Source organism: Miscanthus floridulus, chromosome 9 (assembly GCF_019320115.1).
Source record: "Miscanthus floridulus cultivar M001 chromosome 9, ASM1932011v1, whole genome shotgun sequence".
NCBI lineage: Eukaryota > Viridiplantae > Streptophyta > Magnoliopsida > Poales > Poaceae > Miscanthus > Miscanthus floridulus.
This window is the reverse complement of record NC_089588.1, coordinates 119,449,593-119,593,771: the sequence shown is the minus strand read 5'-3', so window position 1 is coordinate 119,593,771 and position 144,179 is coordinate 119,449,593. Positions and strand designations below refer to the sequence as shown.

The 144,179-nt window shown below is 44.4% G+C and overlaps 6 protein-coding genes and 1 pseudogene across 6 annotated transcripts; 3 read left to right on the top strand and 4 right to left on the bottom strand.

The window, feature by feature from the left end:
• Nucleotides 1-15,959: 15,959 nt before the first annotated feature.
• LOC136482781 (probable O-methyltransferase 2) lies at nucleotides 15,960-18,572 on the bottom strand (annotated as a pseudogene).
• Nucleotides 18,573-48,518: 29,946 nt separating this feature from the next.
• On the top strand, nucleotides 48,519-49,337 carry LOC136480729 (uncharacterized). Its single transcript, XM_066478195.1, has one exon. The coding sequence runs from the start codon at nucleotides 48,519-48,521 to the stop codon at nucleotides 49,335-49,337; it is 819 nt and encodes a 272-aa protein (XP_066334292.1).
• A 1,373-nt stretch (nucleotides 49,338-50,710) lies between these two features.
• LOC136480728 (uncharacterized) lies at nucleotides 50,711-64,992 on the bottom strand. Its single transcript, XM_066478194.1, has 3 exons — nucleotides 64,938-64,992; nucleotides 51,514-51,808; nucleotides 50,711-51,359 (listed from the first exon to the last, which is right to left on the bottom strand). The coding sequence occupies exons 1-3, from the start codon at nucleotides 64,990-64,992 to the stop codon at nucleotides 50,711-50,713; spliced, it is 999 nt and encodes a 332-aa protein (XP_066334291.1).
• A 3,316-nt stretch (nucleotides 64,993-68,308) lies between these two features.
• On the bottom strand, nucleotides 68,309-77,723 carry LOC136480727 (putative disease resistance RPP13-like protein 3). Its single transcript, XM_066478193.1, has 6 exons — nucleotides 76,508-77,723; nucleotides 73,692-75,831; nucleotides 73,200-73,303; nucleotides 72,653-72,689; nucleotides 72,261-72,434; nucleotides 68,309-68,545 (listed from the first exon to the last, which is right to left on the bottom strand). Exons 1-6 carry the CDS (start codon nucleotides 77,425-77,427, stop codon nucleotides 68,309-68,311), a joined length of 3,612 nt encoding a protein of 1,203 aa, XP_066334290.1. The 5' UTR covers nucleotides 77,428-77,723.
• Nucleotides 77,724-86,339: 8,616 nt separating this feature from the next.
• Nucleotides 86,340-86,972, top strand: LOC136480726 (uncharacterized). The gene has a single exon (XM_066478192.1). The coding sequence runs from the start codon at nucleotides 86,340-86,342 to the stop codon at nucleotides 86,970-86,972; it is 633 nt and encodes a 210-aa protein (XP_066334289.1).
• A 14,583-nt stretch (nucleotides 86,973-101,555) lies between these two features.
• LOC136480725 (uncharacterized) lies at nucleotides 101,556-117,219 on the bottom strand. The gene is made up of 5 exons (XM_066478190.1): nucleotides 116,340-117,219; nucleotides 107,295-107,467; nucleotides 102,075-102,185; nucleotides 101,693-101,815; nucleotides 101,556-101,588 (listed from the first exon to the last, which is right to left on the bottom strand). The coding sequence occupies exons 1-5, from the start codon at nucleotides 117,217-117,219 to the stop codon at nucleotides 101,556-101,558; spliced, it is 1,320 nt and encodes a 439-aa protein (XP_066334287.1).
• Nucleotides 117,220-118,560: 1,341 nt separating this feature from the next.
• Nucleotides 118,561-119,001, top strand: LOC136480724 (uncharacterized). The gene has a single exon (XM_066478189.1). It carries the CDS (start codon nucleotides 118,561-118,563, stop codon nucleotides 118,999-119,001), a length of 441 nt encoding a protein of 146 aa, XP_066334286.1.
• Nucleotides 119,002-144,179: the final 25,178 nt, after the last annotated feature.

Genomic DNA, 144,179 nt, shown 5'->3' with positions numbered 1-144,179 from the left:
TTATTCACAAAATTAATTAATTCTGGAAAAAATAATATATCGCATTTTCCAACCAACTCTCAAAGCCCATGTGCAATAATCCTAATAAATCTCAAAGGCCTATGTATTTATTTACTAATGGGCTTTAATGATTATTTAGTTCTATTAGTAAATGTGGAGGGTGCAACATCAATTAGTACCATATTGCTAGTTGATATTGATGTGGGAAGTTTTTCTCTCTATAAATATGTACCAACCCTTTGGACAAAGCACACCAAAACTACCATAAGGGGAGCCCCTAGTTTGGGAAGTTCCTCGTGTAGTAAATTAGATTCTTCTCCTCCTTCTCTCGCCGTCACCGTCGCTATCGCCGCTGCGCTGCCCTACACCGTAGACCCGTCGTCGACCAGAAGAAGGCCCAAAGTGAGTTCGCCGTCTTCTCCTCTTATTCCCTGTGCTCTCGGCTCGTCAAACCGTGGCCTCTAAGGCCCAAACCAAGCGCTCCGGGGAGCTTCTCGCCATCAGTAATGGAGCTCCGTCGCGCCGATTTTCTTCTTCGGCCGGTGACTCTCTCTCTCCCCCTCCTTTCTAACTTGAGCCGTGCAGATTCAATCCAACAGTCCAAGATCACCCGTACCCCTTTGCCAGGTTTATTTGCAAAAGAGCCACTGCAATTCGCGTAATATAACCCGCAGTCCATGGCGCACTTCCAGAATACGTTTTCCTATTTTCTAGTAGATTCAGAATACGTTTTCTCTTTCAGAAAGCGTAAAATCCCTCTCTTAGATTCAAAATATGTTTTCTTCTTTTGAAAACATAGTTTCTTCGGTTACATCCAAAATACGCTTTCATCTATTTACAGTTTTGCCACTAGCCTTATTTAGGCCATAAAATCTTCGTTTTAACTCCGTTTTGATCCATTCAAGTTACGTTAGATTCGTAATTGAGTAATCTAAATGTTCATCCTACTGTTAAATATATTTTGAACTTTTGAAATTCGAGGTTAGATTTAATCTATTATTTTATTAAAGGAAATCTTGTTTAATTCATAACTTTTTCGTTATAGCTCCGATTAGAGTGCTTTTCGCGTCTGTGTGTTCGTAGCGAGACGTAGATTCATTTTATAAACTTTTCATGTTGATTTTATATTTGGTGTACTATTCTAATTTAGATCTATTGTTTGCTTTGTGTATGATTGCATGGATGCTTGTGTGGTGCTTTATGATCATGTCCAGTCGGTGAGCTTTGCGTTGGTGATATAAAAGAAGTTGGTGATCTAGAAGAAGTCCTTTGCAGGTTACAATTCAATAGAAGAAGGATTTGAGTTTGAGGCAAGTATAGCATGGGATCTTTCTTGTTGTCCTATTCACCTTAATATCATTTTAATTATATGCATGTGCCTACCTTGGCAACCATAGTAATTTTCCTAGCTATTTGATATCCTGGATTCTTTGATTCCTATGGGTTATTGCATTCGGTAGTATGATGCTAGTGCTCAACTAAAGCTATGATCTTGTAACTTGACTAATGGTATATGTAGTAAACATTAAAAGATGCTTTTAGCAACATGGAACAAGGGGGCTACAGCATTGGGATATTTTATGGTGCTCTAGATTTCTCTCCCTAAGAACTTATCTATAAGTGAACATCCGGGACTTATACACTAGTAGAGAATAGACCTTTGATCCTTGGTCAAAATGGGCTCTAGTCCCAGAATTTTTTTCCCCCGAGACTAGAAATACCTTTAGTCCCGGTTTGTGGCTCCAACCGGGACTAAAGGTCCCTGCCCAACGGCTACTGCGCCAGACAGAGGTGGCAGGGACCTTTAGTCCCGGTTGGAGCCACCAACCGGGACTAAAGGTATACTTTTACTCCCGGTTGGTGGATCCAACCGGGAGTAAAAGTCTACTCCCGGGCCGTGGCTGCGCCCGGGGTTCGAAAGTTACCTTTAGTCCCGGTTGGATCCACCAACCGGGACTAAATGTTCTCCCTTTATAAATCGGCCGTCTCCTTCTTCCTCCACGAGCCCGAGCTCAGCACATTTTGAAGTTCACTGCACTAGTGTTCTTGCTTCCTCCCTCCCTCCATTGTTCCTTCATCCATTCTTGGATTCCTCCGTCGATTTCTTCAATTCCTCCGTCGATTCTTCAGTTGTAAAGGTTACCAATCTCATACTCTCATTTTTCACCATTTTCTTATGCCATTTTGTTCACTATATATATTTATGGTTTTTTTCAGTTGTAAGCAATTTGAGCTCAAAATCACTTCAAGCTTGCATATTTACATGAAAGAAGGTTAAAGTATATATAAATATAAACTTAGAAAATAGTTAGAAAATTATAGCAAATCCGTACTAGTTGAACTTGCGGACCATGTTCAGCTCGGCGAGCATGTTCTCTGCCGAGCGGTAACGGACGTCAAGGAGGAGCTTTGATTCTATGAGGGAGAGCGACAACGGTCGTGGAAGACCGTGTTCCCTTCCTCGTAGAATCGGAGCTCTTCCTTGACCAAGTACGGTGCTGTCCGGTGGAGAAATGCTCGCCGAGATGATCATGTAAGCAAGGTCAACTAGTACGGATGGTTATTTATTCACATGTCCCGATATCGTCGCAGTAGTCTGTCAATCACCATACCTAAACATAGTATATATAAATATAAACTTAGAAAATAGTTAGAAAATTATAGAAAATCCGTATTAGTTGAACTTGTGGACCGTGTTCATCTCGGCGATCATGTTCTCTGCCGAGCGGTAACGGATATCAAGGAGGAGCTTTCATTCTACGAGGGAGAGCGACAACGGTCGTGGAAGACCGTGTTCCCTTCCTCGTAGAATTGGAGCTCTTCCTTGACCAAGTACGGTGCCGTCCGGTGGAGAAATGCTCGCCGAGATGATCACGTAAGCAAGGTCAACTAGTATGGATGGTTATTTATTAAAACATGTTTTTGAGCTATAATGTATTAAAAATGAGTATAGAGATCTAGATAATTTTATAGTTTCTTAATTTTATTTGTTTATAAAAGGAGAAATTAATAGTGTATTAAAAATGAGTATAGAGAGTAGATGGCAACTGCTTCCGGGTCCTCGGCCTCTCATGGGTTTCCAAAGCGACTTAGGCCGGGCCTCCCTCTCATTCCATGCGGCAAGTGTCGTGATGAGACGAAGATTGTGATGGAGTACCGAGTGAAGAAGGAGGGTCCCAACAAGGATCGTATCTTCTACAAGTGTCCGGATCGCAATGTGAGTTATTTTATCGTATTTAATGATTATGGTTAGTTTATACCTATTTTCATGATGGTTGTGATTAAAGTTCTAATTTTTTGTTTTAATTTCAGTGGGATGGCAGTGGACGATGTTCAGGCTTCTACTGGGAGGAAGAGTATGTTGAACTCGTGCAAAAATATCTTGCACAACAGGTAGATACGGCGGCTAATGAGGCAGTGATCCAGCCGAAGAAGCCCAAAGATGTTGCACAATCGGGGGATCTGTCTGTTTTAGTTGAGATTGGTCGCGAAATCCTTGTGCTCCTGAAATGTATTTTAGCTTTAGTTCTTTTAGTGGTAGTTGGGATTGTCTACATTGTAGCGATGCTTTCATAAATTTGTATCTTTTGTGGTGGCACGCATGTTGTATAAATAATTAATTATGATCTAGGTTTTAATATGATATTTATGTCATGTAATGCAGATGAGCCGTCATTGGATGTATAATGCTGATCGCCGCTCCCAAGAGTTCATTGACGGCGTGCATTCTTTGTTACGTGCGGCCGAGGCAAACAAACGTGACGGTTTCATGTGCTGCCCATGTGCCATATGTAAGAATACGGTGGAATATCCTTGCTCAAGGACTCTTCATTCACACTTGTTCAAGTCGGGTTTCATGCCAAACTATATTTGTTGGACAAAGCACGGAGAAACCGGTGTTGTAATGGAAGAAGGTGAAGAAGAACAATGGGACAACAATGATATTATTCCTGATGGTGCGTGCTTCAATGATACTGCAATGGGAGAAGCTGAAGAAGAGGTAGCCGCAGAAGATGAGCCGGCTGATGATCTTTCTCAGGTCATTCGTGACGCACAAAGAGAATGTGAAAGTGAAAAGGAGAAGATCAAGTTCGAGCGGATGCTAGAAGATCACAAGAAATTGTTGTACCCAACTTATGATGCAGGGCAGAAAAAGTTGGGAACCACACTAGAATTGCTGCAATGGAAGGCAAAGAATGGTGTATCTGACAAGGAATTTGGAGAGTTACTAAAAATCCAAAAGAAGATGCTTCCGAAGTACAATGAATTGCCCGCCACTACCTACGAAGCAAAACAAGTTGTCTGTCCTATGGGGCTAGAAATAGAGAAGATACATGCATGTCCTAATGACTGCATCCTGTACCGTGGCAAAGAGTACGAGAAATTGGATGCATGCCTGGTATGCCATGCGTCACGGTATAAGATCAGGCGAGATGACCCTGGTGATGTTGAGGGCGAACGTCCGCGTAAGAAAATCCCTGTCAAGGTTATATGGTATGCTCCTATAATACCATGCTTGAAACGTCTGTTCAGAAACAAAGAACATGCAAAATTATTACGATGGCACAAAGAAGACCGTAAGGTAGACAATATGTTGAGACACCCTGCTGATGGGTCCCAGTGGAGAGCAATCGACAGAGAATTCCCGGAGTTTGCAAATGACGCAAGAAACTTAAGGTTTGCTTTAAGTACAGATGGTATCAATCCTTTTGGAGAGCAGAACAGTAGTCATAGCACTTGGCCTGTTACTCTAAGTATCTACAACATTCCTCCTTGGTTATGCATGAAGCAGAAGTTCATTATGATGCCTGTGCTCATCCAAGGCCCAAAGCAACCTGGCAATGACATCGATGTGTACCTGAGACCACTTATTGACGAACTTCTCATTTTGTGGAATAAAGAAGGTGTACGTGTGTGGGATGAGTACAAACAGGAACACTTTGATCTGCGAGCATTGTTGTTCGTAACAATCAATGATTGGCCTGCTCTAAGTAATCTTTCAGGATAGTCAAACAAGGGATATAATGCATGCACACACTGCTTCGGTGATATTAGAGGTGTATTCTTGAAAAAATGTCGAAAGGTCGTGTACCTTGGCCATCGTCGATTTCTTCCTGCAAATCACTCCGTAAGAAAGAAAGGCAAGCATTTTAAAGGGAAGGCAGACCACCTGACCAAGCCTCGCAACCGAACCGGTGAGGATGTACTCGATATGGTCAATGATGTGAAAGTCGTCTTTGGAAAAGGACATGGAAGCCAACCTATTCCGAAAGACGCTAACGGTCACGTACCCAGTGGAAGAAGAAGTCCATATTTTGGGACCTACCCTATTGGCAAGTCCTGGAGGTCCGTAGCTTGATCGACGTGATGCATCTGACGAAGAATCTTTGTGTGAACCTGCTAGGCTTTATGGGTGTGTATGGAAAGCCTAAGGACACATTTGAAGCATGACAGGACCTGCGTTGTTTGAGAGAAAGAGACAACCTGCATCTAGAGAAGACAGATGATGGACGCCATTACTTATGTCCTGCTAGCTACACTCTAAGCAAAGAGGAGAAGGAAATCATGTTTGAATGCTTAAACAACATCAAGGTACCATCTGGATTCTCCTCGAATATAAAGGGTATTATAAATGTGCCAGAGAAGAAATTCTGTAACTTAAAGTCCCATGACTGTCACGTTCTCATAATGCAATTACTTCCAGTTGCATTAAGAGGAATTCTACCTCCAAATGTACGTCTAGCCACCGTGAAGCTATGTGCATTCCTCAATGCAATTTCTCAGAAGGCAATTGATCCAACTGATCTAGCTAAACTACAGAATGATGTGGTTCAATGTCTCGTCAGCTTTGAGTTGGTGTTCCCTCCTTCCTTCTTTGATATTATGACACACCTCCTAGTTCACCTAGTCAAGGAGATTTTCACTCTCGGTCCTGTGTTCCTACACAACATGTTCCCCTTAGAGAGATTCATGGGAGTCCTGAAGAAATATGTTCACAACCGTGCTCGCCCAGAAGGAAGCATCGCCAAGGGCTATGGAACAGAAGAGGTCATTGAGTTCTGTGTTGACTTTATTCCCGACCTTGACTCAATTGGTGTTCCTGAATCGAGACATGAGGGGAGACTAAGCGGAAAGGGGACACTAGGGAGGAAAACATATATTGGTACGGATGATGATTATTTCAATAAAGCGCACTACACAGTTCTATAGAACTCCTCTTTGGTAGATCCGTATATTGAGACACACAAGGATCTCTTACGATCCGAGTTTCCAGGGAAGACTGAAGCTTGGATTACGCGTAAGCACATGGAAACTTTCAGCGGTTGGTTGCGAAAAAAATGTCAAGGTGATGAGAGCATCCATGAGCAACTGTATTTATTGGCTATGCAACCATCATGGCATATCGTCACATACAAAGGGTACGAGATAAATGGGAACATATTCTACACAGTAGCCCAAGATAAAAGGAGTACCAACCAAAATAGTGGTGTCCGCATAGATGCCACAAACCCGAATGGGAATAAGCAGACATATTATGGACGCATAGATGAAATATGGGAACTAGAATATGCACCTACTTTGAAGATCCCATTGTTCAAGTGCCAATGGGTCAAGGTGACCGGAGGCGGGGTAACAGTAGACAACGAGTATGGAATGACAACAGTAGACCTTAGTAATATTGGGTACAAAGACGAACCATTCGTCCTTGCCAAGGATGTGAATCAGGTGTTCTATGTCAATGATATGTCTACCAAACCAAAAAGAGGTAAAAACGATAATGACTCAACCAAAGAGCCAAAGCGCCACATAGTTCTTTCAGGGAAAAGAGTCATCGTGGGAATTGAGGACAAGTCAGACATGTCAGAAGAATATAAAAAGGATGACTGAATTCCACCCTTCAAAGTGAACAAAGACCCTAGCATCTTGGTAAATGATGAGGACACTCCATGGTTACGAAGCGATCATAACCAAGGGACATACGTAAAGAAGAAGTTCACTGCTGTATCCACTTGATGATATAGTGATTTAATATAGTGTGTGTTTGAGATATTATGTAATAATTGTGAATTCAGATGTTTATTATGTCATGTTTCAAATTAAATCAATGTTTGATTTGGTGGGATTTCTCTCTCAAAAAGGTAAATTAGGATACTGAGTGATGAAAAATTAAAATATTAACGTTAAAATGATGTGAAAACAAATTTCCTGTCCAAAACCAATAGTTTTAATAATTTTAATTAAACACTACATTTTTGCATTAAAGAAATAATAAATATTAGTTACATTATGTTTTATAATTCTAACAAAAAATAAAAAAAGTTAGGTTATAGATTTTTCCTATGTGCAATAAAGAAAAAGAAAATCCATATTTTTAACAAAATAATTTTATGCCTTTTATTTAATTTACTATGTATTTAACAAAAACTATTGCATTTCTATTGTATTTAACAAGACTATTGCTTAAAACAGGAGGGAAACGAAACTGCAGCGCACCTTTACTCCCGGGTGGGAAGCCCACCCAGGAGTAAAGGTGGGCTGCAGTTTCGTGGCCCGCCAAAAAAAACCCTTTACTCACGGTGCGTGTTACCAACCGGGAGTAAAGGTATACCTTTACTCCCGGTTGGTAACACGCACCGGGAGTAAAGAGACCTTTACTCCCGGTTGGTAATACGAACCGGGAGTAAAGGGTTTTTACTCCCGGTTGGTGGCTGGCACCGGGAGTAATTCTCTCTGATATATAACCTCCAGCGCCTGGCGCAGATCGATCCGCTCGTCTTCTTCCTCGTCGAACACCGCCGCCCTCTTCTTCCTCGCGCCGCCGTCCGTTCGCCTTCCGTGACACCGCCGCCCTCTTCTTCCTCGTGCGGCCTCCACCGCGCGCGCCCGTGCCCCTCCTCCGCGCGCGCCCGTGGCCCTCGCGCCCTCCTCCGCGCCCGAGGCCCTCCACCGCGCGCCCGTGGCCCTCCACCGCGCCCGAGGCCCTCCACTGCCGAGCTCGAGGTGATATGTTCGTCGATCTCTTTGTACATTCTCAGACGGTGGCCGGAAACTGAACATTGTTTCATGAATTTAGAACACTGCCTTTGCTCAATAGAAGAATTTTTTCTATCTTCATAGATCAATGTTTGTTAACGAAATTTTATCCAAATATATTCATGTAGGGTCTTTTTTTTGAAGGATTTATTGTAGGATATATAATGGTCAAATAGGAACTCAATTTGGATACCCAGTTTGTAAACTAAGCGTTTTTAGTTTATAAAAAATATCACATGTAATGATGTAAGCAGTTTTGGTTGGACTTGCATGCATGGCTACAGACAATGAAGGAAAACTTCAACGTTTCTTCATTTGTGAACTTTGAATATACGGATATAATATATTAATGTTGCTAAAGTAATATGAGCATTACATATTTTTTCTGGGAAGACTATCTTCAAACTTTATATCATAGCATCAGAGATCGCCTGTAGAAGAAGAAAATAAATTCTTATCATTTCAGAAATAGTAATGGTTATATTAGCAATAAGACACATATACTTACATTTCATAATGACTTATACTTACATTATCAACATAGAATTTTCTCATATGATGAATGACTACATGGTTCACATGGTACATAGGATCACAACATCACGCACCGACACCGCCTGGCCCGCCTCACGTCGTCGTCGTCGTCAGCACGCCGGCCCGCCTCACGTCGTCGTCGTCAGCACACCGGCCACCGCGCCGACACGTATATATACGTCATTTGTATTCATATGCATGTATATATACGTCGCGGAGCACCGCCGCCCTCGTCACGCGTTTCTATGTATACGGCGGAGCACCGCTGCCCTCGTTCACCCATGTGTACAGACATATATACGGCGGAGTGGAGCAGCGCCACTCTTGTCACACCGCCCTTTCTCGTGGCCTAGTTGATCAACATTCGTATTATCGTTATCGTTAATGCTAAACAATCACACCAGGGCGAACCGCGCTGTTGATGTCACCGACGTGGTTCAGCCCTAGTCACCGACGCAATTTGCCCTCGGCCGTTTATGTATAGCCCTAATTCGCCCTAGTACCGACGCAGTTCGCCCTAGTGTGGCGAATTGCGTCCGTGACCGAGGGGCAAGATTTAATAATGCATATTGTTCGTAGATTTTACGCATGTAAGCAAAGATTTGACGTACTATATATTGGTTTTGTTTTTTGAAGCTAGATGGCCGACCCGAGAAACATGGATGAGGAGGAGTTGATGATGAATTTGATCAACACTGGCACTCAAGTTGCCGGCGATGATGGTGCTAAAAATAACGTGCAAGAGGATGCAGATGACGGGAGTCAGTACTTAGCTCTTGAACAAAATGAGCAACAACATATTGGCCAAGTATATATTTTTTATTATTAGCTATATATATTATCATATGTCTTATGTGTGCTCATGACATTAAAAATAATGTTTATGTTTTGTAGCCCTCTGGATCGACATCAACAACTACAACGAAGAGTAAAAATGTTCGAGGTCCCAAAAAGCCATTGGAGGTCCGCTTCATCATCTCGGAGTTCAATGTGGATACAGGAGAACCGGGGGGGGGGGGCGAATAAAATGAAATTTGTGCACCACTGTGGTTACCTTATACGGGACCGGCTCCCGATTAGTACCCGTGAATGGAAGAAGAAGACCAATGCTCCTCATATCAGTTTTGTCTCCGATCGTGACAAGGCGTTAATTTGGAAAGATGTCTTGGTACATTTCACGCTCCAAACAGATGGTTATGATGATATAATAGATGGTAATGAATTGAAGGAGCGAGTTAGGGATTGGGCAATGAAGAAGATGGCCACCCAATTTCAGACTTGGAAGAAACACCTATACACGACGTATGTCAAGAAGAACATAGCACCAGATTTTATTGTCCCAGGCCCGATCTCAAAGCAGAGGCCCTATTGGGATGAGTTTGTACAGTACAAGACTTCGGAAGAGGGTGTGAGTCGGGTGATAAAGAACCAACATAATGCCCAACAGAAGACATACCACCATACCTTGGGATCAGGTGGCTACCCGACTGCCATTAAGAAGTGGAACAAAATGGAAGCAGACCTTCTTGCCAAGGGTATCAGACCAGAATCAATCGAGTGGGGAGAACGTGCAAAGAATTGGTTTTTCGCTCATGGGGGAACACTAGACCAGGAGACAGGGAAGTGTGTTTATGGCACAAGACTGCAAGAAGCAGCAGAAAGATTGTTTTATGCTCAGAGAGCTACTGCTAGTGGTGCGTTCAGGCCCAACAGAGAGAAGGATGAGCTGACATACGCCATCGGGACTATTGAACATGGTGGCCGAACTAGAGGCAAAGGAAGTGTCTCGTGGGAGCATGGATTCCCTCAGGACAGACCTTCCTACAGAAGTCACCAGAGAAAGAAGGAAGAAGAGGCACAGCGGCTCCAAAGGTTGGAGGAAGCGGTGCGTGAAGCACAGGAGCGGGAAAAAAACCTTGAAGCGAGAATGCAGGAGGAAATCAGAAGGCAAGTGCAAATAGCAGTGAGTGCAAGCAAGCAGGCATCAGAGCCAGGAATCAACATTAGCCAATCTGTTCAGTTGAAAAGCAGTTGCGCTTCCACGGAGATACCAAATCAAGGGGACACAGGACTGCGCTTCCCTGTGGATGACGTCACTGAACCTTGTACAACGTGTGAGGTACACATTCCGAAGGAGAATTCCACAATCAAGGTGGCTATCGGTCTTGTTAATCCTATCGACCGAACCAAGACACTAAGGATTCATGGGAATATAATCCAAGAAGGATATGCTACCATCTCGGTAGATAAAGCTGAAAAAGGTTTTAGTGATTTGCCTCTTGACATTCCTGGAGGTGATGGCGAGAAGACTCTAGGAGAAGCGGAGAAGACATTCATTCTATGGCGCAAGCGCTACATCATCATTCTAGGGATGTCGGCTCCACCTCCTCCTGAACTACCTCACCATAGGTACGTGCGGATGAAAACACTACATCATTAATTTGTATTGGCTTATATAATTAATAATCTGCTCATAATAATATGTCATTCCTTTTTTTGTAGCAGATCCTCCCCCAACCTAAATCCAATTGTTCAATCGCCAGATCATCATAGTGCTCTGTACGATGACATTGTGTTGGAAGGCAAGGCTGCATCCACACCATCTCTAAGGAGGTCTCCAACGCTGCAGCCGCCACCTCCAAGGAGGTCTCCAACGCCGCTGCCAACACCTCCAAGGAGGTCTCCAACGCCTCCCCCGCCCCCGCCTACCAAGAAGCCTAGCAAGAGGCCAGCCCCTCAAACGAAGAACCAGTCCCCGCCTGCAAAGAAAGCCACCGTGAAACCAAGGGCTATTCCCAAAATAATATCTGAAGAGAAGGAAGAAGGAACTGATGCATATAAAAAAGACATGTCTAGATTCTATGACAAACTTAAAATGAATCAAGAAGCAAGGAGAAACCCGGAGAAACCGTACTTCTTCGTAGCTCCAGATATTCTAAGAAAAAAGGTGACTTCTTACCAGCAACAACAGCGGGAATCTCGTAAGCCGTCCAAATCAACGTTATCGGACTATGACCGCACTCTCACCAAGTCAATTGAGGCGGCACATAAAAAGAAGCGGGCAGGAAAAGGAGTTACCCAACTCGGACAACAAGCGCACCAATCAATCCCCCCCGCTATTTGTTGGTAATGAATATGGTTCGAATTTAGGATTAGTGCATCAGGCAAACATACCTCCGGATGTCGATTTGGATCACCTTGGTGAATTTCTTGATGAGACTGGTCTCGACCTTTACCAGATGTTTGGTGATGGAAACATTGAGAGTGCGGCGGAGATTGATATTTGGAAGAAAAAAATTGTACTAGGCCAGAGTCTATACAACCCTCAAGCCTTATCTGATCTGGGGACGCAAATGTACCTGCTAAACAAGTGGTACATGCAGGCATCTACCAGTGGAGACTTCTGCGTTGGTGTCAGAATTAGAGACGAACATTGGTTCCGTGGCAATGATGTTATGTATGTTGACTTTGCAGAATTTCATCAACTATGCCACCTGACCTCTCTGGACAAAGTTATCATTAGCTGCTATTGCCTGTAAGTAATAATTCTTTCGATATATTATTAAACTCATCATATGTGTGTATATGCATATAAATTATCCTAACAAGTACTATATATATGCAGATTTACAATGACAGAGCTCAGAAAGGAAGGCTGCAATGAAATTGGTTTTGTTGATCCCCATATAGTATTCAAAGACCCAATTACTCCAAAGACTAATTCAAAGAATGAGTCAGAGAGTAACCTCATGAACTTCTTAGTGAACCAATGCCACAAGAAGGATATACTCTTTCCCTATAACTTCAAGTGAGTGTTAATCATGTCGATCATCCTTAATGGCTCATATGTTGATTCTAGTTAATTAATGAGTGTTATGCGTTATATCCTATAAACACATGCAGCAATCACTGGATATTAATGGACATCGATCTAGTGAAAAGTCACTTGATAATCTATGACTCGATGAGAAAACCACAACAAGACTACCAAGATATGATAGATATTATCCAGAGGTAATTTTGGGATCTCTAGCAACTATATATACACAAAAACATGATGATTAACTATATCTGATGATGTGGCAAATTTTTTATTGGGCAGTGTTTGGAAAACCTTTATTGAGAAGCAACACATGGAAAAATGCAAAGCACCACTGAATGTAATCCCTTTGAAAGTAAGTCCCCTGAATCGCATCATCTTTATTAATTAAACATATAGCTTTCACCGGATCACTAGATTGGATGACAAATCTTTTTCTCGTAAAGTGGTGTCTGAGGCAGGAATAGGGGAACAACTACTATGGTTACTATGTTTGCAAGTTTATCAAGGTGCTCTCCCAAAGAACTCCTACAGAGAGACTCAAAGTACGTTAAAAATACACTATATATTCATTTAATTATTATTATTGATTGTGTTACTATGTCTTTATATATATATATATGTACATATATTAATTTATTTTCCTTTAATTCAAACCTGTAGACTCGATGGTTGGAGGAAAAGGTCATACGGCAAGACCAAATCAAAGCAATTCAAGAGTCTATAGCCGAATTTTTTAATGAGCAGGTCATCGATTCCAAGGGCGAGTTCTACTTCGACCCAACACTGCCATTGAAGCCAAGCTAGAGGATGAGAGGAAACTTGTTATGTCACAACAACTGTAATGAAATCTTTTGTAATATATTCACATGAAATAATATAATGTAAAATACACATATGCATGCATGCATGTAAATATATATATGATGCATGCATGCATATATATATATATATATATATATATATATATATATATATATTTCTATGCTTGAATTGTGTGATTTAATATGTTCATTGTGCTTGAACCGAAACATACTATACGCGCATATAAATGTATAATTAGCAGCGTACAATACGACTTTGAAAACCTATTTTGAAAAGAAAACAAAAAATGAAAAGAAAAGAAAAAAGAAAAAAACCTTTAGTCCCGATTCGTATTACCAACCGGGACTAAAGGTGTCGGCCATCGTGGCATGTCAGGAGGCACCTTTAGTCCCGGTTGGTGTTACCCACCGGGACTAAAGGTCCTCCTTTAGTCCCGGTTCCTGACCCGGGACTAAAGGACCCCCCTTTAGTCCCGGATGCTTGCTCCCGGGTGGGGAACCGGGACTAGAGGGGGTTCCCCACCGGGAGTAAAGCTCTGTTCTGTACCAGTGATAGTACAGCTGTGAGGGCTACATGGCTCTTGCTTTAGCTCAGCATGAGGACCTTTTCTAGCTTGTTAGTGGTTACCTTTATGGCACAAGAGGGGCTTCGACTGGTATGACCTTTGCCTGCCAGGTTGAGTGCATTTTGGTTTCTTGGTTTTTTGTCGGTCAATCCTTGGAGGGGGATTCATGCTTATTAATGGGGAAACCTTATCTGCCCTAACTTGTTAGACGAACCTTTGAAAGGCTTCATAGTGAACCCTACCGACCTTCCTTGGTAGTGGGTCAAGAGGTTGGATGCCTCGGGCGAAAGGGTAAATCACGACTCACAGTGAAAGTGTACAACCTCTGATGAGTGTAAAACTGGTATATCAGTCGTGCTCACGGTCACGAGCGGCCTTGGACCCTTATGGAATGGACTGAAGAACACGGATGATACCGATGATGAAGATGCATACTAATGATTACTGTTTATGCTGTTCATTATTCATATTTACCTGATCATGTGTCTGTATGGGCTTGTGAATAAACTTGTTGTCACCTAATTGCTAAAAGATGACTCATTAAAAGCTAATCGCAGTCAACCAGTGTTAGCCTTTTGAGCCTCATGAACCCATGTTATATTTGTTGAGTACGACATGTACTTACGCTTGCTTTACTTTTTAAATCTTTGGAAAAATCTCGGATGGGTACCAGATTGCTAGTATGGAGGAGTTAGGCTTGTGATCAACCAGTCAGTTATCCCTATGGATTGGAGTCTTCACCCAAAGATCGGAGTTGTCTTTCCGCTGTTTGCTGTCTAAGGTTATATCCTTTATATTAAGTACGTTATATATTGAGCATTGTCTTTTGATATTACCCTTATTTGTAGCTATATATGAGATTTGACTTCCTGGGCTCATATATGGTGCGTATCTGGTTTTGTTCTTAAAACCGGGTGCTACATGGCAGTATGTTGTCCACCAGTAAAATAGCCTTTTCAAGGCACAAAGTCAAAGCTTTAAATTAGCCATTGGAAAAAAATCAGTGATGTTACTGTTGGTGCTATAAATTGTTGGGAAAGACAATACACACCAAGTGAAATGGATGTTATAGATATATTTGGTGGATGATTAGTGCATGAAAAGCTATATGTCGGAATGAAATTAGTTGTTGTCTTTGATAATACTTGTATATATCAAACAATCAAAAAAGCCGCTGTCAAACATGTCCACAATTTAATATTCTGCACTTTGCCATCTTCTTATAAAAGATGCTCTGATCTTCTGGATTGATATCATGCATCATCGGATGACATCTCCAAATACTTATTTTTGTCTAGTGGATTTAATTAACAAAATTATGTTAACTTCTGGCCAATAATAATATTACAAGTACACGGACGCAGCTAGCGTAGAAGTGGCTCTGGTCCTCTGGCATGTTGACGAAGAACCCCCTCCCTCATCAGGATGAAGTGTAGCGTCTCCTAATACACATTACTCCCTCCGTCTCAAAATATAAGGCGTTATTTAACTTGGTACGGTCTTCAAGAACATATTTTGACCTATAATGTTTCTTATAATATAAAACTTATGTGAACATAAGTTTGATCATTAGAAAGTATTTCTAAATACAAATCTAATGTAACTATTTTTGTAATATAAACTTTTTGTATAATTAGGTTAATTGTTAGTCAAAGATAACAAAGTTTGAATTTTGAAATACGTGTAGGCCTTACATTCATCAAGATCTTACCTCTTCCTAGCCACGTTCTTCTTCTTCTCATTCCTCCACGTACAGTTGCATGCAATATATACTCATCTCTATATGGTTATAGATGGCATTGGATATACTCGCGACATCCGGTCAGACAGACAGATCACATATCTGTATACAGTATACATACATACATCCACACATTGCATTTCAAGTGTAAACCTATAGCTACTCCATAAAACGATATGATCCCATGCATAGATGCGACGTTTGATGGATGAATTTATTGACACGCATCCTCTGCATGCGGCGGCCATTAATTAATTTAATATAATTAGCAAGCAGATAAGCAAATTATAACACTATGCCCAAGCTCTTTGTGTCTTTTTTTTCCGGTTAGTTAGAAGAAAGATCTAGTATCGATGGTATAGTGGTGCCATGCAATGTTATAGCATGACAAATACGTTGCATATATACATGTGCTTGTATATGACATACACATCAAAAAGTATGCAACCACATCAAATATGTTCTTATTAGCGGTACCAAATACGTCCAATTCAACATAGAACAATGGAAGCACCAAGAGTGCTCCAGTACATTTGAAAGCAGAAGCAGCATGAATCTCGAAGTAATAAAGCTGAAGATACAGCTCATCTGCTCTACATCCATGAGACTCTTCACTGGAAACGAGGCACTCCATTTATTTTACATTATCCTCATATCTCACATCATCCAGCAAATACTGAACCACACATTTATTAGCATATTGATCGAGTATTTATTTAGAGGTGTGCAGCCTTACGGGTAGACTTCGATGACACCACGAGCTCCTATTTTCTTAACAATCTTATAGTCGGAGAAACCAGCTTTAGTGAATATCTGGCGCCAGTCATTTTCAGTACGCTGCCTGCCTCTCGTATTCACCATCATGAGCATGTCCATCAGGAGTTGGGCTTCATACATTATTGGGCCCATGTAAGGCCCAAGAAGTATTTCTATAATGATCACCTTGCCTCCCTCTTCTTTGGAAGCAATTGCCTTCCTGATTTGCTCTAGGATCTTCACACAATCCTCGTCGCTCCAAAAGTGCAGTACAAGCTACAAAACATAATGCCATATACACAAGTTTAACAATTCATAATAATTGAATCTGTCAATTTCAATTATGTAAATAGTGGGCTTCGTTTCGCAAAAAAAAGGCGGTGTCCTCTATCTATACCTAATATTAAAGCGGCAAAATTTGTTTCCATCTATTTTTGTCGTACACGTCCCCTAACTACTAGGACAGTGAAGAGTTTCTTTCATCCTGCTTTTTCTACATCACAAACTGCGCTCACGCATTCCAGGTTTCGTATGTGACACGGACGCATGATCCATACTCATATGAGTTAGAACAACTGGCGTATAGTGATGATAATTGTGAAATCGACTCCAATACGCATTGGGTCACGTCCAATGTATCTCGTACGTGGCCTGGACCCATCACCCGCGCTTATATGAATTAGAACAACTCGCACTGCACGTATTAGGTTCCGTTGCAACGTACGGACGCATTTGCTAGTAAACTATAAAAAGCTATAGCTGGTTATAGCGGATGCTATTTAATCTAGTGATTTTTAGAGAAAACATGAAAATTCTTAACTAATTATGCATCTAAACATTTAGCTAAAGAAAATTTCATGAAAATAGATACTCAAATACATGTACAGGCTCCAGGAGAGCATGTATCCATGTCAATTAATTAATATTCACGAAATCACTCAACATACTCACAGTTACTATCAACATTCATATCCATTCAACACTGAGTATCCAGTGATTTCATAATTATTTAATGGTTCTTAAGTAGAGAGCATGATGGATAGAAATAGATTATACTTCTTTAGAGTAAGGAATGGATATTTGCCTTGATTACCATTAACAGTGCTAAAATATTCCGTGGATAAGCAAAATAGTGGTGTTTATAGAGAAGCTAAAGCGTCAATAGCGGTAATAGTGGAATAATTGGCAACATCGTTGTGGTAAAAAATTCGATGCCAAAAAATCTTTAGTGGAGCAATAGGAGGGCTATAGCGGGGTATTTACAACTATTATCAATTTGTATGCAAAAGATGAGTCTGTATGGCACAAACAAAACTCTACTTCAGATTTTTAACTGTAGTGAAGCATGCGTGTGAGAGTGAATTCTATGATATTTTTTGTTTCCCAATTTAATTCATACCTTGAGCATCACAGCCTGAGCAGGCGGGATGGTGTGGAACAAATCACCCGTGACATTGCTAACAGCATCATCAGCTGGTGCTGCAGGTGTCGTCGTCGTCTCAACAACCCTTGGAAGGTTCAGCACGGTGCATTTGATGTCAGGGAACGCCTTGATGATCGCCTTCGCGCTGGTGTTTCCCTGTCTACCACAGCAATAGGTCAGTGAGTGAAGGCCACTGAAAACATCACTGCACTCCCGTATTATCGTCCCGATCGCCAGGTTGTCGTGTGCAGCGACACCTTCTTCCACGATCCTGTCAAGCTCTTCGTCGAGAAGTTTTGTGCTCTCATGGACGAGGGGCACACCATGTAAATCCTCGAACGGCGACTGCAGCGGCTCGGGCAGATCCTTCTTGAACCAGTCGGCCAGAGACAAGCCGGCCTCAACATAGTGCCGGGAGACGGTTGCGAGCACGAAGTACTTCTGGTAGGTGTGGTCCTCCGATTCCACACCTTCTACCAGGAGCCAGGAGAGTGGGTTGAGGCGGTACACAGGCCTCCGCTCCATCTCCATTGCTGCCGTCAGAAGCGAAGATCCCCGACGTGATCCAGCAGCCGCATGATGCGACCGAGGAATGGAAGCTTGGTCTTGGGGAGGGACAACGCGGTCACCAGGTCCAGCAGCGTGGTCGAGCCTCCAAGGTCATGTATGGCAGTTGGGATGTGGAGCTCGACGGCGCACTTGAGCGCCATGGACGTGAGGTAGTAGAGGCTGTGGCGCCATAGGTCGGCTTGCGCCTGCAGCAGCTCGGCATCGGTGGGAGCTATGGCTTGAGAAGGAGCTGCCATTCTTGGTATCTCAGGGTCACGCGGTGTATATCTTTCTTGCCGTTTGTGTGTGTTGGTTTGCTGCTCTAAGGTTTGTTTGCGTACTAGGGTTTAAATAGCTGCTGGCTGAGCGATCCATCCAGGTACACTTGTCCTTGGTTAGGTCTTGGTGTAGGTCTAAGTAGGTAGTTGAGTGTTATCACAAAAAATCAGACGCCATTAGTTTAATGTTCGCGTGGGCGGAAAGTTTGACTTGTTGATTCAGTGTATCGCAGAAATCAGTAAACTATAGAGCGCGTGGATGGCGAGGTGGTGTCAGTATTAAATTTATTATTTCCAGGAATGCGAACGGGGAGCTGCCACCTGCCATGCATTCCACTCCCTTCGCGTCTTAATTTGCAAAGTCACTTTAGCAGTGTGCACGGCGCCGCGCGCATCCCAGGTATAAGATGCTATACACCAGTAACTAAAAGTAGCATACAAGTACACCAGTAACTAAAAGTAGCATACAAGTACACGAAATTAGTATCATTTGCATGTACGACTTAACCAGTAATAAAAGAGCTGCATACAAGTACACGGCACAGTATACTAGTAAGAAGCTATAAGAAGAACTTTTCGTTTGCAAGTACAGATATCAAGCTTTAGATTATGCACATGCCGGGCGCTGACCTCCGGCTTGCGTCACTCCTGGGTCTCCGCCCAAAGGAATTCATGGAAACAATACATAGAGAAGAGCATGGAGGCGATGTCTGTCTACTTGTGTCACTTCTCTCTCTCTTTTGAAAAAGACACTCAAGAGAGTGCCTCATATATCATATATATATAGCTTTACCAAAGGGCAAACATGAAATGACTTCTAAGAAATAAGAGTGCATTGAAGATCCAGACAGTCATCTTCTTCCTTTAATCGTCCATTGCCTGTCGAAGATTGAAAAACATTGTGAAGAGAAAAAACGACACTGATGTGGTTTTCAGGAAATCATAAAAATAGGCTGAAAAATAGGGAAAAAAATTTATACCGGGGGAGATAACCCCACCGGACAGCCACTCAATCGCGCGTCGCAAGTGTCAAGTCACGCTGATTTTTCAAGCGAAAAATGCGTGCTTCACGGCCACCAGCACTCAAACCCCTGACCTCTTGCTTCACGTCTTCGGCCCTTAACCACTCCACCTGTGAGATGCTTGTGTCCAAATGAGATATTCGTCCTAGCCATTTTATGTTCATCTGATTTCGAAATGAGTATTTGGGACCCTAAACGATTTTCAAATGAAAAGTTATCAAGTACAAAGTTTTATAACTCTTCAAGATCTACAACTTTGGTTCTGGTCATTTATTCATCCGAGGTCATTTGAAGAATCTGAATTTCAAATGTGAGAAAATTCTATAGTAATTTCTGTTGGATAAATGATTTCAAATTTAAAAGTTGTCAACTACAAAGTTGCACAGCTTTTCGAGATCTACAACTTTTGTTTTGGGTGTTTCTCCATCCGAGGTCGTTTGAAAAATTCAAATTTTAAATTTGAGAAATAAAACGTAATTTTCATTAGATAAATGGTTTCAAATAAAAAAGTTAACAACTACAAAGTTGCATAACTTTTCGAGATCTATAACTTTTTTTTTGTTGCTTCTCCATTCAAGATTCGCAAATGCCACTACACATTTACTTATGACTATGGAACATATGCCTTTAGTTGGTATTAACTTCTATGAAATCTTGCGAATCAAATAGGGTCACATCATAATGACTTCAAATAAGAAACTTGTAAACTACAAACTTGCATAACTTTTCAATATCTACAACTTTTGTTTTGGTCACTTCTCGATTCGAGGTTCTTAACTACAACTGCACACTCACTTATGACTATGGAGAATATGGACTCCTTTGGTATTAACTCTACAAACTCTTGTGGTGTATATTTGGACATCCAAACAATCCTAAATAAAAAATGTTTGAACTACAATGTTGTAGATCTCGTCGTGTACTACAACATTGATACAAAGTTCGTCTTCATCAGACATCATATGAGAATGTCATGAAAGTTTTCTTGTACTATATCACTGTTGGTTTGAAAAACCGACAGTGATGACCCAATATCAGTGTCGGTTTTTGGCTAGAACCGACAGTGATAGTATCAGTGTCGGTTTTAGCAACAAACCGACAGTGATGACCCAATATTAGTGTCGGTTGGTCCTATCACTGTCGGATATGTCAAAAAACCGGCAGTGATGTGCCGGGAGGCACTATCACTGCCGGTTTCTTAAAAACCGACAGTGATGAAGTCGGTAGTGAATGTCAAATCTGTAGTAGTGGTTATATTGTCTTATTTTAGTGACAACTGAGGTCGGTCTTAAATCGGCCATTTATGATAGTTTGCTTTGTGACGTTTGCCTCTTGGTTATGTGGTTTGTGGAGGCCCTAAGTATGGTACATTAAGAGGGGTTTCCACCATAGGCAGTGCTGTTTTTTTTTAAGTGAACACCATAGCCAGTGCTGTTGCAGGTGCACTGTTGATTAGTTCCAGTCTAAATGGTGATGTTTGTCTTGCTGGCTAACCTACTGTCACAGCTGCCCACATTGGAACCATGGTTTTGGAAATGGAAGAAGACATCGGTAGCTAATTTTGTTAGGCGAGAAAGAACTGGAGGGTAGGTTGTGTTGTTGTTTGGGAGCCAAGTTATGGCTCATTGTTGTATTCCTAGATTGTGAATAGTCCTTTTATTATCTTGGCCTTCCTTGACGGTCTGCTCTCTCTCTTCTCCTTATTAATATATGCCGGCTAGTATATAATGAAGCATTTTTAGGTCTGAACTCTCCAGATACAAATAGTGCTCCCATCATATTGTAGTTAGTACTCCCATGGAGTCAGGATCTAGACACAGAACGGCAAACTAGGATGGGAATCAACAAGCGACCCAGCAAGGAGGCAACAAAAAATTAGTAAATGAAGAATGACCTGATTAACGCAGTGAGAGCATCCTGTATCAGCAATGTTTATGCCAAGGGAATCAGCAACCCTATGGGAAAATCGGCAGCTGCTTGCAGGTCCATCCACGGTGGATAAAAAAATAAAATCAAATTCATCTCACAGAAGACTAAGAATGCAGATATGGTGAATCGATTAATCATCTGCAAGACTAAATGAACATGGCGCAATTTCACTCACAAATTGACGATTAGGCAAAGGTAAAAAGCTAACAGGTGATTGACCACATGAGGGACGTGCAATTTAAGAAAGTTCCGCTGCAACACACGGTGTATCCTTCTAGAATTATATATATAGGTGTACGCCTCTACAAATTTTAAATGACATTTAGATCTACAGTATTCACATAAAGTTAATCGATTTATGAGCTCATACGAAAAGAACTACAATTTATCATATGTGTTACATAGAAAAGTGGCATCTCATCCTTTCTTTGACGTGTGAAATGCAATATACAATTAAAAATAATTTCAAGAGACAAAGGTATGGCTTTTTTATCGCACCGTCTCTATAAAATTATTTGGGAGCATAAAGGCCAACACCACTCCCGCCACAGGAAACCCCAAAGGCCTCCTAAAGAAACACACATGTTTGGTACCTTAACGTCCATAGAGGAATCTGCAAACGTACGAATATTGTTGTTGCTTTCATCTAGGAGTATTCCATTATTTTATCGAATTCGCAGGGAACGTGTGTGTTTATCTAAGGCTGTAGCTACGTCCAAACACAACAAGATATCCTGCGTGATATAAGAGGCTAACCGAAAGAACCTGCATGAGCCAACTGACTGGCCACCAATCTGATTTGTTGTTAGCACAATTGACCGTATTGATTCGGCCATATCTCGTTGATCATGTAAGAGGCTAGCAGCCGTAAAGAACCTGGGTGAGCGTTATCAGATCATTACTTATAGCACGATAATAAAAATGTCAGCCGGGGAGATGCAACCCTGACAATACAACAGAAGTTCCTACAATCAAATTGATGAGTAATATATGCTTGAGTCTTGTTCCACTAATCGCCCAGGCGAAGACTCTCACTCCACCTTGCTGGGGATCATTTTCCCAACATTTTTGTAATTAAATTATTCGGAGATACAAATGTTGCTAATACTTCCTACAAATCTAGTTAAACTTAAGAAAGTTTGATCAGCATGAGTCCCATAACGACTCTTTCATGAGACCGAGGAAGTAGGTCAGATACAGAATTATTAGTACAAGTTGTCACCGTATCCGGTGGTTAGACATGGTTGGCTGTATGTGGAGCCATCCTGCAAAGAGTAGTTCCCTCATGTGCTCAACTGCTCATATATATACGTTGGCCATGTGCCTATATATACTACTCACTATTGAGAGCATGTACTGCCTACAGCAGGGAGTAAAAGATGCCTGCGGTGCTGAGGATCACTAATTATGTACATGCACTACAGGAAACGTGTGTGATGTAAGAGGCCATTTTATCTATGGCGCTCTAGCTATGTACAAAGACAACAAGGTAACTTGTGTGAGCCAATTGACCAGAGCCACCAATCCGATTTCTTGTTAGCACAATTGACCTAGTAGTGATTCTGCCATATCTCGTTGATCATGTAAGAGGCTAGCCGCAAGAACCTGTTTGAGGGTTATCAGAACATTATTTATGGCACGATGATAAAATGTCAGCCGGGGTGATGCAACCCTAGACAATACAATAGAAGTTCCTACAATCAAATTGATGAGTAATATACGCTTGAGTCTTGTTCCACTAATCGCCCATCCAACTCTATTGATGCAAAAAACTTATCAGAGCATTATTTATTGGCTTATTGCACAGTATAATTAATAATAAAATGTCAGGGCTGCAGTATCAGGCTTGGTTGACTTTGTGTCCGTTGTGAATTGGCCTCTTCAATGAACTAGACTTGTGGGTAACAATACACACACTAGTAGAGAACAGACCTTTGATCCTCGGCCAAAATGGACTCTAGTCCCGGCATTTTTTGCGTTCGGGACTAGAGATACCTTTAGTCCTGGTTGGTGGCTCCAACCAGGACTAAAGATCCCTCCCAACGGCTACTGCGCCAGACAGAGGTGGCAGGGACCTTTAGTCCCGGTTGGAGCCACCAACCGGGACTAAAGGTAGACTTTTACTCCCGGTTGGTGGCTCCAACCGGGACTAAAGGTCCCTGCCACCTCTGTCTGGCGCAGTAGCCGTTGGGAGGGACCTTTAGTCCCGGTTGGAGCCACCAACCGGGACTAAAGGTCCCCCCTTTATATCCCGGTCGTCTCCTTCTTCCTTCCCGAGCCCAAGCTCAGCACATTTTGAAGCTCACTGCACTAGTGTTCTTCTTCCTCCCTCCATTGTTCCTCCATCCATTCTTCGATTCCTCCTTCGATTTCTTCGATTCCTCCGTCGATTCTTCAGTTGTAAAGGTTACCAATCTCGTACTCTCATTTTTCACCATTGTCTTATCTCATTTTGTTCACTATATATATATGGTTCTTTATTGTGGTTTTTTTCATTTGTAAGCAATTTGAGCTCAAAATCACTTCAAGCTTGCATATTTACATGAAGGAAGGTTAAAGTAGCTATTAAAAACTAGTATTCACCGTTCATTTGTAGCATGCATAGCACACTTCATTGTTTAGATATATAGAGAATTTTAGAGTTTTTTAATTTTATTTGTTTATAAAATGAGAAATTTATAGTGTATTAAAAAATGAGTATAGGGACTAGTGCCTCCGACTGGTATGATAGATGCAATGCAAGGCCGTGCAATAGGAAGCAAATCCGTTCTCTTTTGACGATACGCCCGAACAGCCAGGCCTGACAGATTTGGCGGTGGAACGGGTCTGTTGGTCGTCGCCGTGCGACTGTACGATAAAGAACGGCATTGATCGACCATAGTATTTTATTGTCCGGGGTGCAATGCAACGCAATGACAATTGACAATGTGTTGCTAGGTCAAAATATGGTCATTTCTATGGACTCCGCGACTAAACATTTTATTTTAACTTTTTATGAAATGAAAAACTTAAAAAATAGTTAGAAAATTATAGAAAATCCGTACTATTTGAACTTGCGGACCGTGTTCAGCTCGGCGAGCATGTTCTCTGCCGAGCGGTAACGGACATCAAGGAGGAGCTTTGATTCTACGAGGGAGAGCGGCAACGGTCGTGGAAGACCATGTTCCCTTCCTCGTAGAATCGGAGCTCTTCCTTGACCAAGTACGGTGCCATCCGGTGGAGAAATGCTCGCCGAGATGATCACGTAAGCAAGGTCAACTAGTACGGATGGTTATTTATTAAAACATGTTTTTGAGCTATAAATCCTGCTGGCCGTCTTCTTCCTCCCCGAGCCCGCCCGAGAGCTTAAGTTCAAATTTAAGCAGTGTTCTTGCTCTTTCTCCATCCATTCTTTGATTCCTCCATCGATTTCTTTGATTCCTCCATCGATTCTTCGGTTCTAAAGGTTACCAACTTCATACTCTCATGTTTCATCATTGTCTTATCCCATTTTGTTCACTATATATATATGGTTCTTTATTGTGGTTTTTTTCATTTGTAAGCAATTTGAGCTCAAAATCACTTCAAGCTTGCATATTTACATGAAGGATGGTTAAAGTAGCTAGTTGAACTAGCGAACTGTGTTCATTTCGGCGAGCATGTTCTCTGCCGAGCGGTAACGGACGTCAAGGAGGAGCTTTGATTCTATGGGGGAGAGCGGCAACGGTCGTGGAAGACCGTGTTCCCTTCCTCGTAGAATCGGAGCTCTTCCGTGGCCAAGTACGGTGCCGTCCAGTGGAGAAATGCTCGCCGAGATGATCACGTAAGCAAGGTCAACTAGTACGGATGGTTATTTATTCACACATCCCGATATCGTCGTAGTAGTCTGTCAATCACCGTACCCAAACGTAGTATATATATAAATATAAACGATAATCGATTGTTATGTGTGTATACTCCCATTCTTCTGTTAATTTGCGGAAATATCATGTGAATTACTTACCTGCCGCAGTAAAAGACGAGAACACAATGACCATTAAAAATATCATTGTTTAGAGATATAGATAATTTTATAGTTTCTTAATTTTATTTGTTTATAAATTGAGAAATTTATATTGTATTAAAAAATAAGTATAGAGAGTAGATGGCAACTGCTTCCGGGTCCTCGGCCTCTCATGGGTTTCCAAAGCGACTTAGGCCGGGCCTCCCTCTCATTCCATGCGGCAAGTGTCGTGATGAGACAAAGATTGGATGGAGTACCGAGTGAAGAAGGAGGGTCCCAACAAGGATCGTATCTTCTACAAGTGTCCGGATCGCAATGTGAGTTATTTTATTGTATTTAATGATTATGGTTAGTTTATACCTATTTTCATGATGGTTGTGATTAAAGTCAGTGTTTTCCTAAACGCTAAATGGTAAACAGTCGGTCACCTACCGTTTAGCCATTATTCGGGCAAAATGTCCCATTAAACGGGCTAAACGGCCAATTAAACGGGGTAAACGGGTGATTAAACGGAAACGGCGCACCACCGTGTAGCGTTTACACAGTATTTAAATGGGCTAAATGACCGTTTAGGTGAACAATGATTAAAGTTCTAATTTTTTGTTTTAATTTCAGTGGGATGGCAGTGGACGATGTTCAGGCTTCTACTGGGAGGAAGAGTATGTTGCACTCGTGCAAAAATATCTTGCACAACAGGCAGATACGACGGCTAATGAGGCAGTGATCCAGCCGAAGAAGCCCAAAGATGTTGCACAATCGGGGGATCTGTCTGTTTTAGTTGAGATTGGTCGCGAAATCCTTGTGCTCCTGAAATGTATTTTAACTTTAGTTCTTTTAGTGGTAGTTGGGATTGTCTACATTGTAGCGATGCTTTCATAAATTTGTACCTTTTGTGGTGGCACGCATGTTGTATAAATAATTAATTATGATCTAGGTTTTAATATGGTTTTTATATCATGTAATGCAGATGAGCCGGCATTGGATGTACAATGCTGATCGCCGCTCCCAAGAGTTCATTGACGGTGTGCATTATTTGTTACGTGCGGCCGAGGCAAACAAACGCGACGATTTCATGTGCTACCCATGTGCCATATGTAAGAATACGGTGGAATATCCTTGCTCAAGGACTCTTCATTCACACTTGTTCAAGTCGGGTTTCATGCCAAACTATATTTGTTGGACGAAGCACGGAGAAACCGGCGTTGTAATGGAAGAAGGTGAAGAAGAACAATGGGACGACAATGATATTATTCCCGATGGTGCGTGCTTCAATGATACTGCAATGGGAGAAGCTGAAGAAGAGGTAGCCACAGAAGATGAGCCTGCTGATGATCTTTGTCCGGTCATTCATGACGCACAAAGAGAATGTGAAAGTGAAAAGGAGAAGATCAAGTTCGAGCGGATGCTAGAAGATCACAAGAAATTGTTGTACCCAACTTGTGATGCAGGGCAGAAAAAGTTGGGAACCACACTAGAATTGCTGCAATAGAAGGCAAAGAATGGTGTATCTGACAAGGGATTTGGAGAGTTACTAAAAATCCAAAAGAAGATGCTTCCGAAGGACAATGAATTGCCCGCCACTACCTACGAAGCAAAACAAATTGTCTGTCCTATGGGGCTAGAAATCGAGAAGATACATGCATGTCCTAATGACTGCATCCTCTACCATGGCAAAGAGTACGAGAAATTGGATGCATGCCCGGTATGCCATGCATCACGGTATAAGATCAGGCGAGATGACCCTGGTGATGTTGAGGGCGAACGTCCACGGAAGAAAATCCCTGCCAAGGTTATGTGGTATGCTCCTATAATACCACGCTTGAAACGTCTATTCAAAAACAAAGAACATGCAGAATTGTTGCGATGGCACAAAGAAGACCATAAGGTAGACAATATGTTGAGACACCCTGCTGATGGGTCCCAGTGGAGAGCAATCGATAGAGAATTCCCGGAGTTTGCAAATGACGCAAGAAACTTAAGGTTTGCTTTAAGTACAGATGGTATCAATCCTTTTGGAGAGCAGAACAGTAGTCATAGCACTTGGCCTATTACTCTAAGTATCTACAACCTTCCTCCTTGGTTATGCATGAAGCGGAAGTTCATTATGATGCCTGTGCTCATCCAAGGCCCGAAGCAACCTGGCAATGACATCGATGTGTACTTGAGACCACTTATTGACGAACTTCTCATTTTGTGGAATAGAGAAGGTGTACGTGTGTGGGATGAGTACAAACAGGAACACTTTGATCTGCGAGCATTGTTGTTCGTAACAATCAATGATTGGCCTGCTCTAAGTAATCTTTCAGGACAGTCAAACAAGGGATATAATGCATGCACACACTGCTTCGGTGATATTAGAGGTGTATTCTTGAAAAAATGTCGAAAGGTCGTGTACCTTGGCCATCGTCGATTTCTTCCTGCAAATCACCCCGTAAGAAAGAAAGGCAAGCATTTTAAAGGGAAGGCAGACCACCTGACCAAGCCTCGCAACCGAACCGGTGAGGATGTACTCGATATGGTCAATGATGTGAAAGTCGTCTTTGGAAAAGGACATGGCAGCCAACCTGTTCCGAACGACACTAACGGTCACGCACCCATGTGGAAGAAGAAGTCCATATTTTGGGACCTACCCTATTGGCAAGTCCTAGAGGTCCACAGCTCGATCGACGTGATGCACCTAATGAAGAATCTTTGTGTGAACCTGCTAGGCTTCATGGGTGTGTATGGAAAGCCTAAGGACACATTTGAAGCACAATAGGACCTGTGTTGTTTGAGAGAAAGAGACAACCTGCATCCAGAGAAGACAGATGATGGACTCCATTACCTACGTCCTGCCAGCTACACTCTAAGCAAAGAGGAGAAGGAAATCATGTTTGAATGCTTAAACAACATCAAGGTATCATCTGGATTCTCCTCGAATATAAAGGGTATTATAAATGTGCCAGAGAAGAAATTCTGTAACTTAAAGTCCCATGACTATCACGTTCTCATGACGCAATTACTTCCAGTTGCATTAAGAGGAATTCTACCTCCAAATGTACGTCTAGCCACCGTGAAGCTATGTGCATTCCTCAATGCAATTTCTCATAAGGCAATTGATCCAACTGATCTAGCTAAACTACAGAATGATGTGGTTCAATGTCTCGTCAGCTTTGAGTTGGTGTTCCCTCCTTCCTTCTTTGATATCATGACACACCTCCTAGTTCACCTAGTTTAGGAGATTTTCATTCTCGGTCCTGTGTTCCTACACAACATGTTCCCCTTAGAGAGATTCATGGGAGTCCTGAAGAAATATGTTCACAACCATGCTCGCCCAGAAGGAAGCATCGCTAAGGGCTACGGAACAGAAGAGGTCATTGAGTTCTGTGTTGACTTTATTCCCGACCTTGACTCGATTGGTGTTCCTGAATCGAGACATGAGGGGAGACTAAGCGGAAAGGGGACACTAGGGAGGAAAACATATATTGGTACGGAGGATGATTATTTCAATAAAGCGCACTACACAGTTCTATAGAACTCCTCTTTGGTAGATCCGTATATTGAGACACACAAGGATCTCTTACGATCCGAGTTTCCAGGGAAGACCGAAGCTTGGATTACGCGTAAGCACATAGAAACTTTCGGCGGTTGGTTGCGAAAAAAATGTCAAGGTGATGAGAGCATCCATGAGCCACTGTATTTATTGGTTATGCAACCATCATGGCATATCGTCACATACAAAGGGTACGAGATAAATGGGAACATATTCTATACAGTAGCCCAAGATAAAAGGAGTACCAACCAAAACAGTGGTGTCCGCATAGATGCCACAGACCCGAATGGGAATAAGCAGACATATAATGGCCGCATAGATGAAATATGGGAACTAGAATATGCACCTACTTTGAAGATCCCATTGTTCAAGTGCCAATGGGTCAAGGTGACCGGAGGTGGGGTAACAGTAGACAACGAGTATGGAATGACAACAGTAGACCTTAGTAATATTGGGTACAAAGACGAACCATTCGTCCTTGCCAAGGATGTGAATAAGATGTTCTATGTCAATGATATGTCTACCAAACCAAAAAGAGGGTAAAACGATAATGACTCAACCAAAGAGCCAAAGCGCCACATAGTTCTTTCAGGGAAAAGAGTCATCGTGGGAATTGAGGACAAGTCGGACATGTCAGAAGATTATGAAAAGGATGACCGAATTCCGCCCTTCAAAGTGAACTCCGACCATCTCCGAGAGGTGAGCGCCGACGAGACGCCTGTCTGCCCAGTGCCCACGCCGCCGGGTTTGAACGATGGCATCGCCATCATCCATCCATGGACATGGACGGGACGGGGGAAAAAATTCTCCGGTCATGACTCATGCCCAGTTACAGCAAAATGTTTCCATCATCTGCATGCTGCTGTAGCTTGTGGATTCAAAGCGAATGGCGAAAGATTCGTCCAAATTCGTGCACGAAAGTTTAGCGGCAGCCGCGCGTACGGCGGTTGCGAGCCCACAATCAGCTACGAGTACCCTATTCCATCACGACATGGGGGCACTGCTGGTCACTGGACACTGCCCAAAAACAGTCTCAGCGTGAATGCGCAATTGTTAATTACAACGGGGCAGCATTTGCCTGCAAGGCTAGTGTTTAGAGGGAAATAGCCAAAGGCACAGACCACGCCAAAATCTCTGAAACAGAGAGAGGGAGGTTGCCATAGTAGAGTACCATTACCCACACCCTACGTCCCTACCTCCTGTCAAAAATATTAACCACGGATTAACCCCCCGTCTCAACTCCTCACGGCACCCGCGAGATGGCCACGTGGCCGTCAGTCAATGGTTGGCTCGGTAGACCGGGTCCACGCGTGCACGGCGTTGTAGACAACATCCTTCCACTGGACGGGCAGGTTGGACGGCACCTCGCCCTAGAGAGGGAGCACGGAGTACTTCGCGGAGCGCGTCACGGTGCCGTCGCTAAGAAGCTGCACGATGCCAAGGCAGTCATCCACGACGTGCGGCGCGGTCACTAAGAAGAAGTTCACTCCTCGGCTAGCTCCACGATGTTTAGGGTTTATACGGAGGAGCACTGCCGCCCTCGTTAGGGTTTATACGACGGAGCACCGCCGCCCTCGTTCGCCCTAGGGTTTAGGGTTTATACAGTGGAGCACCGCCGCCCTCGTTCACCCTAGGGTTTAGGGTTTATACAGCGGAGCACCGCTGCCCTCGTTCACCCATGTGTACAAACATATATACGACGGAGCGGAGCACCGCCACTCTCGTCACACCGCCCTCTCTCACGGCCTAGTCGATCAACATTCGTATTATCGTTATCATTAACGCTAAACAATCACACTAGGGTGAATTGCGTCGGTGACTAGGGCGAACTGCGTTGTTGATGTCACCGACATGGTTCGCCCTAGTCACCGACGCAATTCGCCCTCGGTCGTTTATGTATAGCCCTAATTCGCCCTAGTACCGACGCAGTTCGCCCTAGTGTGGCGAATTACGTCCGTGACCGAGGGGCAAGATTTAATAATGCATATTGTTCGTAGATTTTACGCATGTAAGCAAAGATTTGACGTACTATATATTGGTTTTGTTTTTTGAAGCTAGATGGCCGACCCGAGAAACATGGATGAGGAGGAGTTGATGATGAATTTAATCAACACTGGGACTCAAGTTGCCGGCGATGATGGTGCTAAAAATAACATGCAAGAGGATGCAGATGACGGGAGTCAGTACTTAGCTCTTGAACAAAATGAGCAACAACATATTGGCCAAGTATATATTTTTTATTATTAGCTATTTATATTATCATATGTCTTATGTGTGCTCATGACATTAAAAATAATGTTTATGTTTTGTAGCCCTCTGGATCGACATCAACAACTACAACGAAGAGTAAAAATGTTCGAGGTCCCAAAAAGCCATTGGAGGGCCGCTTCATCATCTCGGAGTTCAATGTGGATACAGGCGAACCGGGGGGGGGGGGGCAAAGAAAACGAAATTCGTGCACCACTATGGTTACCTTGTACGGGACCGGCTCCCGATCAGTACCCATGAATGGAAGAAGACCAATGCTCCTCATATCAGTTTTGTCTCCGATCGTGACAAGACGTTAATTTGGAATGATGTCTTGGAACATTTCACGCTCCAAACAGATGGTTATGATGATATAATAGATGGTGATGAATTGAAGGAGCGAGTTAGGGATTGGGCAATGAAGAAGATGGCCACCCAGTTTTAGACTTGGAAGAAACACCTATACACGACGTATGTCAAGAAGAACATAGCACTAGATTTTACTGTCCCAGGCCCGATCTCAAAGCAGAGGCCCTATTGGGATGAGTTTGTACAGTACAAGACGTCGGAAGAGGGTGTGAGTCGGGTGATAAAGAACCAACGTAATGCCCAACAGAAGACATACCACCATAACTTGGGATCAGGTGGCTACCCGACTGCCATTAAGAAGTGGAACAAAATGGAAGCAGACCTTCTTGGCAAGGGTATCACACTAGAATCACTCGAGTGGGGAGAGCGTGCAAAGAATTGGTTTTTCGCTCATGGGGGAACACTGGACCAGGAGACAGGGAAGTGCGTTTATGGCGCAAGACTGCAAGAAGCAGCAGAAAGATTGTTTTATGCTCAGAGAGCTACGGCTAGTGGTGCGTTCAGGCCCAACAGAGAGAAGGATGAACTGACATACGCCATCGGGACTATTGAACATGGTGGCCGAACTAGAGGCAAAGGAAGTGTCTCGTGGGAGCCTGGATTCCCTCAGGACAGACCTTACTACAGAAGCCACCAGAGAAAGAAGGAAGAAGAGGCACAGCGGCTCCAGAGGTTGGAGGAAGCGGTGCATGAAGCACAGGAGCAGGAAAAAAACCTTGAAACGAGAATGCAGGAGGAAATCAGAAGGCAAGTGCAAATAGTAGTGAGTGCAAGCAAGCAGGCATCAGAGCCAGGAATCAACATTAGCCAATCTGTTCAGTTGAAAAGTAGCTGCGCTTCCACAGAGATACCAAATCAAGGGGACACAGGACTGTGCTTCCCTGTGGATGACGTCACTGAACCTTGTACATTGTGTGAGCTACACATTCCGAAGGGGAATTCCACAATCAAGGTGGCTATCGGTCTTGTTAATCCTATCGACCGAACCAAGACACCAAGGATTCATGGGAATATAATCCAAGAAGGATATGCTACCATCTCGGTAGATAAAGCTGAAAAAGGTTTTAGTGATTTGCCTCTTGACATTCCTGGAGGTGATGGCGAGAAGACTCTCGGAGAAGTAGAGAAGACATTCATTCTATGGCGCAAGCGCTACATCATCATTCCCGGGATGTCGCCTCCACCTCCTCCTGAACTACCTCACCATAGGTGCGGATGAAAAATCATTAATTTATATTGGCTTAAATAATTAACAATCTGCTCATAATAATATGTCATTCCTTTTTTTGTAGCAGATCCTCCCCCAACCTAAGTCCAATTGTTCAATCGCCAGATCATCATAGTGCTCTGTACGATGACAATGTGTTGGAAGGCGAGGCTGCATCCACACCATCTCCAAGGAGGTCTCCAACGCCGCAGCCGCCACCTCCAAGGAGGTCTCCAACGCCGCTGCCAGCACCTCGAAGGAGGTCTCCAACGCCTCCCCCGCCCCCACCTACCAAGAAGCCAAGTACTAGCAAGAGGCCAGCCCCGCAAACGAAGAACCAGCCCCCGCCGGCAAAGAAAGCCACCGTGAAACCAAGGGCTATTCCCAAAATAATATCTGAAGAGAAGGAAGAAGTAATTGATGCATATAAAACATATATGTCTAGATTCTATGACAAACTTAAAAAGGATCAAGAAGCAAGGAGTAACCCAGAGAAACCATACTTCTTCGTAGCTCCAGATATTCTAAGAAAAAAAGGTGACTTCTTACCAGCAACAACAGCGGGAATCTCGTAAGCCGTCCAAATCAACGTTAACGGACTATGACCGCACTCTCACCAAGTCAATTGAGGCGGCACAGAAAAAGAAGCGGGCAGGGAAAGGAGTTGCACAACTCGGACAACAATCGCACCAATCAGTCCCCCCGCTAGTTGTTGGTAATGAATATGGTTCGAATTTAGGATTAATGCATCAGGCAAACATACCTCCGGATATCGATTTGGATCACCTTGGTGAATTTATTGAAGAGACTGGTCTCGACCTTTACCAGATGTTTGGTGATGGAAACATTGAGAGTGCGGCGGAGGTTGATATTTGGAAGAAAAAAATTGTACTAGGCCAGAGTCTATACAACCCTCAAGCCTTAGGTGATCTGGGGACGCAAATGTACCTGCTAAACAAGTGGTACATGCAGGCATCTACCGGTGGATACTTCTGCGTTGGTGTCAGAATTACAGACGAACATTGGTTCCGTGGCGATGATGTTATGTATGTTGACTTTGCAGAATTTCATCAACTATGCCACCTGACCTCTCTGGACAAAGTTATCATTAGCTGCTATTGCCTGTAAGTAATAATTCTTTTGATCTATTATTAAACTCATCATATGTGTGTATATGCATATAAATTATCCTAACAAGTACTATATATATGCAGATTTACAATGACAGAGCACATAAAGAAAGGCTACAATAAAATTGGTTTTGTTGATCCCCATATAGTATTCAAAGACCCAGTTACTCCAAAGCCTAATTGGAAGTCTGAGTCAGAGAGTAACCTCATGAACTTCTTAGTGAACCAACGCCACAAGAAGGTTATACTCTTTCCCTACAACTTCAAGTGAGTGTTAATAATGTTGATCATCCTTAATGGCTCATATGTTGATTCTAGTTAATTAATGAGTGTTATGCGTTATATCCTATAAACACATGCAGCAATCACTGGATATTGATGGACATCGATCTGGTGAAAAGTCACTTGATAATCTATGACTCGATGAGAAAACCACAACAAGACTACCACGATATGATAGATATTATCCAGAGGTAATTTCGGTATCTCTAGCAACTATATATACACACAAACATGATGATTAACTATATCTGATGACGTGGCAAATTTTTTATTGGGCAGTGTTTGGAAAACCTTTATTGAGAAGCAACACATGGGAAAATGCAAAGCGCCACTGAATGTAATCCCTTTGAAAGTAAGTCCCCTAAATCGCATCATCTTTATTAATTAAACATATAGCTTTCACCGGATCACCAGATTGGATGACAAATCTTTTTCTCGTAAAGTGGTGTCTGAGGCAGGAACAGGGGAACAACTACTGTGGTTGCTATGTTTACAAGTTTATCAAAGAGCTCTCCCAAAGAACTCCTACAGAGAGACTCAAAGTACGTTAAAAATACACTATATATTCATTTAATTATTATTATTGATTGTGTTACTATGTCTTTATATATATATATATATATATATATATATATATATATATATATATATATATATATATATATATATATATATGTGTGTGTGTGTGTGTATGTATGTACATATATTAATTTATTTTCCTTTAATTCAAACATGTAGGCTCGATGGTTGGAGGAAAAGGTCATACGACAAGACCAAATCAAAGCAATTCAAGAGTCTATAGCCGGATTTTTTAATGACCAGGTCATCGATTCCAAGGGCGAGTTCTACTTCGACCCAACACTGCCATGGAAGCCAAGCTAGAGGATGAGAGGAAACTTGTTATATCACAACAACTGTAATGCAATCTTTTGTAATATATGCACATAAAATAATATAATATAAAATACACATATGCATGCATGCATGTAAATATATATATGATGCATGCATGCATATATATATATATATATATATATATATATATATATATATATATATATATATATATATATATATATATATATATATATATATATATATCTATGCTTGAATTGTGTGATTTAATACGTTCATTGTGCTTGAACCGAAACATACTATACGCGCGTATAAATGTATTATTAGCAGCGTACAATACGACTTCGAAAACCTATTTTGAAAAGAAAACAAAAAAATGAAAAAAAAGAAAAAAGAAAAAAAAAACCTTTAGTCCCGGTTCGTATTACCAACCGGGACTAAAGGGTGCCGGCCTCGTGGCATGTCAGGAGGCACCTTTAGTCCCGGTTGGTGTTACTCATCGGGATTAAAGGTCCCCTTTAGTCCCGGTTCCTGACCCGGGACTAAAGGATTCCCTTTAGTCCCGGATGCTTGCTCCCGGGTGGGGAACCGGGACTAGAGGGGGTTCCCCACCGGGAGTAAAGGCCGTCTTTGTACCAGTGACAACTTCAAGTTGGCACTATCAAATTGTAAAGCAAGCATCATGGTTCGGTGTGTATTAGGTGTAGAGTTGGATGCACAAGGTCAAAGTCGTCGAGGGAACATACGGTTCTTATTTCTCGCAATCTGATGGAAGAAGCACTGCACTGCATTTTGTAAGCGAAAAGGACGTAGATGGTTTTAATTGGGATATGAAATTATATTGATACCAAGTGGCCGTCAAGTCCGGTGGTCTGAGACTTGAATGTCTGGTAGTGGTAGGTTCAGCCCTCTGGACGTAAATACAGACTCACGTCTGCCGGGTGGTGCAATTACGAAACGGTAAATAAATACACTATGATCAGACTTGGATAACGAGCACCGTCAGGCAACTTGCTCCACTCTGGGCCTGCGAAACAGGAAATTGGTCTTGCGAGTCCTCTGGTCTTCTCTTGCGGCCCAGTTGCTCGTCGATCTAGCTTCTGGCCCATAACCTTGACTTGGCCCAACCCAGCGCTGGTATTGGCAGCAGTAGTCGTGTCTTCAGCAGGTAATATCGTGAGAAGCGAGGTTTTATTTCACGGTCCTGCTGGGGTTAAGCTTTTGATACTCACCTCCCCTATCGGTTTCTACAGCAAGAATTTTCTATTGAACAACCTTTCAACAAGAGTCTTAAATAAAATTCAAAACAAACAAGAGTCTTGAATTCTTGAAATTTATGAAAAACTACATACTTGTATTTTCGCTGATAAATCCAAGTGAATTTGCTGTGGTCATCAATAAATCTCACACAATATTTTTTACGACCAACTAATTCTGGTGCTAGTCCCCAGACATCAGAGAAAACAAGTTCCAAAGCAAAATGAGACACACTAGATGACTTTGGATATGGCAATTGCTGACATGCATCACACACTAAGTCACTAGACACTTGATCTATTATAGGAAAATTATGACTACTAACAACACGCTTAACAATCGTTGGAGCAGGATGACCTAAACGATTTTGCCACCTTGACAAAGGAATTTTGGTGTCACCAAAGGCTTGCTTTATCCTTCCTTTAAGGATGATATTTTTTGTTGCCCGATCCTTGATCAAAAAGTAAATTTGGGTGAAATTCTAAAAAAGCATAATTATCACAAGCTAACTTATGAACAGAAACGAGATTTTTGTTGCTTGTGGGACATATAGAACATTTTTCAGATGAATGTCATGATTTGGGGCATGAACTGTAGTATGACCAATGCGACTAATATTCATACCTGCACTACTCGCACTGTGGATCTAATCACCACCGTTATACTTGTTCTTGAGAGTCAGCTTCTTGAATTCTCCAATAATGTGATCTTTGGCAGCAGTGTCGGTGTACCAGTTGGTGTCGATGGTGTATGAAGTTGTTGCTGCAGAGACAAGCTGTGCCAACAATGATTAGCGTTGTGGTCTTTCTTGAAGCACACTTGACCCAGTGGATGATCATCATCATCTGCAGGAGACACACGACTATTGTTGTGGTAGAAGCTGCGGTCTCCTCCTTTTTGGGGCGCGTCGTTCCCGCGACCACGTGGCGAGGTGCCACTATGGCCGCGGCCGCAATGACCTCCCTGTCCTCCCTGACCATGGCCACCACCGCATGCACCACCACGACCTCTGTTGGTGGCATTAGCAGAGCCGGACCCTGATCCAGGTCTCGAAGTTGAAGAGTTGTGAATACAACTCGCCAACCGAGATGGGCTCCACGCACCCTGGCGGTGAGGGCATGCAGTGACATGCGAATATGTGGACTGTACTAGTGTAATCAGTATTATTATCGAATATGTATGATGAGTTAATGGCTATTTACTCTTGCGTTAAGTGTTGTCCCTGTTTCATTCCACCTATCGCAACCTTCATTCTCCCTTTGTTCTGTAGGTCACCCTTGGCCTCCACATCTCCCAAAACCGAATATGTGGAATGTAGTAGTGTAATAAGTATTATTATCTATTTTTGGGTTTGTCTTTTAATCCAGGCATCGTTATTTACGAATGACAAGTTCATCTTTAGTGTATTTAGAACATCACTTGTGCATTATTCTGTCGCTTGAATTAATAATAGTAAGAGAAACTGTCATCGATGAAATTTTATCCTAGATCCACCAATAGAGACGGGCGCTATTCAAAGCTGCGGCCTTGGTGCCATGACACGGGAGCCGTGACAGTGTTGATCACTACAATTTACAATAAAACAATAATACAATAGCCAAGATCATAGCGGTTTAGAATCGGGCTATTCACGGATTGTCAGATCTGTTTTCTCGTTCCCGATCCCAAGAAAGAGACGTGTAGAATTTTGTAGATAGATCCCGTCTCCCTCTCTCAATCCCCAAGAACAATATACAAGAACACACAGGAGACATAGGTATGTGAGGGGAGCCATCTCTTCATTCATCTTTGAATAGTGAATACATAGGTTACTTATAAAGATAGAAGATAGCTCTTTAACTTCTTCAGTTATAACTCTTGAGCTTCAAGAATTAATTCGGTATAAGCGCACTCACATAGTTATGAACTACTCACATAATTAGTTTCACAACACTCCCCCTTGGGCTAATACCACGACAAACCCAACTCTGTCCAAAAACCCAGTGGGAAAAAAAACAGAGAAAAGAGTACGTTATTGTCGCTTAATGCATTTGCACATTGTTGCCTCATTAAAAACCTTACATGAGAAACTTCAGGAAAACTCATCAAGGAAAAAATAGAGTACAACATGTCTTCAGAATAAAAATTGTGAGATCATATCAGTTTGAATTCTCTAGAATTCTGATTAAGGGTTATTATTCTGGGGAAGTTCTTCCCCTGAACCTTGCAGAACTGTCACGCTTTATCAAAAATGCTTTCTAGAGGAAGCATATGCACGTAGAGACTTAACAAGTATATTGCATACATTACAAGGATCATTTCATAATCTTAACCTCATCTTACTTCTAGAACTCGTGAGGTAAAAATATGACGCGTACATAAACAATAAACCCACTTTCATAAATGGTGTCATGGTAGAGCCTTCAACCGAGGTTAAAAGTCACAATTAGAATAACACCTTCTAGGCATTGTTTGAGACTTTCAAAGTCTCGTGAATGACGATCAATATCTTGTAAATACTCCCCCTGATGACACCATTATTTGGAAATAAACATAGATATGGATAGTGCAAATGAGATTACAAGATTTCTGCAATATTCAATCTTCATGACAGTTGTCTCGCTATTCTTCAAGAACATACTGAGATAGAGAATAATGCAGAGGAATTTATTATATTCTAGCATGCATATATCAGGATGCATATTTGTGCACTTCAAAGTTGCAATGACACATATCTTAGAGATGTAATTAATAATCATTAATCTTTATATCATTATAATTTTCATGATTCATAATAGTTGTGACTCCTTCTGGGATTGACTACGGATTCTTCAAGAATCTTTAATACATAGTAAGACGTCACAAGTCTGTATTTTTAGCGTAACGGGGAAGTATTGCTAGTAACACCAAATATATCATATCGATTTTCAGAGGGTACTTTAATTCCAAAACTTCAGGTGGAGAACGCGTTATATCACAAGTAAAAGCTCATGAAGTGCGCATGTGCTTATATGGTATACCTTTCAGTTCCTCATTTCATTCTTATCTCTGGGGTCTTTTATATGGGTCGTTATTCCTTTCAAGGAATTCACTTATTTTGGTGCATTCAATCATATAACCATATATTCCTTCAAGGGAAATCCTTCTAGGAGTTGTTATATTTATAGGGAGATCATTTCTATTAAAGATAATATTTGTATGAGATTTCGATGTTGCTCTTTATGGATTTTCAGATCCCATAACTGCATATTTTGATTTATGCCATTAGCCAGATTCATTTATATAGCGGAACATATTTTGTAAAACTTATGTCGGATCTGATCTCTGTTAAGACCTTTTGAACCATCGCTTTTCACCACCCATTATTGAACGATGACCCATAATATTTGAACATCAGGTTTTTGGTTCAGCCTCAATTGCATGTTTCATATAACCCGATATAAGATCTTCAAGCACTCTTGCCATGGACTTTGTTTTGGATCCAGGTCCTTGAAAAGAGACTCATTTAGCGATTATAGAGGCAAACAAGTGTCGAGACACATATTTTCCGACTTCAAACATCTTAATAATGATCTTCATTATTTCCCAATATGATAGATTCATTGTGGTTCCATATTCCTAGCTTCATAGTACGTGTTGAAACCTAAAAGATGAGCAACTAAAAGCTATAAAAACAGTAAATTGAACGAAAAATTAGTTAGGAGGGTCCCATGACTGACTCTGTGAGCCGAGCGGTCATCGGCCTAGGGAGATGCGATGCATGGGCAGCAGCCAGCAGCCAGCACTGCTACAATATGCATGATTGGTTGTCACTTCACCACCCATACCATATACAGCTCCTGTCATCTATCATCATGTACGGAGTAGTAGTAAGACGGATGGCATTCATGACATTAATTATCATACCAGTATCAATGTTAATCATAGAGGAAAATTCATGGTCGGTTCATAAACTTAGCGTGGGGTATCATCTAGGTCCATGTACTACCAAAAAGCTATTTTTGGGTACCTAAACTTGGTTCCAGGTCTCACCTAGGTCCAAACGGATCTTAGCCCACTACTTATGCTGACGTGGTGTGCATTAAAGTTGACCCAATAGGTGGGGCCCACTTGTCAGGTCTTCCTCACGTCTCTGTTTCTTCTCCGCTCGCCGGCGTCACCCTCACCGGTGGAGTCAGACTAGACCTCGGCGTCGTAGTAGTGCTCCTCTCCTCTAAAATAAACGCATTTCTACCTCCTCCTTGAGGATCTCCTAAAATAAACACATATCGACCTCCTACTTGAGGAGTCAATTTCTTTTTTTAGTTTCGGCAGAACATCGTCGGTACACAGTACTAATCAGCTATCATGGCAATAGGAATGGCAGACACACCAAATAACTCACACGGTGGAGATGTCTTGCCTACCTGTCTTGCCTACCACCGTACATTCTTACGACAGCCTCCATGTGCTCCATTACCACTTGTTGTCCTTCCACTGCCCTCTGCGGCTGCTGCTGCTCTCTGTTGGCATCTACTCCATCTCCATGTAGCTAGCGAAGAGACCGACGAGCCTTGTCAAGCAGGGAGCATGATCCGGCGTTGCTTACACAGGGACCTGTTTTTTTTTATTGTTCCATTAATCTCGTTTAAACCACTGTTATGTTACGTTGTTGATCTGATGATGACCATATATATGCTACCACCATTTACCACTTTACATACCCTGCATACAACATGCACGATGAAGAGCTAGAACCTGAAATAATAGCTTATTAGTATATAAATATATTCTACTCCATCTGTTGCGATCTTAAGACGTGCATGTATTTAAAAATACAAACTTTGTTATCGATGCCCAATAATCTTTGTACTCATATATGAACTTTATATGCTACAATAAGTGGTTACAGTGGCTTTGTATATATTTAGAAAATATTTTGTATAATGGTATACATGGGTCGGTTCAAACCCAATCAACTCGTAGATCCAGCACAATTAAAACCGATCTAGACTTGTCCATGTCTAGGTTGGTTTGGCACGAGCCATCACCGAGCCCAATTAGGCTGGTCACAAACAGCAACTCGTAGCGACAATTCAGTCGACAGGCAGACGTGTCCTTCCGACATCTTTATCTGCAACAGATACAGATAAAGTGGGAGTAGCTTGCAGTACAAGGACACTAGCAGCAACACTCTTGCATGTCTACTGCTGCTTCCATATGATCGAGCACTAAATTCATTTTGTCAAATCAGCTCAACCTTAAAAATTATATAACAATAAATCACACAAGTATTTAAAAAGGTAAAACCAATTTTAATAGGTTTTATAAACTAGATCTATACAATATAGGTGATAAAAATCATAAAATAGGCTTTATATTTTCAATATAATTAGATATATATGTAGATTTCATAATATTTGCATCTGAGCCACAAGCCACACACGTTAACGTAGGTGTGCGGAAAAAAACGTAAACCCGGTGCAACGCACGGGCACATATCTAGTATTTAGAAAATATTTTGTAAAGTGGTATACATGGGCCGCTTCAAACCCAATCAACTCGTACATCCCGCACAATTAAAACCCATCTGGACTTGTCCATGTCTAGGTTGGTTTGGCCCGAGCCATCACCGAGCCCAATTAGGCTGGTCACAAGCAGCATCTCGTAGGGACGCACGCGCATATGATTTTCCTGTTAGATCTTGGGACAATGTTTAGTTGTGTTTTTTCTTCGGACCAACAATGCCTCTAGGCCTCTGCTGGGCATTCCTTAGGGCCCAATCGCACGATCGAGAAGAATACTGAAGCAAATGTTAAAGAGAAGATAGATGGTGGATGCCTAGGTGCAGAGTCCATCCTGCTAGTTACCACTTACGAGCATGTTGCAACGCTACGGAACTCCACGTTGTGCTGCCTACTGCAGCTCCTGCATATATAAGCCAGAGATGCTCGTGTTACTTCTGCCAGCCATTTTTTTTGTATTTATATATAGAATTAACGGGAAAAGAGCCTAGAGTTATGCACCTTTCTGATCTTAGCCTTTCAGTATCTGAAATTAGCTGGACCGTTGCTCAAGCTAACCGAGGCGTCAAAACAGTTTTCTCGCTAGAAACAGGTGAAACTGAAACGAATTATTCTGTGTCCCCATCTCGCATATATACATAGGTGGCAGATTATAGGAAACGATGGTGTGTATGAATCGAATGTAAGATGTAAGTAACCACTTCAAGATATAAGGAGAAGAGAAAGACAGAAACAGGCTACACAGAAACAGAGTTCACCTAGAATAATAGATCAAGCTAGAGACACCACGCAACAACAGCCCATGTGCCCCAGTCACAGTGTGCTTGGTTCGATGATTAACTTCATCGGGTATGGACTCGCTCAGCTTGCATGCAGCATCGGTCGCCCTTACTGTTCCGAGGGATGAGTCGATCCCGGAAATTGGCTTCGAGGAGTTATGAAACAGATCGACTTGGTGACGGACGGACGGCACTGGCTTATGATTTCAAACCAAACGCCATTCATGAGGGTCCATCTGAGCATCTGATGATTCCGGACTCATCCATCAAAACAAAAGCTCTACAATTAACCAATAACACCGTGCCATCCCGCCACCGACTGCAGTTACAGGGCCGCAGACGAGAAGAAAACGGAAAGTCACCCCACCCCCGCGTCGCCTCCTCCGTGAGGCGACTCGGGGTGACCGGCTGCCCACCGAAACCATACCCCACCGCTGGCTGCTCCCTTGCCGCCACCGCTTGCAGCTTCAGCGGAGGCCAGTCCGGGGTGGCGGCCGGCTCGCGCGCTGCCCTGCCCCGCGCTTGGCTGTGGCAGGTTAGGTGGCGGTGGCGGCCAGCTCATCTCCCGCGGCCCAGGTGGCTCGCTAGGCCGGGTGTTCGACCGCCTTGCGCGCACACCTAGCGTCCGTGTGGCTGGAGCCTGTGCCTGCTCGGCTGGCTGCGGCCTAGCGGTGGTTCTCCTGTGGCCCCGGTGCCTGTCTAGGCCGTGTTTGGCCGGGCCTTGCGCACGCAGCCGGTGTCCGTGCGGCCGGGTGGCCGAAGCCTGCGCCTGCTCGGCTGGCTGTGGCCTGGCGGTGGCTATCTGCCTGCTGCGACGGTTGTGGATGCCCGGAGCGGCACCTGTGGGCTAGGGCGGCCTGGTGCTGTGCAGCTGCGGGGCTGGCAAGCTGTGGCCACCCATTGTTGCCTGCTATCCTCTGCTTTGTCCTGCGGCAGCGCTGGCATCGGCCAGTTCTAGATTGCGGGAACCCTGGGCGGTTGCTCGTTGCTTGCTTCCAGGTAGTAGGTGCTAAGCGAAAGCCTTGCTGTCTAGCCGACGATGATGATGTCCTTTGGGCGCTGTTTCCATCTTTGGAGGCATCTGTTGTTGCACATTCCTTTCCTCCTAGTGCAGATCTTCGGGGTGAAAATATGGTCCCTGCTACACAGGCAGTAGAGGCACTGCCTGCGTGGCAACCATCCTTGGAGGCGTTGCCTCCTGAAGTGCTGCGTGTGGTTGTCGTTGCCGTGTCATCCAGTTGGCGGTGGAATTTCTTGGTTGAGCCTAAACGCGCTTCATATCCTTCAATGCTTGTGTTTGCCTTACAGTGTGGTCGCTTCTCCGACGGTACTTTTGCCATCGTTGTTGCTGGCTATCGCTGTGGAGATGTTTGCCGCTACCATTGCGCATCTTTTTTCCGGTGGATACTTGGCCGCCGTGGTACCTCTCTAGCGGATGCTTCGCCGCTACAATTGTGTCTCTTTTCCGGCAGATACTTGGCCACCGTGGTTGCTCTCTAGCAGATGCTTTGCCGCTACAATTGCGTGTCTCTTTTCGGGCGGATACTTTCACCGTGGTTCCTCTCTATCGGATGCTTTGCCACTGTCGTCCTATCGGCTTCCTTGGCAGATGCTTGGCCGCCGAGCCGTTTGGTACTTTTCCTGGCGGATACTTTGCCGCCACTGTTGTTAGAAGCTCGCCTCGTTGCCATCACGGTTTCACTACACTGTAGGCTACCATTGTGTTGTTGTGATTCTGTCGTAGGCTTAGTCTATTATGGTCTCGAGGCTAACGGTCATCCCTCCCATTTTCTCTTGCCGCTTGTGTGTACCTTTCGGACTGCACTGGTAATCCTTCGATTACTTGCGAGCCATGTGCGACTTGTAACACTCTACTTTTGCTTAATGAAAAACATGCTAGGACATCAGCTTGTTATCCTCGGGGTTTTTTAATTTACATAGCAGGCGATCACTAGATATATTTACACCGTCGGTTCACTTAACCTACCGCCAGTGTCAATCTGATTTGTACTAGCCTCATCCTTAAGGGAACCAACAGTGTAAATACATGATTTATGCTAGTGCTAGACTTAAGAAAACCGCCAATAAAGATGCATTTACACCATTAGTTTTCTTAACCTAGTGTGACTACAAATAATTTTTTAAATTAATTTTTAAATTTTTATAAATAATCTCGGATGGAAAAATGCTTTGTATGAAAGTTTTAGTACCTGCAAATATCTACAACTTTGTAGCTGACTACTTTTTCATTTGAAATCACTTGGGGCTTAGAGATTGTGTTTTAAGATTAACGATTTTAAAATTCATATTTTATTAATTTTTAGAGGAAAAAGTTCAAATTACATCCTCCAAGTTTGGCCTATGTCCTAAATAACCAGCTAAACTAACATACGGTTCAGTTTATGCCCTCCAACTATTTCAGTTGGTGCAATTTCCTCCTTAAAAGAATTTTTCTTTTTTGTTTCTTAGTATCGATATTGTGTTTTAGTTTTAAATTTTGTGAGGTGATGAGGACATCATAGTTTGTGTTAGAAAAATATATCATGAATTGTCCATCATTGTATTTTGTACTATATTGTATCTCTAATGTTTATTATTTTAAAATTTCCTAAGCTATCAAAATAGTCGCACGACCAATACTCCGTCTCAAAGCTGCGGCCTTGGTGCCTTGACACGGGAGCCGTGACAACGTTCGTCACCACAATTTACAATAAATCAATAATACAGTAGCCAAGATCATAGCAACGAAGTGAATGAAAGAGCTAGCTTCACCACTTGTAGAAATTCCACAATGCAAACTGGACCCCCGATGGAGCTCTTGAAGATGGGTAGGCATTCATGCATGCGGAGGCATACGAAAACAAAATTTAAGCCTCATTTAACATAACACACATATCATTTATGTTCCTAACATACTTGCAGGTACAAGTGCTAGAGTGCAAGGAAATACATTGAACAACAGGCATTATCGTCGAGCAACGTTATTAGAGGTTTAAAGCACGCAAAGGTCTATCAAGAGCACATAGATATTGTTGGAAGAAGATGACCATGTAGTAGACTGACACCAGCTCCACGCATGCGGAATATATATGGGGCAGCAGACAGGACTACCCAAAATGCTCCCAACATCATGAGATCCACCAACTTAATTCGCAAACTCCTCGGTACACTGACACCAGCTCCACACATGGGGCATATATGTTGGGCAGCAAACAGGACTACCCAAAATGCTCCCAACGTCATGAGATCCACCAACTTAATCCACAAACTCCTCCCACCGAGGATCAAGAGGTAAAAGGCTGAATATCCGAAGACTGCAATAAAAATCATCAAGGAAAAATAATTTTGATTAGCATAATTAGTCTAGCATTGATGATTGATGAAGGTCAATGGCAATGATGTGGAACTCAGCTAAAACAATTAACAACAGACAACCGTACGGTACTCGGAAGTGTCTGTGTACCGTTGATCTAAATGTAAATTATTACATATTACCTCCTCTTAATTAGAAGAGGTAATAGAAGAAACACAGAATAAATAGAGAAAACCTCTTCTTATTAGTTAATCTAATATACATGCATGCATGATCTTACTTTGGTATTTGATGCAATAATGTGACATGTGGATGAGATATAAATTATCTTGTGTTTACTAACATGTTCTTTTCTTGTAAGTTGATAAATAAAGATCATGTGTGATATATATACCTGTAAAATTAATTTTTTAATGCAGAAAGACTAACATTATCTGTAATGATCGTTTCAACATGACTAGATCCATTTTGAACAGCAACATCATGTTGATCGTGTGCGTGATTCAGTGGCGGAGCTACAGGTTATGCCGGGTATGCACCGGCATACCCTGCAATTCCTGCGTGAGAGCAAGTATATATACGTATTTGCTGCATACCTGAGTCCCTGACAGCCGAGCCCGAGCGTGCTAGCGGCCGCGAGCGAGAGGTAGGCCGTGACTCCGCGTCTCCGCGAGATCGCAAGCGAGCGTCAGGCCCAAGCGCCCAGGCGGTCCAGCGATAGAGACGTATCCCGGGACAAGGTCAATACGGAATTACGGATCGAGGCGGTTCGACTTCGTGTCTTTGCCCTGCCCTATGCCATTACGCTGACGCTAATACCGTAATACGGTCATACGAATCTTCACGCGTCGGCTGTCGCCCGCGGCCAGTGCCCAGTGCCGTCATTGTCGTCCTCGTGACCTCCGACCTCGTGTCCTGTTTGGCCTACGCGCTGCACTACAGGCTACGGCGGCACCAGCCACCGGCGGCATCTAGGCAAATTTGTGATCACAATTGTTCTGGTGAGATTCAATCTTTGTTCTTTGGCTTTTAAAAAAAATTCATGTGTACTTTAATTGCTAATTGCTTAGCGCTAAAATTATAGAATCATCTATCACGCGGCGAGGTGGAGGATTTTTCTCAACATCAGAGTCGATCTTGATTGATCTTTTGTTCAGTACTCATATCATGTGAGTGATCCATAATCGCATGTGAGAGTTCAATTGTGCAAGCAGCAATTTATTTAATTATTTGGCATTGTGTTCTTTGTAATATTTATGCAGTTATGAAGAGAAACGGGGACATTGCATCTCTTTTTCAGAAGCATGCAGCAAAGAAGAAGGCCATGGCAGCTGCTGCTACTTCTAATCCTGATCCGATTGAACCTGTGGTGGAAGAGCAGATTCATGAGAGAGTAGTTGAGGAAATTGTAAATCCTATGCCACCTGCCACAACCGTCTTCACTGCCACGAGTTTATGACACCAATCGCCTTCCACATGATCCCAGGTGAAAGACATCCTATTCTAAAATATCCTGTTAATGATCAAGATGCAATTCGAAGAGCATATATTATTAAAGGTCCATTCAAACCTTTTGCACATGATTTTCCAAAAAGAAAGATTTCAGATAGGGATCGAGGATTCAAGTATTGTTGGATGTATAATAATGATTGGCTTGAGTATAGTATTAAGAAGGATGTTGTGTTTTGCTTCATATGCTATTTGTTCAAGAAGGGTACTAGGGTCAGACACATTTACTGTTGATGGCTAGAAGAATTGGAATATAGAAGAGAAAGCACTTCGCAAACATATGGGTTCTAAGGCACATATTGCAGCTCAAGAGAGATACATTGGCTTTACAAATCCCAAGGTAGCAATTGATTATAATATTGAGAAGTGGAGTGATGAGGATCTTCGTCTTTATAAGAAAAGGTTGACTTATTCACTTAGGTGTATCAAGTTTCTTTTGCATCAAGGGTTGGCATTTCGTGGACATGATGAAAGTGAAGAATCTAGCAATAGAGGGAAACTTCATTGAACTTTTGAAAATTTCTTGCCGAAAATAGTGAAGAAGTGAAGAAGTATGTTTTGGACAATGCTCCAGGTAACTGTACCTTAACTAGCCCAGACATACAAAAGCAAATTATTCACTGTTGTGCCCTAGAAACTAGAAAGAAAATAATTGAAGAACTTGGTGATGAGCCCTATGCAATTTTAGCTGATGAGTCTAGTGATATATCACATAAAGAACAACTAGCTCTTTACTTGCGTTATGTTGATAAATTGGGAAGGCCATGTGAGCATTTTATTGGAGTTGTTCATGTAGATGATACTACCTCTTTATCACTTAAGGATGCAATTGAAGCTTTACTTGTTAGTCATGGCTTGACTATGACTCAAATCCGTGGTCAAGGATATGATGGGGCTAGCAACATGAAAGGAGATATTAAAGGGTTGAAAACATTGATCATGCAAGAATCACCTTCTGCTTATTATATTCATTGTTTTGCTCATCAACTCCGATTGGTTCTTGTTGCTGTTGCCAAGGGAAATACTGATTGCAAGACTTTTTTGATCAAATATCTATCTTGTCGAATATTGTTGGAGTTTCCTGTAAGCGTCATGACATGCTTAGAAATGCTAGGCTTGAGAATGTCAAGAAAGCACTTGACTGTGGTGAAATTGAATCTGGAACTGGATTACATCAAGAGATGGGTTTGCCTAGGCCTAGAGATACTCGATGGGGATCTCATTACAAAACTGTATGCAGCATCATTACTATGTATGAAGCAATCCATGATGTACTGGTTGATCTTGGGGATGATCCTGCATATAAGGATGATTGGACCAAAATACATTTTGTGACCGGAGCGTTTGAGAACTTTGAGTTTGTTTTCTTTGCACACTTAATGTATATTATTCTTGGATATACAAATGAGTTATCTGAGTGTTTGCAAAGAAGGGACCAAGATATTCTTAATGCAATATCACTTGTTAATGTGGCAAAGAAAATAATGCAAGAATTGAGGTCTGATGGTTGGGATAATTTTCTTGAGAAGGTCACTTCATTTTGCGATAAACATGGTGTTGAAGTTCCTGCTATGGATGGTGATTATGTTCCTTATGGAAAATCAGCAAGGAAAGCTCGTGCCCAAAAGCAAACCAATGATGACCACTTTAGAAGAGAAGTATATATTGGTGTCATTGATCAAATAAGTCAAGAACTTGATAATCGGATTGATGAGATTAATATGGAGTTGTTGTCTTGTATGTCGGCCTTCAGTCCTTCTAAGTCATTTGCTTCTTTTGATGCACAGAAGCTACGTAGACTAGCTGAGTTCTACCCAAAGGAGTTCTCAAATAATAATTTGCTCAAACTTGAGTTGCAGCTAGATAATTATATTGATGACATGAGACATGATGATAGCTTCAAAGGTCTAGACTAATATTGTTGATCTCTCAGTTAAGCTTGTTGAAACAAAGAGGCACAAAGTGTACAATATGGTTTATGAGCTCCTTCAAATTGGTATTGCTTCTACCTGTGGCAACGACAAGTGTTGAACGGGTATTTTCTGCAATGGTTTTTGTGAAAACAAAGTTAAGAAATAAGATGGGAGATAGTCTTCTGGATGACTGTCTAGTCACTTTCATTGAGCGGGATATTTTCTTTGAAGTTGATGAAGATGATATAATCAATACATTTATGTCCCTTCAAAAGTGTCAAATAAAATAGTCACAAAAATAGCATTGTAAATCTCTGATTCTCTTTTATGTCTTATTTCAATTATTGATATGGCTTTTGAACTATTTATACTATACTTAGTGGATGGTTTGAACTTAATCCATGAATTTAAGCCTTATTGTGTTATTTAGTGCATATATACCGAATCATGTTGTCAATTTTACAATTATTACCGAATTGCTGAAATGGATTTACCGAATTGTATATGAAATTTTTTTGGCGGCATACCCTGAGACAAAATCCTAGATTCGCCACTGGCGTGATTTATTTGTCACTAGCCATAGCAGATCACTTTTAACACCAACATCATGTTAAAAATTAATGTTCTTGCGTGAGAATAGTAACAAGTATATACTTAATTGTATCTATTTTTCTTAGAAAAGTGATCATTACTTCATATGTACAAGTAGCTCAGGCAGACGAAGATTTCAGGGATTTGTTTTTTTTCTTCTTCTTCTTCTCTAATTATTTAATTTATTTAATGGTCCTACTAATTCTAAAAAACAAGGGCTATGATTTGTTTGGGTTCTTGCTACGTCTTGGGTGGTTTTTGGAGCACCGCAGCCCTTGATTTTCTACACATATTGTTACTATATATAATAATAATATAGTAATGGAGAAGTACGTGTTAGTGGAATTGGGAATGGAATGTGGTTATTAAAACAAGTTGGGCAGCTGGCACGTACCTCTTCACCGTCGCTGTGTATTGGCCGTGCCATCATATCTTCATCATGAACCTTAAATACGTTGATTAATTTTACCCACGTTGAATCTGAGTGTGGAACTATTGGGATGGAGTTGTGCTAGGCGCCTGAGCTCAGCGTCTGCCTTGTTCACGTCATCAGGGAAGGCATCCTTACAGTCGAGATATGCCCAGACATAGCGTAGCGAAGGGAGGCACTCCAAGTCCAAGCCGAGATTGTCACTGCGGGTAGCGTGCCCATCCTTGTAGAAAGCCCTGACCGGGATAGTGAACCAAAGGTCGTGGAGGTTTGGCATCACAGAAACAGGGGCCGGTGCTACTCTGCTGCTGCAGCCCCTGTCCTCTGCTTTGGAATCAAATACCATAGCAGCATTCTATTCTTCCCTCCAGATGCTAAGCGAAGCACTAGTCGAGTCATCGTTGGTCGCCAACTGGACCATCCAGCCATACAACTTGAGGCTTCTCAACTTGAGGAACAAGACATCATGGGCAGCAATATTAACTACTGCAGCCTGCTTATAAGAAGTCGTCCCATAATCCACCAGTCGAATACAGAGGTAACGGAGATCTGGCAGCCCACCCAAGGCTCTCAGACCTGCCTCGTCCATATGATCCACACACAACTCCAAGTAGCAAAGGTTGGGGAGAAGCGTGGGATCTATGAATGATGACACACGAGGGAACCGAAAGCCTTCTATATACAGATGCCTGAGATGTTCCGAAAGCACAGCTTTGTCCCACTCTGTTGAGGTAGGGGTAATTCCACTGAGCAGATTACAATCCAAATCCAGATGCTCGGGCTCTTGTAGATTGCCTAGTGACTTCAAAAGTTCTGCCTGCACGCTCTCATCCAGCCTGACTGTGCCAATCACACAGAGCACCCTCAGTAGGCTGTGGTTGCCCAGCTCCTTCAAAAATTGCCTCTTGGACTCAAAAGACAGCATGCGAACACTTATCTGTAGCTCCTCCAGTGACGTCACCTTCTGGTGGAACCCATCGGGCACCTTCGTGTATTCGTCACATCTTATGCAGACCAACCATGTTAGCAGGCTAACGCTCGATGGCAGTTGGACTTGCATACCATATCCTCCGATATCTTCCAAGTCCAGTGTCTGTAGAAGCTTTAGAGCTCCTATCGCCTCGGGGTTCGACGTCTGTACCTCGTAGCCCTAGGTACCTCAAATGAACTAGAGTTCCAAGATGCTCAAGCCAGTGCCTGCCATACTCCTGAATATCAGGTGATGTGCACCTCTCTAAAGCTAGCACACGTAAGAGTTTAATGCTCGGATGCAATACCAAACCATGGATATCACACCCAAGGGCAACCAGTGACCTCAGTTGTGTAATGTCCCTATGACTGTCAGGATGAGATTGATCCAGCAATATCCTGTTCTGGTGTGCTATCCGGTGCACCTTGTGTCGTGATGATGTTCCTCCATCCTCATTTGAGATAGTGATGAAGTTTTCTTCGCCTGCCAGACCACAAATAAGATCAAGGACCATGTCATGAACACGGCAGCAATGTATGATGCCTTCCTCTTCTGACTCTACCAATTGGATCATGTTTCTGTTTATGAGCTGATGGAAGTATTCCTCTCCCCGCTGAAATCGGCTTCTTCCCGTTTTCTTCTCTATAAAGCCTTCTGCTATCCACTTCCATATCAAAGAATTTTTCTTATTCTGATAGTCTTCATGATACACACTTAGGTACAGTAAGCAGGTCTTTAGATGAGAAGGCAGATCATAGTAGCTAAGGGACAATATCCACACAGTATCATCTACTTGCTTGTTATCTCTACCACGATAGAAACTAGGAGAGCTGCACACCTTAAACCAATCCTCTCTTGATTTGCCCACCAACAAGTTAGCCATTGTGATGATAGCTAATGGCGCACCGCCACATTTGTCCAGAATTTTTTGGGATGCATCTTGAGGATAATGAGCAGGACATTTGCCTTCACCACCATATAGCCTCATATAAAAGAGCTTCTTTGAGTTATCATGTGAAAGAGGGCCAAGCTGGTAAACTTCATCGCCACAAGCTACTTCAAGATTTCGAGTAGTTTTGACTACTCTACTTCCGTTATTATTGTTCCGATGCAAAGCTGATCCTATTGCTTGCCAGGAATTTATTTCCTCCTCGCCGCCATAGAGAAAAACAGAGAGAAGATGATAACACGGCCCCACATGTCATTCACAGCTAGATTGCATTTAGGTAGTCACTTTTAGGTAGTATTGCTGAGGTTGAAGACCAAATATGAGTAGTATTAAAATATAGTGCCAGCTACCCAAATAGACATTTCGGTAGTCTGATTTGGGTAGCATTACTAGAGATGCTCTTATGTCGGACATTGTTTGCATACACATAACTAGATATTAGCTGGGCTAAAAATTAGTTCAAATTAGCTATAGTTTGCTATCTAGTTGGTTAACAACTAGTTAAAGGCTAGTCTAAAAAATTAGCCCATCTTTTAGCACTCCTATTTGATACATTAGAGCTAATTTAGGCTAATTTTAACTAGCTAGTGCTTAGGAGGACAGCGATCAGGTCGCAAAGTTTATACTTAGGGCAGCTCATACATTTGCTGCTCCTTCTCGGCGAGACGGGTGATGTGTTGTAGCTTCATGGAGGAGTCCATCGCCCGCATGCGACGGATGTGACGTCAGTGGGTCACACTGTCATGCTCCTCTTTGGAGGCAGCTCAAAACACAAAGCATCCATAAGGCATCGCGTGCCCCACGTCTCGATGGTTCTCACAAAGTCACTACGAGCGCGGCTGCTGGCCGCCCTACGGCCGTGGCTAGCGGCGGACCCGTGGGCCTTCGGGTGGAGCCGGGCCTCTTCTCCCGTGCCCACGCCGTTCATGCACGGGCTCTAGTTCGAAGTCACCGTGCTCAACGCCGCCAGGGACGGGGACCCTATTTTAGCCTGCCACGTTCAACCGCGCTGCCGCCCTCAAAGTTGAGCTATCTGCCTCCACATGGGCCATCCCCGTGATCGATGCCATCATGCTTGGCGTGGACATCACGCTTAGGCAACCCCTGCGTTCGCGCCTCCCATGCCGGTGGATACATAGCGAGGACCTTTCAATGGCACCTTTGGGATTTTGATCCGGCGATCTCATGGCCGGATCTGCCTTGCTGTGGCCGAATTCACATACCCTGGGCCGCATGACGGTGACACAACGTCTTACGGCGCCCCACATTCTATTTGGTGCGCCCTTCACCAGATCTTGCAGCCCTCAGGTCGGATCTAGTGAGACTGGCCTGAGCGACGGTGAAGATCTCGATGAGGAGGAGGTGGATTCCATCGGCAGCGGTAGCCCCAGGGGCAGGGTCCGGGCCAAATAGGATATCCACGGCGGTAGCAATAGAGGACTCCAGTAGAGGCGACGACCATGATCCCAATGACAGTGGTGGCCCTATGTGTAGCGGAGGCCATGTAATCTGGCGAAGCGGATGCGAATCCTGTCGGCTAGCATCAGATCGGCTAGTTCTGACTTGGCGACGGCGCATGATGGTGGGGTACCCGACAACAAGTGGCTTGACCTCACTTAAAGCGGATGAAGATGGAACCAGTGAAGGTTTGTAACAATTGCGCGCTAGAGGCGGTGGTGACTTAACAACTTTCACTCACCGAATCTGGATGGTTGAGGAGAGGATGTGCCAAGGTTGTAGTTTTCTTCTTTTTTTTTAACGGGTATAACTTGGATGCACACAACCCACACACTCCACATGCACACACGCGTACGCGTCCGTACACACGTAAAGAAGAGATTGGGAGGCTCTCTAGCCTCTAGTGCATGGGAAATGCACGGTACCACCGAACGCGCATGTATGTGTGCATGTTTTGGCGACACCAGGGATTTGAACCCTGGTGGGTAGAGCCCCACTGGGCAGCCCTACCGCTGGACCACAGGCCCATTCACAGTTTTTTCCTTTTTTTGTCGTGTGTTCTCCTCTTTGTTGAGGTGTGATTCTATATCTTTTGGCTGTGTATATCCTTCATTGATATAAAGGCCAAAATAATGAATCCATTAGCTTAAAAAAATAAGGTATCACAACCCTCTTCAAATGAGTCCCGTCAGCATTGTGTGCCTAACCTAGCTGCAAGGGCAATGCGAAAGAGGTCGATATTCTAGACCCCTGAAAGCATCTAGGCCCCTAAGTGGATTTCGGTGATTAATGTCAATACAAGATTACTATGACTAATGTGTGTTTTGCAGAGGCAATTAAGTTAGGTCATGGTAATGGAGATCGATTGGGCAATCGAGGTTGTCATGCCCCTACGATGGAAATCATTTCGGTTTTCAAAGGATGGACGACAAGGTTAAGGATAACTAGTTCTAAGTGTCAATTGAGAGACACTTAGAGTAGTTTAGGACTTTGTTTTTTCCTTTGGCCGTACTATTAAGGGGGGTATGAACGGGTAGCATGACCTAGTTGAGTCTAGTGAGTTAGGTGTGGTGCACACTTGTTAAAACTAGCTCTAGGTAGCTCCTATGAATGCCTAAGATCCTTTGGAGCAAACTTCATTCACATATGATCGAGAGTTGAAAGTGAATGGAGGGTCAAATACTGACCGGACGCTGGCTCCGGTGCGACCGGACGCTGGCTGCAGGGTCCGGTCAGTTCATTTGACCCCGAAGAACAAGTCTGGTGTGACCGGACGCTGGAAGGTCGTGTGACCGGACGCTGAGGGCCAGCGTCCGGTCGACTCCAGTAAGGGTCCAGACTTGAGAAAGTGCGACCGGATGCGTCCGGTCAGTGGTGACCGGACCCTGAGTATCCAGCGTCCGGTCGTTTCCAGTAAGCATCCAAGAGCGACCGGACGTGTCCGGTCGGTACTGACCGGACCCTGACAACGTCCGGTCATCACTTGAAAACTGTTCGCGGGTTGAACTGACCGGAGCGTCCGGTCAAAATGATCGGAGCGTCCGGTCACCCCGCAGAAGCTCATAACGGTTCGTTTTTCAGGCTGCCTTATAAATAGATGCTCCACTCGTGAGTGTAGTCACTTTTGCTCATTCCAACAGCTGAGAAACACGTTTGTGAGTGCCAAGAAGAGCAAGGTCCTAGTGAGGTGTTTGTGATTCGAGAATCCAAGAGTGAAACCTCATTAGTGAATCAAGAGTAGACAAGTGTGCATCCATCTTCTCATTAGGCTTCGCGTGGTCAAGTGAGAGTTCGTGCTTGTTACTCTTGGTGATCGCCGCGTTCCTTTCTCTCCCTATTTACTTTGAGCACTTACTTTGAGTACTTACTTTGAGCAATTCAATACTTGTTTTACATTCATAGAATTGCTATGCTAGAGTAAGTTTGGAACATAGGGTGCAAGTCTTTTGTGCGTTGATTTGATAGAAACACTTTTCTAGGCACAAGGGGTTAATTGGGCTATCCGTAGGATTTGATTATTGCAAGAAAATTTAGAATTAGCCCAATTCACCCCCTCTTGGGCATCTTGATCCTTTCAATTGGTATCAGAGCCTCGTGCTCATGTTTTTAAGCCTAACCGCTTAGAGCAAGATGTCTCACGGGGATGGACCTCCTCCTATCTTCGAGGGGGATGATTTTCCATATTGGAAAATTCGCATGGAGGCGTACTTAGAAGCTCTAGACGTTGGAATTCTTAGAGCCGCCTCTCAAGGGTTCCCAACACCTAAGAATGCCGCACAACTTCAAGGCGATGAAGTAAATTATGAAAAATGGAATGCAAAGGCTCGCAACACCATCTTTAGAGGCCTTTGCAAAGATGTGTTCAATCGTGTAAGGAACCACAAAGACGCCCATGCACTATGGTCGGACGTTTGTGCGCTCCATGAGGGAACCAAGAGTGAGCGTGAGGAATGCTATCATCTTGTAATTAAAAAGCTAAATTCCTTTGAGATGTTTCCCAAAGAAAGTTCTAATGAGATGTATTCTTGTTTAAATGTTCTTGTAGAGGAAGTCAATGGGCTTGGACTTACTCAAATGTCACCATCCGACGTTGTGAGAAAAATCTTGAGTGTCCTCCCCATGGACAAATATGGGCATATTGTGACCGTGCTACATCAAGGTGATCTTTCCGCCGCTACACCGACACAAATCTTGGGAAAGATCAATGCTCATGAGATGTACATGCACATCACACCTCAAGATGGCTCATCCTCTACAAAGAAGAAAGAGAAGGACTTAGCATTCAAAGCTAGCCAAGATAAGGGCAAAGCAAGACTTGAGTATGAGAGCTCAAGCGATGAAGATGATGAAGAAAGTCTAGCTCTCATGAAGAAGAAGACCGCCAAGATGCTAAAGAAGCTAAACAAGAGTGGCATCAAGTTTGACGGCAAGAAGAAGAAGTTCTTCACTAGCTCAAGAAGAAAGCCAATCTCCGAGATGGATTGCTACAATTGTGGCGAACTTGGCCACCTAGCTCATCAATGCACAAAGTCCAAGAAAGACAAGTTCAAGAACAAGGGCAAGAAAGATGATTCAAGTGATGAAGATGAAAAGAAAAAGAACAAGCCATACAAGAAGAGAGATGGCAAAAAGAGAGACTTCTACAAGAAGAAGAAGAGTGGCAAGGCCTATATTGTCGGTGATTGGCTCACGGACATTGATTCATCAAGTGGATCATCCGATGATGAGAGTGACAATGAGAAGGTGGCCGCCATTGCTATTGATCTTGAATCCTCACCGCCACCATCGCCATCATCCTCTACACACCTATGCCTTATGGCCAAGGGTGAACGCAAGGTAACTAAGAGTGATGATAGTAGTGATGATGAGCAAGCTAGTGATGATGATAGTGATAGCGATGATGATTCACCCACATATGATGATCTTGTCAAAATATTAAGAAAATACACTAAGATCATTAGAAAGAGTAGAGCTACAAATGAAAAACTTGATGCTAAAAATGATTCACTCTTAGCTAAGTGTGATACATTGGAAAAGGCTAATGATGAGCTCAAAGAAACAAATGACTCTATATCATCCAAACTCAAGGAGCTCAAATCTTCCAAGAAAGAGCTTAAAGATAAACATGATAAACTTGAGTGGGTGCACAATGAGCTTATCATTAGTCACAACAAGCTAAAAGATGAATATACAACTCTAAAGATCAATTATGATACCCTTGTTATTGCACAAGAATTCTTACCAAATGAGCCACATGTTGCTACTAACCATGTTGTTAAGATTGATATAGCTACCTCATGTGATGATTTAATTGATGAGAGCATTGAGCATGGATCTAGTAGCAAAGGCAAGCAAGTGGTTGAGTGCAATGACTATGATGAGTATGTCAAGCTCAAGAGTGACTATGAGAAGCTCATGAAAGATCTTGAAGAGATGAAAAGTCACAACACCATTGTGCTAGAAACTCTTGATCATGACAAAGAGTTGATCCTTGAGAATGAGAAGCTCAAAGAAGAAACAAGAAACTCAAGGAAGAGAAGAACAATGATATTCTCACGGAAGAAAACAAGAAGCTCAAGATGGAGAAAGAGCATCTCAAGGTGGGATTAAGCAAGTTTGCTAGAGGCAAGCATCTCCAAAGTGAGCTACTCATGAATACCGTCATGAAGATGGATAGAAGTGGCATTGGATATATGGCAAGTGTAGAGAAGAAGAAGGCTCAAGCTCAACACCAACAATCAAAGCCAAAGCTAAAGCCAAAGAGATGTTTTGAGTATGGACAAGAAGGCCACTTTGCTCATGAGTGTCAAACTCCACCACCACAACCCTTGCCCAAGCATGCTAGACCCTTTGCTTTCAATGCTCACTACATGCTTAGAAAAGATTCTAGTGGAAAGATGAAAGTCATGTTCTTAGGACCCCCCAACAAGAGTAGGCCTAAGAAGATTTGGGTGGCTAAGTCACTTGTTGAGAAGGTGAAGGGCCCTCAACAAGTTTGGATCCCTAAAGCTTGAATCTCTTGTGTGTAGGTGAACTACAAGACCGGTGGAAGTCATGGGGTTATTGATAGTGGTTGCACTCAACATATGACCGGTGATCCTCGTATGTTCACCTCACTAGATGAAGAGGTAGATGGACAAGAGAAAATAATATTTGGAGATAATTCAAAGGGCAAGGTTAAAGGTTTGGGCAAAGTGGCAATATCAAATGATCATTCCATCTCCAATGTGCTCTATGTTGCCTCATTGAGTTTCAACTTGCTATCCGTTGGGCAATTGTGTGATCTTGGTTTCCAATGCTTATTCACCGAGAAGGAGGTTGTTGTATCCAAAGTAGATAACAAACAAGTGATATTCAATGGATTTAGATACAACAACTTATATCTAGTTGACTTCACCTCTAAAGATGCAAACTTGAAGACTATTCACCAAAACAACACTTGGGTGGCTATGGCATAGAAGACTTGCTCATGTTGGGATGAGCTCACTCAAGAAGCTTATGAAGAATGATTTGGTGAGAGGGTTGAAGGATGTGAAGTTTGAGAAGGACAAGCTTTGTAGTGCATGTCAAGCCGGCAAGCAAGTTGCAAACACTCATCCAACCAAAGCTTTCATGTCAACCACAAGAGTGCTAGAACTCCTACACATGGATTTATTTGGACCAACAACATATAAGAGTTTGGGAGGAAATCTCTATTGTCTTGTGATTGTGGATGACTATTCAAGGTATACATGGGTGTTCTTCCTTCATGACAAATCCGAAGTTGCATCTTGTTTCAAGAAGTTTGCCAAGAGAGCTCAAAATGAATTTGAAGTGAAGCTCAAGAAGATAAGAAGTGACAATGGCAAAGAGTTTGACAACACAAATATTGAATCCTATTGTGATGAAGTTGGAATCAAACATGCAGTCTCCGCAACCTATACTCCTCAATAAAATGGTGTAGTTGAGAGGAAGAATCGGACTTTGATCACCCTTGCAAGGACAATGCTAGATGAGTACAACACCCCCGAAGCTCTATGGGCAGAAGCAATCAACACCGCATGTTATGCATCCAACCGCCTATTTCTTCAAAAATTCCTTGTCAAGACACCGTATGAGTTGCTCAATGGGAAGAAGCCGGACGTCTCCTTCTTTAGGGTGTTTGGTTGCAAGTGCTACATCTACAAGAAGCGGCAACACCTAGGGAAGTTTCAAAGACGTTGTGATATAGGTTTTCTTGTTGGTTACTCATTGAAGTCCAAAGCATATAGAGTATTTAATCATGCCACCGGCTTGGTTGAAGAAACATATGATGTGGAATTTGATGAATCTAACGGCTCCCAAGGAGCACATGAGAATCTTGATGATGTAGGTGATGAACCATTGAGGGAGGCTATGAAGAATATCCCGGTGGGAGACATCAAGCCAAAAGATGATGAAGATGATGTACAAGTCATTGACCAACCTTCTTCATCAAATGTACCACAAGATGGTGAAAAAGATGGGAGAGTAGAAAATGAAGATACTCATATCTCCCATGAGCAAATGGTGGTACAAGCACAAGATGTTGATGCTCCACAACCTCCTCCTCAAGTGGTCAATAGAAGAAACACACCTCTCCTACAAGATCATCCACAAGATCTCATCATAGGGAGTCCATCAAAGGGTGTGATGACTCGATCTCAAAAACTTCATTTATTGCTCACCACTCTTTTGTCTCTTGCTATGAGCCTACCAAGGTAGAAGAAGCTCTTAAAAATCCGGATTGGATCAATGCCATGCATGAAGAGTTGAACAACTTTACTCGCAATGAAATTTGGACTCTTGAAGAGCGACCAAAAGGTGCAAGAGTCATTGGAACGAAGTGGGTGTTCCGCAACAAGCAAGATGATCAAGGTGTTGTTGTGAGGAACAAGGCAAGACTAGTTGCAAAGGGGTTCTCTCAAGTTGAAGGTTTGGATTTTGGAGAGACCTTTGCACCGGTTGCAAGATTAGAAGCCATCCGTATCCTTCTTGCATATGCATCACATCATGAAATGAAACTATATCAAATGGATGTGAAAAGTGCTTTTTTTAAATGGCTTTATAAATGAACTAGTCTATGTTGATCAACCTCCCGGGTTTGAAGACCCTAGATATCCTAATCATGTTTATAGGTTGTCCAAGGCACTATATGGGCTTAAGCAAGCCCCAAGAGCTTGGTATGAGCGCCTTCGGGACTTCCTCATTGAGAAGGGCTTCACCATTGGGAAGGTCGACACCACACTATTCACCAAGAAGCTTGATGGGCATATCTTCATTTGTCAAGTATATGTTGATGACATCATCTTTGGATCATCAAATGAAGACTCATGCAAAGAATTTGGTGAATTGATGTCGAAGGAGTTTGAGATGTCAATGATTGGTGAGCTTACATTCTTTCTTGGTTTTCAAGTCAAGCAAATGAAAGAAGGCATCTTCATCTCTCAAGAGAAATACACAAAAGATCTTCTCAAGAGATTCAAGATGGATGAATGTAAGCCAATCAAGACACCAATGCCTACAAATGGACATCTCGACCTAGATGAGGGAGGTAACCCGGTTGATCAAACTCTCTACCGTTCTATGATTGGTAGCTTGTTATATTTAACTGCATCTAGGCCCGACATCATGTTTAGTGTGTGTATGTGTGCTAGATTTCAAGCTAGTCCTAAGGAAACACATTTAATTGCCGTAAAAAGAATCCTTAGGTATCTTAAGCACACACCAAGCATTGGTCTTTGGTATCCCAAAGGAGCTTTATTTGAATTAATTGGCTATTCCGATTCGGACTACGCCGGATGCAAAGTTGATAGAAAGAGCACATCCAGAGGGTGCCATTTGCTTGGTAGATCACTTGTGTCTTGGTCCTCCAAGAAACAAAATAGTGTGGCTTTGTCCACCGCCGAAGCGGAATACATTGCCGCGGGTGCTTGTTGTGCACAAATATTGTACATGAAACAAACTTTGCTAGACTATGGAGTAGTTCTAGAGAAAGTACCTCTTTTGTGTGACAATGAAAGTGCGGTAAAACTTGCAAATAATCCGGTTCAACACTCTCGCACCAAGCATATAGATATCCACCATCACTTTCTAAGAGATCATGTGGCTAAAAATGATATATCACTAGAAGGTGTAAGATCCGAAGATCAATTAGCGGATATCTTCACAAAACCGCTAGATGAGGCTACATTTTGTAGATTGCGGAATGAGCTTAATGTACTTGATTTTAGTAACTTCACTAAAAATTGAGCTTGTGTTGTCCCTTGCATTCATTGTAATATACAACATGTTTAATTTGTGGCAATGCACATAGGGTTTGTCTAATATGGTTAAGATAACCGCCGAAAAGCATGTGAAGAAGCTTAACCTTGGATCAAACTTGACAAGCAACTAGTTTTAATTACAAGTATTGCATATGCATGAATGTTGTTTGTCGTTTTGTTCCATTTGCCCTCTTGTTGCCTATTTTCTTAAAAAGAATTATAGCCTAAGGCAAAATATTTTGAAAAATATGAGGGTTTGAGAGAGGTCACTCATATCAGTCCCAATTGGTGTTTATTTGGATCTTATTCAAGTTGGGACTTGTTTGGGAATAGGCAGCGCGAAGGAAGTTTGAAGATTTACTAGAAAAGGTGCACCGGACGCTGCACCGGACGCTGCTGTCCAGCGTCCGGTCAGTTCATAGGAGGTGAACTGCTGGTGAAGGAGTGACCGAATGCTGTGTCTGTGCGTCCGGTCAGGAAGGGTTCAGCGTCCGGTCGATCGATGGAAGACCAAGTTGTACTGACCGGACCCTGCCTGCGTCCGGTCATGGACCACCGGACGCGTCCGGTCCCGATTCCAGAGGATTTGGACCTCTCTGGAATCGACCGGACGCTGGGTGGTAGCGTCCAGTCGCTATCACCGGAGCGTCCGGTCAGTGGATCTCGCGCGACTTTAGGACTCTTTTCCGTTTCCTTTTCTGTCACGTTTGACTGATTACTTAACCGCTGCCGTACCCCTGTTTCCCCCTCTACTCGTTTTTGCCCTAGCCCGAGCCGCTGCCTCCTCAGCTCGCCAGCCGCGCGCCTCCATGCCCCTGCCTCGCCGCACCACCGCAGCTCGCGCGCCACCACGCCAACGCCGGCCCGTCGCAGCCACCGAGCCTCCCTTGCCGCCACTGCTCACCCGCGCCAGCGCCACCGCGCCAGCACATCTCGCAGCGCCGCCGTGCCTCCCCGCGCGCCATCTTGCGACCGGCCCTCTCTTCACCGTGAAGTGTCATGTGCCCTAGCCCCATCTCCTCTCGTTCATCATTGCTCCGTGTAACCCTAGCCGGTTCTGAGGTTCCCCCGTGTGATATCTCATCTTTTCTCGGATCGCTGATCGTCAGGTAGAAAGCCATTCGATTCAATTTCACATCTACATTGCTTTCTCTGTTAGGGTTTCGCATCTATTAGCAATATGGTATTTATTTGTATATCCATCTATTCTATCGTGCAGCGAGTCGGTTCCGTTGTGGTTCTTGTGGAAGTTGGCAGTCAACTCGGAGCCAAGCTCGCGAGTAAGGATCGAGGCCAAGCCTCGAAAGCGGCAGTTTGACAGTTGATCTTCATCAGTGGCAGTTCACCATCCTGTCAGTTCAGATGGCTCGCACCAAGAACGTTGGTGGTGGCCCAGGTGATGATGATCGGAGGCCCCTGCCTCGCCAGCCAGCCGGATCTAAGGGCAAGTCAACCAAGCAGGTGACATCCAAGAAGCGGAAGTACCCCGATGCAGAGACAGCGAGAGCAGCAGCTGTTGCAGAGGCCGCAGAGCGTGCCGAGAGAGGTGGTGCCCGCAGCGGAGTTGTCATTGCAGATCAGCCAGTTTCACCAGCAGTCAGAGCTGCGATTGAGGAGGTTGAGCGTCGTCACGATAGTCCAGCTGGGACTACCACATTTGCAGGACGATGGGTTGCCATTGAGGAGGGTCCGTCAGCAGCGCAGGAGCCAGTTCAGTAGACTCAGGAGAGCGAGCAGGCTCAGCAGACCCAGGAGGCCGAGGAGACAGAGCCGGCACCCCAGCTTCGCCGCTCTGGACGGACCCGTGTACCAGTCTCGCCGTGGCCGCCGACACAGTGGAGGGGATCACGTCCTCCACCTAGACCACAGGGTCCACCTCTAGTGGTACACCTCGACTTGAGGGCCGCTACCGCCAGGCAGGTTTAGCAGTTGCGTTTTGTTGAGTTTGAGGTTTGGTTTCCTCCGAGGAGGGATGAGAGAGCAGCTGAGGGGTTCTACACGCCACTGCAGGAGGATTTCTACAATGCTTATCTCAATAGTGGGGCAGTGTTCAGATCTCAGAGAGTCTATCAGATAGAGTCTATTGTGGCAGCAGCCGGAGAGAGCATTCGGCCATACTTATCATATTTGCCAGGACTGACAGATTTGATTGGACGGACGGGCATATATGTACCATCTTGGGTCCGTCAGTTTTATGCTTCGCTCTACATCGATCCACATCACAGATTCATTCACTTTGCCTTCAAAGGCAAAGACTACAGAGTGACGAGTGGCAGAGCCAGAGAGATACTGAGGCTACAGGAGCAGCCTGTCAAGATGCATGAGGTCTGTTATGGACAGCAGGAGCCTCCCTGGCGTCCTCATGGAGGGTTGGTGCCCCCTACAGATTTAGTGCGACATTGCTTCAAGGACCCATTTGGAGAGGGGTTGAGCAGGAACCCCAGTGACTTGACTCCTACAGCGAGGGTACTAGAGGCCATCATCAGGAGGACACTGCTTCCCAGGTTGGGATACAGGGAGGGCCTGACTCGCTTACAGCTCTGGCTTCTCAATGCCATCATGCAGCAAACAGTATTTGATATCTGGGATCTCCTGCTTTCAGAGATGGAGGACACAATAGCTGAGGGATTCAAGGGTCGCAGGCAGCTTCCCTATGCTCACTGGATCATGTTCCTCATCCGCAGAGTAGTGCTTGATAAGCCCCCTGGCATGATGGATGAGTATACAGGTGCCACCACGGAGTTCCCAGCTTACAACCTATCACAGAGGATCAGACACACCACTCCTCAGGCACCCAGACAGCCTAGCCGTCGTCCCGACGTGCCAGAGTCTGCAGCTCAGCAGGATGAGATCATTAGAGGGATTGCAGCCACTGAGGAGGAGGAGCTAGAGGCACAGCAGGAGGTGAGCGAGTACAGTGACAGCTCTGACGACGACTACCAGCCTATACCTCAGATGCCTCCACGCAGACACGATGCAGAGGCTGGTAGCTCCAGTTCTGCTCCACCTGCTCCGCAGACAGACCTCACTCTCATTGCTATTCTTGAGCGGATGCAGCAGGATCAGACACGACAGGCACAGGAGACAGCTGCCAACTTCGCACAGTTTCAGGCTCGTTAGGATGAGTTTTAGCGGCAGCAGCAGCTCCTTCAGCACCAGCAGTTACTTATGCAGCAGCAGCTCATGGGATTCATGCAGCATGTAGTGACAGCCATTGGGGTCCCACTGCCACAGCCTTCGCCCCAGCTTGCACAGCCTCCTACCACTTCGACGACTCCAGCAGTACAGCCCAGTGGGCTCCAGAGTCAGGGACAGCCTCCAGCTCAGTTTGCTTCACCTCTTGTATAGGTGTCCCAGTGGTTAGCCTCACCCGTGGTAGCCCCGCAGTTCACTCCACTTCAGATGGGCTTCACACCAGAGCAGTCTTCCTCGCTATTCGTACCTGAGACGTCAGTCTCCAGGAGTCTTGGAGCATCCTTCAGCGAGTTGACCGGCATGCCTACCCTGCCTCATATGCACACCGCCGGTCCGTCTATAGCAGCTCCAGTCGCAGTGACTACTCAGAGGCTCCCCTCATCTGTCGCCTCGTCAGATCCTACGACAGACATACTAGCAGCTTCACAGGCAGCACCAGCCCCAGCTCAGACCCAGACCGCTTCAGCGACACTTCCTGCCACAGAGGGTCAGTCAGTTCAGAGCTCCGGGTCAGATGATGATGGTGCCCAGTTCCAGCTTGCTCCACGTACTTCAGCGCCCGACTCGTCCGCTGCAGCCCCGCCGACCGACCCGTAGGTTTTGGTGTTTGACGCCAAAGGGGGAGAGGGTTTGAGTATGTAGTCTCAGGGGGAGCGAGTTTTAGGGGGAACTAGTTATCTAGTATTAGCTTATTATATACATTTGGAGTTTTATTTGTGTGATACACTATTACTTTTGTGCATTCGTGTGTTTACTTTCATGCATACTATTATATATATGTGATAGTGCTATCTATGTGATTGTGATATTTGACATGTGTGATTTCTACTTTGCATTATCTATATGTCATATCACTTGTGATGCTCATTTGCTTTTGCTTCCGCGTTTATACTTCGAAGCAAATGAGCTTTGTTACTCGTACTCATGCTTAATTCATATTCTTTGAGTACATTGTGTTGGTTTGGGTCATATAAGCTTGCCTAACTCTTTTGTTCTCATCGACAAAAGCTTATATGAACCAAGCCCTTCAAAAACCTCACTCTGTAACATACTCGAGGTGGTATTGTCATCAATCACCAAAAAGGGGGAGATTGAAAGCATCTAGGCCCCTAAGTGGATTTCGGTGATTAATGTCAATACAAGATTACTATGACTAACATGTGTTTTGCAGAGGCAATTAAGTTAGGTCATGGTAATGGAGATCGATTGGGCAATCGAGGTTGTCATGCCCCTACGATGGAAATCATTTCGGTTTTTAAAGGATGGACGACAAGGTTAAGGATAACTAGTTCTAAGTGTCAATTGAGAGACACTTAGAGTAGTTTAGGACTTTGTTTTTTCCTTTGGCCGTACTATTAAGGGGGGTATGAACGGGTAGCTTGACCTAGTTGAGTCTAGTGAGTTAGGTGTGGTGCACACTTGTTAAAACTAGCTCTAGGTAGCTCCTATGAATGCCTAAGATCCTTTGGAGCAAACTTTATTCACATATGATCAAGAGTTGGAAGTGAATGGAGGGTCAAATACTGACCGGACGCTGGCTCCGGTGCGACCCGACGCTGGCCGCAGGGTCCGGTCAGTTCATTTGACCGTGAAGAACAAGTCTGGTGTGACCGGACGCTGGAAGGTCGTGTGACCGGACGCTGAGGGCCAGCGTCCGGTCGACTCCAGTAAGGGTCCAGACTTGAGAAAGTGCGACCGGACGCGTCCGGTCAGTGGTGACCGGACCCTGAGTATCCAGCGTCCGGTCGTTTCTAGTAAGCATCCAAGAGTGACCAGATGTGTCCGGTCGGTACTGACCGGACCCTGACAGCGTCCGGTCATCACTTGAAAACTGTTCGCGGGTTGAACTGACCGGAGCGTCCGGTCAAAACGATCGGAGCGTCCGGTCACCCCGCAGAAGCTCATAACGGTTCGTTTTTCAGGCTGCCTTATAAATAGATGCTCCACTCGTGAGTGGAGTCACTTTTGCTCATTCCAACAGCTGAGAAACACGTTTGTGAGTGCCAAGAAGAGCAAGGTCCTAGTGAGGTGTTTGTGATTCGAGAATCCAAGAGTGAAACCTCATTAGTGAATCAAGAGTAGACAAGTGTGCATCCATCTTCTCATTAGGCTTCGCGTGGTCAAGTGAGAGTTCGTGCTTGTTACTCTTGGTGATCGCCATCACCTAGACGGCTTGGTGGTGGTTGGGAGCTTGGTGATCACCCGGCGGAGCTTGTGGGTGACCCAACTCAAGTTGTGAGCGGTTTTGGGTGATTCGCCACGACGGAGTGTCGAAGAATCAACCCGTAGAGAGCACTTGATCCTTGCGCGGATCAAGGGGGAGCTACACCCTTGCGCGGGTGCTCCAACGAGGACTAGTGGGGAGTGGCGACTCTCCGATACCTCGGCAAAACATCGCCGCGTTCCTTTCTCTCCCTATTTACTTTGAGCACTTACTTTGAGTATTTACTTTGAGCAATTCAATACTTGTTTTACATTCATAGAATTGCTATGCTAGAGTAAGTTTGGAACATAGGGTGCAAGTCTTTTGTGCGTTGATTTGATAGAAACACTTTTCTAGGCACAAGGGGTTAATTGGGCTATCCGTAGGATTTGATTATTGCAAGAAAATTTAGAATTAGCCCAATTCACCCCCCCTCTTGGCCATCTTGATCCTTTCAACCCCGAGGGTCCCATGAAGCTAACCCTTTTCCACGTCGGTGTTGCATTTATTTCAGGTAGGTCAAGGAATGGAGCTAGAGGCCAAAGGTCAGATAAGCCATCGGCAAAGCCTCTCGGAGCAGGCAACCGAAGTTGGAGGGAGCCCTCAGGATGAGGGATTAGAATTACATTGGTGATTAGGATACCACTAGCTAGTGAGAGGCAGTGGTTAGTACCTGTCCATGCAGGGATTTTATGTCATTGCCTCAAGGGATTTGTAGGGACTGCGCGCATAGCCGCATATATGATTTAACTTCCTGTTATACTGCACACATGACAGATTATGGACCAACAAAATGACAAAGCACACGACCATTAGCCATTGATTTTTACAGAGCACGAACATAGCCATTGTTGTTATGGGACATTCATTTTTTTTCACAATCAGACCATGACAGGATTAAGTTGTTCTGCTTTTTGGTTGGCCCAACAATCTCACAAGGCCTCTACTGGGCTTTTCTGGGATAGTTTAATCTTTAATGCTGGACCCAACAAACTCTTTTCCTGCCCGAGCAAGATGCTAGGCTGCCCAACGAAAACAAACTTGTGGTCAAGCACGTCGATTGAGGAGACTAGCGAGGCCAGAAGCTAGGTATGTTCAATTGTTCATGACGTCCAAATGGAAGAAGCTAACAGGCGCAGCCATACACTGTATACGACTTGAACCGTCCAGAACCTTCTGGAAGCTTGGCCCAGATACATGCGGCCCGCAGGTGCGGCCGGGATACATACGTACGCTTCCGGTGCACGGCGTTGTATTTGGCCCACGAGCCAGGAAGGAGGCTACGTGCCAAGATGATCACGAAGGCAGTCACCACCGCTGATCACCTCTACACGTACGCGGTGCGCCGAGGAGCATGAAGAAGACGATGGCTGCCGGCCAAGGATAGAGGAGCGCTGCAGCGACGCAGCACCTGTTCATCTACTAGGTGGCGCAGGCCAGGACGACACAATGGCCAGGAGAAGCTTCCGGCCGTGGATGGGCCGAAGAAGCGCCGGCAGCATCTTTCGTTCCGTCGACGCGCGTTCGTCAGCTACGACGGCCGGTCCCAAGCAGGCGCTGAACACAATGACGCCTGGCCGCTTGAGGAGCGAAGCGACGGCCGCGACCGCGCCGAAAGAAGGCAGGCAGGTGTGCCAGTATAGAGTATACATCTGTATACAAAATAAAGTAAACGTGTAATAAAACTCAAGGGACAAAAGTTCAGGGAATTTATTTATTCATTGGATAATTACCAAGTACAATTTCCCACGTTAATATAAATTTGCGCTGAGCTCCATCAGACAATCTGAGGATTGTGTGGCTTCTGGTTCCTGGGGCCTCTAGAGGCCTCCAGTTAATTACATCTGCAGCATTGGGCTGCAGAACACCTCTGATTAAGCTATGCTGATGGTCGTCAGTGTCGTCTCCAAATAAATTAGAGTTGTCTCCATGTATATGCATGAGCACAAATGAATAAAAATGGCGAAGTACTAGAGCCTCGTCGGCCTCTAGCAAAGGCATCCGGCCTCGTCATGCGGATCCCATAATGAAGTCAAGTGTTCGACCTCATCGGTCACAAACAAAGTAATTCCGGCCTCGTCGGTCACGGAAAAGAAACGTCCTAGCCTCGTCGGTCAGGGGAAGAAAATGACTTCACATGTTCACCCGCTTTGATGGTGTGGACGGTGGTGTGATAATTGTGAGACTTGTGGTCATGTAGTACTTAGGAGATTTCTGCTTGATTGAATTTCCGACATCATTGGCGTGAAACTTGGTCAGCTTGCCAATTATATATATGCGCGTGAACTTGAGCGCTTTGTCATGACTACTTAGAATCATTTGCGGGTACCGAACCCAAATGAGTTTCCTAGCTGAACCTGTATCTCGGATGGGCCGAGAAGTCACTATTGGGACAACAATTAGCCGAGCAACATTCCCCTAAAAAAAAATTAGCCGAGCAACATTATCGAACTAGCTTGTGACTTGTGCAGATGTGCACTTTGCACGTACAAGCTTGCATGGTACATGTATACGCTTGTTCGCACTTAGCTAGCTACACTGGTGGTGTTCCTGGGCCATCAAGGCCCGGCTTGCTAAGATGAAGAGGTGTTGCCGGGCCACGCCGCTCCGCCGCCGCGGTGGCCATGCTTGCCGTCCGGCGGCGATGGCGTGGAGAGGAACGCGTGTGTACACAGCAGGGGGCGGCGTGTTGGTGATTGCCAGTGTGTTGAGAGAGGGAGAAGGTTGGCCTCCTTTTATAGGCCAGCGCAGGCTTACCGCGGTGCCATCGATCTGTCGCGCAGGAGCGTCGGTCGGCGCGCGCGGCGAGTTCGATTTCAAATTTCAAACGGAAGTTGATGGGCCACAGCACACACGCACAAACACTAGCTAAAAGCATATATATATATATATATATATATATATATATATGTATTTGAATTCATCATCACCGCCTTAACGTTTCGCGTGTGCTCTCGAGGAGTTTCTAGAGAATGTGCTGACGTGCTGCCGCAGTGGCGTCTGGCGTACATTCTTGTGTACACGTACAACTTGCATGGGCCATGCACAAATCATTTCCTGGAGGCCCGTAATTAAGATTAGTGACCGCTAATGGCCGGTGCTAATCAGCCCAAATAATCTTCACGAACCCGGCCCTGCATGCTAGCGCAAACCGGGCAAACTAATATACAATTCTTATGCCACAATGACTGTGCATTTGTACACGTATACGCCGGGCAATAGGCTTAATTAGCAATACGCTAATTATTTTGTCCAAAAGATCTAAGCCTGCAAAAGTCTCAGCAAGCCACACGCGAGAGAGAACACTTGGATGGGCCATGCATGAGCCTAATATTGTTAATTAGCCATAGTGCTAATTGATGGTTATTGGGCAACTCGTTCATCTTTAAGGATCAAATATATATATAGCCCATATTTCGTAGGTATCACGTAATTGTCAAATTATTTTATAGGCCTCATTCGACTCATGCTAAATAGGCTATGTAATAATATTACAACATGCCAAAATTCCATCATACAGTGGGTTCAAGGGGCGGGCCAGGTGGGTGGCGCAGCGAGGCGGCGGGAGCGGGGGCCGGGGCAGGGGCCAAGACGAGGACGACACCGGAGCCATCGCGCTGGAGGTTAGGGGAGGCCAGGGTTGAGGGGTGGGGGCGGGGCGAGGACAAGCGCAAGCGTGAGGAGGAAGACAACGATCGCAGGGTGGAGTCGGGTCGCACGTGCTCCCGAAGCGCGTGACGAGTGGCGCTTTATCGCGGTCCTTCTCTAGGACCTCACAACTATATTCAAACTTTGGTAGAGTGAAAACAAGGGAGTTATTTCTTCCCTTTCGTCAGAAGTGACTCTGGGGTAAAGTGGTGAGGGAGTAACGCGCGAGGGAAACTACACTTGTGCATATATGACATAGAAATGGAATTATTGTGAAAAAACACATGTAACTGCCCAAATTAAAATAAATTCCATGACACGACAGCCATGACAACGTTAGTCACTACAATTTAAATACATCAATAATACAGTAGCCAAGATCATAGCAACGAAGTGAATGAAAGTGCTAGCTTCACTGGTTGGGAAATTCCGCAAAGCAAACTGGACCCCCGATGGAGCTCTTGAAGATGGGTTGGCATGCATGCATGCGGAGGCACACGAAAACCAAATTTAAGCCTCATTTAACATAAACACACATATCATTTATGTTCCAAATATACTTGTAGGTACGCCAACAATAAGTGCTAGAGAGAAATGAAATATACTAAACAACAGGCATGATCGTCGTCGATCAACATTATTAGAGGCTGGTTTAAAGCACGCAAAGGTCCATCAAGAGCACACAGAGATATGTGACCGTGTAGTAGACTGACACCAGCTCCATGCATGCGGCAATATAGGGGACAGTAGACAGGAGCACCAAAATGCTCCCAACGTCCTGAGATCCACCAACTTAAGCCGCAAACTCCTCCCATGGAGGATCAAGAGGCAAAAGGCTGAGTCTCTGAAGACTGAAATAAAAATCGTAAGGAAAAATAATTTTGATTAGCATTATCAGTCTAGCATTGATGATTCATGAAGGTCAATGGAAATGATGGATGAAGTCGGCTAAAACAATCAACAACAGACTACGTTACTTCGAAGTGTGTGTGAACCGTTGATCTAATTGTAAATTATTACATATTACCTGTTCTTATAAGAGGCAATAGAAGAAACACAGAATAAATAGAGAAAACGTCTACTTATTAGATAGATCTAATATACATGCACGCATGATCTAACTTTGGTATTTGATGCAATAATATGACATGTGGATGAGATATAAAGTATCTTGCTTTACTAACATGTTCTTTTCTTGTAACTTGACAAATAAAGATCAAGAGTGATATACCTGTAAAATTAATTTTTTAAATGTGGAACGACTAACGTTATCCGTAATGATCTTTTCAACATGAGTAGATCCATTTTTAACAGAAAAATCATGTTGATGGTATACGTGATTTATTTGTCACTAGCCATAGCACAACACTTTTAAAACCAACATCATGTTAAAAATTAATGTTCTTGCATACTCAAACATATAGTCCGTACGTGACAACAGTAACAAGTATATACTTAACTGTATCTATTTTCTTAGAAAAGTGATAATAATTACTTCATATGTACAGTAGCACAGGCAGATGAAATTAAACAAGGAAGCTAGGACGTCCTGGATGAAATTTAATTGTCCTACTAATTCTAAAAATCAAGGGCTATGATTTTCTGGGTATATTGTTACTATAATAATAATATATTAATGGAGAAGTAGTACGTGTTAGTGCCTTAGTGGAATGGCGAATGGAATGTGGTTGTTAAACAAGTTAGGCAGCTGGTACGTACCTCTTCATCGTCGCTGTGTATTGGTTGTGCCATCATATCTTCATTCTCTGCAGAAACGAGTTGCTCAGCAGCTACGGACGGAGAGGGCAGTGCACCATGTACGCCGGGGTGCTGCACGTCCACGGCGATGTAAGGGTAGTCATCGATGATGTCGCGGATCTTGGCGAACCCGTCCTAGGGGATGGCTGCAGGTCTCAACTGGCAGCAGGTCTTCAGGCCGTGTCGCCATGGCCTACGACTACTTGTGTAGGAAACGGTTGGGCTCAGAATCAGATTTAGAGGTTAGGGTTCAGCGACGACGGGTGGGGGCTTTCGTGGGAGGGGCATTCGGAATAATAGATAAGACAATTAGGCAGCTTGGCGCACACATACAATCGGTACAAGATGCAAACCAGCAGATCGAAGTCATCGAACCCGTGCTTCTCGTACCTGCAACACAATCTGCAGGAGAGAACTCCAGCAGCAAAACTATGCACATCCTCGAAACAGAAAAAAAAAAACGATCGCGTGGCGGCAAATATCTCACAAGTGTCGAAAGTGGATAATTATTAATACAATGTTCTGCATCTTAAGGTTTTGAGAGTACACACAGCAACGACTTGAAGACAAATCTTCCCGTTATTATTACAGGGTTTTTGAAGGCACGCAGATGCATATGTCTACGTACATTATTACTCGACTAAAAACAGAGTTGTCACAAGTCGCAAAAAAAGAAAAAAAAGAAAACAGAGTTGTTACAAATTATATATATGTTGTAGCCCCACACCAAGACATAACACACCTGAGTCAACTAAAATGAAACACTAGTCATGAACACAGACTATTAGGATGCACTGGATGGTCACTTTACTGGCATTCGTCATATAATTAAACTGATGGATAATTGATACGACTAGTGTATTGGCTCCTCCCCATTTGTTTCAGACTTGGATATCGTACAATGTTCTCCTCCTTCTCTTCTTCTCCTCTTCTCTGCCAGATAGTGAAGCTGCTGAGACCTCCTCTGTCATCTCATCCTCCTCTGCTGTATCCTTGTCCTCAGCCTGGAATGAATATGTAGTATTTATATATGGTTCTCGAAAAGAAAGGGCGTCAGTCACTTTTACAACCAACATCATGTTAAAAGTTAATGTTCTTGCGTACTCAAACACAAACATAGTCCGTACGTGACAATAGTAACAAGTATATACTTAACTGTATCTATTTTTCTTAGAAAAGTGATAATTACATCATATGTACAAGTGTTAAATCAAGGGCTATGATTTCTTTGGGATCTTGCTACGTCCTAGGTGGTTTTTGTAGCACCGCAGCCCTTGATTTCTACACATACTGTTACTATATATAATAATAATATAGTAATGGAGAAGTACGTGTTAGTGGAATTGGGAAAGGAATGTGGTTTTTAAAACAAGTTGGGCAGCTGGTACGTACCTCTTCATCGTCGCTCTGTATTGGTCGTGCCATCCTACGTTGATTAATTTTAAATACGTCCAATCTGAGTGCGGAACGATTGGGATGGAGTTCTGCTTGGCACCAGAGCTCAGCCTCTGCCTTGTCCACGTCATCAGGGAAGGCATCCTTACAGTCGAGACGTGCCCTGACATAGCGTAGTGAAGGGAGGCACTTGAAGTCCAAGCCGAGATTGTCACTCCAGGTAGCGTGTCCATCCTTGTAGAAAGCCCTGATAGGGACAGTGAACCAAAGGCCATGGAGGTTTGGCATGACAACAACAGGGGCCGGTGCTACTCTGCTGCGGCCCACGTCCATAGCATCCTGTCCTCCCCTCCAGATGCTAAACGAAGAACTAGTCGAGTCATCGTTGGTCGCCAACTGGACCATCCAGCCATCCAACTTGAGGCTTCTCAACTTGTGGAAGAAGACATCATTGGCAGCAATATTAACTACCGCAGCCTGCTTATCAGATGCCATACCATAATCCGCCGGTACAATATGGAGGAAACGGAGTTCTGGCAGCCCACCCAAGGCTCTCAGACCTGCCTCGTCCATATGACCCACACACAAGCACAAGTAGCAAAGGTTGGGGAGAAGCGTGGGATTTATGAATGATGGCACACAAGGGAACCGGATCCCATGTATATGCAAATGCCTGAGATGTTCCGAAAGCACGGCTTTATACCACTCTGTTGAGGCAGGGCTACTTTCACGGAACTGAAAAACATGCAGATGCAGATGCTCGAGCTTCTGCAGATTGCCTAGTGACTTCAAAAGTTCTGCCTGCACACTCTCATCCAGCTTGCCTATACCAATCACACGGAGCACCCTCAGTAGGCTCTTGTTGCCCAACTCCTTCAAAAATTGCCTCTTGGACTCAAAAGACAGCATGCGAACACGTATCTGTATCTCCTCCAGTGACGTCACCTCCTGGAGGAACCCATCGGGCACCTTTGTGTATTCGTCACATCTTATGCAGACCAACCGTGTTAGCAGGCTAACGCTCGATGGTAGTTCGACTTGCATACCATATCCTCTTACTCTGATACCTTCCAAGTCCAGTGTCTGTAGAAGCTTTAGAGCTCCTATCGCCTCCGGGAGCTCCCTGACCTTTGTACCTCGTAATCCAAGGTACCTCAGATGAACTAGTTTCCCAAGATGGTCGAGCCAGTGCCTGTCATACTCATCATTATCAGATGATGTGCACCTCTCTAAAGCTAGCACACGTAAGAGTTTAAAGCTCGGATGCAAGACAAGACCACGGATATCACACCCGTGGGCAACCAATGACCTCAGTTCTGTCATGTCCCTATGACCATCAGGATGGGATTGATCCAGCAATCTCCTATTCTGGTGTGCTATCCGGCGCACCTTATGTCGTGATGATGTTCCTCCATCCTCATTTGAGATAGTGATGAAGTTTTCTTCGCCTGCCAGACCACGAATAAGATCAAGGACCATGTCATGAACACGGCAGCAATGTATGATGCCTTCCTCTTCTGACTCTACCCCTTGGATCATGTTTCTGTTTATGAGCTGATGGAAGTATTTCTCTCCCCGCTGAAACAGGCTTGTTCCTGTTTTCTTCTCTATAAAGCCTTCTGCTACCCATTTCCATATCAAAGAATCTTTCTTGATCACATAGTCTTCGGGATACACACTTAGGTACAGTAAGCAAGTCTTCAGATGAGAAGGCAGATCATAGTAGCTAATGGACAATATCCACACAGTATCATCTACTTGCTTGTTCTCTCTGCCACGATAGAAACCAGGAGAGCTGCAGACCTCAAACCAATCCTCTCTTGATTTGCCCACCAACAAGCTAGCCATTGTGATGATAGCTAATGGCACACCGCCACATTTGTCCAGAATTTTTTGGGATGCCTCTTCAGGATGATGAGCAGGACATTTGTCTTCACCGCCATATAGCCTCATATAAAAGAGCTTCTTTGAGTTATCATGTGAAAGAGGGCCAAGCTGGTAAACTTCATCGCCACAGGCTACTTCAAGATTTCGAGTAGTTTTGACTACTCTACTTCCGTTATTGTTCTGATGCAAAGCTGATCCTATTGCTTGCCAGGAATTTATGTCCCATATGTCGTCAATAACGATGAAGTACCTACCAAAAAGACAGTACAAATGAATAGACAGAGTTAGTAAACCCTGGAGCATCTATCGTCCATACTATACTATACTATACTGTACAAAGGAGAAGAAGAGCGGCACTACATCTGTACTATACGAGTATTGAATATGGGTGATGTCTCACTTTTATTTAGTCTTTGAAAATTACATACTAGTGGTACTTTATAGATTTTTAGACAAAGGATGAAAATCTGGATTCCTCTACTCAAGGTAGAATCTGCCAGTGGTACTTTATAACTTTGTATTATCAAATATAAATTGCCACAACTGCAGCTTTGATTCATAATGAAAAAAACAAGCATCTTAGATTTGTTTATCAAATATAAATTCCCTAGCAAGAAGAAGTATTAATTGTACCACAACTGCATCATCGATACATAATGAGAAATAAACATCTTCAAATTAAATGGTAAACGTATGTATGCTCCCCAATATTATGCACACAGCACAAGCAGTGTAGCAGATATATATATATATATATATATATATATAATCATAAATTGACACAGAGAAACCTTTAGTCCTGGTTGGAACTACAAACCGGGACTAAAAGTCTCTCTAGTCCCGGGCGCGAAAAATACCGGGACTAAAACCAAATTTCGAGCTGGATCCAAGGTCGTTTCTCTACTAGTTAACTGATTAATGCATACCTCTTGTTTTCAAGGAATTTTCGGAGTTCGCCAATGAGCAGTTGTAGGTCCTTTACATCACGAATGGCCTTGTACTTTTTTTCGTCGAGAAGGAGGAAGATGCTGGTGAAGACTTGCACCAGGTCAGAATTGCGGCCAACCGAAACAAAGGCTCGACAATCATATCCCATACTCAGCTCGTCGTAAACCGCCTTGGCAAGAGTGGTCTTGCCCAAACCACCAGCTCCGACCACAGAAACTATCTTGGTCCGGTTGCTGCTGCTGGAGGCGCCAGCATCTCCGTGGCCGTGGGTCGATGACTGAAGCATGGCTATGAGCTTCACCCTCGTCCTCTCGATGCCAATAATCTGTGTTGCCTCTTTGTGCATGTCCACAAGGCGAGGATCCAGTTTGGTGGGCGGCGCAGCCACTGCAACGGGTATGGAGTACCTGTCGCGGCGGTCCGACACATCCTGGAGTCGTTTCTTCATGTCCTCGATCGCGCCAGCGATGTCGTGGCGCGCCTTGCTCGTCTTCAACAGCTTGTCCATCTTCTCCTTGAGACTTTTAGTCTCAGCAGGGGCGGCCTTGCTCGTCTTCAACAGCCTGGCCATGTTCTTCTTGAGATGTTTAAGCAAGCCTTTCTTGCTTTTAGTCTCAGCAGGGGCGGCTCCCTCCATGACATTGACGAGGAAGGCATCGAGGATGTCCTCCATGTCGTAGGACGCCTCTCGGACCTCGCGAGCCCAAAGCCGGACCTGTCGATCCTGATGCTCTGGCGGCGTCTCGCCCACCTTGCAGAGAGCCGTGTGCGCACTCTCGAGCTCATTTTTCAGATACTCGATTTGCTCTGGCAGGCCCTTCTGCAGCTTGTACTCCCCGTGCAGGAGCTGGCCGAGCTTGGTGACGATGCTGCCCACTGCCCCGGCCACAAGATCCATGTCGACGGCAGGATGGAAGATTGGTGACGTTGAAGACCAAGAGAGATCCCGCACATGCGGAAGCTAGGGGAAGAAGCACGATGGCGGCGGCGGATTTCGGAACTCGGCAGTGGAGGATATCGGAGCTCGCGTGAGGAGCAGCCCGGCAGTGGAGGATCTCTGAGCTCACGCGGGGAGGAGGAGCCCTGCAGCTGAGGACGAAGCGCGGAGTCGGCGACGCGTGGGGAGTAGTCCAGCCTCCAGCGGCCACGCGCGGGGAAGGAGCTCCGCGGCGGCGGTGGATCTCGGACGCAGCAACGCGCGGGAATAGGAGCCCGGCGACAGTGGACGATCTCGGTGGCGGCGGCGCCCGGGAGGAGATGCCCAGTGGCGGCGCCAGTGCCTCTCAAGCGAGCGGAGGGGCGAGTCTTGAGCGATCCAATGATGTGCCTTGCCAGCACATCTACCCGACAACTCAACTCTTGGCTCCCATAAAAAAATCATATCTAATAATGCGTCATATGTACTTACATTACGAAACAAATTTTAAAGCGTCGGCACATGTGGTTTTGCCGTTAAGTGTGGATTTGTGTCAGGCACGCAAATGGCTGGCATACAATACAACCATCGTTAACGTGCTATGGGTAGCCAGTCGTCATTGTTTCCAGTGTACAATACTTTATAAAATGAGAAAGAAACGTTCACCTGCTGCTGCTGCAACTACATATATATTACGGTATGAAGATGCCGGCCGGCTGGGTGCTGAGGACATCCAGGCTACACCATTACCAGATCAGAGCAGCAGGGCACATGCATTTCAACGCATACAGTAGGCGGCTATATTATTTGTAGAGGTGTACGCCTCTACAAATTATAGATGACCTTGAGATCTACAGTGTTCATACAAAGTTAATCACTTTATGAGCTCATATGAAAAGAACCGCACGGGCTAGAATCTTAGGAGGCATATGCGTTAGTTGCTATTTAATATATTTGGTTGATAAAAGTTACTTATATAAAATTGTACTGTTTTCTTTTGTTCATTTTCTAACACAATTAGCGTGAATAGATAATTTACCATCTCTATCCGATTGTGGCAAAAATATCGATCATTGATCTATATTTTTTTCATCCATATCAATAATATTTTTTCCTTTGCATGGCAATTTTGTGTACCTTCGGTATGGACTTAGTAGAAACCTTAGCTTAAACTACGGTGATCTTGTTACAGCCCATATCTTAAGACATCGTCAATCTAAATTTTGTTTTTTTTAAAATTAAATCTTACTTGTCCCTATAGTTTATTATCCTGAACTTAACTTGACACTCATGTGCTTATTAACTCTTCTTTTTTTACCCTTAATAAGTATTTAGGTCGTAGATTTCACTCTTAAGTATTATATAATGACTAAAGAACGATTTAAAACCAACAACCCTCATTGCTTAGGATCGGTGGTAGAGCCTGATGCTAGATCTAGGATTGGACATGCTAATCTCAAGAGGATGTTACATGTTTATGCCTCATAACCACTCTTTACTCTAAAGGAATCTTGAAGGCTAGAAATATAAAGCCACCTTTGCATTTTAATGTCTAGAAATAATAATGTACAATAATGGTTCTACAGTTAATATAGGTATATCAAGAAATGTATAAATATATCTACGTAACAACTTAGAAATGTATAAAACAAGCACTTTCGGGAGATAATATGAGTTTTCACCTTCTACTGTGATACCCTTGTGAAATAAGCATAGAAACATAATTATGAAAATATTCCCTTGGGTATTTTTGTCATTAACCATTCCAGGTTTGAAGCAAAAAGGACGAAGGATGACAACACCAGGTATGTTCAATCAATCATCATGCAACATTGAATCAAATCCATCCAAACCTGACTTTGCTTTGCAAAAATTCAAGCCTAGGGGATGGGCTTCTCTAAAAAATCCTATGCCATGTTGCTAATTCATCTTGGTTGTCTCTACCTTTAAAATCATGCTCAATAACAATCATGCTCTTTCATCTCCAATTGAATAAATCTCTATAATGCTTCCATGTCACCTTTGTTTAATATAGTATGCTTAAGGTTTGGAGTATGTTCATACATCTTTTAAATTAAGCATGGTGCTTAGTTTAGGAGTGCTGATCTTACTTCCAAAGGTTTAGTGCCTTCCTAAATTAAATTAGACGTGGTGTCCAGGTTGATTTTTGAACCAAGAATATGCTATAGTAGATATTGGTCATTTTGTTGGACTAACCCATGAAGGAAACTTTTAATTCAATATTGGTAAGTCACGAGATGAATTCAAATCGGAGATGAAGCCAGGTACATGATGAACTCCAATAACATTGCGCAAAGAAGACACAGCTCATTCATGATGGATGGAAGAACTATAAGTATAAAAGGTCACTCACTTTGTCGTTCGCTGCAAGTTACTTTTGCCTTGAGCCATGCTTGTATAAAACATGATAAACAAAATCTACGCAAAAGTAATCCTAAAATCATCTTTTCATTAGCATAGATGTAATTCCCCAAACTTATAGACAACGACCCATGCTTCAAATTTGTTGTATTTCATCGGGTATGTATCCACTAAAATTTTGTAGGGATAAATGAATATAAGCTACGCCTGTTCATGGTTTGTCATGAATCTACAAACCCAGCCACCACTACAGCTATGGAACAAAGAGGAAGAAGACGAGTGCATAAAACAAAGGGTGAGGCGGAAGGACCAACGAAGTGGCAAGATCAAAGAAGCAAAAAGATGGCATGACAGAAGGATGAGAAATAAAAGTTGCGATCTAGGAAACAAGAAGCTCATGAACAGTTTAAACTACGATATGGAGATAGCAATGCTTACTTTTAACTTTGCAATGGTAAAAATATGTAATTTATAAATATATGTACCATAATTAATGGATAATGTTGGAAAACAGGGTTTCCAACAGGTATGAAGCAGTGGAGTCGGTCCTAGGCGAAGGCTGAGAGAGAATGGTAGGTGGGGCCAGACGCAATTAGGGCTTCATAAATGTATTCACCCACCCCTTCTACACAGGGTTCAAGACCCCCTTTTATAGGACACTGTTAGCTACCTTCCTACTTTACATCCTTGCCCCGTGACATCTGGGGCACATTCCAGGAATATCCCCTAGCCAGTACAAACTGCCAGGGGTATCCTAGGTATTCTCTCCTCGAACTGCCTTTGCTTCTTGGGCCACACCTACGGGCTTGCAGGTGGCCCACAGCCCGGTGTCGTGCTCCCACAGGAACTTCCTCCTTGCCGGCGGAGGTCTTTGAGGGTCCTTCGTGATCTACGCCCAAGAAGCCTCCGCTTGAGCCTCCGTTTCACCATGCGGGCCGTTGCCTTCACTGAGACCGCCGGAGCCTCCACCTCAGGCTATCTAGGCAAGCCTTCACCATGATCCGGTGACCTTCGCCGGTCGTGGCTGTAGGGGCGAAGGCCTTTGACTAACATCCCTTCACATCACTCATGCAACCGATTAGAGTTACTTCCTATTGCTGTAGTGCGCCTTAGCCTCCGTGGCTCATAACTGTGTCGCAACAGTTCCCCCCTTGAGGGCATGGTCTGACGCAGGCGGGCCCTATTCCTCAATTTTATTAGAGACTATTGAGCTGCGGAGGCTTTCCCCCTTCCCCCTGGGACACGCTGTATCAGACCTCTCTCTTTTGATGTGCTCAATTTTGATTGGATGTGACGACTCTGGAAGTGACGCGCTGCGGAGCGGATGCGACCATTGCGCGCGGAAGTTGAAGCGCCGGTTCGATGGCTATATAAGGGGGTAGGTGAAGTCTCCCCCATCCCCATCCAAGCCATCGCTTCCGCTGTCATTGCTTTCTAAGTTCTTTCCTTGTTCATAGTCTTCGCTTGGTTGTCCCTTGCCTTTTCTCCCTTTTGTTCTTTTCGAGTCTTTGAAGTGGCTTCGCCTGTTAGTCCTCCTCCCTGCTGGGCTACTTTCTTCGGTCCGTACCGCCATCTTCTCGGCGTTAGGGCATGTGGGTGGTCTACGCATTTCAAGGAGTTTATGGTTGCCAGTGTGGAGGCGGAGGGGCTTGAGGAAAATCTTGCTGGTGTTGAAGCCTCCGTCACCGACTTGATAACTGCTGAGGAGGCGGGAGACATGGTTGGCCCATCCAGGACATGGGATTTTGGGCCTCCTCTCATGATGGAGGATATGATCGAGGAATTGCGGAAGTTGGGCTGCTTCGGTGAAGCTAAGGTGAAGCCTCCGCAAGGAGAGACGGTCCGTAAACCGCAAGCTGCCGATGCCATGGTCTTCAAAGATTTTTTTCTTTGCGTCCTTCGCTTTCCTATGGCCCATTTTATTCGTCAAGTTTTGGAAGCATTTGAGGTACAATTGCATCCCCCTTGACAGCTGCTGGACTGAAAGCTTGGTGGTGGTCATATATACGGGCGGTGCAGGTACCCTTGGCCCATATCTCTGACAGTAGCCCCCGTAGGACTTAATGATAACCTAGCACGTATCTTCAAGCCCTCAGAACATCGCAGTCTCTCCTGTAAGGTCTGCGTACTATGAGTACATAGTGAGCATCTTTGGGTGCCGAAGTTTCAAGCAGTGCAGCTAAATATTCCCAAGTATCGGGGAGCCAGTATGTTGCCGCTCGAGTACCAAGAGTATTTCTCGGGTAGCAAGAATCTTCTTCAAGCATCCAGTGAGGCGGTGGTACACCGTACATCAAGGAACGTCGTTCCTTGGTAGCTCTAAGTGCCTGGCTCGGGTGGTGCACCACATATCGGGAAACGTAGTTTCCTGGACGTGGCCCTCGGGCCGTTGTTAATGTCGCGTTCGGGTGGTGTACCCGATAACCAGAAGCGTAGCCTCTAGGAAATCGTAGATGCCATGCTAGGGTAAAAATACCGTTGTACTCGAGAAGTAGGTTCTCGACGTATTCCGATGTGTAATTAGTGGTTGCGCATCATTAAGTCCTTGCCATAAAACAATAATGAGGATGGGATAGGTGCACCACCATTGCCTGCGTGTCACTAAGCTAGTTCATTTTTAGGGTGACCTATTGCAGGTCGTTTGTTAAAGAGCACTAAGGGTGTCATGTTTTCTTTGAGATCCGTCAAGTAATGTGATTTGAATTTTCGTGAGCTTCATTAGTGGAAGAGCGAGGATGTTTTCTCGGAGCCCTGAGGCCAATATAACAGTGTCCTGAGCCGGGCACCACTATGGGCGAGTAACGAACGCGTGAGCAGCTGTTGGCAGTTGCGCTTATTACTTTTTGAGCTGGTAACGGGTAGAACGAGTGAACATCCGCTATCACGGAAAGGAAGCGGCAGGACAAAGCCTGACCAGCAGGGGCACATCATAAAACTCTTTTTCTAGATTCCATTTGCTCGTACTTTGGTTATAGCCATGGGCCAACCAGTTTTCTAGTTTCACACAAAGGGGCACACGTCCGCTAAAATAAGGTACTTCGTGCTCGTCTAGGTATTGGGGGATCTACGTGACACTGAGTGCTAGGGGTTTTAGGATCATACTAGCGACCCCCAGATACCTCCCTGACTATAGTAGGGGCAGGGTCATTAGTGAACGAGTCACTACCGCTTACACCTGCTGTATGGGTGAGCCGGTCCAAGTACCCGATCTGAGTGTCAGATCACTCGCCTACATCGGCTCGGGTGAGGGTATATTGAGAACAGACCGCTGGGATCCATGGGTGAGTTTTCTTACCAGGAGCCAGAGCATTAGTGTTTGTGGCTCGTTTTCCCATGCACAAGCGTGCACGGTTGGGATGCCATCCATGGGCCGGTTCCTGCTTATATAAAGAAGGGGGAGGCATAAATGGACATAATTTTATCTACGCACTGTTGAGCTTACCTCCCTTTCTTTAATTCTTTGTCTTCTTCTGCCTTTATCCCCTTAGATTCAATCTGATGGAGAGCATGGGGAGCTTGAGGGCGAGGGTTTCTAGATCGGTGGCGGGCGAGCGCTATCCGCCCATCTGTCCTGCTTTTGTCGGGTAAGTTCTTAAACCGACCCTGTGGGGCGTACGACCCTAGATACCCACGGTAGACTACATGGGCTATGCTGCCAGGGGTGGTCTAGCCCACAAGACGAAGACTTACGGTGCACAGTACTGCTCGGCGTGCACCGCAAGACATCAAGGGCGATATCCTGAAGATGCTATGATATCTATTAGGATATGCTCGATTCCATGATTCCTGTAACCTGTTATTACTTACCCGTTATCTCCTAGATCTAACCGACTTGTAACCCTACCCCCGGCTATATAAGGTGGGTAGAGGACCCCCTCAAAACACACGCAATACCATACAATAGCCAATACAAACCAACAGACCATAGGAGTAGGGTATTACGTCGTGCAGACGGCCTAAACCTGTCTAACTCTTGTGTCTCTGTTGCCTCCTTGTTCTTGATTATGGCGTGCTAGGCAGGGGAGTGTGTGCTGTTTCCATGATGAAGAAGATGGTACACTTTTCAGGCTCTTCGTCCTCTCCAAAGCCTGGCCAGATCTTTACGGTCGGATCAATCTCCTGGGTCATCAATGCTGATGGAAATGGAGAGATCATCATGACGGTGCAGATCGATTCTGCGCCAACCACACCAACACCTGCAATGGCAGATCTGATCTTGAAACTGCCTCTAAGGTCGTTTTCTCCAACAACTCACCGCCTACTGCCCCGCTACTCGAGGAAGTAGGTCGACAGCAACAATCTGATTGCATCCATCGATCAGGTCTGCTAGAAGCTCGCCGACTGCCTCTCCCTCGCTGAATTGGCTTTGACCACTCTGGTTCAGCGCTGACCACCCTTCGGTTCCGATCTATCGGAGGCTGATCGAGAAACTCCAGGGGTTACGGCCACCATCCATCACGATGCCCTAAGGGACAAATTCACCGACCAGATTAGAGACATCTATCCTCTAACCGACCCGACCACCGATCAGCTTTCACCGACTACCAACATCCTGAAGAATCCCTCCACACCATTCTAGAGGAAAATCTAGACTCTGAGCTCCAGGGCTCTATGGAGATTATCGCCAAAACCCCCGCCGTCCAACCTCCTTTTCCAGCCTTCCGTGGAGGTGGGATTTTTAATGTCAGCATCGACAGCCCTCCTCGGGATGGAGAAACCGATGAAGACCGCGTAGCTTGCGTCAACAGAAACGCCAACCATGTGCAGCGCCGAGCGAATGAGGCCGCCATTGTGCTAGCCGAGGCTGCTCGCAACGGAGAACAACTCAACTCGCAAGGGAGGCCATGCCCACTCTGCCGCAACCTTGATGACAAATTCATCCGTGTCAATGGCCACGATGTCTACAAGACCCCAAGCGCCAACTTGGCTGTGGCCGCTATTGAGCTCGCTCGGCTCAAGCAAATGCTAGAGGTCACCATGGTCATCTCCATGCTTAAAGTTGTGCACTGCCAGGTCAACGAGATCCGCTAGGATTAGGGACCTTCCTACTCGACAATCTTGAATCGCCGATACGTCATGCCAAGATCCAATCGCCACCCCAGCAGAAGCCGTTTCGCCAACCAACATCGTGATGATAGACAACCCCTCTAGGGGGGACCTAGGGGGAACTGTGTCAACTACCCACGCCAACTCGACCAAGAAGTCAATCAAGATGTCCGAGCGCACATCAACAACCTCTAGGATGCACGACGTCATATTGACAAGCACCGTTTCTCTCGGCATGAAGAGGAAGTACGCCGGCGTCAAGAATACAAGCAAGAATTTGGTAATCCGGATGCAGCCCTCTAGCCACTTAACGTCGGCAATGCCGCCGATCCCGACGGTGACGATCCCGAAGGGCCCCGAGCATTCCCGAGAGCACTCCAGAAACTCCAGTGGCCCCGTGGTTTTAAAATCACTGGGGTCGAGCCCTACGAGGGGTGGATGTACCCCACACAGTGGCTACAAGCTTATGCCACCGCCGTGCGTGCCGCCGGGGGAGATACCAGTGTCATGGCTAACTATCTTCCCATCATGCTCATGCCGACCGCAATGAACTGGCTCACGAGCCTTGCCCTAGATTCCATCTAATGTTGGGAACAATTGAAGAAGGTCTCCACTGACAATTACATGGCTACGTGTACCCGGCCAGGCACCAAGCACGATCTGAATCGCATTTATCAGAAACCGTCTGACCTCTTCTGTAGTTACATCAGATGATTTTCTGAGATGAGGAATTCTATTCCCAACATCATGGAAGTAGAAGTCATCACCGCCTTTGTCAGAGGACTCCATCACCATGACATCCACTCCAAATTCAATCATAAGCCGCCAAAGGGGATTGGCGAGATGATCACGACCACCGATCAATACGCCGATGCTGAAGAGGCCAAAGTTCGCTTCAATGAGGATGCGGGCACTCATGGCCCAACTCATCGTAGTAACAAGCGCCCCGAGGAACGAAGCCACAGTGACCGCCGCTACAATGACCGCGGCCACCATCAGGACAGTGGCAGCGATCGGCCAAAAGGGTCTAAAGTTGGTCAGTATCGCCACCGCCAACCAGACAACATCATCCCCACCATTGACGAACCTCACGCCAAATGTAACTAAGTCGAGCAATACAAGAAAATCCTCGAAGGCCCATCCCCCTCCACAAGAACAGCAAGCACAAGATGAAGGACTATCTTGGCTTGGCTAAGGAGTTCCAGGCCAAAAAGAAGGACAACGACAATGATGATGGATCAAGAGGTCGCTGACCACCTAGGGACAATAATAACGCCTTCTAGAATCACGACAAAGTGGTCGCCACTATATTTGGGGGCCTCACTGCCATCGAGAATAGAAGAGATTGAAAACTCACCGCCCGCCGAGTGCTTGCCGTCAACAGAGAAGATGCTATCGCCAACCCTAGCTATTGCCCCTGGTCTGAGGTCCCCACCACCTTCAGCAGGGCCGACCAGTGGGCGGACATGCCTTACATAGGGTGTTTCCCCCTCGTTCTCGATGCAACCGTCAAGAAAGTACGCATTGATGGTGGAAGTGCCATGAACCTGCTCTTTGCCGGAGCCCTAAAGGAGCTAGGCCTTGGAGTAGAAGACCTCACTCCCTCCGACTCCTCCTTCTGGGGGGTGGTACCTAGCAGGGCATCCCGACCACTTGGAGAGATCACCCTCCTGGTACAATTTAGCATGGCTAGCAACTTCCGTGTTGAGCACATCAACTTCTATGTCGCCGACTTCAACACCGCCTACCATGCCATACTTGGTCGGCCAGCTCTAGCCAAGTTCATGGCCATACCGCAGTACGCCTATCTGGTATTGAAGATGCCCGTGGCTGCAGGAGTTCTGGCTCTGTGGGCCAACCTCTCCATTGCCTATGCCTATGAAATAGCGAGTCTCTCCCTCGTCGAATCCACCAACCTCTCCATCCAGATGGCCAGTATGGTCACCGATGCCAAGATGGTGACTGCCGATGACCTGGATATCCCAGCGCTGGAGCCTCCACGCGCCTCTGCCAAATCTAAGGAAACGAAGGGGGTCAGCCTCGACCTCGATGACACCACCAAGATCACCAAGATTGGGGCTCATCTCGACCCCAAATAGGAAAGCGCACTCATCTCCTTCCTACGTGCCAACATCGATGTGTTTGCTTGGAAACCTACAGACTTGCCAGAGGTACCACGGGAGAAGATCGAGCACTCCTTGAATGTCTCGTCGACCGCCAAGCCGATCAAGCAGAAGCTCTAACGATTCATGCTAGGCAAGAAGGAGGCTATTAGGGTAGAAATAAAATGGCTCCTAGCAGTCGGATTTATTAAAGAAGTGTATCATCCTGAGTGGCTGGCAAATCCAGTTCTTGTTCAAAAAAAGAATAAAGAATGGAGAATGTGCGTTGATTACACTGATCTCAATAAACAATGCCCTATAGACCCCTTCGGTCTGCCTCAGGTAGATGAGGTTATAGACTCCACCACTAGCTATGAACTCCTCTCCTTACTGGACTGTTACTACGGCTATCACCAGATATCTCTCAAAGAGGACGACCAGATCAAAACATCATTCATCATGCCTTTCGGTGTGTTTTGCTACATTAGGAACTCATCCTATCGAGCCTGAACCTGTGCAAGTGCAGCTGCGGTCTCCTAGGCCTAGCGTGCATGGTCCTGCCTCATTCGCTCAAGTACAGCTAGAAGTGCTGGGTCTGTCTGCTGTGGCTATGGTGGAGCAGAGTTGGAGCCACTGGCCTCTCTATCGTGTGGTCGAGGAGCCATCTGCGGAATAGGCTGATAGTCATCATCAGAGCTGTCACTCGGGTTGCTCTCAATCACATTCGCCTGCTTTGCATCAAGCTGCTCCTCCTCTGTTGCAGTAATGCCCCTGATGATCTCATCCTACTGGGCTACTATCTCTGGTACTTCTAGGCGATGGCTCGGCTGACGAGGTGACCTCGCTCGACTATGACGAAGCATCTGGGTCACATTATATGGTGGAAACTCTGTAGTAGCACCTGTGTACTCTGCCATTGTCTTAGGAGACTTTTGTGTAACTGACTTTCGAATCAAGAAGGTGATCCAATGAGCATAAGGCAGCTGATGGTAACCCCTGAAGCCCTCTGCTAGTGTGTCCTTCATCTCTGAAAGTATCAGATCCCAAATATCAAAAGCAGTCTGAGATATCAGGTGGTACACTAGCCATAGATGAATGCGAGTCAGGCCCTCGTGGTATCCCATCCTCGGAAGCAGAGTCCTCCTCATAATAGCATCAAGAAGCTAGGCGGTAGGAGTAAGGTCACGTGGTGGCCTACTCGACCCCGCACCAAATGGCTCTATGAAGCATACTCTGACAAGGTGTGTGGGTGGCACAAGTCCACCGTTAGGGCATCTCGAAGGCTCTGTCTGTCCATAGCAAACCTCATGCAGGCAAATAAGTTACTCTAGAATCCTCAGAATCTCTCTGACCCTCGAGCTCTAGAGCCTATAGTCACGACCTCATAATGCAAAGTTAATGAATCTATGCCTCGGGTCAATCCAAAGAGAGGAGTAGAACTCACGGACCCATGATGGAACATAGTGGCCAGTCCATCCAAGAAGATCTGTCAACCGTGGCAGATATGAGAGGTGAGGACGAATCTGCTCGCCTACAGCTACAACAAGTGACTCTAAGAAGCAGACTCTCTAGGATCTAAAGGCAACTCCACTGTTCAAATAAACATTATAGAAATCCTCCTGCAACACTGTGTATAAGTGCTCTGAAGCACGCTCATCCTGCCTCGGCGAAAACCAGTCCTCAAACTGCACAAAGCGGAGCTGCTGCACCTGTCTGGCTATGGCTGCCCTTAGGTCAAGGTTAACCACTAGAGGCAGACCCTGTGGTCTAGGAGGTGGACGAGAGCCCTCCTCTGTGTCTCAGGCCTCGGTGACACCTGAGTGCATGTACGACCAGAGTGTCGAAGCTATGGTTGTGCTGCCTTCTCTGTCTCCTCGATCTGCTATGCCTCTACTGGCTATGTCTATTGCTCAATAGTCTCCCCCTAAGGCTGACTCTCCTCTAAAGCAACACGCCATCCTCCAAGTATGATAGTACCAAGTGTACTACCATGACGACTCTCAACTCCCTTGACAGCGGCCCTCGGAGCTAGTGATAGCTGATCGGTAATGCGGACACCACTCCTAGCTCCACCTCTCTCCACTCGCTTAGCGGCGGTTGCCACTGCTGCTGCTCTCTCTGTTTCCACATCAGCAAACTTCCACTTCTTTGTTGTGGTCTTTTTCGCCTTCCCCTTTTCCTGAGCAGTCAGGCGAGGCAGAGGCCTTGGATCCTCATCGCTGGGACCACCTCTGGCATTATTGCATCGTGCCATTGCTAGAGCTGAAGAGAATTACTGCCATGGACAAGAACAAACTGCCAACTGACACTCGTGAGGCTTGGCCTCGATCCGTACTCGCGGACTTGGCCCCGAGTTCACTGACAACTGCCAAAACAACCACAAGAGCACCGACTTGTTGCACGATAGAGTAGATGGGATATATAAATAAACTCTATATTCATCTAGAGGTGTGAAACCCTAAGAAGCAAGCACTAGATATGAAATTGAAAGCAATAGCTTGCTACCTGATGAAATCTGACGATCTGGCAACCAATCAGCAGAGGAAAGAACATGGGGCACTGCTGGAATCGGAAATGTAAGGCTAGGGTTAGGGTTTGGCGAGGCAGTGTGAAGGCCGAGAAGACGCGATGGTGTTGTGGATGGTGGCTAGGGCAATCAACGACGTAGGCGAGCTAGGCACCGGCTTGGAGCGTGATGGTAGGGGCCACAACGGTGCAGGCAGGCGGCGTGGATGCACACCAGCGTGGTGGAGCAGTGCGGCGCGGGTGTGGCAGCATAGCTATGGAGGCAGGTCTGGTGGCACGGCGAGGTTGACACAAGCGCGGCGGCTACATGTGGCGTAGGCGTGGATGCAGCGGCTGGCGTGGGCGAGACAGTGCGGCGGCGTGATTAGGGCAAGCCCGGGCTCGGCGGTTATTGTAGGAGAAGGAGCAGTGCTGCATATGGGACGAGGATGGAATATATGGTGGCCCCCATGTTGGATAAGAAAAGGAAAGAATTCTGGATCCACTTCGATTTCCACTGACCGGACGCGCCGGTGGCAACGACCGGACGTTGCCACTTGGAGTCCGGTCGACAACAGAGAGGTCCAAAACACCTCAAGTCACGACCGGATGCGTCCGGTCCCATGCGATCGGACACACGTAGAGTCCGGTCGCTCCAGACTTCGTCTTCTTCGTTTGACCGGACATAGGGATACCTTCACACCGGATGCAGGATGAATACTGTGCAGCATCCTGTCACTCCTATGCAGCATCAGTTCACCTCCTGTGAACTGACCGGACGCTGAAAGCAGAGTCCGGTGCAGCGTCCGGTCGCCATTTTTCATGGAATCTTCAAAGTTCCTTCGCACTACATGTTCCCAATCAAGTCCCAACTTCAATAAGACTCAAATAAACACCAATTAGGACTGATGTGAGTGACCTCTCTCAAACCCTCATATTTTTCAAAATATTTTGCTATAGGCTTATAATTCTTTTTAAGAAAGTATGCAATAAAAGGGGCGAGGAGCATCATGTGGTCACACAATAGGGTTTTATGATCAATGGAAGCTTCAAATGCTCTCCCTATTTGTGGACAAACACAGTGGGTGCTCAAAAAATAACCGAGAAGAAACAACAAAGCAACACACATGCACATGCAATGCAATACTTGAAAGTAATTCCAGTTGCTTGTCAAGTTTGATCCAAGGTTAACCTTCTTCACACGCTTTTCGGCGATTATCTTAACCATGTTAGACAAGCCCTAAGTGCATTACCAAAAATTAAACATGTTTTATATTATAATGCAATGCAAGGGATAACACAAGCTCATTTTTTAGTGAAGTTACTAAAATCAAGCACATTGAGCTCATTCCTCAACCGACAAAATGTAACCTCATCTAGCGGTTTAGTGAAGATATCCACCAATTGATCCTCGGTGCTTACACCTTCTAGTGATATATCATTTTTAGCAACATGATCTCTAAGAAAGTGATGGTGGATATCTATGTGCTTGGTGCGAGAGTGTTGAACCAGATTATTAGCAAGCTTTATCGCGCTCTCATTGTCACACAAAAGAGGTACCTTTTCTAGAACTACATCATAGTCTAGCAAAGTTTGCTTCATGTAAAGAATTTGTACACAACAAGCACCCGCGCCAATGTATTCCGCCTCGGCGGTGGACAAGGCCACACTATTTTGCTTCTTGGAGGTCCAAGACACTAGTGATCTACCAAACAAATGGCACCAACGGCGCAAAAACATGTCAATGTGCCGAGGCAAACAGCAAGCCGGAAGGATCTGCTTGATGGAGCAAGGCTGGAGATCCGCTTGGCTTCAACGCAGGACCGGTTGACCCTACAAATACCTCCCAAGGGTGTGCCAGTCAATTTGACCTGCAATTGATAAGGAGAGAAAGTTTATCAGTAATTTAAGGTGGAACATGCCGGTCTTGCCCAAACAGTTCCAAGTGTGCCGTTTCGGGAGCAGCCAGTGTTAGCCCACTAGATCTTCGGCATAGAGATGTCCGACCACTCACTAGTGTTGCCGAGCACACACTAGTGATGCCGACCACGAACCATCGTTGAGTCATATTGTGTGGTCGAACAACGTTAGCCGTGGTTGTCAACGCTGGTGAGTGGTCGACTCGCCCGTGCCGGTGACCCAGATGAAAATCTATCGAATGGCCGATACGGGAAGAAAATCTACTGTTAAGGACTGTAACACTTCGCGGGTTATGATTGATTTTATAATGACAATTGCGATGTACCTAGTTTTAATGATTCTTTCCCTTAAGCTATTAACATGTATGTGTCAGAGATACATCACAGGCTAAATTAGATTCGATCAATACGTAGTGTAGAGCCACTGAATTTAGTAAGAAAAAGGGATATGCCACGCGCACAATCGACTATTTGATACAGACAGAACCATGAACTGTCTAGATCTAATCCATTATCATCAACAGTGAGGTTCAACCGGATCGATGCAGCTATGATGATAACAACAAACTAATGCCAAAGAATTTATAGAATCGACCATACTCCAACAGGTTCATGAAAGCATGTCATATCTGTGAAAGTGCAGACGAATCGGCTAAAAGAGCCGATTCAGGTAGAAAAAGGATCATAGCATGTGAACAATCGACTATTCAACATGAGCAGACGTATCAACTCTTCAAATCTAACCTATCATCTTTAACAGTGGGGTTCAACCAGATCGATGGCAGCCATAATAAAGATACCAGATTCAATCTATAAAGAAAATAGATCTACTCATATTTAACAGGATCATGAAAACAAACTATGAACGTTAAAGTGCAGGCGATCAGCTATTTAGCCGATGCAGGCATAGCAAACAACCAAGGTCATGCCAGGTCGAAAGCAAGTCTACCAACTAGCATCCTCCGATCTAGAGTGCCATTAGTAGGGATCCACCGGATCGTTACAGCCATAATTGCGATCTATAAACCAGATTTAACCAGCCAGTAAACCTCCTCAAGATCAGACATGCCTTAACCGTGTACTATGCATGACCAAGATCGAAGTTGGACAGCTGATGAAATGTAATCCGTCATTTAGAATAAGAATCATCGCAATGTGGTAAAATAAATGAGGGACTAAGAGGATGTGAGGCCGATCTAGTTCGATCTTGATCGGGCAGGTTGATGTTGCTGAAAAAACTAATGACATTAAGAACATCAGCAAGTTCAGTAACTTAATGAATCTACCCGAAGGATGCCACCCTTAGGTAGAGCCGATAACTTGACCTTAATCTAATTCGAGCAGTGGAGGTTGAACTTAACCGATGTAGCCGTACTTGAACTAGATAAAGATCGATAACTAGCTTATACTTGAGCTCGTAGTGGAGGTCGAACATAACCAATGCAGCCTTACAAACCCAAGTATAAGCCATGACGGTACTTACAAACAAGCCAGAGGTCGGCCGGACCGATGTAGCCCTGCTTGTTGAAGAACTCACCGAGATCTACACTACTCCTACTCCTAAGGGTTGGCACGGGGCCAAAAAAAGTAATTGTATTGATTGATTGGATGTCTTTTTACAATAGCCGGGGTCCAATATTTGTAACCGGAGCCTAAGCATGAATCCTACTTAAGTACAACTCATTACAATCTTTGGTATAAAAGAGAACATTCCTAACTTAAGATAACTTGGACCCTAATCTTTCTCTTTTTGTAAACTCCAGCATGTATTTCCCGATGCCAACCGTAGCTCATTGTCCTTATCTGCTGACGTCATTCGAAGAGAGCCGATTCCAGTGCCGCATCTGAACCAGCTGATATCGACCCTTATGCAATCGATTCCTTGATTGACACAATCTTGGAAGCTTCGAGATCCCGCGTTCTTCTTCCCAAATTTTGGTGTAAACACATGCCCCCCAATTTTGGGATAAAAATGATTTTATTCCAAAATTCCTATTTACCTGTTTACCACGTCGCAACCGTTTTATTCCGAGATATACGCATGACTCCTGACTTCTCGGTCCGAGTCTTATATAATATTCCAACAGTATCTTTTCCAACTTACTCGACCCATTTGCTTTCCCCTTCTTTCTCGAGCAAATCTTAACAGCCGACACCACCATCGCCAAAGCCTCAACCCTAACAAGTCCTCTGCCCTATCAAGCTTTTATTCAAGCGATCTTCCTCAGATTCAAATCTATTTTGTCTACAATGGCGACTAGTGACCACGTCCCTGAGGTATCCTTCCAAGTTCTCGCTTTCCAAGTACTAGCCGCTACCCTGCATTTCCTTTCTTCTCAAACTCATTTAATCTGATTTCTAGGAAATGAGGAATGACATCTTGATTCCATCGACTGTTGCTCCCAATGTCTATTTTCTCGGGCCTATGGGAGACCCTGATCCATCTGATTTTATTTGTCAAGAAATCAACCAAATCCCCTTTAAACAATCTATAGTGGATTTGTCCTCCTGGAACACCAAAACTCTCTTAAAAAACTAGCCCAAAATGCCAATGGGATGGAGAGACTGGTTTCGTAGGGTATCCGATAAAAAGGCTGGAGATTGGGAGGTTTATGACTTGAATCAATGCTTGACACTCTCGTTGTTTGAGATGGAGCGGAATGATTCACTCCTGATTTCTACATCTTATTTTTGGTCTAACACCCTAAATGCTTTTGTTTTTTGTCATGGCCCAATGACGATCACTTTGGCCGATGTTTATATGTTGACCGGCTCAAAATAACAGGATCAATGCAACCTTATGACTTTTTGAGTGCCATATCCAAGAAATTAGCTAAAATATCAGACTATATAGGATGGATAAGCTACATTCTGAACCTTGTTGGAGATGGGTCAACTGTTAGCGAAAGAGAATATGTAGCCTTCCTGAACATGTGGTTAGAAAGATTCATCTTCTGTGGGTCATCTTGTGGTTCGACTTACAATCATAAACTCATGGCAGAGCATCTGGCAGTAGGCGCTAGAATTCCTCTTGGCAAATATCTATTGGGATCAGCTTACCATTTGATGCATTAGGTGGCTGCTCAGCTGCTAAAGAATGAAGCAGTGCACACCATCAGTGGCCCTTGGTGGCTAATACAAATGTGGTTAAACTTGTATATGCATAAGATTGTAAGGCCAAATCTCCAGAATTTGAGCTTCCCTTCCTCCAACTTTGATGAGGAATACAGAGGCAACGAAGGAAGAATCTGACAGTGCATGAACTATGGTGAAGCCGCATTGGCCATAACAATTGCTGTCAATGTTGATCATCTCTTCAAGAGGTTTTATAGAGGGTTTGATGCAGATACCCTGACTTGGCTACCCTATGAAGAGGATGAGAACAGTGAGCTGGTCTTCCCATTCAAATTTCGTCATGGCTGAGGCAAAATGTCTACAGGTTCCTTCCTTCCAGCCAACCTTCCAACCTATGAGTTTTACAACCCTTCTTTTGTAGCTCGTCAGTTTGGTCTTGGTCAACTGCCTCCTCAACTGTTCTTCAAGGATATATTGAAGCCAAGAGAGGGTATTAGTGAAGTACTGGAATCCTCCAGAGTCTTCCAACTAGGATCAGATCTTCCATCCTTTTTCTTGCATGACTGGACAAGTGTCAACTTCTCTTCCAACCTTTTTGACTCTTGGTGGCAAGAATGACACTCTCATCTCTTCTGTGGGCCGATCCATCCTAGATGCATAGCTCTGGATGGAGAGTTTGCTTCTGATAGTGAGGTAACTTACCATCCTTTTTTAGAAAAATTATTCGATGAATTCCCCCACCAACTGTTCTACCAGACCTTTTTAGGACACCTAATTCGATCCCCCAAACTTGGACAGGAAGGGGAATCCTATATATTATCAGCCACCATGCCCAGTTTCAAGAATAGGATCAGCTGCACCTCCACTGAAGATGCTGATGAAAACTCATGCTGCCTCCACAATCGTTACGTATCAATCTTCAAAGCGCAAGGCGTCCCAAGGGACAACCTAGAAAATCGTTACTATGAAAGGACTTCATAGAACGAGACCATCGACTGCCAGGTAGAATAATTACCTCTCATCTCAAAGTGATATTCAACTTCTAATCCCATTCCTTCCTTTACAGTTATCAACCATTGTGTCTCAACCTGCTTTGGGTGCGGAACTGTTGTCCCAAGCATTCAAGTCATCATCAACTAAACCTTCATCGGCCGATCCTCAAAACGAGTCGATTTTGGTTGAAACAACCGATGTTTCCAAGACAGTAGAAGATGTGAGTCCTTCCATTTCACCCCCTGATGTTGCCAAGGTATTTTTCTCAAAATTCTCGATTTTATTCAGTTTTCACCTTTCTCTGACCATTTATCATGCTAGACACTCCCTGAGGATACATTCAAGCAAGAGCAGGAGTTTGACAGTCTTCCTATTGAAAACGATCCTATTAGCATTGAAAATGATCATGCTGTTGTCGATGCCTAGACTGTCGATTCCCCTTTTTTTGTACACAACTGATGGTAAGAAAATCATATATCCATTTTATCCTTCTGCAACAATCATGAACTAAAAATTTTCCTTGATGTTTGTAGATACCAATATTGAGAGTTTAGAGCCGATTCAACCAGATACCATTGGTGCATCATCAGCCGTTCCTTCTTCTCAGATGGAAGCTATCTCAGAGAAGGTACCATACTTACTTCATCATTTATCTTATTATCAACTGATTCAATCCTCTTAACAAGATTTTCTTATATATAGGTACTCAATCTTCCAGCTCCGAGCTACTCTTTCAATCTTGAAGAGTATTTTGATGAAGATGAAATCAGCTCATCAGCCACCACTTCTAAAGAAGCTCTATCAGAAGAGACCAGAAATCGGCTAAGGGATATATTGCTAATCCTTGAGAAGAATATAGCCGATTTGGTCCAAGATGCGGATTTAATGCAAAGAGTCTCCTTGGCCTTTAAGGATAATTCATCCCTGGTTCTTACCAAGGTCTTGTCATCTTTGTCCATCATTGAAGATCAAGCTCCAAAGGGAAAAAGGCTCAGAGGAGATTGTCTAACCGTGAAGCTTTATTGACTAAGAAAAACTCCAACAGGCAAGAGGCCAAAGAGCTAACACAGCTAATCGATGATTTGAAGAACTCCTCTCTCAGGATCGATCCAGAGCTGACCCAACTGGAAGCCAGGCTTGTAGAAGTTGAGAAGGAACTAGAGAATGTGAGGGCTGCCATTGATCGCCACAAGTACAATCTGGCTCAAATACCTGATGCCATTAAGCAGAAGAAACAAGAACTGCTGGTTAAGGTCAGAGAAGGCAGGGCCATCTGCAACAGTCATGAGGATATTCCAGGATCAGCCGAAGAAGACAAGCAACAAATCGTAGAAGTCGATGCTATTCAACTAGAAGCATTAAAAGCAATCCAGGATGTTCTAGACTTGTTATCTGTATATCAACATGTATCTTGTGTAGAATCAATGATAACCATATTTTCTATCGCCTTATTGTATTTCTTGTTTTGGCTAAAGAGCCAATTTGAAAATAGCCGATTCCTGACTTCTAACCTTAATCCGATTAAGTCTGAAAACATGGCCTTTATTAAGAGAACCCCTCAATCTTCTGTCCTCAGTCACCAACGCTGCATTCTCTTCGGCATTAGTGAGGTGGCGCTTTGCCTCCTATTAATTGTGGTTGCCTTTTGCACATCCTGAGACGTCCGCCACCTTGCTTCGTGGCTTCAAATACCAGCCCAGGGCTCCGGCCTCGAACACATCTATACTCGCAACTGTTCCTATTCCTTTGCACTTCTCCTCCCTTGCAAACCCTATAGCGGTTTTCTTCCCTCTTCTTGTAGATCCATCCAAACTTCATGGCCGGCGAGGACAATCGAGGCAAACGTGCGGCGGAGGAGATTTCGAAGGAGGACATGTGGGTGAGCCAGCGCCTTCGACGCATGAGGTGAGATCGATATCTTCTGCTCATGGCGATGAACTTTTCTAACTTGTCTATAGGTTCGTCTTGAATGACAACCTTTGTCCTCTTCCCAAGGTTGGTGAGCCCTCCGATGCTGCATCCTCTACGCCGGACTCGTCGTCGGACTCCTCCGATTCTTACAACGGTGACGACGCCCGGCGTTTCCTCCGAGAGTGGAGGACAACCCAAAACTATTATTCTGAGGCAACTTGGGAAAACGGCCAGCTTGAGATCCGCCTCAGGGTCTCTCAAGCCGCCCTTCACACCGCCGAGGAAGAGGCCAACGCTGCTCGGGCATGGCTGTCCGAGTCCGACGCCATGGTGGCGGGTAAGATGGATTCCAGGAACACCTTTATTCTGATTTCCACCATCTTTATCTTGATAGTTCTTCTGTTTCTGTGATCATCAGCTCTGATGGTGCAGTTGGAGTCCCTCCAACTGGCGGCAAATGTGACTATGGTGGCCGCCCATGCCCGGGTCCCCCTCATCAATGCCCGCCTCCACGACGTCCCGGCCCATGTCTAGGAGATCGCCCTTCATGGTGTCTGTCATGGCACATCGGTGGCGCTAGACATGGCGTAGGTCTAGACCGGTTATGAGCTCCACACTATGGAGACTGGCTTCCCGATGGGCAACGGCCTCGAGGAGCATGAGGAGTTGATCGAGGAATTTGTCAACGCAGCGGAGGCCATTGTGGACATCACATCCGCTTAGGATGTGATAAACAATGTCTTTGATTAGTTTGTATTTAGGGCAAACTAATCAATGAATAAAGTCCTCTGTTTTTTCCATGATCGTATCTTAGTGTACTTCTGTAATGTCTTTGTATACATCATGATTGTTTCTGTGTTTGTTTTTGCTCTATAGGCGATACATCTTGTATCGGCTTTTCCCCCTTTTGGGTTAATTTTGAACTGGAGGCGATACCCTTCTGGTACTGACTATTAGAGCTAATGACTGAACAAATTGGTTGTCAAGTGTTGATCCAAATGCTAGGATAATATTCTTTCAAACATTTTCCTCGATCGCTTTTGATAGGTCGCACCAGAAGTCTCCAGACCAAAGATTAAACAATTGATTGATCTAGTCTAGGCATCTCATCAAGCAAAACAATCTTTAAATTTCCCGTAATAAATCTATCAACTCTAGCTCATACCCAGGATTTGACTTATCACTCACATATGTTGGCCTAGGCCTATTTTCAGGACCAAGGTCTATCTCTAGTAATCCACCGGCCGACGCAAAGCCATGCCCTAATTTACTACTTGTGCCATCTATTGGATTATCCATTAAAACAAACTCTCAGAGCCGATTGCTTGGATCGGCTGTTGGCTTTCATTACTGATCTTAATAAAGCCTCCTTCCCATAACTTGCCAAAAAAAACACTCGATTCTTCTAGCTCCCAATATACTGGATCGGCTATTGCGATACTCACTGATTCATCAGTGCGAACCAGCTCAACATCATCTCCATGCCACTGAATCAAACATTGATGCATGGTTGATGGCACAAAACAATTTGCATGAATCCAGTCATGACCAAGGAGTAGACTGTATGAACCTTTTCCATCAATGACGATGAATGTGGTGAGTAAAGTCTTACTTCCGATTGTTAGTTCGACGCTCATTGCCCCCGTGGTCTTAGATGCATTACCCCCAAAATCCTTAAGCATCATGTTGGTCTCAATCAAATCTTCTGGTCCCTTACCAAGCTTGCGAAAAGTGGTATAAGGTATAAGATAGACAGAAGCACCTCCATCCACCAACATCTTGCTCATCAGCTTCCCATCAACAAAACCTTTCACATACAAAGCCTTTAAGTGCCGATGCTTGACTGGCTTATCAAATACAGCTTGCTGTACAACTGCCAACTTGGCAACTATCTCCTCATACTCCGATTCATCAAAATCTGAATAGACTTCTTAGTTTGCTGAAGCTCTAAATTATGATGGCAACATAAAAGCCGTTTGAATATTAGCCGATGGTTGCCCCCTATCGGCTGTTTGTTTAGCACGCCATACCTGAGGTCTATCAGATGCCTGAGCCTGTTTTAGCTCTCTGTTCCTTAAGCATTGTACCCTTCTTTTCTGACTTCTTGTCAAACCTCCTGGACACCATTGCCCTTCCTGCCAAACATACTCTTCCTCATTATCCTCCTCTTCATAATCAACCTAGTTTTGATCAACAACTCGCTTCCCGAACCGATCATGAACACTTCTATTTTTCAGGCGCCGATCCATATTATTATGATGATACTCATCTCGAGCTTGGATAGACCGACGGTTGGCTTGAGATTGCCTAAACTCCCAATATTGCTCACTGCACTCTGGGCAATTATTTCTAGTAGGCAATTTCAAACCTTCATTCCAACAATGTCTGAAGAAAGGATAATTACAATGCGATTCAGCTCATTTCCTTTTGTACCCCTCCTCTTCTTGTTGACGCTGGTATTCTCTCTCCTTTAACCAGCGCTGATAATCCTTTTCCTTCTACCACTGCCATTTATTCAACAAAATTTGAGATGTGACACGCGGCCTTATCGCACCATCCCTTGATATTTCTCCCTGCTCATATCAGCTCTTCTGCTGATCACAACATCTTCTAATCTCTCTATATTCGTCAGTCGATATTTGCATCTTTGGGTCAATGGTTCCGGCTTCTTTGGCCCTAGTTGATGTTAGGACCTTAGTCTTCCCTTTGAGCAACCTAGCATTGACCATGTTCTGATCCCTTGGGAAAGGATTATCATCAACTTTCATCTTCCGAGGTGTATCAAATTTGAGCTTCCCTTGCTGAATAGCTCTCTGTATATGTTGTCGGGAAACTCTGCACTCATTAGTAGAATGAGAAGTAGCATTGTGAAATTTGTAGAACTTTTTATTCTTCAATTGATCAGGAGGCAACATAACATGATTGTTAGGCAACTTGATCTGTCCCTTCTCAAGCAAGAAATCAAAGAGTTTGTCCGATTTTGTGACGTCGAAATCATAGCTCTCTTCAACTCCCTTTCCCCAAGGATTTGGCACCATTACTGTTTTCTTACCCCCAATTCCATTCAGCCACAGTAATCTCTTCTTCGTCGTCGTCCTCATAGCCGTCATCAACTGAATATGGATTATAGGCTTCGGCAATTACGGCATTCTTCTAGAATCGGGTATATCTACACATACCCTAGAATTGGCTATTGAGCACTGCCACCAGTTGAGCCAACTGACCTAAATTGTCAAATTCTTGCTCGAGTAGCTTCTCTCTCCACGTTGGCAACATCCCTTGAACGGCCAAAGAAGCTAGGTGATCATCAGTCAAGTTTAATGAGAAGCACAAATTTCTGGTCTCTCGGAACCTCTGAAGAAACTCGGTGCTCGATTCTTTAGTTCTCTGCCTTATGGTTGTCAAATTGGTAATTTTCTTTTCTTCTGTCCCAGTATAAAAATATGTATGAAACTTATTCTCTAGGTCAGCCCAATTAGCAATGGAATTGACTGGTAGTGATGAAAATCAAGTGAAGGTTGGTCCTGATAGGGACAAGGAGAAGAAACGAACTCGATGGGCCTCTTCAATGGATGCTTCGCCCAACTATGTAAGATACTGACTGACATGTTCTATTGTACTCGTGCTATCTTGGCTAGTGAACTTAGCAAATTCTGGGAGCCTGTAATTTGTAGGAAGAGCGACCAAATCATACCACCCTAGATATGGGTGTTTGTACAAGAAGGTCTGCCCTTTTGGCTTCAAACTGAACTGATTCTTCATTATCTCAGTCACTCTAAACAATAACTCATCAGCATTTTAATTTGGATTTCTCTGCAATTGCTGACCCATCTATGGATTAAAATTTTGGGTACCTTGATACCCTGGATTTAGAATCATGTGAAGGGTATTGTAATCTGTGTCACAACGATATCCTTGTGGAATCTCTATCTGCTGGGTCCTTTGCTGGTTTGCTGCTTGAAATATCTAGTTATGGATGTTAGGATCTATATCTCTATGAATCCGTTGAACTGATGGTGCTATTTTTTGAGCCGACGATGGTATCTGGCCTGATGTGCCAAAATTGACCATTTGATCCTGAACTTGCCCCGTCGGCTATTGCACATGCTGTACTGATGATCTAGGATTATACTGTATTAGTAGCACCTTGAACTTGCTCAGATGAACTCTGAACTGCCTAGACATCATCATTACCAGCTGGTGCTGCTTCCTGATGGCAAGTACCGGGTTGATTTGTCCCCTGAGTTGATGGGGGGGATGTGGAATATTGTAGTAAACCGGTCCAACCTGATCAATCGGATATCCATGAAATACCTCTTTCATGGTGTTGTGGAATGTGTTCAAGAAAACTGTATTATGATTCAATATGACATCATGAACAGATTTGTTCACAGCTTCTATGAAGAAACGCCTATCTTTAGCTTTGTCTATATCTGACTACCCATGCAACAGAACTCTTGGTAGTGGATATTTCTAAACAACTTTATTGTCATGTGTCTTGGTGTAGGACAACAAACACTTGTTCTGAAATTCTTCTTAGCTTTACTGATGACATCTTTATCCTTATCAGGTAAGTCTTCATAAGGCACCATAAGGATGTCACTGTTGTTGTAAGTTGCCATGACGATTGTGGTGTCCCACCGAGCGTGCCACAATGTGTGTCGACATAAAAACGTGTCAATGCATCGAGGCACACAGCAAGCTGGAAGGATCTGCTTGATGGAGCAAGGCTGGAGATCCGCTTGGCTTCAACGTAGAACCAGTCGACCCTACGAATTCCACCCGAGGGTGTGCCAGTCAATTTGACCTGCAATTGACAAGGAGAGAAAGTTTATCAGTAATTTAAGGTGGAACATGTCGATCTTGCCCAAATAGTTCCAAGTGTGGCACTTCAGGAGCAGCCAGTGTTAGCCCACTAGATCTTCGGCACGAAGATGTCCAACCACTCACTAGTGTTGCCGAGCACGCACTAGTGATGCCGTCCACGAACCATCATTGAGTCATAGTGTGTGGTCGGACAACATTAGCCATGGTTGGCAACGCTGGTGAGTGGTCGACTCGCCCGTGCTGGTGACCTAGACGAAAAATTGATCAAATAGCCAATACGGGAACAAAATCGACTGTTAAGGACGGTAACACTTCGCGGGTTATGATTGATTTTATAATGACAATTGCGATGTAGCCTATTTTAATTATCCTTTTCCTTAAGCTATTAACATGTATGTGTCAGAGATACATCACTGGCTAAATCAAATTCGATCAATACGTAGTGTAGAGCCAATGAATTTAGTAAGAAAAAGGGATATGCCACGCACACAATCGACTGTTTGATATAGATAGACCCACAGACCATCTAGATCTAATCCATTATCATCAACAGTGAGGTTTGACCGGATCGATGCAGCTATGATGATAACAACAAACTAAAGCCAAAGAATTCATAGAATCGACCATACTTCAACAAATTCATGAAAGCGTGTCATATCTGTGAAAGCGTAAACGAATCGGCTAAAAGAGCCGATTCAGGTAGAAAAAGGATCATAGCATGTGAACAATCGACTATTCAACACGAGCAGACCTATCAACTCCTCAAATCTAACCAATCATCTTTAACAGTGGGGTTCGACCGGATCGATGATAGCCATAATAAAGATAACATATTCAATCTTTAAAGAAAATAGATCTACTCATATTTAACAGGATCATGAAAACACATTATGAACGTTAAAGTGCAGGTGATCGGCTATTTAGCCAATGCAGGCATAGCAAATAGCCAAGGTCATGTCTGGTCGAAAGCAATTCTACCAACTAGCATCCTCCGATCTAGAGTGTCATCAGTGGGGATCAACCAGATCGTTATAGCCATAATAGCAATCTATAGACCAGATTTAACCAGCCAGTAAACCTCATCAAGATCGAAGTAGGATAGCCGATGTAACGTAATTCATCGTTTAGAATAAGAATCATCGCAATGTGGCAAAATAAATGAGGGACTAAGAGGATGTGAGGCCGATCTAGTTTGATCTTGATCGGGTAGGTTGATGTTGCTGAAAAAACTAATGACGATAAGAACATCAGCAAGATCGGTAACTTAATGAACCTACCCGAAGGATGCCACCCTTAGGTAGAGCTAATAACTTGACCTTAATCTAATTCGAGCAGTGGAGGTCGAACTTAACCGATGCAGCCATACTTGAACTAGATAAAGATCGATAACTAGCTTATACTAGAGCTTGCAGTGGATGTCGAACTTAACCGATGTAGCCTTACAAACCAAAGTATAAGCCATGATGGTACTTACAGACAAGTCGGAGGTCGACCGGACCGATGCAGCCCTGCTTGTTGAAGAACTCACCGAGATCTACAATACTCCTACTCATAAGGGTTGGCACGGGGCCAAAAAAAGTAATTGGTATTGATTGATTGGATGTCTTTTTACAATAGCCGGGGTCTAATATTTGTACCCGGAGTCTAAGCATGAATCCTACTTAAGTACGACTCATTACAATCTTTGGTATAAAAGAAAACATTCCTAACTTAAGATAACTTGGACCCTAATGTTTCCCTTTTTGTAGAGTCTGACATGTATTTTCCAACGCCAACCGTAGCTCATTGTCGTTATCTGCTAACGTCATTCGAAGAGAGCCGATTCCAGTCCCACATCTGAACCAGCTGATATCGACCCTTATGCAATCGATTCCTTGATTGACACAATCTTGGAAGCTTCGAGTTCCCACATTCTTCTTCCCAAATTTTGGTGTAAACAGGCACCCTCTGGATGTGTCTTTCCTATCAATTTTGCAACCGGCATAATCCGAATCGGAATAGCCAACTAGTTGGAATCTAGATCCTTTGGGTTACCAAAGACCAATGCTTGGTGTGTTGTTAAGGTACCTGAGGATTCTTTTAACGGCAACCATGTGAGCCTCCTTAGGACTAGCTTGAAATCTAGCACATATACACACACTAAACATGATGTGGGACCTAGATGCGGCTAGATATAACAAGCTACCAATCATAGAGCGGTAGAGAGTTTGATCATCCGTTTTACCTCCCTCATCTAGGTCGAGACGTCCATTAGATGGCATTGGTGTCTTGATTGGCTTACATTCATCCATATTGAACCTCTTGAGAAGATCCTTGGTATACTTTTCTTGAGAGATGAAAATCCCTTCTCTCATTTGCTTGACTTGAAAACCAAGAAAGAATGTAAGCTCTCCAATCATAGACATCTCGAACTCTTTTGACATCAATTCACCAAACTCTTTGCAATAATCTTCATTTGATGATCCAAATATGAAATCATCAACATATACTTGACAAATGAAGATTTCTCCATCAAGCTTCTTGGTGAATAGTGTGGTGTTGACTTTCCCAATGGTGAAGCCCTTCTCAATGAGTAAATCCTAAAGGTGCTCATACCAAGCTCTTGGGGCTTGCTTGAGCCCATATAGCACCTTAGACAACCTATAAACATGATTAGGATATCGAGGGTCTTCAAACCCAGGAGGTTGATCAACATAGACTAGTTCATTTATGAAACCATTCAAAAATGCACTTTTAACATCCATTTGATATAATTTCATTTCATGATGTGATGTATATGCAAGGACGATACGAATGGCTTCAAGTCTTGCAACCGGTGCAAAGGTCTCTCTACAATCCAACCATTCAACTTGAGGGAACCCCTTTGCAACTAGTCTTGTCTTGTTCCTCACAATAATGCCTTGATCATCTTGCTTGTTGCGGAACACCCACTTTGTTCCAATGACTCTTGCACCTTGTGGTCGCTCTTCAAGAGTCCAAACTTCATTGCAGGTGAAGTTGTTTAACTCTTCATGTATGGCATTTATCCAATCCGGGTCTTGAAGAGCTTCTTCTACCTTTTTAGTCTCAAAGTAAGAGACAAAAGAGTGATGTTCAATAAATGAAGCAAGTTTTTGAGAGTGAGTCATTACACCCTTTGAAGGACTCCCTATGATGAGATCTTGTGGATGTGCTTCTAGTAAAGGTGAATTTCTTCTATCAACCACTTGAGGGGGAGGTTGTGGAGCATCAACATCTTGTGCTTGTGCCACCATTTGATCATGAGAGACGTGGGTATCTTCATTTTCTACTCTCTCATCTTTATCATTATCTTGTGGCACATTTGATGAAGAAGGTGGATCAATCACTTGTACATCATCTTTGGGCTTGATGTCTCCAACTGGAATGTTCTTCATGGCCTCCCTCAATGGTTCATCACCTACAACATCAAGATTCTCATGTGCTCCTTGGGAGCCGTTAGATTCATCAAATTCCACATCATATGTTTCTTGAACCAAGCCAGTGGCATGATTAAATACTTGATATACTTTGGACATTGATGACTAACCAACAAGAAAGCCAATATCACAACATATTTGAAACTTCCCTAGGTGTTGCCGCTTCTTGTAGATATAGCATTTGCAACCAAACACCCGGAAGAATGATACGTCTGGATTCTTCCCATTGAGCAACTCATAAGGGGTCTTGCCAAGAAACTTTTGAAGAAATAGGCGGTTGGATGCATAACATGCGGTGTTGATAGCTTCCGCCCATAGAGCTTTGGGTGTGTTATACTCATCAAGCATTGTTCTTGCAGGTGTGATAAGTGTCTAGTTCTTTCTCTATACTACACCATTTTGTTGAGGAGTATATGTTGCGGAGACCTCATGCTTGATTCCAACTTCATCACAATATGCTTCAATGTTTGTGTTGTCAAATTCTTTCCCATTGTCACTTCTTATCTTCTTGAGCTTCACTTCAAATTCATTTTGTGCTCTCTTGGCAAACTTCTTGAAACATGATGCCACTTTGGTCTTGTCATGAAGAAAGAACACCCAAGTATATCTAGAGTAGTCATCAACTATCACAAGACAATAGAGATTTCCTCCCAAACTCTTGTAAGTTGTCGGTCCAAATAGGTCCATGTGGTAAGCTTTTGTAGGATGAGTGTTTGCAACTTGCTTGCTGGCTTGACATGCACTACAAAGATTGTCCTTCTCAAATTTCACATCCTTCAACTCTCTCACCAATTCATTCTTCATTAGCTTCTTGAGTGAGCTCATCCCAACATGAGCAAGTCTTTTATGCCATAGCCACCCAAGTGATGGTTTGGTGAATAGGCATGTCTTCAAGTTGGCATCTTCGGAGGTGAAATCCACTAGATATAGGTTGTTGTATCTAAAGCCCTTGAATATAACTTAATCATCATCTTTCTTTGATACAACCACTTCCTTCTCGGTAAACAAGCATTGAAAGCCAAGATCACACAACTGACCAACGGATAGCAAGTTGAAGCTCAATGAAGCAACATATAGCACATTTGAAATTGAATGATCATTTGATATTGCCACTTTGCCCAATCCTTGAACTTTTCCCTTTGAATTGTCACCAAATGTAATTCTTTCTTGACCATCAACTTCTTCATCTAGTGAGGTGAACATACGAGGATCACCGGTCATATGTTGAGTGCAACCACTATCAATAACCCAATGACTTCCACCGGTCTTGTAGTTCACCTACACATAAGAGATCAAGCTTGATGTTTAGGGACCAAAACTTGATGAGGGCCCTTGACTTTCTCAACTAGTGACTTTGCAATCCAAATTTTCTTAGGACTATTCTTGTTGGGAGGACCTAAGAACATGACTTTCATTTTTTCACTAGAGTCCTTTCTAAGCATGTAATGAGCATTGAAAGCATAGGGTCTAGCATGCTTGGGCAAGGGTTGTGGTGGTGGAGCTTGACACTCATGGGCAAAGTGACTTTCTTGTCCACATTCAACACATCTCTTTGGCTTAGGCTTTGACTTGTGTTGTTGTTGGTGTTGTGCTTGAGCTTTCTTCTCTTGATGTGCCAAATACCCAATGCCACTTCTATCCATCTTCATTACGGTGTTCATGAGTAGTTCACTTTGAAGATATTGACCTCTTGTGAACTTGCTCAAGTCGGTCTTTAGATGTTCTTTCTCCAACTTAAGCTTCTTGTTCTCTTCTTTAAGTTCATCATGATTTTTCTCTGTCTTGAGTCTCTTGTTCTCTTCTTTGAGCTTCTCATTCTCAAGAGCTATATCACAATCATGATCAATGTTGTCTATCACAATAGTGTTGGTGGTTGATAGCTTTTCAAGATCTTTCTTGAGCTTTACATTCTCATGCTTGAGCTTGACATACTCATCATAGTTGTCGGTCTCAACCACTTTCTTGCCTTTGCAACTAGATCCTTGCTCAATGCTCTCAACAATTAAGTCATCACATGATGTAGCTATATCAATCTTAACAACATGGTTAGTAGCATCATGTGGCTCATTGGATAATAACTCATAAGAGACAACAAGTTTATCATGATTAACCTTGAGATTTGTGTACCCTTCTTTTAGCATATTGTAGCTAGTGATGAGCTCATTATGTATCCCCTCAAGTTTATCATGTTTTTCTTTAAGCTCCTTTTTAGAGGATTTGAGCTCCTTGAGTTTAGATGACACAATTTTATTTTCTTCTCTAAGCTCAACACTAGCTTTTTCGGCTATGTCACATTTTGCTAAGAGTGAGTCCTTCTCAAGTTCTAGATTTTCATTTTTAGCTCTTGTCTTTCTAATGATTTTAGTATATTCATTGAGCAACTTGATAAGATCATCATAAGAATGTGATTCAAATTCATTATCACTATCACTATCATCAATGCTAGCATGATCAACACCACTACTATCATCATCATTTTGTACCTTTTGTTCACCCTTGGCCATAAGGCATATGTGTGTAGAGGATGACGGCGATGGTGTCGGTGAAGATAGTGAAGAATCAATTACAATAGCGGCCACCTTCTTGTTCTTACTTTCATCATCGGATGAGCAACTTGATGAATCAATATCCGTGAGCCAATCACCAATGATGTATGCCTTTCTATTATTCTTCTTCTTATGGAAATCCTTCTTCTTGCCATCATTCTTCTTGTATGGCTTGTTTTTCTTCTTCTCATCATCATCTTCATCACTTGAGTCATCTTTCTTGCCCTTGTACTTCTTGTACTTATCTTTCTTGGGCTTGGGTCATTCATGAGCTAGATGATCAAGTTCTCCACAATTATAGCAATCCATCTCGGAGATTGGCTTCCTTCTATTGCTAGTGAAGAATTTCTTCTTGTTGCCATCAAACTTGACACCGTTCTTGTTGAGCTTCTTAAGCATCTTGGCGGTTCTTCTCACCATGAGAGCAAGACTTGCATCATCAATTTCATCATCACTTGAGCTCTCATGATCAACTCTTGCTTTGCCCTTCTTCTCTTGGCTAGCCTTGAATGCCAAGTCTTTCTTCTTGGTGGAAGAAGAGCCATCTTGTGGTGTGATGTGCATATACATCTTATGTGCATTGATCTTTTCCAATATTTGAGTTGGAGTAGAGGTGGAAAGATCACCTTGATGAAGCACAGTCATAATATGCCCATATTTGTCAATGGAGAGGACACTCAAGACCTTTCTTACAACATCGGATGGTTGCATTTGTGTGAGTCCAAGCCCATTAACTTCCTCTACAAGAACATTGAAGCATGAATACATCTCATTAGCACTTTCTTTAGGAAGCATCTCAAATGAATTAAGCTTTTTCATAATAAGATGATAGCATTCCTCACGCTCACTCTTTGTTCCCTCATGGAGCGCACAAATGTCCGACCATAGTGCATGGGCGTCCTTGTGGTTCTGCACACGGTTGAAAACATCTTTGCAAAGGCCTCTAAAGATGGTGTTTCTAACATTTGCATTCCATTTCTCGTAATTAACTTTATCGCCTTGAAGGTGAGTGGGATCCTTAGGTTTCGAAAAACCTTGAGAGACATCTCTAAGAATTCCAACATCTAAAGCTTCTAAATAAGCCTCCATACGAATTTTCCAATAAGCAAAATCATCTCCCTCAAAGCTAGGAGGAGGTCCATCCCCGTGAGACGTCTTTCTCTAGGCGGTTAAGCCTAATTTAGCGAGCACGAGGCTCCGATACCAATTGAAAGGATCAAGATGCCCAAGAGGGGGGTTAGCCCAATTCACCCCCCTCTTGGGCATCTTGATCCTTTCAGCGAGGAAAGAACAGGAGGGTAGGTTGTGTTGTTGTTTGGGAGCCAAGTTATGGCTCATTGTGAATAGTCCTTTTATTATCTTGGCCTTCCTCGACGATCTGCTCTCTCTTCTCCTTATTAATATATGCCAGCTAGTATATAATGAAGCATTTTTAGGTCTGAACTCTCCAGATCCAAATAGTGCTCCGATCATATTGTCGTTAGTACTCCCATGGAGTCAGGATCTAGACACAGAACGGCAAACTAGGATGGGAATCAACAAGCGACCCAGCAAGGAGGCAACAAAAAATTAGTAAATGAAGAACGAGCCTGATTAACGTAGTGAGAGCATCCTTTATCAGCAATGTTTATGCCAAGGGAATCAGCAACCCTATGGGAAAATTGGCAGCTGCTTGCAGGTCCATCCACGGTGGATAAAAAAAATAAAATCAAATTCATCTCACAGAAGACTAAGAAAGCAGACATGGTGAATGGATTAATCATCTGCAAGACTAAATGAACATGGCGCAATTTCACTCACAAATTGACGATTAGGCAAAGGTAAAAACTAACAGGTGATTGACCACATGAGGGACGTGCAATTTAAGAAAGTTCCGCTGCAATACACGGTGTATCCTTCTAGAATTATATATATAAGTGTATGCCTCTACAAATTTTAAATGACATTTAGATCTACAGTATTCACATAAAGTTAATCGATTTATGAGCTCATACGAAAAGAACTACAAATTATCATATGTGTTACATAGAAAAGTGGCATCTCATCCTTTCTTTGACATGTGAAATGCAATATACAACTAAAAATAATTTCAAGAGACAAGGGTATGGCTTTTTTATCGTACCGTCTCTATAAAATTATTTGGGAGCATAAAGGCCAACACCACTCCCGCCACAGGAAACCCCGTCCTCTTAAAGAAACACACATGTTTGGTACCTTAACGTCCATAGAGGAATCTGCAAACGTACGAATATTCACTACAGCAGCCAGTGGCTTCTCCGAGTGTCAGTTGCACTCGGGGAAGGCCCAGTTGCACTTGGGGAAGCCTTCCCCGAGTGCAACACTCGGGGAAGACCCTCCGGCTAATCCTTATCTGGCAAAGGCGTCTTTCCCGAGTGCCGAAAATCGTGCACTCGGGCTTTGCCGAGTGCCGTGCTGGCACTCGGGAAAGATTTGACGCCGTTGGCTGACGGCCGACGCTGTTTTCTTTTTTTATTATTTTCTTCCCTGAGTGCAACACTCGGGGAAAATTTACACTCGGCAAAATAAAAATGCGAAAAACCCCGAAAATAATAGCAAAAAAACCCAAAAAAAATTTTCGGGGGAGGCCGCCACCGGCCAGTGCGCGACCGCCTCCATTGAAGTCGCTGCATTTTTTGCGCAAAATTCACAGCTAACGTGGCCGGCGGGATTCAAACTCATGACTTCTCCCTCACGTGTCTGCTGCTCTACCACTGCACTACACTATCACTTGTGTCTAGATTCCGTTATCTATCCTCATATATTATACTAAACCGAGAGTAAATTGCTTGTTTGAGGCCCTAAACGAATTCAAATAAAAAGTGGTAAACTACAAAGTTTCATAACTTTTCGAGGTGTACAATTTTCATTTAGGAAGTTTTTCCATCCGATGTCGTTTGAAAAATTCGAATTTCAAATTTGAGAGATTCAAACGTAGTTTTGCATGATAAGATGATTTCAAATCAAAAAGTTGTCAACTACATAGTTTCATAACTTTTGGAGATCTACAATTTTCATTTAGGAAGTTTTTCCATCCGAGGTCTTTTGAAAAATTCAAATTTTAAAATTTTAAAATTCAAACGTCGTTTTTGCATGACAAAATGATTTCAGATCAAAATGTTGCCAACTACAAGGATCGTTCAAGAAGTTAATATTAATACCACCATATCCAAGGTTTAGGTAGGCCCCGACAAGTTTCGTGATTTTCGGATTTTGTTCGGATTTTATATGATTTAAATACACTTTTCCCGCAAGTACCTCGTCATGTTACGTCAACAAGATACTCGACATTTCATGTGAGTTCCTAGATACGGCCTCAACATACACCAAATATCATGAATATCATTTTTTGAATCACCAAATTCCATTATTTCATGCACCTGCAGTTCAAATTTGAAGTATGCAAAAAAAAATTCAACGAAACGAAAAAAATTAACGAAATATACCAAAAAAAGTCAAAATTGTCCCAAATTTGAACAAGGAGTTTTAAATAATGTGAGAAGGCCTCACAAAAAAAAATGAGGCAAAAAAACAAAAAAAAATTCTTCCCCGAGTGCCTTCCCTGGCACTCGGCAAAGAGGCCCTTTGCCGAGTGCCATGACAGGGCTCTCGAGGAAGCCAGCCTCTTTGCCGAGTGCCAGGGTGCGACACTCGGCAAAGCAATTTTTTTTAGTTTTAACGGCGTGGGCGGGATGGGCCGTCAAGTAACATTTTTCTTTGCCGAGTGCCGCTCTTCCCCGAGTGTTGCACTCGGAGAAGAGGGCCTTTGCCGAGTGCCAGGGTGCGGCACTCGGCAAAGCCTCTCTTCCCCGAGTGCTATTCTTCCCCGAGTGCAACACTCGGGGAAGATTGGCTTTGCCAAGTGCCCGATTTTTGGCACTCGGGGAAGCCTGCGACACTCGGGGAATTTTACCTCTCCCGTAGTGATTGTTGTTGCTTTCATCCAGGAGTATTCCATTATTTTATCGAATTCGCAGGGAACGTGTGTGTTTATCTAAGGCTGTAGCTACGTCCAAACACAACAAGATAACCTGCGTGATATAAGAGGCTAACCGAAAGAACCTGCATGAGCCAACTGACTGGCCACCAATCTGATTTGTTGTTAGCACAATTGACCGTATTGATTCGGCCATATCTCGTTGATCATGTAAGAGACTAGCAGCCGTAAAGAACCTGGGTGAGCGTTATCAGATCATTATTACTTATAGCACGATAATAAAATGTCAGCCGGGGAGATGCAACCCTGACAATACAACAGAAGTTCCTACAATCAAATTGATGAGTAATATACGCTTGAGTCTTGTTCCACTAATCGCCCAGGCGAAGACTCTCACTCCACCTTGCTGGGGATCATTTTCCCAAAAAATTTGTAATAAAATTATGCGGAGATACAAATGTTGCTAATAGTTTCTACAAATCTAGTTAAACTTAAGAAAGTTTGATCAGCATGAGTCCCATAACGACTCTTTCATGAGACCGAGGAAGTAGGTCAGATACAGAATTATTAGTACAAGTTGTCACCATATCCGGTGGTTAGACATGGTTGGCTGTATGCGGAGCCATCCTGCAAAGAGTAGTTCCCTCATGTGCTCAACTGCTCATATATATACGTTGGCCATGTGCCTATACTACTCACTATTGAGAGCATGTACTGCTGCCTACAGCAGGGAGTAAAAGATGCCTGCGGTGCTGAGGATCACTAATTATGTACATGCACTACAGGAAACGTGTGTGATGTAAGAGGCCATTTTATCTATGGCGCTCTAGCTATGTACAAAGACAACAAGATAACTTGTGTGATGTAAGAGGCTAGCTGCAAGAACCAGCGTGAGCCAATTGACCAGAGCCACCAATCCGATTTCTTGTTAGCACAATTGACCAAGTAGTGATTCCGCCATATCTCGTTGATCATGTAAGAGGCTAGCCGCAAGAACCTGTTTGAGGGTTATCAGAGCATTATTTATGGCACGATGATAAAATGTCAGCCGGGGTGATGCAACCCTAGACAATACAATAGAAATTCCTACAATCAAATTGATGAGTAATATAAGCTTGAGTCTTGTTCCACTAATCGCCCATCCAACTCTATTGATGCAAAAAACTTATCAGAGCATTATTTATTGGCTTATTGCACAGTATAATTAATAATAAAATGTCAGGGCTGCAGTATCAGGCTTGGTTGACTTTGTGTCCGTTGTGAATTGGCCTCTTCAATGAACTAGACTTGTGGGTAACAATACACAACTTCAAGTTGGCACTATCAAATTGTAAAGCAAGCATCATGGTTCGGTGTGTATTAGGTGTAGAGTTGGATGCACAAGGTCAAAGTCGTCGAGGGAAACATAAGGTTCTTATTTCTCGCAATCTGATGGAAGAAGCACTGCACTGCATTTTGTAAGCGAAAAGGACGTAGATGGTTTTAATTGGGATATGAAATTATATTGATACCAAGTGGCCGTCAAGTCCAGTGGTCTGAGAGTCGAATGTCTGGTAGTGGTAGGTTCAGCCCTCTGGACGTAAATACAGACTCACGTCTGCCCGGTGGTGCAATTACGAAATGGTAAATAAATACACTATAATCAGACTTGGATAACAAGCACCGTCAGGCAACTTGCTCCACTCTGGGCCTGCCAAACAGGAAATTGGTCTTGCGAGTCCTCCGGTCTTCTCTTGCGGCCCAGTTGCTTGTCGATCTAGCTTCTGGCCCGTAACCTTGACTTGGCCCAACCCAGAGCTGGTATTGGCAGGAGTAGTCGTGGTCGCCAGCGGTAAGGAATTAAGCTTTTGATACTCGCCTCCCAGTCGGTTTCTACAGCAAGAATTTTCTATTGAACAACCTTTCAACAAGAGTCTTAAATAAAGTTCAAAACAAACAAGTGTCTTAAATTTTTGAAATTTATGAAAAACTACATACTTGTATTTTCGCCGATAAATCCAAGTGAATTTGCTGTGGTCATCAATAAATCTCACACAATATTTTTTACGACCAACTAATTCTGGTGCTAGTCCCCAGACATCAGAGAAAACAAGTTCCAAAGCAAAATGAGACACACTAGATGACTTTGGATATGGCAATTGCTGACATGCATCACACACTAAGTCACTAGACACTTGATCTATTATAGGAACATTATGACTACTAACAACATGCTTAACAATCGTTGGAGCAGGATGACCTAAATGATTTTGCCACCAAAGGCTTGCTTTATTCATGACACGGGAACCGGATATAGACCTCTATGACACCTTCCTTTAAGGATGATATTTTTTGTTGCCCGATCCTTGATCAAAAAGTAAATTTGGGTGAAATTCTAAAAAAGTAGAATTATCACAAGCTAACGTATGAACAGAAACAAGTTTTTTGTTGCTTGTGGAACATATAGAACATTTTTGGGGCATGAACTGTAGTATGACCAATGTGACTAATATGCATACCTGCACTACTCGCACTGTGGATCTGATCACCACCGTTATACTTGTTCTTGAGAGTCAGCTTCTTGAATTCTCCAATAATGTGATCTTTGGCAGCAGTGTCGTGTACCAGTTGGTGTCGATGGTGTATGAACTTGTTGCTGCAGAGACAAGCTGTGCCAGCAATGATTAGCGTTGTGGTCTTTCTTGAAGCACACTTGACCCAGTGGATGATCATCATCATCTGCAGGAGACACACGACTATTGTTGTGGTAGAAGCTGCGGTCTCCTCCTTTTTGGGGTGCATCGTTCCCGCGACCACGTGGCGAGGCACCACTATGGCCACGGCCGCAATGACCTCCCTGGCCATGGCCACCACCGCATGCACCACCACGACCTCTGTTGGTGGCATTAGCAGAGCCAGACCCTGATCTGGGTCTTGAAGTTGAAGAGTTGTGAATACAACTCGCCAACCGAGATGGGCTCCACGCACCCTGGCGGTGAGGGCATGCAGTGACAAGCGAATTTTGGCTTTATTTCTACATTTTTTGCGAACGGCCTTCAGACATCTCTCGATTGGATAGCACCAACGGGCCTGCATGGCCCCCCCCATACGTGCCTCATATGGGAGGTGCACAATCAAATGCTGCATCGGCAAGAAGAAGCCGGGTGGAAAGATCTTCTCCAACTTACAAAGCAACTCAGGTGCCACTTTCTCCAAGTTTGCAACCACGGTCCGAGATAGCTCCTTGGCACAAAGCCGCTCAATCCATATGTGGTAGTCATGACTTTTCATCCCGTTGACTCGCATAGTGCCTAAGTTCACTCCCCTGCTCAGGTTCGCCGCATACCCATCAGGGAACATTAACGCCTTGATCCATCGTAGTACTTCCCTCCTTTGTTCGGGTTTCAAGACGAAATCGGCCTTAGGCCTTTTCTAGTTCTTGCCGTTTGCAGGAGGCCGCATCTCTTGCTGTGGTCTATCGCACAATGTCGCCAGGTCCACTCTAGCCTTAGGGTTGTCCTTAGACTTGTCAGTGTCCATGAGTGTTGCCCAAAGTGCCTCGGCGATATTCTTTTTAGTGTGCATTACATCAATGTTATGGGGCAGTAGGAGGTCATCGAAATAGGGGAGCCTCGTCAAGCCGGACTTATGAGTCCACATGTGTTGCTCACCATATCCCACAAAACCACCTTCTTCATTGGGCATGAGAGCATCTATCTGAGCATGAACCTCGGCACCAGTCTTCAAGTGCGGTCTAGGGTCCGTGATTGCGACACCTTTCCTAAAGTTCTTGGTGTCTTGTCGGAATGGATGGTTGGAATCTAGGAATTGACGATGTTGATCGAACGACGAATACTTGCCACCCTTCTTCAACCAAATGAACCTCACAGCTTCCTGGCAAATTGGGCACGGGAACTTCCCCTGAACACACCAGGCGCTGAATAACCCATACGCCAGGAAGTCATGCATGGAGTATTGGTAACAAACGTGCATTTTGAAGCTTTGCTTTGTAGCTCGGTCGTATGTCCATACCCCTTAATTCCAAGCTTTGATCAATTCATCAATCACAGGCTCCATGAACACACCCATATTCTTCCCCGGGTGTCCAAGAATTATCAACGTCAAGATCACGTTATGTCGTTGAAAGGCGACGCCAGGGGGGAGATTGAGGGGGATAACAAACACGGGCCAACATGTGTAAGGGGCGGCCATCATGCCATAAGGATTGAACCCATCTGTTGCCAGCGCGACACGTACATTACGAGCCTCATTGGATTTCAGACGATGTTTGTCATTAAAGCTGGTCCATGCTTCACCATTAGATGGATGTACCATCTTGTCCGGATTGTACCGTTTTCCATTCTTGTGCCACGTCATCTGTTTCGCGGTTTCCTCGGTCATGAATAGCCTTTGAATCCTCGGCACGAAGGGAAGGTGCCGTAAGACTCGGGCGGGTATCTTAAGCTGCCTCTTCTGGCCACCACCATCACCAGACTCTACCTCTAGGAACCTGGAAGCTTTACACTTCGGATAGTTATTTGCCTCCTTGTGTTCTTCACGAAATAGGACACACCCGTTCGGACAAGCATGTATCTGCTCATATGGCATCTTCAGTGCTTTAAGGAGCTTATGTGCCTCGTACATGGTCTTTGGCAACATGTGGTCCTTTGGAAGCAGGGTGCCAACCACGGCCAACACCTTATCGAAGCCTTCTCGACTCATGTTCAAATCGGACTTCAACCACATCAAGCGACTAATGGCATCCAGCTGAGAGACCTCAGAATGAGCGTGAAGGGGTTTCGCCGCCGAGTCCATCATGTACTTGAACACATCTATGGCTGCTTGCATCTCCGCCTCCTCACGTCCTTCAACAAACTGTGCTTGGTGAACGTCATCTACCATGTCTGCTACCCTAGCATCAGCGTCGAAAGCCTCGACGCGTGGTCTCACCACCTCCTCTCTCATACGATCGGCTTCACCATGGTGGACCCACTGGGTGTAGCTCGGCGTAAACCCATTCTTGTGCAGATGTATACCCATGACTTCCTGGTTTTGCATTCTCCTGTTACCACACTTGCTGCAGGGACACAAAGCCATTTTTGGGTATCTAGCGGCCTTGCCAAATGCACGCTTCAAGAAACGATCGGTCTTGTTCATCCATTCAATGCTGACATCACCCTGACTTGTCCGGCCCGTGTACATCCACTGACGGTCCTCCATCCTCTAGCATATATAACATCTCCACAGGTGACCATCAATTGCATCTACGTGGTGTCCCTACTCTCTAATAGGTGAGGATAGGTCCTAATCCCACCCGCGGATGCGTAGATGAGGTTAGTTTCCATGCTCCGCTCCTATCCATGACAAAATTTCGGCAGCACCTCCCCGCTGTTCTCCCGATACACGTCCTGCAAGGGAGAGTGTGTATCCAAAGAACAACAGGGGGTAATGCTGAAACACCATCTCGGACCGGAGCGAACCATGGAAACTAACCCATCTACGCATCCGCGGGCTGTCCAAAAAACGTGGACAATCCAAAACAGATACGGTTGCAGATATACAAAGATCTGCATACCTCCAATCGTATCTCTTTCGGACGGGAGACACCTAACTAGGTTACGTGACCAAAGACCACATACGGATAGAGGGGTTATACCTAGGGTGCCGGTGAGGTCAGGGTAGCGGGGCGGTGGAGAGTCAGTGCAGTGGCGAGTCGACGCGGTGCAGGAAGACCCGCAGCACCGACGAAGACGATCGGGGTCACCGAGTCCCTCCCACAGGTCCTCCTGCAAAAAAGGGCAAAAATGGTTAGTGTCGACTCAAAATTTCGGCAGCACCTCCCCTGCACGGGGAGGTTCCCAAAACCTGCAAAAAACATGGCACAAAGGCCAACAACCACATATATACCAAACATGGGCACGAAGGCCAACAACCACCAATATATCAAGAGGAGCCATGTACTTTAGTTCTCTTTCCATGCAGATGAAAGTATTGAAGTAGTACAACAACAATTACTACTAACCCTACAACTACTACTAACACTACTACTAACAACTACTTAACTACTAACAGTACTAATACTAAGAACTACTTAACTATTAACAACTACTACTACTAACCACTACTACTTACTAACTACTACTATTTACTAACTACTACTACTACTAACCCTACAACTAACACTACTAACTAATACTACTAACCACTACTACTTACTAACTACTACTATTTACTAACTACTACTACTACTAACCCTACAACTAACACTACTAACTACTACAACTAACACTACAACTAACACAACTAACTACTACAACTAACACTACAACTAACTACTACTAACACTACTAACTACTACTACTACTACTAACCCTACAAGGGTAGGGCTTACCTTGGCGGCAAGAACGGCAAGAGCGAGGGCCGGCGATGATGGCGGGGATGACCGCAGCAACGCGAGGATCAACGGGCGGTCGGAACGGCGCAAGGATCGACGGGCGGTCGGGTCGGCACCTTCCTCTTCTTCCTCCTCCCCCTTCTCTTTCTTCCTCTTCTTCCTCCTCCCCTTCTCTTTCTTCCTCTTGCTCCTCTCCTTCTCCCTCTGCTGGCCGGCCACAGGGCACGGTGGGGGCGGTGGAGCTCGGGGCCGGCCGGGGCGCTGTCCCCGGGGAGGTCGGAGCCCGGGGCGCCGGCGAGCTCGGGGCGGCGGCCGGGGACCCGGGGCGCGGGCGCGGGGCCACCGGGGCGAGCGCCGCCGGGACAGGGGCGGGGGGTGCGGGACGGGGGCGCCGGGGCGGTCCCGGCAGGACCTCGCCGGAAGGGGACGACGGCGGGGGCGGCGACGGCGCGGCAGGGACGCGGGGGCGGGTGGGAGAGGAGTGAGGAGGGGGTGGGGTTGGGCCGGCCCGTTCTGGGCCTTTAGATTAAAAGATTTGCCGAGTGCCGGGCCCAGCGGCACTCGGCAAAGGGTTTTTTATTTTTTTTAAAAAAAATTCTTTGCCGAGTGCCCTGTGACCTGGCACTTGGCAACGGCTTCTCTGCCGAGTGCCAAGGTTGGCACTCAGCAAATTAAATTTTTTTGTCAAATTACTGTAGCAAGGCCCCAGAAAAAAATGCGGCGAAAAAAACAAAACAAAAAAAATTTAATTTGCCGAGTGCCAACCTTGGCACTCGGCAAAGAAGCCTTTGCCGAGTGCTAGGTCACAGGGCACTCGGCAAAGAATTTTTTTTAAAAAAAATAAAAAAAACCTTTGCTGAGAGCCTAACGTCGGGGCACTCGGCAAAGGCTGACGGCAGGTGGCCGCCGTCACGCCGGCCACCTTTGCCGACGGCCAAATTTGGCCGAGTGCCCGGCACTCGGCAAATATTTTTTTTTTGCCGACGGCCGCTCTCGACAAAGGAATATTTGCCGATGGCCTATCTTTGCCGAGTGCCGCTGGGTCCGGCTCTCGGCAAAGATTGCCTTTGCCGAGCGCCTGCCGAGCGCCCGATAGAAAGCGCTCGGCAAAGGTTTTTGCACTCGGCAAATCGGGCGTGTCCGGTAGTGTGCTGAGGATCACTAATTATGTACATGCACTACAGGAAACGTGTGTGATGTAAGAGGCCATTTTATCTATGGCGCTCTAGCTATGTACAAAGACAACAAGGTAACTTGTGTGAGCCAATTGACCAGAGCCACCACTCCGATTTCTTGTTAGCACAATTGACCAAGTAGTGATTCTGCCATATCTCGTTGATCATGTAAGAGGCTAGCCGCAAGAACCTGTTTGAGGGTTATCAGAGCATTATTTATGGCACGATGATAAAATGTCAGCCGGGGTGATGCAACCCTAGACAATACAATAGAAGTTCCTACAATCAAATTGATGAGTAATATACGCTTGAGTCTTGTTCCACTAATCGCCCATCCAACTCTATTGATGCAAAAAACTTATCAGAGCATTATTTATTGGCTTATTGCACAGTATAATTAATAATAAAATGTCAGGGCTGCAGTATCAGGCTTGGTTGACTTTGTGTCCGTTGTGAATTGGCCTCTTCAATGAACTAGACTTGTGGGTAACAATACACAACTTCAAGTTGGCACTATCAAATTGTAAAGCAAGCATCATGATTCGGTGTGTATTAGGTGTAGAGTTGGATGCACAAGGTCAAAGTCGTCGAGGGAAACATAAGGTTCTTATTTCTCGCAATCTGATGGAAGAAGCACTGCACTGCATTTTGTAAGCGAAAAGGACGTAGATGGTTTTAATTGGGATATGAAATTATATTGATACCAAGTGGCCGTCAAGTCCAGTGGTCTGAGAGTCGAATGTCTGGTAGTGGTAGGTTCAGCCCTCTGGACGTAAATACAGACTCACGTCTGCCCGGTGGTGCAATTACGAAATGGTAAATAAATACACTATAATCAGACTTGGATAACAAGCACCGTCAGGCAACTTGCTCCACTCTGGGCCTGCCAAACAGGAAATTGGTCTTGCGAGTCCTCCGGTCTTCTCTTGCGGCCCAGTTGCTTGTCGATCTAGCTTCTGGCCCGTAACCTTGACTTGGCCCAACCCAGAGCTGGTATTGGCAGGAGTAGTCGTGGTCGCCAGCGGTAAGGAATTAAGCTTTTGATACTCGCCTCCCAGTCGGTTTCTACAGCAAGAATTTTCTATTGAACAACCTTTCAACAAGAGTCTTAAATAAAGTTCAAAACAAACAAGTGTCTTAAATTTTTGAAATTTATGAAAAACTACATACTTGTATTTTCGCCGATAAATCCAAGTGAATTTGCTGTGGTCATCAATAAATCTCACACAATATTTTTTACGACCAACTAATTCTGGTGCTAGTCCCCAGACATCAGAGAAAACAAGTTCCAAAGCAAAATGAGACACACTAGATGACTTTGGATATGGCAATTGCTGACATGCATCACACACTAAGTCACTAGACACTTGATCTATTATAGGAACATTATGACTACTAACAACATGCTTAACAATCGTTGGAGCAGGATGACCTAAATGATTTTGCCACCAAAGGCTTGCTTTATTCATGACACGGGAACCGGATATAGACCTCTATGACACCTTCCTTTAAGGATGATATTTTTTGTTGCCCGATCCTTGATCAAAAAGTAAATTTGGGTGAAATTCTAAAAAAGCAGAATTATCACAAGCTAACGTATGAACAGAAACAAGTTTTTTGTTGCTTGTGGAACATATAGAACATTTTTGGGGCATGAACTGTAGTATGACCAATGTGACTAATATGCATACCTGCACTACTCGCACTGTGGATCTGATCACCACCGTTATACTTGTTCTTGAGAGTCAGCTTCTTGAATTCTCCAATAATGTGATCTTTGGCAGCAGTGTCGTGTACCAGTTGGTGTCGATGGTGTATGAACTTGTTGCTGCAGAGACAAGCTGTGCCAGCAATGATTAGCGTTGTGGTCTTTCTTGAAGCACACTTGACCCAGTGGATGATCATCATCATCTGCAGGAGACACACGACTATTGTTGTGGTAGAAGCTGCGGTCTCCTCCTTTTTGGGGTGCATCGTTCCCGCGACCACGTGGCGAGGCACCACTATGGCCGCGGCCGCAATGACCTCCCTGGCCATGGCCACCACCGCATGCACCACCACGACCTCTGTTGGTGGCATTAGCAGAGCCAGACCCTGATCTGGGTCTTGAAGTTGAAGAGTTGTGAATACAACTCGCCAACCGAGATGGGCTCCACGCACCCTGGCGGTGAGGGCATGCAGTGACAAGCGAATATGTGGACTGTACTAGTGTAATCAGTATTATTATCGAATATGTATGATGAGTTAATGGCTATTTACTCTTGAGTTAAGTGTTGTCCCTGTTTCATTCCATCTATCGCAACCTTCATTCTCCCTTTGTCCTGTAGGTCACCCTCGGCCTCGACATCTCCCAAAACCGAATATGTGGAATGTAGTAGTGTAATCAGTATTATTATCTATTTTTGGGTTTGTCTTTTAATCCAGGCATCATTATTTAGGAATGACAAGTTCATCTTTAGTGTATTTAGAACATCACTTGTTCATTATTCTGTCGCTCAAATTAATAATAGTAAGATAAATTGTCATCGATGAAATTTTATCCTAGATCCACCAATAGAGACAGGCGCTATTCAAAGCTGCGGCCTTGGTGCCATGACACGGGAGCCGTGACAGTGTTGATCACTACAATTTACAATAAAACAATAATACAATAGCCAAGATCATAGCTGTTTAGAATCGGGCTATTCACGGATTGTCAGATCCGTTTTCTCATTCCCGATCCCAAGAAAGAGACGTGTAGAAGTTGTAGATAGATCCTATCTCCCTCTCTCAATCCCCAAGAACAATATACAAGAACACACAGGAGACAAAGGTGTGTGAGGGGAGCCATCTCTTCATTCATCTTCGAATAGTGAATACATAGGTTACTTATATAGATAGAAAATAGCTCTTTAACTTCTTCGGTTATAACTCTTGAGCTTCAAGAATTAATTCGGTATAAGCCCACTCACATAATTATGAACCACTCACATAATTAGTTTCACAACACTCCCCCTTGGGCTAATACCACGACAAACTCATGCCTCATCAAAACCTCTGTCCAAAAACCCAGTGGGAAAAAAGAACAGAGAAAAGAGTACGTTATTGTCGCTTAAAGCATTTGCACATTGTTGCCTCATTAAAAACCTTACATGAGAAACTTCAGGAAAACTCATCAAGGGAAAAAAAGAGAGTACAACATATGTCTTCAGAACAAATTGTGACCTTCTAGATCATATCAGTTTGAATTCTCTAGAATTCGGATTAAGGGTTATTATTCTAGGGAAGTTCTTCCCTTGAACCTTGCAGAACTGTCACGCTATGCCAAAAATGCTTTCTACGGGAAGCATATGCACATAGAGACTTAACAAGTATATTGCATACATTACAAGGATCATTTCACAATCTTAACCTCATCTTACTTCTGGAACTCGTGAGCTAAAAACATGATGCGTACATAAACAATAAACCCACTTTCATAAATGGTGTCACGGTAGAGCCTTCAACAGAGGTTAAAAAGTCACAATTAGAATAACACCTTCTAGGCATTGTTTGAGACTTTCAAAGTCTCGTGAATGACGATCAATATCTTGTAAAGACTCCCCCTGATGACAACATCTGTTGAAGTCATTCATTTCCTTGACATTAACCATTATTTGGAAATAAACATAGACATGGATAGTGCAAGTGAGATTACAAGATTTCCACAATATTCAGTCTTCATTACATTTGTCTCGCTATTCTTCAAGAACATACTGAGATAGAGAATAATGCAGAGGAATTTATTATATTCTAGCATGCATATATCAGGATGCATATTTGTGCACTTCAAAGTTACAATGACACGTATCTCCGAGATGTAATTAATAATCATTATTCTTTATATCATTATAATTTTCACGATTCATAATAGTTGTGACTCCTTCTGGGATTGACTACGGATTCTTCGAGAATCTTTAATACATAGTAAGATGTCACAAGTCTGTATTTCTAGCGTAACGGGGAAGTATTGCTAGTAACACCAAATATATCATATCGGTTTTCAGAGGGTACTTTAATTCCAAAACTTCAAGTGGAGAACACGTTATATCACAAGTATATATACACCCATAGTAAAAGCTCATGAAGTGCGCATGTGCTTATATGGTATACCTTTCAGTTCCTCATTTCATTCTTATCTCTTGGGTCTTTTATATGGGTCGTTATTCTTTCCAAGGAATTCACTTATTTTGGTGCATTCAAACATATAACCATATATTCCTTCAAGGGAAATCCTTCTAGCAGTTGTTATATTTATAGGGAGATCATTTCTCTTAAAGACCATATTGGTATGAGATTTTGATATTGCTCTTTACGGATTTTCAGATCCCATAACTGCATATTTTGATTCATGCCATTAGCCAGATTCATTTATATAGCGGAACATATTTTGTAAAACTTATGCTGGATCTGATCTCTATTAAGACCTTTTGAACCATCCCTTTTCACCACCCATTATTGAACGATGACCCATAATATTTGAACATCAGGTTCAAGATATCCACTTAGCGATTTTTGGTTCAGCCTCAATTGCATGTTTCATATAACCCGATATAAGATCTTCAAGCACTCTTGCCATGGACTTTGTTTCGGATCCGGGTCCTCGAAAAGAGACTCATATAGCAATTATAGAGGCAAACAAGTGTCGAGACACATATTTTCCGACTTCAAACATCTTAATAATGATCTTCGTTATTTCCCAATATGATAGATTCATTGTCGTTCCATATTCCTAGCTTCATAGTACATGTTGAAACCTAAAAGATGAGCAACTAAAAGGTATAAAAACAGTAAATTGAACAAAAAATTAGTTAGGAGGGGACCCGTGACCGACTCTGTGAGCCGAGCGGTCGTCGGCCTAGGGAGATGCGATGGATGGCCAGCAGCCAGCACTGCTACAATATGCATGATTGGTTGTCACTTCACCACCCATACCATATACAGCTCCTGTCGTCTGTCATCATGTACGGAGTAGTAGTAAGACGGATGGCATTCATGACATTAATTGTCATACCAGTATCAATGTTAATCATAGAGGAAATTTCATGGTCGGTTCCTAAACTTAGCGTGGTGTGTCATCTAGGTCCATGTACTACCAAAAAGCTATTTTTGGGTCCCTAAACTTGGTTCCAGGTCTCACCTAGGTCCAAACGGATATTAGCCCACTACTTATGCTGACTAGGCGTGCATTAAAGTTGACCCAATAGGTGGGGCCCGCTTGTCATGTCTTCCTCACGTCTCTGTTTCTTCTCCGCTCGCCGGCGCCACCCTCACCGGTGGAGTCAGACTAGACCTCGGCAAGGTAAGGGGAGAAGGGGCGAGGCTCGTTTCGTATTTATGCAGGGAAGGGAGCGAATCGTGGGCGACGAAATCGGGGAGGTTTCCCCCAAAAATCCGCTGCGATTATCCAGATCCGGTCTTACCGCCCACGCGCCCACTCCCTCCTCATTAATTGCGCGTACGGTTACGTCCCGTCGGCTGGCACCACGTCGCGTCCAACCGCAGCAGCAGCAGGCGCCGTTTCGCCTCCCTGAAAAAGCCGTCTCAAAAGACGCGCCTGCCGTTGTTAGCCGTAGGGAGGGAAATAACCCCCACCCGATTCCTTTCAGGCAAAGGAACCGGGCGCCGAGCCCACTACGGTCCAGGGGTTCGAAGGCTGGGCCCTTAGGGGTTTCGACAGCCGCCCTAGGGCAACAGAGTCAGGGGCGACTACGGGCGAGCTTGTACGAGGCCGAGGCCCAAGCAAGCGAAACGCTTGGGACGCCCTGTGTCGTGTCCGAGACCGGCAGGGAGGTCTCCGAATAGGATCCCACCGTAGGGAGGCACCAAGCCACCGAGGCCCAGCGAACGGCCTCGGCACCCACTAGAGAAACCCTCCGGTACTCTTGGAGCGCGTCCCTGGACCGCTAGCCTACCCCCAGCGAACGAGGTACGGGCCTCCACTCGGACTTACCCGATAACAGCTCACCGGAAATGCCATCGCTCGCGCCCACCGAGGGTAGCGTGGCACATCCCACCCCTCCTTCTGAAGCGAAAAGGAAGCGTGAGGGTCGAACAAAAAGTCAGGAGAACCCCTGACGGCCCTCTTGCTCCGCGCAGAGGCTAAGGGACTCTTCCTGCAAAGCATTGCCGAGGCCCAGCGACTTAGGCTCGCACACGAGGGGGCTCGGCAAAACAAACCCTCCTTCCGAGCGAAAAGGAAGCGCGAGGGTCGTTCAAAAAGCCAGAAGAACTCCTGACGGCCCTCTTGCCCCATGCAGAGGCTAGGGAGCTCCTTCTGGAAAGACGCCGAGACCCCGCGACCTAGGCTCGCACCCGAGGGGGGCTCGGCAGACAAACCCTCACGCGCGAGGGGCGAACCAAAAGCCAGGGGGACCTCTGACCGCTCTCTCGCTCCGTGCGAGAGACTCGGGGGCTCCTCCTGCAACTTTGCCGAGACCCAGCGGCTCAGGCTCGCACACGAGTGGGCTCGGCAAACAACCCCCCGTCCGAGCGAAAAGGACGTGCGGGGGATGGACAATGCACCCAAGATAAAGACAAGCGACTCAAGCCCGTTACGGTCCAGGGGTTCGAAGGCTAGGCCCTTAGGGGTTTCGACAGCCGCCCCAGGGCAACAGAGTCAGGGGCGACTACGGGCGAGCCTGTACGAGGCCGAGGCCCAAGCAAGCGAAACGCTTGGGACGCCCTGTGTCGTGTCCGAGACCGGCGGGGATCCCACCGTAGGGAGGCACTGAGCCACCGAGGCCCAGCGAACGGCCTCGGCACCCACTAGAGAAACCCTCTGGTACTCTTGGAGCGCGTCCCTGGACCGCTAGCCTACCCCCAGCGAACGGGGTACGGGCCTCCACTCGGACTTACCCGATAACAGCTCACCGGAAATGCCATCGCTCGCGCCCACCGAGGGTAGCATGGCATCTTCCACCCCTCCTTCCGAGAGAAAAGGAAGCGCGAGGGTCGTACAAAAAGCCGGGGGGACCCCTGACGGCCCTCTCGCTCCAGGCAGAGGCTAAGGGGCTCTTCCCGCAGCATCGTCGAGGCCCAGCGATCCGAACTCGCGTCCACGGGCTCGGCAAACACAATGAAAACCCCTCACTCGAAAGAGAAAAAAGCCCCTGAAGAAGTGAAATCACTCCTCCAGGGCCTTGGGGGCTACACCCGGCGGGTGCGCTCGCGCGCACCCACCGAAACCCTGAGTACGAAACACCATCCCGACAGGAACTATCAAGAGCCAATTCTCGTCAGAACCTCAGGAGGAGTGCTTCCACTCCCCCCAAGGCTCGGGGGCTACTGTCGGATACCGTGAGAAGGGGTACCCTAAGCAAGAACCAAAAAACGACTGCTTAAACCTCGTATAGATCGAAACCAGCTAACAACCGCTGGCCTCGGCCGACTCTTCGACTCACCCGAGGCCCCCTCACCGCTGGCCTCAGGCGATCCCCCACCAAAGGCCTCGGCCAATTCTCCGTATCGCTCGAGGCCCCCTCACCGCTGGCCTCGGGCGATCCCCCACCGAAGGCCTCGGCCGACCCCCTCTCGTCGTAGGCCTCGGCCGGGTCGCCGACCCTCCGCCTCACGCAAGGCGGGCTCGGCAACACTCCGCTGCCTCTTCCTTTACCTGTCCCTCTGACAAAACGTCGCGTCGCATTAACTCAGCCAACTGCTGCCACTGACATCGGCCGCATGCTCGGCACAGTACAGCGGAATGGCCGACGGGACGGGAGGCGGGACTGGGCAGGGGTTACCTGCCACCGTGCCCACCGCTATGCACATGGTTGATGCCCATGCCTCACTGTGCTGCCAACTCCTGCTCCGAGAACAACGCGGCGTGGGGAGCCACGACCGGGATACTATGGCCTCGGAATCGGTACCCAGGACCAGCGACTCCCTCCAAAGCCTCGGCAGTTTTGCTTCAGGGGCTCGGCAGCCGGGGGACCCATGTCCGCCGAGCCCCCCACGATGGCTCGGCCTCGGCATCTGCAGAGCCTCGGCTCCCTGCGACGTCATCGCACGATGACCGGCACGTCACCCGCCATGCCCTGCCTCAAGCTGTACTGGAGCCCCACGACGCACAAGATCAAGTATGACCGGCGCGTCACTTCTACACGACAAGGACGGGGCCACTCCATCGACCATACCACCACAGTGGCCGGCTGCAGGGCTCGGACACGCCATCCCCACATACCGGACGCTATGTAGCAACATATGTACGCCCTGGTTCTCCCTTAGAGTATAAAAGGGAGGGGCCGGGGCCATCTCTAGGGGGGAGGAAAACAACGAGCAGAAAGAGGAACTCACCAATAGAACGACACACTTCTACGCTGCTTGAGAACAACGCCTCAAGCAGCCCGCACCACCCCCGCCGAGACCTGGGGCTAGCTCCCTCTCTCACCTAGCTTGTAACCCCCTACTACAAGCACTCCGGTGCAAGGAATACAAGATCGATCTCTCAGACTGGACATAGGGCGTTGATTGCCTGAACCAGTATAAACCTTGTGTCTCTTTGCATCACCATCGGGGATTAGGGGCACGCAGCACAAATTCACTCGTTGGTTAAGGACCCCCCTGGTCCGAAACGTCGACAGAACTGTTCGTGACAGTGCTCGATATCGGCTAAAACAACCGATTCAAGCATAGCGCACAGTTAAAGTCATTGCCTGTCGAAGATTGAAAAACATTGTGAAGAGAAAAAACGACACTGATGTGGTTTTCATGAAATCATAAAAATGGGCTGAAAAATAGGGAAAAAAGTTTATACCGGGGGAGATAACCCCACCGGACAGCCACTCAATCGCGCATCACAAGTGTCAAGTCACGTGATTTTTCACGCAAAAAATGCGCGCTTCATGGCCACCGGTGCTCAAACCCCTGACCTCTTGCTTCACGTCTTCGGCCCCTAACCACTCCACCTGTGAGATGCTTGTGTCCAAATGAGATATTCGTCCTAGCCATTTTATGTTCATCTGATTTTGAAATGAGTATTTGGGACCCTAAACGATTTCAAATAAAAAAGTTATCAAGCACAAAGTTTTATAACTCTTCAAGATCTACAACTTTGGTTCCGGTCATTTATTCATCCGAGGTCATTTGAAGAATCTGAATTACAAATTTGAGAAAATTCTAAAGTAATTTCTGTTGGATAAATGTTTTCAAATTTAAAAGTTGTCAACTGCAAAGTTGCACAGCTTTTCGAGATCTACAACTTTTGTTTTGGGTGTTTCTCCATCCGAGGCCGTTCGAAAAATTCAAATTTTAAATTTGAGAAATCAAACGTAATTTTCGTTAGATAAATGGTTTCAAATAAAAAAGTTGTCAACTACAAAGTTGCATAACTTTTCGAGATCTATAACTTTTGTTTTGGTTGCTTCTCCATCCAAGATTCTCAAATGCCACTACACATTTACTTATGACTATGGAACATATGCCTTTAGTTGGTATTAACTTCTATAAAATCTTGCGAATCAAATAGAGTCACATCATAACGACTTCAAATAAGAAACTTGTAAACTACAAACTTGCAAAACTTTTCAATATCTACAACTTTTGTTTTGGTCACTTCTCCATTCGAGGTTCTTAACTACAACCGCACACTCACTTATGACTATGGAGAATATGGACTCCTTTGGTATTAACTCTACAAACTCTTGTGGTGTATATTTGGACATCCAAAAGATCTTAAATAAAAAATGTTTGAACTACAATGTTGTAGATCTTGTCGAGTACTACAACAATGATATAAAGTTCGTGATGACCCAATATCAGTGTCGGTTCTTGGCTATAACCGACAGTGATAGTATCAGTGTCGATTTTAGCTACAAACCGACAGTGATGACTCAATATTAGTGTCGGTTGGTCCTATCACTGTCGGATATGTCAAAAAACCGGCAGTGATGTGCTGGGAGACACTATCACTACCGGTTTCTTAAAAACCGACAGTGATGAAGTCGGCGGTGAATGTCAGATCTGTTGTAGTGGTTATATTGTCTTATTTTAGTGACAACTGTGGTCGGTCTTAAATCGGCCATTTATGATAGTTTGTTTTGTGACGTTTGCCTCTTGGTTCTGTGGTTTGTGGAGGCCCTAAGTGTGGTACATTAAGAGGGGTTTCCGCCATAGGCAGTGCTGTTTTTTTTAAGCGAACACCATAGCCAGTGCTGTTGCAGGTGCACTGTTGATTAGTTCCAGTCTAATTAATGGTGATGTTTGTCTTGCTGGCTAACCTACTGTCACAGCTGCCCACATTGGAACCATGGTTTTGGAAATGGAAGAAAACATCGGTAGCTAATTTTGTTAGACGAGAAAGAACAGGAGGGTAGGTTGTGTTGTTCTTTGGGAGCCAAGTTATCGCTCATTGTTGTATTCCTAGATTGTGAATAGTCCTTTTATTATCTTGGCCTTCCTTGACGGTCTGCTCTCTCTTCTCCTTATTAATAATTTAATATATGCCGGCTAGTATATAATGAAGCATTTTTTAGGTCAGAACTCTCCAGATCCAAATAATGCTCCGATCATATTGTAGTTGGTACTCCCATGGAGTCAGGATCTAGACACAGAACGGCAAACTAGGATGGGAATCAACAAGCGACCCAGCAAGGAGGCAACAAAAAATTAGTAAATGAAGAATGAGCCTGATTAACGTAGTGAGAGCATCCTGTATCTGCAATGTTTATGCCAAGGGAATCAGCAACCCTATGGGAAAATTGGCAGCTGCTTGCAGGTCCATCCACGGTGGATAAAAAAATAAAATCAAATTCATCTCTCAGAAGACTAAGAAAGCAGATATGGTGAATCGATTAATCATCTGCAAGACTAAATGAACATGGCGCAATTTCACTCACAAATTGACGATTAGGCAAAGGTAAAAAGCTAACAGGTGATTGACCACATGAGGGACGTGCAATTTTAGAAAAGTTCCGCTGCAACACACGGTGTATCCTTCTAGAATTATATATATAGGTGTACGCCTCTACAAATTTTAAATGACTTTTAGATCTACAGTATTCACATAAAGTTAATAGATTTATGAGCTCATACGAAAAGAACTACAATTTATCATATGTGTTACATAGAAAAGTGGCATCTCATCCTTTCTTTGACGTGTGAAATGCAATATACAACTCAAAATAATTTCAAGAGACAAAGGTTTGGCTTTTTTATCGCACCGTCTCTATAAAATTATTTGGGAGCATAAAGGCCAACACCACTCCCGCCACAGGAAACCCCAAAGGCCTCCTAAAGAAACACACATGTTTGGTACCTTAACGTCCATAGAGGAATCTGCAAGCGTACGAATATTGTTGTTGCTTTCATCCAGGAGTATTCCATTATTTTATCGAATTCACAGGGAACGTTTGTGTTTATCTAAGGCTGTAGCTATGTCCAAACACAACAAGATAACCTGCGTGATATAAGAACCTGCATGAGCCAACTGACTGGCCACCAATCTGATTTGTTGTTTGTTGTTAGCACAATTAATTGACCGTATTGATTCGGCCATACCTCGTTGATCATGTAAGAGGCTAGCAGCCGTAAAGAACCTGGGTGAGCGTTATCAGATCATTACTTATAGCATGATAATAAAATGTCAGCCGGGAGATGCAACCCTGACAATACAACAGAAGTTCCTACAATCAAATTGATGAGTAATATACGCTTGAGTCTTGTTCCACTAATCGCTCAGGCGAAGACTCTCACTCCACCTTGCTGGGGATCATTTTCCCAACATTTTCGTAATTAAATTATTCGGAGATACAAATGTTGCTAATACTTCCTACAAATCTAGTTAAACTTAAGAAAGTTTGATCAGCATGAGTCCCATAACGACTCTTTCATGAGACCGAGGAAGTAGGTCAGATACAGAATTATTAGTACAAGTTGTCACCATATCCGGTGGTTAGACATGGTTGGCTGTATGCGGAGCCATCCTGCAAAGAGTAGTTCCCTCATGTGCTCAATTGCTCATATATATACGTTGGCCATGCATGTGCCTATACTAATCACTATTGAGAGCATGTACTGCTGCCTACAGCAGGGAGTTAAAGATGCCTGCGGTGCTGAGGATCACTAATTATGTACATGCACTACAGGAAACGTGTGTGATGTAAGAGGCCATTTTATCTAAGGCGCTCTAGCTATGTACAAACACAACAAGATAACTTGTGTGATGTAAGAGGCGAGCTGCAAGAACCAGCGTGAGCCAATTGACCAGAGCCACCAATCCGATTTCTTGTTAGCACAATTGACCAAGTAGTGATTACGCCATATCTCGTTGATCATGTAAGAGGCTAGCCGCAAGAACAATAGAAGTTCCTACAATAGTTAGCACAATCACGATGATAAAATGTCAGCCGGGGTGATGCAACCCTAGACAATACAATAGAAGTTCCTACAATCAAATTGATGAGTAATATACGCTTGAGTCTTGTTCCACTAATCACCCATCCAACTCTATTGATGCAAAAATCTTATCAGAGCATTATTTATTGGCTTATTGTACAGTATAATTAATAATAAAATGTCAGAGCTGCAGTATCAGGCTTGGTTGACTTTGTGTCCGTTGTGAATTGGCCTCTTCAATGAACTAGACTTGTGGGTAACAATACACAACTTCAAGTTGGCACTATCAAATTGTAAAGCAAGCATCATGGTTCGGTGTGTATTAGGTGTAGAGTTGGATGCACAAGGTCAAAGTCGTCGAGGGAAACATAAGGTTCTTATTTCTCGCAATCTGATGGAAGAAGCACTGCACTGCATTTTGTAAGCGAAAAGGACGTAGATGGTTTTAATTGGGATATGAAATTATATTGATACCAAGTGGCCGTCAAATCCGGTGGTCTGAGAGTCGAATGTCTGGTAGTGGTAGGTTCAGCCCTCTGGACGTAAATACAGACTCACGTCTGTCGGGTGGTGGTGGTGCAATTACGAAACGGTAAATAAATACACTATAATCAGACTTGGATAACGAGCACCGTCAGGCAACTTGCTACACTCTGGGCCTGCGAAATAGGAAATTGGTCTTGCGAGTCCTCTGGTCTTCTCTTGCGGCCCAGTTGCTTGTCGATCTAGCTTCTGGCCCATAACCTTGACTTGGCCCAACGCAGCGCTGGTATTGGCAGTAGTAGTCGTGTCTTCAGCAGGTAATATCATGAGAAGCGAGGTTTTATTTCACGGTCCTGCTCGGAGGGCGGGCTGTGGGCGTGGTCGCCAGCGGTAAGGAATTAAGCTTTTGATACTAGCCTCCCCAATCGGTTTCTACAGCAAGAATTTTCTATTGAACAACCTTTCAACAAGAGTCTTAAATAAAGTTCAAAACAAACAAGAGTCTTAAATTCTTGAAATTTATGAAAAACTACATACTTGGATTTCGCTGATAAATCCAAGTGAATTTGCTGTGGTCATCAATAAATCCCACACAATATTTTTTACGACCAACTAATTCTGGTGCTAGTCCCCAGACATCAGAGAAACACAAGTTCCAAAGCAAAATGAGACACACTGGATGACTTTGGATATGGCAATTGCTGACATGCATCACAAACTAAGTCACTAGACACTTGATCTATTATAAGAAAATTATGACTACTAACAACATGCTTAACAAGATAACTTGTGTGATGTAAGAGGCGAGCTGCAAGAACCAGCGTGAGCCAATTGACCAGAGCCACCAATCCGATTTCTTGTTAGCACAATTGACCAAGTAGTGATTACGCCATATCTCGTTGATCATGTAAGAGGCTAGCCGCAAGAACAATAGAAGTTCCTACAATAGTTAGCACAATCACGATGATAAAATGTCAGCCGGGGTGATGCAACCCTAGACAATACAATAGAAGTTCCTACAATCAAATTGATGAGTAATATACGCTTGAGTCTTGTTCCACTAATCACCCATCCAACTCTATTGATGCAAAAAACTTATCAGAGCATTATTTATTGGCTTATTGCACAGTATAATTAATAATAAAATGTCAGGGCTGCAGTATCAGGCTTGGTTGACTTTGTGTCCGTTGTGAATTGGCCTCTTCAATGAACTAGACTTGTGGGTAACAATACACAACTTCAAGTTGGCACTATCAAATTGTAAAGCAAGCATCATGGTTCGGTGTGTATTAGGTGTAGAGTTGGATGCACAAGGTCAAAGTCGTCGAGGGAAACATAAGGTTCTTATTTCTCGCAATCTGATGGAAGAAGCACTGCACTGCATTTTGTAAGCGAAAAGGACGTTGATGGTTTTAATTGGGATATGAAATTATATTGATACCAAGTGGCCGTCAAGTCCGTTGGTCTGAGAGGCAACTTGCTCCACTCTGGGCCTGCGAAACAGGAAATTGGTCTTGCGAGTCCTCTGGTCTTCTCTTGCGGCCCAGTTGCTCGTCGATCTAGCTTCTGGCCCATAACCTTGACTTGGCCCAACCCAGCGCTGGTATTGGCAGCAGTAGTCGTGTCTTCAGCAGGTAATATCGTGAGAAGCGAGGTTTTATTTCACGGTCCTGCTCGGAGGGCGGGCTGTGGGCGTGGTCGCCAGCGGTAAGGAATTAAGCTTTTGATACTCGCCTCCCCAATCGGTTTCTACAGCAAGAATTTTATATTGAACAACCTTCAACAAGAGTCTTAAATAAAGTTCAAAACAAACAAGAGTCTTAAGTTCTTGAAATTTATGAAAAACTACATACTTGTATTTTCGCTGATAAATCCAAGTGAATTTGTTGTGGTCATCAATAAATGTCACACAATATTTTTTAAGACCAACTAATTCTGGTGCTAGTCCCCTGACATGAGAGAAAACAAGTTCCAAAGCAAAATGAGACACACTAGATGACTTTGGATATGGCAATTGCTGACATGCATCACACACTAAGTCACTAGACACTTGATCTGTTATAGGAAAATTGTGACTACTAGCAACATGCTTAACAATCGTTGGAGCAGGATGACCTAAACGATTTTGCCACCTTGACAAAGGAATTTTGGTGTCACCAAAGGCTTGCTTTATTCATGACACGGGAACCGGGTATAGACCTCTATGACACCTTCCTTTAAGGATGATATTTTTTGTTGCCCGATCCTTGATCAAAAACTAAATTTGGCTCAAATTCTAAAAAAGCAGAATTATCACAAGCTAACTTATGAACAGAAACATGATTTTTGTTGCTTGTGGGACATATAGAACATTTTTCAGATGAATGTCATGATTTGGGGCATGAACTGTAGTATGACCAATGTGACTAATATGCATACCTGCACTACTTGCACTGTGGATCTGATCACCACCGTTATACTTGTTCTTGAGAGTCAGTTTCTTGAATTCTCCAATAATGTTATCTTTGGCAGCAGTGTCGGTGTTCCAGTTGGTGTCGATGGTGTCTGAACTTGTTGCTGCAGAGACAAGCTGTGCCAACAATGATTAGCGGTGTGGTGTTTCTTGAAGCAGACTTGACCCAGTGGATGATCGTCATATTCTGCAGGAGACACACGACTATTGTTGTGGTAAAAGCCGCGGTCTCCTCCTTTTTGGGGCACGTCGTTCCCGCGACCACGTGGTGAGGTGCCACTATGGCCGCGGCCGCAATGACCTCCCTGTCCTCCCTGGCCATGGCCACCACCGCATGCACCACCACGACCTCTGTTGGTGGCATTAGCAAAGCCGGACCCTGATCCGGGTCTCGAAGTTGAAGAGTTGTGAATACAACTCGCCAACAGAGATGGGCTCCACGCACCCTGGCGGTGATGGCATGCAGTGACAAGCGAATATGTGGACTGTACTAGTGTAATCAGTATTATTATTGAATATGTATGATGAGTTAATGGCTATTTACTCTTGAGTTAAGTGTTGTCCCTGTTTCATTCCACCTATCGCAACCTTCATTCTCCCTTTGTCCTGTAGGTCACCCTCGGCCTCCACATCTCCCAAAACCGAATATGTGGAATGTAGTAGTGTAATTAGTATTATTATCTATTTTTGGGTTTGTCTTTTAATCCAGGCATCGTTATTTACGAATGACAAGTTCATCTTTAGTGTATTTAGAACATCACTTGTGCATTATTCTGTCGCTTGAATTAATAATAGTAAGATAAACTGTCATTGATGAAATTTTATCCTAGATCCACCAATAGAGACGAGCGCTATTCAAAGCTGCAGCCTTGGTGCCATGACACGGGAGCCGTGATAGTGTTGATCACTACAATTTACAATAAAACAATAATACAATAGCCAAGATCATAGCTGTTTAGAATTGGGCTATTCATGGATTGTCAGATTCATTTTCTCGTTCCTGATCCCAAGAAAGAGACGTGTAGAAGTTGTAGATAGATCTCGTCTCCCTCTCTCAATCCCCAATAACAATATACAAGAACACACAGGAGACATAGGTATGTGAGGGGAGCCATCTCTTCATTCATCTTCGAATAGTGAATACATAGGTTACTTATATAGATAGAAGATAGCTCTTTAACTTCTTCGGTTATAGCTCTTGAGCTTCAAGAATTAATTTGGTATAAGCCCACTCACATAATTATGAACCACACACATAATTAGTTTCACAACACTCCCCCTTGGGCTAATACCACGACAAACTCATGCCTCATCAAAAACTCTGTCCAAAAACCCAGTGGGAAAAAAGAACAGAGAAAAGAGTATGTTATAGTCGCTTAATGCATTTGCACATTGTTGCCTCATTAAAAACCTTACATGAGAAACTTCAGGAAAACTCATCAAGGAAAAAAAAAAAGAGTACAACATGTCTTCAGAACAAATTGTGACCTTCTAGATCATATCAGTTTGAATTCTCTAGAATTCTGATTAAGGGTTATTATTCTAGGGAAGTTCTTCCCCTGAACCTTGCAGAACTGTCACGCTATGCCAAAAATGCTTTGTACAAGAAGCATATGCACATATAAACTTAACAAGTATATTGCATACATTACAAGGATCATTTCAGAATCTTAACCTCATCTTACTTCTGGAACTCATGAGGTAAAAATATGACGCATACATAAACAATAAACCCACTTTCAAAAATGGTGTCACGGTAGAGCCATCAACAGAGGTTAAAAAGTCACAATTAGAATAACACCTTCTAGGCATTGTTTGAAACTTTCAAAGTCTCGTGAATGACGATCAATATCTTGTAAATACTCCCCCTGATGACAACATCTGTTGAAGCCATTCATTTCCATGACATTAACCATTATTTGGAAATAAACATAGACATGGATAGTGCAAGTGAGATTACAAGATTTCCGCAATATTCAGTCTTCATGACATTTGCCTCGCTATTCTTCACGAACATATTGAGATAGAGAATAATACAGAGGAATTTATTATATTCTAGCATGCATACATCAGGATGCATATTTGTGCACTTCAAAGTTGCAATGACACGTATCTTCGAGATGTAATTAATAATCATTATTCTTTATATCATTTTAATTTTCACGATTCATAATAGTTGTGACTCCTTCTAGGATTGACTACGGATTCTTCGAGAATCTTTAATACATAGTAAGACGTCACAAGTCTATATTTCTAGCGTAACGGGGAAGTATTGCTAGTAACACCAAATATATCATATCGGTTTTCAGAGGGTACTTTAATTCCAAAACTTCAGGTGGAGAACGCGTTATATCACAAGTATATATACACCCATAGTAAAAGCTCATGAAGTGTGCATGTGCTTATATGGTATACCTTTCAGTTCCTCATTTCATTCTTATCTCTTGGGTCTTTTATATGGGTTGTTATTCCTTCCAAGGAATTCACTTATTTTGGTGCATTCAAACATATAACCATATATTCCTTCAAGGGAAAACCTTCTATGAGTTGTTATATTTATAGGGAGATCATTTCTCTTAAAGACAATATTGGTATGAGATTTCGATGTTGCTCTTTATGGATTTTCAGATCCCATTACTACATATTTTGATTCATGCCATTAGCCAGATTTATTTATATAGCGGAACATATTTTGTAAAACTTATGCCGGATACGATCTCTATTAAGACCTTTTGAACCATCGCTTTTCACCACCCATTATTGAACGATGACCCATAATATTTGAACATCAGGTTCAAGATATCCACTTAGCGATTTTTGGTTCAACCTCAATTGCATGTTTCATATAACCCGATATAAGATCTTCAAGCACTCTTGCCATGGACTTTGTTTCGGATCCGGGTCCTCGAAAAGAGACTCATTTAGCAATTCTAGAGGCAAACAAGTGTCGAGACACATATTTTCCGACTTCAAACATCTTAATAATGATCTTCGTTATTTCCCAATATGATAGATTCATTGTCTTTCCATATTCCTAGCTTCATAGTCCGTATTGAAACCTAAAAGATGAGCAACTAAAAGGTATAAAAACAGTAAATTGAACGAAAAATTAATTAGGAGGGGACCCGTGACTGACTCCGTGAGCCGAGCGGTCGTCGGCCTAGGGAGATGCGATGGATGGCCAGCAGCCAACACTACTACAATATGCATGATTGGTTGTCACTTCACCACCCATACCATATACAGCTCCCGTCGCCTGTCATCATGTAAGGAGTAGTATTAAGACGGATGGCATTCATGACATTAATTATCATACCACTATCAATGTTAATCATAGAGGAAAATTCATGGTCGGTTTCTAAACTTAGCGTGGGGTGTCATCTAGGTCCATGTACTACCAAAAAGCTAATTTTGGGTCCCTAAACTTGGTTCCAGGTCTCACCTAGGTCCAAACGGATCTTAGCCCACTACATATGCTGACGTGGTGTGCATTAAAGTTGACCCAAAAGGTGGGGCCCACTTGTCAGGTCTTCCTCACGTCTCTTTCTTCTCCGCTCGCTGGCGCCACCCTCACCGGTGGAGTCGGACTAGACCTCGGCGTCTTAGTAGTGCTCCTCTCCACTAAAATAAATGCATTTGTACCTCCTCCTTGAGCATCTCCTAAAATAAACACATATCGACCTCCTCCTTGAGGAGTCAATTTGTTTTTTTAGTTTCGACAGAACAACGTCGGTACACAGTACTAATCAGCTATCATGGCAATAGGAATGGCAGACACACCAAATAACTCACAAGGTGGAGACGTCTTGCCTACCATCGTACATTCTTACGACAGCCTCCATGTGCTCCATTACCACTTGTTGTCCTTCCACTGCCCTCTACGGCTGCTGCTGCTCTCTGTCGGCATCTACTCCATCTCCATGAAGCTAGCGAAGAGGCCGATGAGCGTTGACAAGTAGGGAGCATGATCCGGCGTTGCTTACACAGGGACCTGTTTTTTTATTGTTCCATTAATCTCGTTTAAACCACTGTTATTTTACGTTGTTGATCTGATGATGACCATACATATGCTACCACCATTTACCACTTTACATACCCTGCATACAACATGCACGATGGAGAGCTAGAACCTGAAATAATAGCTTATTAGTATATAAATATCTTCTACTCCCTCTGTTGCGATCTTAAAGAAGTGCATGTATTTAAAAATACAAACTTTGTTATCGATGCCCAACAATCTTTGTAATCATATATGACCTTTATATGCAACAATAAGTGGTTACAGTGGCTTTGTATATATTTAGAAAATATTTTGTAAAAATGGTTTACATGGGTCGGTTCAAACCCAATCAACTCGTAGATCCAGCACAATTAAAACCGATCTAGACTTGTCCATGTCTAGGATGGTTTGGCACGAGCCATCACCGAGGCCAATTAGGCTGGTCACAAGCAGCAACTCGTAGCGACAATTCAGTCGACAGACACACGTGTCCTTCCAACATCTTTGTCGGCAACAGATACAGATAAAGTGGGAGTAGCTTGCAGTACAAGGACACTAGCAGCAACACTCTTGCGTGTCTACTGCTGCTTCCATATGATCGAGCACTAAATTCATTTTGTCAAATCAGCTCAACCTTAAAAATTATTTAACAATTTATCACACAAGTATTTAAAAAGGTAAAACCAATTTTTAATAGGTTTTATAAACTAGATCTATATAATATTGGTGATAAAAATCATAAAACAGGTTTTATATTTTCTATATAATTAGATATGTAGATTTCATAATATTTGCATCTGAGCCGCAAGCCACACGCGTCAACGTAGGTGTGCGCAAAAAAACGTAAACCTGGTGCAACGCATGAGCACATATCTAGTATTTAGAAAATATTTTGTAAAGTGGTATACATGGGCCGCTTCAAACCCAATCAACTCATACATCCCACACAATTAAAACCGATCTGGACTTGTCCATGTCTAGGTTGGTTCGGCCCGAGCCATCACCGAGCCCAATTAGGTTGGTCACAAGCAGCATCTCGTAGGGACGCACGCGCATATGATTTTCCTGTTAGATCTTGGGACAATGTTTAGTTGTGTTTTTTCTTGGGACCAACAATGCCTCTAGGCCTCTTCTGGGCTTTCCTTAGGGCCCAATCGCACGATCGAGAAGAATACTGAGGCAAATGTTAAAGAGAAGATAGATGGAGGATGCCTAGATGCAGAGTCCATCTTACCACTTACTAGCATGTTGCAACGCTACGGAACTCCACGATGTGCTGCCTACTGCACCTCCTGCATATATAAGCCAGAGATGCTCGTGTTACATCTGCCAGCCATTTTTTTTTGTATTTATATATAGCATTAACGGGAAAAGAGCCTAGAGTCATGCACCTTTCTGATCTTAGCCTTTCAGTTTCTGAAATTAGCTGGACCGTTGCTCAAGCTAACCGAGGCGTCAAAACAGTTTTCTCGCTAGAAACAGGTGAAACTGAAACGAATTATTCTGTGTCCCCATCTCGCATATATACATATAGGTGGAAGATTATAGGAAACGATGGTGTGTATGAATCGAATGTAAGATGTAAGTAACCACTTCAAGATATAAGAGCCTCGAGGCTACACAGAAACAGAGTTCACCTAGAATAATAGATCAAGCTACAGACATCACGCAACAACAGCCCTTGTGCCCCAGTCACAGTGTGCTTGGTTCGATGATTAACTTCATCGGTTATGGACTCGCACAGCTTGCATGCAGCATCGGTCGCCCTTACTATTCTGAGGGATGAGTCGATCCCGGAAATTGGCTTGGAGTTATGAAACAGATCGACTTGGTGACGGACGGACGGCACTGGCTTAGGGCAGTCGTATTGATGATGGTTTCTATCCTCATTAAATGACTTGCTACGTAGGCAAAATGCTGACATGGCAACGTAATTAATGAAGAAAGAGAGCAAAAATCCTAGAAATGGTTTCCTCATGAAGAAATCATGTCTTCTCTTGACCCAATGCACCAAGAAACCATGAAATCACCATTGGGGAGAAACCATCAGTTTCTAGGGGGCTCGTGTCGCACTTCCATTGGAGGAAAAGATAGAGTTGGGAGAGAGAAACAGAAAATAATTATTACTCATAGAAACCATGGGTTGAAAAACAGTATTTTTTTGGTGCGGTATCCTGGGACTGCCCTTATGATTTCAAACCAAACGCCATTCATGAGGGTCCATCTGAGCATCTGATGATTCCGGACCGATCCATAAAAACAAAAGCTCTACAATTAACCAATAACACCGTGCCATCCCGCCACCGACTGCAGTTACAGGGCCGCCGACGAGAAGAAAACGGAAAGTCACCCCACCCCCGCGTCGCCTCCTCCGTGAGGCGACTCGGGGCGACCCGCTGCCCACCGAAACCATACCCCACCGCTGGCTGCTCCCCAGCCAGCGCTTGCAGCTTCAGCGGAGGCCTGTCTGGGGCGGCGGCTGGCTCACGCACTGCCCTGCCCCCGTGCTTGGCTGTGGCAGGTTAGGTGGCGGTGGCGGCCAGCTCATCTCCCGCGGCCCGGTGGCTGGCTGGGCCGGGTGTTCGACCGCCTTGCGCGCACACCTAGCGTCCGTGTGGCCAGAGCCGGTGCCCGCTCGGCTGGCTGCGGCTTGGCGGTGGCTATCTGCCTGCTGCGACGGTTGTGGCAGGCCGGGAGCGGCACCTGTGGGCTAGGGCGGCCAGGTGTTGTGCGGCTGCGGGGCTGGCAAGCTGTGCCCACCCATTGTTGCCTGCTATCCTCTGCAGCTCTGCTTCGTCCTGCAGCAGCGCTGGCATCGGCCAGTTCTAGATTGCGGGAACCCTGGGCGGTTGCTCGTTGCTTGCCTCCAGGTAGTAGGTGCTAAGCGAAAGCCTTGCTGTCTAGCCGACGATGATGATGTCCTTTGGGCGCTGTTTCCATCTTTGGAGGCATCTGTTGTTGCACATTCCTTTCCTCCTAGTGCAGATCTTCGGGGTGAAAATATGGTCCCTGCTACACAGGCAGCGAAGGCGCTGCCTGCGTCGCAACCATCCTTGGAGGCGTTGCCTCTCAAGATCCTTGGTGGCGTTGCCTCCTCAAGTGCTGCGTGTGGTTGTCGTTGCCGTGTCATCCAGTTGGCGGTGGAATTTCTTGGGTTGAGCCTGAACGCGCTTCATATCCTTCAATGCTTGTGTTTGTCTTACAGTGTGGTCGCTTCTCTGGTTGATGCTTTGCCACTTCCTTGTCGCTTCTCCGATGGTACTTTTGCCGCCGTTGTTGCTGGCTATCGCTGTGCAGATCTTTGACGCTACCATTGCGCATCTTTTTTCCGATGGATACTTGGCCGCCGTGGTTCCTCTCCAGCGGATGCTTCGCCGCTACAATTGTGTCTTTTCGGGCAGATACTTGGCCACCGTGGTTGCTCTCTAGCGGATGCTTTGCCGCTACAATTGTGCATCTCTTTTCAGGCGGATACTTGGCCACCGTGGTTCCTCTCTATCGGATGCTTTGCCACTGTTGTCATATCGGCTTCCTTGGTGGATGCTTGGCCGCCGAGCCGTTTGGTACTTTCCCTGGCGGATACTTTGCCGCCACTGTTGTTGGAAGCTCGCATCGTTGCCATCACGGTTTCACTGCACTGTAGGCTACCATTGTGTTGTTGTGATTCTGTCATAGGCTTAGTCTATTATGGTCTCGAGGCTAAGGGTCCTCCCTCCCATTTTCTCTTGCCGCTTGTGTGTACCTTTCGGACTGCACTGGTAATCCTTCGATTACTTGCGAGCCGTGTGCGACTTGTAACACTCTACTTTTGCTTAATGAAAAACGTGTTAGGACATCAGCTTGTTATCCTCGGGGTTTTTTAATTTACAACGCAGGCTATCACCAGATATATTTACACCGTCAGTTCACTTAACCTACCGCCAGTGTCAATCTGACTTGTACTAGCATCATCCTTAAGAGAAATAACAGTGTAAATACATGATTTATACTAGTGCTACACTTAAGAAAACCGCCAGTAAAGATGCATTTACACCGGTAGTTTTCTTAACCTAGCGAGACTACAAATAATTTTTTAAATTAATTTTTAATTTTTTATAAATAATCTTGGATGGAAAAATGCTTTGTATGAAAGTTTTAGTACCTGCAAATATCTACAACTTTGTAGCCGACTACTTTTTCATTTGAAATCACTTGGGGCTCGGAGATTGTGTTTTAAGATTAACGATTTTAAAATTCGTATTTTATTAATTTTTAGAGGTCACACCTACTTGAGTAAAACCTGAGCTTCTTTTCCAATTTTTGCTTAGATTTGAGCTCGTGCTTCTTAGAAGCCCCCTTCCTGCAGGCATTTCAACAAGAGGAATTTTTCAGAAATAAAGTGGCCATGTCCAGAGAACAAAAGTGAATATTTTTCGCACGGGTCTAATTCAAACATGGCTAAACAATGGCAGTATTGCAATCGAAGAACAGAGTAGTGCATGCTGATTGTTATTATTGGACTGTGACTGCAAGGTCATAGCATTGCTGACTCTTGATCACACTTTCTGTTAGTATGCTAGAATTGCAGTTCAAGGATCATTTGTAGTTCATTCCAAATGTTTTGTTGCCACAACTTCCACAGAGATGCTGAGGATTGCAAAAGTAGTTTCTTACAGGTCCTAAAACATAGTGTGACATCATTGTGTCTGAAAGGTTATCACTAACACTGATTGTTCATGATTTCTATACTCCTATAAGTAGTTTTAATCGCATCACCATTGCCAGCTTTGAGAGTGTTACAAGCTCTACAAGATGGGTGTAAATATGTTGGCTGCGATGTGCAAAACTGCAGTCTTGTTGGTGTCCTTGCAGGCACAGCTAAGCACATTGGCATGCATGCCGCCGTGCATTGTTGTCTGAAGCAGGCAAGCTGGCTTCGCCAACTATGTAACTTGTTTACTTTATTTCAACTAAGATTCCGGTGCAAGTTATCTTGCTAAAATACATATCTTCCAGCTTTACTACCAAAGCAAAATTCCAGTCTGCAAATTAAATGCCACATCATGGATGGATTCGGTGGCACAGACTTAACTTTGTGAATTGTAACTAGCGGGCAACAAGTGGTCTCAGCCATGCATCAATTGAGACTGTCTGAAGTTTTGTAAAGATGAGACGTTGCCGGTGAAAGCCCCTAGAAGCACATACAATTGCTGTTTTAGCAAT

Bases quoted from the DNA above. Each gene is read 5' to 3' on its own strand.
- LOC136480724 (XM_066478189.1), top strand. From the start codon at position 118,561: ATGACCGCAGCAACGCGAGGATCAACGGGCGGTCGGAACGGCGCAAGG.
- LOC136480725 (XM_066478190.1), bottom strand. From the start codon at position 117,219: ATGGCTTTGTGTCCCTGCAGCAAGTGTGGTAACAGGAGAATGCAAAAC. The intron at 107,468-116,339 runs GCATGATGGCCG...ATTGTGATATAG, and splicing joins AGATGGGTTCAATCCTTATG to CTCTTGAGAATGAGAAGCTC. The intron at 101,589-101,692 runs GTATTTCATGGA...ACTTGCCATCAG, and splicing joins TCCACAACACCATGAAAGAG to GAAGCAGCACCAGCTGGTAA.
- LOC136480728 (XM_066478194.1), bottom strand. From the start codon at position 64,992: ATGCCGGTCAACTCGCTGAAGGATGCTCCAAGACTCCTGGAGACTGAC. The intron at 51,809-64,937 runs GTACGAATAGCG...GTGGTCTGGCAG, and splicing joins CCTGGAGACTGACGTCTCAG to GCGAAGAAAACTTCATCACT. The intron at 51,360-51,513 runs GTACCTAGGGCT...GGTCTGCATAAG, and splicing joins GGAACTCTAGTTCATTTGAG to ATGTGACGAATACACGAAGG.
- LOC136480727 (XM_066478193.1), bottom strand. From the start codon at position 77,427: ATGGATCTTGTGGCCGGGGCAGTGGGCAGCATCGTCACCAAGCTCGGC. The intron at 75,832-76,507 runs GTATGCATTAAT...TCTTTTTGGTAG, and splicing joins AAATTCCTTGAAAACAAGAG to GTACTTCATCGTTATTGACG. The intron at 68,546-72,260 runs GTACGTACCAGC...TTTTGTATACAG, and splicing joins TACACAGCGACGATGAAGAG to ATGTATACTCTATACTGGCA.
- LOC136480729 (XM_066478195.1), top strand. From the start codon at position 48,519: ATGCTTAGAAATGCTAGGCTTGAGAATGTCAAGAAAGCACTTGACTGT.
- LOC136480726 (XM_066478192.1), top strand. From the start codon at position 86,340: ATGCCTTACATAGGGTGTTTCCCCCTCGTTCTCGATGCAACCGTCAAG.